The sequence below is a fragment of the Halichoerus grypus genome, chromosome X (assembly GCF_964656455.1).
Source record: "Halichoerus grypus chromosome X, mHalGry1.hap1.1, whole genome shotgun sequence".
Taxonomy (NCBI): domain Eukaryota; kingdom Metazoa; phylum Chordata; class Mammalia; order Carnivora; family Phocidae; genus Halichoerus; species Halichoerus grypus.
Genome location: NC_135727.1, coordinates 53,950,819 through 54,094,997, shown reverse-complemented (window position 1 = coordinate 54,094,997; position 144,179 = coordinate 53,950,819). Strand labels below are relative to the sequence as shown.

The window sequence follows — 144,179 nt, the reverse complement described above, 5'->3', positions numbered from 1 at the left end:
TAGGGAAGGAAACAGACATCAAGATCCAGGAGTCATAGAGAGCCCCCAATATCAACCCAAGGGGGTCCACACCAAGACACATAATGAAAATGGCAAAAAAGTAGTAATAATGAGAATTTTAAAAGCAGCAAGAGGAAAAAAAAAAAAAAAACAGCTACATACAATGGGATCTCATAAAGCTATCACTAATTTTTCAGCAGAAACATTGCAGGCCAGAAGAGAATGGCATGATATATTCAAAGTGCTAAAAGGGGAAAACCTGCAACCAAAACTACTCTACCTAGCAAGAGTATCATTCAAAATAGGAGAGATAGTTTCCCAAATAAACAAGTTAAAAGAGTTCATCACCACTACAGCAGCCTTACAAGAAACATTAAAAAGAATTATTTGAATGAAAAGAAAAGGCAATAACCAGGAGTAAGAAAATTATGGAAGGAAAAAAATTCACAGGTAAATACAAATATAATAAAAGTAAGTTAATCACTTATAAAACCAGTATGGAGGTTAAAGTACAAAAGAAGTAAAATCAATCATTTTTTTCCTATAAAAATCAGTCAAGGGATTCAGAAAAGAAATGGATGTAAAGTATGACATCATATACATAAATGAGGGTGGAGAAAGTAAATATTTAGTACTTTTAGAATGTGTTCAAATTTAAATGACCATGTAATACAGTTATATGCATAAGATGTTATATATGAGCTTAATGGTAACCACAAATCAAAAACTTGTAAGAGATACACAAAAAACAAAGAGAAAGAGTCCAAGCATATCACCAAAAAACCCCACAAAATCACAGAAGAGGAAGAGAAGAAAGTGAAAGAGAAGAACTACAAAAACAACTCTAAAATAATTAACAAATGGCAATAAGTACATACCTATTGATAATAGCTTTTAGTGTAAATGAACTAAATGCCCCAATCAAAAGACACGGAGTGACTGAATGAATTAAAAAAAAACAAAAAAACACAAGACCCACTTATATGCTGTTCTCAAGATTCACTTGAGAACTAAAGACACATGGGAATTGACAGTGAAGGGATGGGGTCTCAGTCAGTTATTCTTCTGCCTTCAGCTTGGGGTCATGATCCCAGGGTCCTGGGATTGAGTCCCATATTGCACTGGGCTCCTTGCTCATCAGGGAGCCTGCTTCTCCCTCTGCCTGATGCTCCCCCTGCTTGTGCGCTCTTGTTCTTTCTTTCTCTCTCTCTCTCTCTCTCTGACAAATAAATAAATAAAATCTTTTTTTTTTTAAGAAAGTGAATGGATGGAAAAACAACATGCAAATGAAATAAAAAAGAAAGCTGGGGTAGCAACACATATCAGACAAAATAAACTTTTAAAAGACTATAACAAGAGACAAAGAAGGACACTACATAATGATAAAGGGAAAAACCCAGTAAGAGGATATAACAATTGTAAACATTTATGCACATAAAATGGGAGAACCTAAATACATGAAGCAACTATTAACAGACATAAAATAAGAAATTGATAATAATACAATAATAGTGGGGAGCTTTAACACCCTACTTACATCAATGGATGTGGGATCATCAAGGCAGAAAATCAACAAGGAAACAGTGCCTTTGAATGACACATTGGACCAGATGGATCTAACAGATATACTGAAACATTCCATCCACAAACAGCAAAATACACATTCTTTTCAGGTATACATGGAACATTATCCAGAATAGATCACATTAGGCCACAAAACAAATCTCAATAAATTTAAAAAGAAGATTGATATCATATCATGCATCTTTTCAAACCACAATGGTATGAAACTAGAAATCAACCACCAAAAAAAAAAAAAAAAATCTGGAAAAACACAAATGTATTGGGGCTAAATAAATAACATGCTACTAACAATGAGTGAGTCAACAAAAAAAACAAAGAGAAAATTTAAAAAAAATACACAGAGACAAATGAAAATGAAAACATAATCGTCCAAAATCTTTGAGACGCTGGTGGCGCCTGGGTGGCTCAGTCATTAAGCATCTGCCTTCGGCTCAGGTCATGATCCCAGGGTCCTGGGATCGAGCCCCACATCGGGCTCCCTGCTCTGCAGGGAGCCTGCTTCTCCCTCTCCTACTCCCCCTGCTTGTGTTCTCTCTCGCTGTGTCTCTCTTGTCAAATTTAAAACAAAATCTTTTAAAAAAATGAACAGGACAGCTACATGCAAAATTTCAAATAATCTAACTTTATACCTAAAGGAGTTAGGAAAAAAAGAAAATGCCCAAACCCACTAGAAGGACAGGGATAATAAAGATTAGAACTGGACAGCTACATGCAAAGGAATGAAACTGGACCACTTTCACCATACACAAAAATAAATTCAAAATGGTTTAAAGACCTAAAAGTGAGACCTGAAACCATAAAATTCCTCAAAGAAAACATAGGCAGTAATTTATTTGACATCCAGCCATAGAAACATTTTTCTAAATATGGCTCCTCTGGCAAGGAAAACAAAAGAAAAATTAAACTATTGGGGCTACACAAAAAAAAACAAAAAACAAAACAAAAAACAAAACAAAACAAAAAAAACTTCTGCAGAGTGACCAAAACTCCTAACAAAATGAAAAGGCAACCTACTGAATGGGAAAACATATTTGCAAATGATATAAATGATAATGGCTTAATATCCAAAATATAAAAAGAACTTTTACAACTCAACACCAAACAAACCACCCAATTAAAAATGGGAGGAGGACCTGATAGACATTTTTCCAAAGAAGACATACAGATGGCCAACAGACACATGAAAAGATGCTCAGTGTCACTAATCATCAGGGAAATGCAAATTAAAACCATAATATCACCTCAGACATGTCAGAATGACTAAAATCAAAAACACAAAATAACAAGTGTTGATGAGAATATGGAGAAAAAGAAACCGTTATACACTGTTGGTGGAGGTGCAAATTGGCACAGCCACTATAGAAAACAGTATAGAAGTTCCTCCAAAAATTAAAAATAGAATTACCATAGGATCTAGTAATTCCACTGTTGGGTATTTATCCCAAGAAAATGAAAACACTCATTGGAAAAGATATATGCACCCCTATGTTTATTGCAGCATTATTTGCAATAGCCAAGATATGGAAGAACCCAAGTATTTATCAAAAGCAACCCTAGTGTTTATCGATAAATGGATTAAAAAAAAAAGAGGTGGTATAAAGATACAATTCAATATTACTCAACCATAAAAAATGAATGAAATCTAGCCATTTGCAACAACATGGATGGACCTAGAAGGTATAAAGCTAACTGAAATAAGTCAGTCAGAGAAAGCTAAATACCATATGGATTTCACTAATATGTGGAATTTAAGAAACAAATGAACAAACAAAGAATAAAAGACAATAAAAAAACAGACTCAAATACAGAGAAGAGAGGAGGATGGAGTGATGGATGAAATAGATAAAGAGGATTAAGAGTACACCTATTCTGATAAGCACTGAGAAATATATAGAACTGTTGAATCATTATATTGTACACCTGAAACTAATATTACACTGTATGTTTATTATACTTGAATTTTTAAAATCAAACAAAATAAAGAAAGAAAATTAATTAACATGATCACATAATGCTAATTCCTCTAGCAACATATGCCAAACCTTTTAATGTCCTGGAATACCTTCTTCGAGATGAACTATAGCTTTCCAATCACATAGCACCTAGTGGCCTGTTTGTAACGTCAACTTAAAATTTAGTATGTTTGATCATGTTGTAGAATAGAAAAGAATGCAATACACTGAAGTGACACTCGTGCATTAGACATTTTCCTGTATTATGGAAATAAATTTAAGTTGAGGAATAAGATAAATGGTAGGTGAAATAATTCTGTTTTTGGTTTCAACCATAATAAATGGCATTTCATCAGTATAGAGTACTAAAGATGTTAATTCCCATGAAAAGTGAAGAGAGGTAGTTGGATTGCAGAGAATGAAGTCACATCTGCATAGAATAAAAGCACTTCTTCAGTTCAACAGTCACAATATGTTAGAAGCACACTATCCTCACTGAAGACAGGGTGATTCATAAAATCAAATTTATTACCTAAATGGTATTTTTTCTTTTTTTTAAAGGGTTCTATCTATTTTATGATGTTTATTGCAGCATTATTTACAATAGCCAAAGTATGGAAGCAGCCCAAATGTCCATAGATAGATGAATGGATAAAAAACAGTGATATATATATGATATATATATATATAAAATCACAATAACATGGAGTATTATTCAGCCATGAAGAGGGAAAAGAAAAGAATGAAATATTGTCATTTGCAATAACATGGATGGATGAAAAGATTTTGATTCAAAGGTGAAAGGATATCTATCAGCCTACTCCCAAAACCTTATAGGGCAAGCTGAAGGCAATAATCTAACTGTGCAATAGAAATTCCATATTAAAATAAGTGCATTTCATTTGTCAAATTTGATCTGTCATTCCAGTGAAGGGAATGACCATATGGCCAGGGAGTCTTCAATCCTAGGAAGTTTATACTTGTGAAAATGATAAAAGCTACGGGCGCCTGGGTGGCTCAGTTGGTTAAGCGACTGCCTTCGGCTCAGGTCATGATCCTGGAGTCCCTGGATCGAGTCCCGCATCGGGCTCCCTGCTCAGCAGGGAGTCTGCTTCTCCCTCTGACCCTCCCTCCTCTCATGTGCTCTCTCTATCTCATTCTCTCTCTCAAATAAATAAATAAAATCTTTAAAAAAAAAAAGAAAATGATAAAAGCTAATTAAGAAGGGCAAATTTCGAGCCATAAAAGAAGAGACAGACATTTGTACCCTGAGGTTTAAAACCTGTTATGGCTGTATGTTATGGGGGAAAGGTTAGGAAAAGTAAGAATGGGCACATTGGTTGCTGGAGTAACCCCAAAATTTCTTGCAAGAATGGTGAATGTGCTTCATTTGGAGGGAACTTCAAGGGATGTTTTTCATTTACATAACTTTCTTGACTAGATAACACAGTGACAATATCCTGAAAATGCCTCTTTATCATGTTTTTAACATAGAAAACAACTTCTAAAGGTGACATTTTTTAATGTGACTCTTTCTTATACAGAAAGGAGAAGGTACAGTGAGTTTAAACAAACACCAATCAAGCCCAAACTTATAATTTTCAAACAAATTTTCCTGATAGTTGTTTAAGGTGATGGAAATAAATCCCCTGCTGGGGATTTATTAGGAAAACAGTCCATTGTGGAAGGGACCATTACTTGTACATTGGAATTCTCTCTCAATAACAGCTTTTCATCCATGAGCTATTCTGCGTTCTATAACCTCCCAGTTAGCAAGTTATATGCTTAGGGAAGCAGGTCTTTTAGTGAAATAGTACATTGTTGTAAGATGCCTTTCATTAGTGAGGCATTCTAAGGGTTCCCTAAATCAGCCTCTGTTGTAAGCACTTGCACTTTAGGGGAGCTAGCAAAATGTACCTGGCTCCTTCATGTCTCAGGGCTTTTGCACATGGTGTTCTTCTGCCCAGATTACACTTCTGCACCCTTCCTCTGCTTCACCTTCTTAATTTCTACTCAACATTCAAATTTCTTCTGAAATGTCAGTTTTTTTGGGGGGTGGGAAATCTATGTTCATATTCTTTGGTATATATCTTCATAACTCCGTGTAATTTTCCTTGTTGTTAGCTCAGTTTTAATTATATATATATGTATATGTATATATGTGTATATATATATATATACACATAGTAAGTACTCCATGGGGATAGGTTAAATGGGCAAAGAGAAGAACAGATGAACAGCACATGTTCTGCCCAAAAAGGGTCTATAGGAGCTCCATGTTAATTTCTACTGAGTTATGAATAAAATAATCCTTTAGACAAATGGGAGGCATACACACATTTTCAATAAGTTCACCAGGAGAAATGGATTTTTAAAAAGACAAAAGGAAAGCAAATGTTATTGTTATTATTCTTATTATGTATTATTATTACAAATGAAAACATGGATGGAGGTAGGGAATGGGTTAACCTTATTTAGGGGATAGCAAGGAGGCAGAATGTTGTTACTGTGGAGGAGTAAAACATAAAGCTATGTGGGTTTGTAGTTTTTAAAAATTTTAAATGCTAGTTAGAGGGAACATAGTCAAATGATAGCCAAATACCATGTATAAGCAGGTAAGAAACCCAGCAAATACAACCATGGAATGCACCAGGAATATAGAGCAGATGGGGCTAGTTGGTTTAAACTTGTCTGTTTTAAAATATGGTCACTTATTCATGACAGCCAAATAATTTTATCAAAGAATGGTAAAATAAATTATGGTATATGTATACAATGGAATACTACTAGTAATAAAAATGAACAGATCATTTATGCAAAAGTAGTATTTGACAAAATTAAAAACACTTATGATAAAAACACTCAACAAATTAGAAATATAAGGAAACCACCTCAACAAAATAAAGGCCAAAAATGAAAAAAATGGCAGTTATCATACTCAATGGTAAAAGATTTGAAAGCCTTTCTTTTAAGATCAGGAATAACAAAAGGACATCTGTTTTCGCCACTTCTATTCAACATAGTACTGGAAGACTTCATCAGAGCAAATAGGCAAGAAAAAGAAAGAAAATGAATCCAAATTGGAAAGTAAGAAGTAAAATTTTATCTGTTCACAGGTGACATGATCTTATATGGACAAAATCCTAAAGATTCCACCAAAAAAATCTGTTAAAACTAATAGAACTCAGCAAGGTTGCAGGATACAAAATCAATACGCAAATATTAGTTGTGTCTCTATACACTAACAATGAACAACCCATAAAGAAAATTAAGAAAACAATTCCATTTATAACAGCATCAATAAACTACTTAGGAATAAACTTAACCAAGGAAGCAAGAGACTTATACATTAAAAACTACAAAACCCCTGAAATAAATGAAAGAAAACACAAACAAATGGAAAGACATCCCATGTTCAAGGATTGAAAGACTTAATATTGTTAAAATGTCAATACTTCCTAAAGCAATCTACAAATTCAATGCAATCTTTTTCAAAATCCCAATGGCATTTTTTTGCAGAAATAGAAAAATCCATTCTAAAATTCATACATAAACACAAGGAATCCCAAAGAGCCAAAACTATCTTGAAAAAGAACAACATTGGAGGGCTCACGTTTCCTGATTTTAAAACTTATTACAAAGCTACATTAATAAAAAAAAGTATGATATTGGTTTAAAGATGGGCATATTTACCATGGAATAGAATAGACATCCTAGAAATAAACCCTGGCATATATGGTGACCATTAATGGGGAAAGGACAGTCTTTTAAATAATTGGTGTTGGGACAACTGGATATCCACATGCAAAAGAATAAAGTTGTACCCTTATCTCACACCATATATAAAAAATAACTCAAAATTGATTAAAGAGCTACATATAAGACCTAAAACTGTAAAACACCTAGAAGAAAACATAGGGGAAAAGCTTTATAACATTGGATTTGGCAATGATTTCTTGAATACGTCACCAAAAGCAGAGGCAACAAAACCAAAAATAGATAAATGGAACTCTATCAAACTTAAAACTTTTGTGCATCAGAGGACATAATCAAAAGAGTGAAAAGGCAAGCTACAGAATGGGAGAAAATATCTGCAAACCACCTATCTGATTAGCGGTTAATATCCCCAATATATAAAGAAGTCCTACAACTCACCCCCACACACACGCAAAATCAAAACAAGTAACTCAATTAAGAATTCAGTAAGGACTTGAATAGACATTTCTCCAAAAATTACATACAAATGGTCAGTAAACATATTAAAAGGTGCTCAACATCACACTAGTCATTAAGGAAATGCAAATCAAAACCACATTGAGAGATCACATCACACCCATTAGGATGGCTACCATCAAAAAAAAAAAAAAGGAAAATAACAAGTATTGGCAAAAAATGTAAAGAAATTAGAACACTATGCACTGCTGGTGACAATATAAAATTGTGTACTCACTGTGGAAGACAATATGACAGTTTCTCAGAAATTAAAAACATAGAATTACCATATGACCCAGCAATTCCACTGCTGTGTATATACCCAAAAGAATTAGAACTGAGATTTTAAAAAGATACTGGCATACCATATTCATAGCAGCAATATTTACAATAGTCAAGAGGTAGAAGCAACCCAAGGAAGTATCCATGGATGTATGTATGGAAAAATAAAATGTGGTATACACATACAATGGAATATTTCCTTAAAAAAGGAAGGAAAACCTGTCATGCTACAACATGAATGTGACTTGAGGACATACTAAGTGAAATAAATCAGTCATAAAAGAGAAATACTGTATGATCGCATTCATATGAGGTGTCTAAAGTAGGCAAATTCATAAAAACAGAAAGTAGAATGGTGGTTGCCAGGGGCTGGAGGAAGGGGGAAATAGGGAGTTGTTTAATGGGTATAGAGTTTTAATTTTGCAAGATGAAAATGGGAGATCTATTGCATAATTTGAATATACTTAACACTACTGACCTACAAATTTAAAAATTATTAAGATAGTAATTTCTGGTATGTGTTTTTAACCACAATTTAAAAAAAAAAGAATTCACATACAGCAACTCAGATAAATCTCAAAAAACATGATCCCAAAAATGTTACTCTGAATGGAAGCCGTTCTTTTCTTACACAAAAGAATAAATAGTACTTCCACTTATATGAAGTTCTAAAAGAGGTTAAACTAATTTATTGTGAAAAACATTAGAAACATCATGCATTTCAATATGCAAATTAAACTTCTTAAAATAGAATATAAACAAATATTGAACTTCAGTTAACGATATGTACTCTGTGAGGTAAATTGCATTATCTGCAACTTTGAAATGCATTAAAAATAAGATAGATTGATAGATGGATAGAAGGATTGATAGAGGTTTAGATATGTGATAAGGCAAATATAGCAATATATTAATTGGGGATTCTAGGTGGCCAGTATATAGATGCTTTGGTACAATTATTTAAGGTTTTTTTTGTATGTTTAAAATTTTCCTTAACAAAATGTTGGAAAAAATACTGTCATTTCAGTCAAGTTCTACTGTATGTGAAGGTCCTCCTATGGGCCTCCATTGTGCCTTATGTAGACTTCTGCCACAGTACTTAAATGTTATAACTTTTAGTTGTTTTGCCTTGTTATATTCTACACTCTACTAGACATCTTTTGAGGACTGAGACTGTGTCTTATCTCTGTATTCTTGATGTCTTGCACATTAGCACATAGTAGATGTTTTAAAATGTATATTGAATAAATAAATCCTAAGATAAATGAGTAGTAAATGACTATGTATTCATTTAATTGACAAAAATTTCCTTGGCTCTTATAGGTATCACTCACTGCATGTTTATTACATGCCAGAAACTTAGCTATATACTTTATCCACATTGCCTCATTTAAGTTTCCAAGCAACCTATGGTTTCTATGTTATTAATTAAATTTTGTAAGTAAAGCAACTAAGACTCTGAGAAGTAAAATAATTTACCCAAGATCACAGAGCTAGTAAATAGTGGAGTTCGGATTCAGTTCCTATCTGATTCCAAAATCCATGTTCTGAACTACTTTAGACTGCAAACTGTTTCTGGGAAGTAATTCATGTTTTCTGATTCTTATGCGCTATATACTATGCTAGGTACTGGGAAAGCCTAGAGGAAAAAAAGTCCATGGTTATGGAGGAAGACACAAAATGTATGGCAAGTAAATGTGTGTGTCTAGACAAGTTTTCATACCACACATGATGCACATAACATCTTTCTTGAAAGCTTCAGGGAGGTGTGTAGGAATGACTGAATTATGTCCCTTTCCATCACACTCCTACTTCCTAAATAACTTCTTTCATCAGCCATGAAAATCAAAGGAAAAGCACTCTTCTCCCTTCTTGCTGTTCTGGAGCAATTGGGGCTGGCACTTTAGTGCATTCTTTTGCAAATGATTGCTTTGCCTCAGGAGAGAGATTAATTGGTTTCCATGGTCAGCTACCTTCTTAGAGAAAAATCTGTCAAAAGAGCACAGGAAAAGCAAAAAACACCTGTATGTGTCTTTTTTAAGCATTACTTCTGCCCACAGGGACAGGACCTGTGGGCAGAAACAGCTTCACTGGGGTTGTGACCGGTGACTGATTATATACTTTCAAGTTGGGAAGAGGTTAAGGATAGCGTAAGTCTCCAAGGAATTTTGGAAGCAAGGTTTCCAGGACCTTGAGGGAGCTAGCTACTTTCAGGAAAAGGTCATTTATTACTGTTTAGTAAACCCTTAGTCTTTAGACGCTTTGATGTGGGAAACAAAGACAGAAGAAAAATTAAGTTACCTTACTACCTACAGCCCATTGACAAGTCCTTGAAACAAGCAGAGTGACATTCCTCTAGGGACTCAACTTCCTCAATGTTAATACTTTGCTAAGGGCAAAAGGCAATCCCAGCCTGACCACCCACCCCCAGGATTCTGTAATTCTACTTTAACATATAAAAATTCCTTTGGAAACTTCCTTTATCTCTAAACCACCCCCAAGATACGTGTTGGTAATCATCCCCCAAGCATATGGCCCACCGATATACATCTGAAGGGTCTCATGACTAAGGTTTTATTAGATGGTAATAAATGACTTTTCCCAGCAATAGTTAGCCCCCTCAAGGTCCTGGAAACCTTGCTTCCAAAATTCCTTAGGGACTTACACTATCCCTAACCCCCTCCCAACTTGAAAGTATATAATGTGCCACTCCTCATGACCCCAGTGCAGCTCTTCCTGCTCCCGGGTCCTGTCCCCGTGCTTTAATAAAATCACCTTTTTGCACCAAAGATGTCTCAAGAATTCTTTCTTGGCCGTCGTCTTCGAACCCTAATAACGTCTTTCCTAAATCAACTTCAGATGTATGTCAGTGAGCCATATGCTTGGAGAATGATTGCTAACATATATCTTGGGGAGTAGAGATAAAGGAAGTTTCCAAAGGAATTTTTATATGTTAAAGTAGATTCACAGGATCCTGGAGGTTAGGCTAAGATTGTCTTTTGTCCTTAGCAAAGCGTCAACATCAAGGCAGCTGAGCTCCCAGAAGGTCACTTTGCCTGTTTCAAGGACTTGTCAGTGGGCTGTAAGTAGTAAGGGAATTTATTTTTTTCTTTTGCCTTTGCTTCCCACATCTTTGAGTATTTTGAATAAAATTTTCTGTGTGCATATATTACAAACTTCTTAGTTTATCCTTCACAAAAACAAATTTCAAAATTGGAATCTGGGCTGTTACCTTTTGGCGTATCTAATTGAGTAGTTGTCCCTAATTATCATAAATTAAAATAGCTAGGATTTATTGATCATTTACTATAGGCCAGGCCTTAAACTACAGGTTTTACATGACTTAGCAATGTAATTGTCACAACAATCTTATGAGGAAGACACTAGTATTATTAATCACACTTTTTTTATTATGTTATGTTAATCACCATACATTACATCATTAGTTTTTGATGTAGTGTTCCATGATTCATTGTTTGCGTATAACACCCAGTGCTCCATTCAATACATGCCCTCTTTAATACCCATCACCAGGGTAACCCATCCCCCCACCCCCCTCCCCTCTAGAACCCTCAGTTTGTTTCTCAGAGTCCATAGTCTCTCATGGTTGGTCTCCCCCTCCGATTTCCCCCCCTTCATTTTTCCCTTCCTACTATCTTCTTTTTTTTTAACATATAATGTATTATTTGTTTCAGAATTACACGTCTGCAATTCAACAGTCTCACACAACAGCACTCACCATAGCACACACCCTCCCCACACTTTAGAAATGAGGATGTGTGCATGGGACGCCTGGGTGGCTCAGTCAGTTAAGCATCTGCCTTCGGCTCAGGTCATGATCCCAGGGTCATGGGATCAAGTCCCACATGGGGCTCCTTGCTCAGTGGGGAGTCTGCTTCTCCCTCTACCTGCCACTCCCCCCTGCTTGTGCTCTCTCTCTCTGACAAATAAATAAAATCTTAAAAAAAAAAATAGAAATGAGGATGTGTGGTGTCAGAAAGATAATGGATTTGCCCAATCTCACAGGGAAAGGAGGCAGATCCTGCACTCCACCCAGTATTCTCTGATTTCAGAGTTCATGAATTCTACTGTGATTTACTCTCATCCTATAGGAGGAAAGAAAGCAGAGTCATCCTAACAGAACATTTAGCAATAGCAAACAAATTTCAAGCAAACTTCAGCCAGGAGAAACACCTTAGATTCTCCCAAGTTCTCCCCAACATTCTCCCCAAACCCTCAACTACACCTCCCACCCTGCCACGTGAAGGAGGCAGCAAGAAGACTGCCTGATGTCTAAAAGCTAGGAAGAGAGCACTGACAAGAACCCTGATCTCAGACTTCTCAGCCTCCGAATTATGCGAAAGAAATAACTGTTGCTTAAGCCACCCAGTGTGTGGTATTTTGTTACAGCAGGCCAACCTAAGACAATTGTATTCCATTAAAATGTATTCATTCAGATATTCTCTACCACAGGAGTTTAGTCCAATAGAAAACTATTTTATTAACTGACGGTGTTCACTAAAAAAGCTGGAAAGGTTAAAAGATACAACTTCCAGTTATAAGATAAATAAGTATGAAGGATGTAATGTACAATATGATGACTATAGCTAACATTGCTGTATGATATACAGGAAAGTTACAAAGAATATAAATCTTATAAGTTCTTATCACAAGGAATTTTTTTCTTTTTTTCTTTTTATTTTATTGTCTCTATATGAGAACATGGATGTTATTTGAAACTATTGTGGTAATAATTTCACAGTATATGTTATGAAACCATCATGCTGGACACTTTAAACTTATAGAGTATGTCAATTATTTCTCAATAGAACTGAAAAAACTGACACTTTATTATGTTGCTCTTCACAAAAAAAAAAAAAAAAAAAAAAAAAGGCTGGAAAACCAGAAACAGCTCACAATACCTATAGTATCTTTGTATTTATTTACAAATGTATAGGTCTCTTATGCTTAGTGTTTGTTTTCAGTTTATTTTTTTCCTTTTTTTATTATGTTATATTAATCACCATACATTACATCATTAGTTTTTGATGTAGTGTTCCATGATTCATTGTCTGCATATAACACAAAGTGCTCCATGCAGAACGTGCCCTCTTTAATACCCATCACCAGGTAACCGATCCTCCCACCCCCCTCCCCTCTAGAACCCTCAGTTTGTTTTTCAGAGTCCATAGTCAGTCATAGTTCGTCTCCCCCTCTGATTTCCTCCCCCTTCATTCTTCCCCTCCTGCTATCTTCTTCTTCTTTTTTATTTTTTTTTTTACATATAATGTATTATTTGCTTCAGAGGTACAGATCAGTGATTCAACAGTCTTGCACACTTCACAAGGCTCACCATAGCATTTACCCTCCCCAATGACTAACACCCAGCCACCCCATCCCTCCCATCCCCCACCACTCCAGCAACCCTCAGTTTGTTTCCTGAGATTAAGAATTCCTCATATCAGTGAGGTCATATGATACATGTCTTTCTCTGGTTGACTTATTTCGCTCAGCATACTACCCTCCAGTTCCATCCATGTTGTTGCAAATGGCAAGATTTCATTCTTTTTGATGGCTGCATAATATTCCATTGTATATATACACCACTTCTTCTTTATCCATTCATCTTTTGAAGGACATCTTGGCTCTTTCCACAGTTTGGCTATTGTGGACATTGCTGCTATAAACATTGGGGGGCACGTACCCCTTCGGATCCCTACATTTGTATCCTTGGGGTAAATACCCAGTAGTGCAATTGCTGGATCGTATGGTAGCTCTATTTTCAATTTTTTGAGGAACCTCCATACTGTTTTCCAGATTGGCTGCACCAGCTTGCATTCCCACCAACAGTGTAGGAGGGTTCCCCTTTCTCCGCATCCCCACCAATATCTGTCATTTCCTGACTTGTTAATTTTAGCCATTCTGACTGGTATGAGGTGGTATCTCATTGAGGTTTTGATTTGGATTTCCCTGAAGCCAAGTGATGTTGAGCAAATTTTCATGTGTCTCTTGGCCATTTGGATGTCTTCTTTGGAAAAATGTCTGTTCATATCTTCTGCCCATTTCTTCATTGGATCATTTGTTCTTTGGGTGTTGAGTTTAAGAAGTTCTTTATAGATTTTGGATACTAGCCCTTTATCTGATATGTCATTTGCAAATATCTTCCCCCATTCTGTCAGTTGTCTTTTGGTTTTGTTGACTGTTTCTTTTGCAAAAGCTTTTTATCTTGATGAGGTCCCAATAGTTCATTTTTGCCCTTGCTTCCCTTGCCTTTGACAATGTGTCTACCAAGAAGTTGCTGAGGCTGAGGTCGAAAAGGTTGCTGCTTGTGTTCTCCTTTAGGATGTTGATGGACTCCTGTCTCACATTTGGTCTTTCAACCATTTGGAGTCTATTTTTGTGTGTGGTGTAAGGAAATGGTCCAGTTTCATTCTTCTGCATGTGGCTGTCCAATTTTCCCAACACCATTTGTTGAAGAGACTGTCTTTTTTCCATTGGACATTCTTTCCTGCTTTGTCGAAGATTAGTTGACTATAGAGTTGAGGGTCCATTTCTGGGCTCTCTATTCTGTTCCATTGATCTATGTGTCTGTACCATACTGTCTTGATGATGACAGCTTTATAATAGAGCTTGAAGTCCGGAATTGTGATGCCAACAGCTTTGTTTTTCTTTTTCAACATTCCACTGGCTATTCGAGGTCTTTTCTGGTTCCATACAAATTTTAGGATTATTTGTTCCATTTCTTTGAAAAAAGTTGATGGTATTTTGATAGGGATTGCATTGTGTAGATTGCTCTAGGTAGCATTGACAGCTTCACAATATTTGTTCTTCCAATCCATGAGCATGGAACGTTTTTCCATTTCTTTGTGTCTTCCTCAATTTCTTTCATGAGTATTTTATAGTTTTCTGAGTACAGATTCTTTGCCTCTTTGGTTAGATTTATTCCTAGGTATCTTATGGTTTTGGATGCAATTGTAAATGGGATCGACTCCTTAATTTATTTTTCTTCTTTCTTGTTGTTGGTGTATAGGAATGCCACTGATTTCTGGGCATTGATTTTATATCCTGCCACTTGACTGAATTCCTGTATGAGTTCTAGCAGTTTTGAGGTGGAGTCTTTTGGGTTTTCCACATAAAGTATCATATCATCAGCAAACAGTGAGAGTTTGACTTCTTCTTTGCCAATTTGGTTGCCTTTTATTTCTTTTTGTTGTCTGATTGCTGTGGCTAGGACTTCTAATACTATGTTGAATAGCAATGGTGATAGTGGACATCCCTGCCGTGTTCCTGACCTTAGGGGGAAAGCTCTCGTTTTTCCCCATTGAGAATGATATTCTCTGTAGGTTTTTCATAGATGGCTTTTATGATATTGAGGGATGTACCCTCTATCCCTACACTCTGAAGAGTTTTGATCAAGAAAGGATGCTGTACTTTGTCAAATGCTTTTTCTGCATCTATTGAGAGGATCATATGGTTCCTGTTCTTTCTTTCATTAATGTATTGTATCACATTGAATGATTTGTGGATGTTGAACCAAGCTTGCAGCCCAGGGATAAATCCCACCTGGTCGTGGTGAATAATCCTTTTAATGTACTGTTGGATCCTATTGGCTAGTATTTTGGTGAGAATTTTTGCATCGGTGTTCATCAGGGATATTGGTCTGTAATTCTCCTTTTTGATAGGGTCTTTGGTTTGGGGATCAAGGTAATGGTGGCCTCATAAAACGAGTTTGGAAGTTTTCCTTCCATTTCTATTTTTTGGAATAGTTTCAGAAGAATACGTATTAATTCTTTAAATGTTTGGTAGAATTCCCCTGGGAAGCCATCTGGCCCTGGGCTTTTGTTTGTTGGGAGATTTCTGATTACTGCTTCAATTTCCTTAGTGGTTATAGGTCTGTTCAGGTTTTCTATTTCTTCCTGGTTCAGTTTTGGTAGTTGATACACCTCTAGGAATGCATCCATTTCTCCCAGATCATCTAATTTGCTGGCATATAGTTGCTCATAATATGTTCTTATAATTGTATTTCTTTGGTGTTGGTTGTGATCTCTCCTCTTTCGTTCATGATTTTATTTATTTGGGTCCTTTCTCTTTTATTTTCATAAGTCTGGCCAGGGGTTTATCAATCTTGTTAATTCTTTCAAAGAACCAGCTCCTTGTTTTGTTGATCCGTTCTACTGTTCTTTTGGTTTCTATTTCATTGATTTCCGCTCTGATCTTTATTATTTCTCTTCTCCTGCCAGGTTTGGGCTTTATTTGCTGTTCTCTCTCCAGCTCCTTTAGGTGTAGGGTGAGGTTGTGTATTTGAGACCTTTCTTGTTTATTGAGAAAGGCTTGTACTGTTATATGCTTTCCTCTTAGGACTGCCTTTGCTGTATCCTAAAGATTTTGAACAGTTCTGTTTTCATTTTCATTTGTTTCCATGATTTTTTTTTTAATTCTTCTTTAATTTCCTGGTTGACTTATTCATTCTTCAGTAGGATGCTCTCTAGTCTCCATGTATTTGAGTTCTTTCCGACTTTCCTCTTGTGATTGAGTTCTAATATCAAAGCATTGTGGTCCGAAAATAGGCAGGGAATGATCCCAATCTTTTGGTACCAGTTGAGACCTGATCTGTGACTTAGGATGTGATCTATTCTGGAGAATGTTCCACGGGCACTAGACAAGAATGTGTATTCTGTTGCTTTGGGATGGAGTGTTCTGAATATATCTGTGAAGTCCATTTGGTCCAGTGTGTCATTTAAAGTCTTCCTTGTTGATCTTTTGCTTAGATGATCTGTCCATTTCAGTGAGGGGGGTGTTAAAGACCCCACTATTATTGTATTGTTGTCGATGTGTTTCTTTGCTTTTGTTATTAATTGGCTTATATAATTGGCTGCTCCCATGTTAGGGACATAGATATTTACAATTGTTAAATCTTCTTGTTGGATAGACCCTTTAAGTAGGATATAGTGTCCTTCCTCATCTCTTATTATAGTCTTTGGTTTAAAATCTAATTTGTCTAATATAAGGATTGCCACCCCAGCTTTCTTTTGGTGTCCCTTAGCATGGTAAATGGTTTTCCACCCCCTCACTTTCAATCTGGGGGTGTCTTTGGGTCTAAAATGAGTCTCTTGCAGACAGCATATCGATGGGTCTTGTTTTTTAATCCAATCTGATAGCCTGTGTCTTTTGATTGGGGCATTTAGCCCATTTACATTCAGGGTAATATTGAAAGATATTAATTTAGTGCCATTGTATTGCCTGTAAGGTGACTGTTACTGTATATTGTCTGTGTTCCTTTCTGGTCTATGTTGCTTTTAGGCTTTCTCTTTGCTTAGAGGACCCCTTTCAATGATTCTTGTAGGGCTGCTTTTGTGTTTGCAAATTCCTTTAGTTCTTGTTTGTCCTGGAAGGTTTTGATCTCTCCTTCTATTTTCAATGATAGCCTAGTTGGATATAGTATTCTTGGCTGCATATTTTTCTCATTTCCTGCTCTGAATATATCCTGCCAGTCCTTTCTGGTCTGCCAGGTCTCTGTGAATAGGTCTGCTGCCAATCTAATATTTCTACCATTGTAGGTTACAGATCTCTTGTCCCGAGCTGCTTTCAGGATTTTCTCTTTTTCTCTGAGACTCGTAAGTTGTACTATTAGATGTCGGGGTGTTGACCTATTTTTATTGATTTTGAGAGGGGTTCTCTGTGCTTCCTGGATTTTGATGCCTGTTTCCTTCCCCAAATTAGGGAAGTTCTCTGCTATAATTTGCTCCAATATACCTTCTGCCCCTCTCTCTCTTTCTTCTTCTTCTGGGATGCCAATTATTCTAATGTTGTTTCGTCTTATGGTATCGTTTTCTCTTGAATTCTGCCCTCATGATCCAGTAGTTGTTTATCTCTCTTTTTCTCAGCTTCTTTATTTTCCATCATTTGGTCTTCTATATCACTGATTCTCTCTTCTGCCTCATTTAACCTAGCAGTTAGAGCCCCCATTTTTTATTGCACCTCATTAATAGCCTTTTTGATTTTGACTTGGTTAGATATCAGTTCTTTTATTTCTCCAGAAGGGGTTTCTCTAATAACGTCCATGCTTTTTTCAAGCCCAACTAGTATCTTTAAAATCATCATTCTGAACTCTAGTTCTGACATCGTACTAATGTCTGTATTGCATAGGTCCCGGGCAGTCAGTACTGCCTGTTGTTCTTTTTGTTGAGGTGATTTTTTCCATTTTGTCCTTTTGTCCAGTGGAGAAGAGAGGAATGAGAGAACAAAATGCTAACAGGGTAACAATGTCCCCAGAAAATATACTCCAAACAAATAAGAAAAGACCTGAAACCGGGGGAAAAGAAAGGGAAAGAAAGAAAAAAGAGAAAGAAAAAAAAAAAGAAAAAGATAGAAACAAACAAAAACAGAACAAAACCAAAAAAACAGAATATGATCAAATATGATCAGGCTGGTGCATAGATCAGTGCCACACAGTAGATTTGGGGTGTATTTTGGTCTGTTAGAAGAAAGTGCTTCCCAAAATTTTAAAGAAAGAAAAACTTATATATGTACAAAAATAAGGGTTAATATGATGAAGGGATGGAATATGACTGTAAAGATGAAAATTATAAAAGATTTTATAAAAGGAATTGATAAGATAAGAATTTGTTTGAAAAAAGAAAGAAGAGGATTTAAAAAAAATTTAAAAAAAAAGGGAGAGAATGTGATCAGGCCGGAGACTAAAACAAAGCCATACACTAGAGATTTACGATATATTTTGATCTGTTAGAAGAAACTGTATCTCAAAATTTTAAAGAGAGAACAACTTATATATATATGCCAAAAATAAGGGTAACTACTATGAAGGGATAGAATATGACTCTAAAAATGAAAAGTAAAAATGTTTTTTTCAAAAAAGGGATTGATAAGATGTTGGTTGAAAAAGGGTAAAAGAAAAATTCAAAAAAAAAAAAAGACGGTTAAAAAAATTAACTTTGAAAGACTAAAGAATCATGGTTAAAAAGCCATGAATTCTATGTGCAGTATTCCCCTAGCGCTGGAGTTCTGCCGTTCTCATTGATTGGCAAACTTGGTCTTGGCTGGCTGTTCTTGCTGATCTTCTGGGGAAGGGGCCTGTTGCCATGGTTCCCAAATGTCTTTGCCAGAGGCGGAATTGCTCCACCCTTGACGGTCCGGGCTAAGTAATCTGCTCGGGTTTGCTCTCGGGAGCTTTTGTTCCCTGCAAGCTTTCCATACAGCTTTGGAGGATGAGAGTGAAAATGGCGGCCTCCCAATCTCCGCCCGGAGGAGCCGAGAACTGGGGTCCCCACTCCTCAGTGCACCCCCAGAGAAAAGCAGTCAATCACTCCTGTCTCCCCGGTCTCCGGCCACACTCTGTGCTCACCCGGCCTGTGACCGAGTGTTCCTATCTCTGGCACACGACCCCATGTGGACTCTCCAAACCCAGCAGATCCCTGCGGTGCGCTCCCACGCCACTCCTCCTGGGGGAGGAAGGGGAGTCTCTCCGGATCTGCCGCTTGTTGGGTCCCTGCTGGAAAAGCAGTGGCCCGACTGTGCCACGGATCATGGTTTATGGCAACCCCGAGCTGAGAGCCCACTCCTCTGCAACGTCTCTGCAGCCGGCTGCCCTGCTCCAATACCTGGGAGCTCTGCCGCATCAGGCACCCCTGGTCTTTCTGTTACCCCGAGGGTCCTGAGACCACACTGTCCCGTGAGGGGTCGACCCCCCACTTAGCCACTGGAGCAACGTCCCTCAGCAGAGTCGACTTCTAAACGCTCTGATTTTGTGCTTCGCTGCTCTATCACTTGCCAGAAGCGGTGGTCGGAAGCCCCCTCCCCCGCTGTCTATCCTCCCGAATATCACCTCAGATTCACTCCTCCACACATCCTACCTTCCAGAAAGTGGTCGCTTTTCTGTTCAGAGAGTTGTTGCTATTCTTTTCTTCGATCTCCTGTTGAGTTCATAGGTGTTCAGAATGGTTTGTTCCCTATCCAGCTGAATTCCTGGGACCAGAGGAAATCCAGGTCTCCTACTCCTCTGCCATCTTGCTCCGTCCCCCCTCCGTTTTCAGTTTAAAAGTAAATGTACATATAGCTGAAACAATCTTGAAAAAGAACAAACTAGAGGACTCATACTTCACAATTCCAAAACCTACTACAAAGCTAGAGTAATCAAGACACTGTGGTACTAGCATAGCACAGATATATAGATCAATGAAATAGAGTCTAGAAATAAACCTATACATCTATGATCAATTGATTTTCAATGCCAAGACAATTCAAAGAAGGAAAGAATAGTCTTTTTCACAAATGGTTCTTGGACAACTGAATATCTCATGCAAAAGAATGACTTTAGACCCCTATCTCATACCATACACAAAAATTAACTCAAAATGGCCCATAAATCTACATGTATGAGGTAAAACTATAAAATTCCTAAAAGAAAACAAAAGAGTAAATCTTCATGACCTTGGGTTATGTAATGGTTTGGGTATAGAACACCACAAATTTTAAGTGACAAAAGAGAAATTAGAGGGGCACCTGGGTGGTTCAGTAGGTTAAGCATCTGACTTCAGTTCAGGTCATGAGCCTAGGGTCCTGGCATATAGTCCCACATTGGGCTCTCTGCTCAGTGGGAGCCTGTTTCTCCCTCTCCCTGCAGCTCCCCCTGCTTGTACTCTTTCTCTCTGTCTAATAAGTAAATAAAATCTTAAAAAAAAAACCTTTAAAAAAAGAAAAATTAGATAAATTGGACTTCACAAAACTAAAACCTTTTGTGCTTCAAAAGACATCATCAAGAATATGAAAAGACAACCAACAAAAAAGGAGATAGTATTTGAAAATCATATTTCTAACAAGGGACTTTATTCAGAATATATAGAGAATTCTTACTACTCAACAATTAAAAGACAAATAACCCAAGTAAAAATGATCAAGATATCTGAATAGGCATGTGTCCAAAAAGACATAAAAATGGCCAATAAGTATGTGAAAAGATGCTCAACATCATTAGTCATCAGGGAATTTCAAATCAAAACCATACTGAGACACCACTTCATACCCTGTAGAATGGCTGAAATCAAGAAGACAGAAAAATAACAACTATTGGCAAAGATATGAAGAAATGGATCCTTAATATATTGCTAATGGGAATGTAAAATAGTACTCTCATTTTGGAAAAATGTTTGATACTTCCTCAAAATAACATCGCTTACCATATGACCCAGCAATCTGTCTCCTAGGTATATACCCAAGAGAAGTGAAAACATATATAAACTCAAAAACTTGTACAAAAATGTTCATAGCAGCATTAATAATGGCCAAAATGTGGAAATAATACAAATATCCATCAACTGATGAATGAATATATAAAAAGTGGTATATCCATACAAAGGACTATTATTCATCAGTAAGAAGAAATGAAGTACTGATACATGCTACAGCATGGATTAACTTTGAAAAGATGCTAAATGAAAGAAGCCAGTGACAAAGGATGGCATATGACAACATTTATATAAAATGTGCAGAGTAGGTAAATTCACAGAGGATGAGGGTTGGTAGGTGATGGTTAAGGAGTATGAAAATGTTCTAAGATTAAATTGTGGTGATGGTTGCAGTTCTGTGAATATACTAAAAGCCACTGAAATGCTCACTGTAGAAGGGGGAATTTTATGGTATGTTAAATACATCTCAAAGCTGTGAAAAAGAAAAGAATAAAAGTGTAAACATCTTAAACTTTACTTCTCACTTTTGTTGGTCACTTAATCTTTAAATAAATGAAAACTGAGCTTAATTTTTTAAAAAAATCTCATATTATTCATCATATTTAATTGGCTTGTCTGTTATCACAATAAAGCATAGTATAACTATTAAGTGTCATGCTAATTTTTAGAGAAAAGAAAAACTGCATGGCAAGATCTCATTTTTTTTATGGCTGAGTAAGAAACAAACAAACAAAAAACAGACTTTTAAATACAGAACAAACCGGTGGTTGCCAGAAGGGAGGTAGGTGGAGGGATGGGTGAAATTAAGAGGTACAATCTTCTAGTTATAAAATAATAGGTCACTGAGATGAAGAGTACAGCATAGGGAATACAGTCAATAATATTGTAATAACATTGGTGACAGATAGTGACTACACTTATTGTGGTGAGCACTGAATAATGTATAGAATTGTTGAATCAATATGCTGTACACCTGAAACTAATAAGACATTTTATGTTAATTATGCTTCAATTAAAAAAAAAACCTGCATGGTTACAAAGATGATAATGCTTTATAGATGGTACAAAATTAAATGGGATGCAACTTCAACTGAAGGAAATGTATTTCAATTTATATAATTGACTGAAAATGAAAAATATTTGGAAGTTATCTTATATTGCAAAGAGTATATGTATACTCACTGGAAAGTACAGCCTTTAAAATTCTTAAAGCATTTTTTTAGGAAGAGTTAATTATCTATAGCCACATCACTCCACAACCTAGATTAAGATAATTTTAATATTGGAAGTCCTCCTCCTCTTCATCTTTCACTTCTTCCTCTTTTTTTGTATTCACAATAACTGCCATTTATGAAGTGCTTGCTTGATCTATGAAAACATATGACCTTATTCTACAACTTCCCATTATAGGTACTATTATTATCATCATTTTACTGAGGAGGTATAATTCACTTCATTGCCTAAATTCACACATCTAATAAGTTATGAAATATAGAGTAAATCCCAAGCTAACTGATTTCAAAAATGAATGTTTTTAGCCACTGCCTTTCCTGTATTAGGAAACAATGCATTTTAGCAAAGTAACTGGTTCTATTTTCATTATAAAGGTGTGCTTTACACAGGTCCAAAAAGCCTTCTTTTTTTTTTTTTTTTTAAGATTTTATTTATTTATTTGACAGAGAGACAGCGAGAGAGGGAACACAAGCAGGGGGAGTGGGAGAGGAAGAAGTAGGCCTCCCGTGGAGCAGGGAGGCCAATGCGGGGCTTGATCCCAGGACCCCGGGATCATGACCTGAGCCGAAGGCAGACGCTTAATGACTGAGCCACCCAGGCACCCCCCAAAAAGCCTTCTTATTGTCTCTTGTATTTAACTCTTTTGCTTCTCTTCTACTGATTTTGACAAATATTTTCACATGAATGGAAAATCCCTCCTTCCCTGGCCCAGCAAACCACATCCTGTTTTCCCCCTCCATGCTGTATCTTAAAGAAACCTCCAAATCTCCAAAAAGATTTTGTTAAAATAGATCATTCCATTCTGCCAGCACTACCCTAAACCCAAGCATTCACCCAGATTTTACATTTATTAAATAATATAGTGGTGATGAAGATGAGCTCTGGAGCTCAACCATCAGGATTTGAATCTTGATTCTCACAATCAAAACCTTTGTAACCTTTGGTTGAGTTACTTAAAACTATCTGTTGACTCACCATCTGTAAAATGAGTTTAACAGTAGCACCTACATCACTGGATTGGGTGTTGCAATTAAATGAGATATTCATGTAAAACATGGAACACAGTGCCTGGCATTTTGTAACAGCTCATTAAATTTTAGCTAATATTAACTTATTCAAAAGAGGTTCTTTGTCTTCCTACATTGTGGATCTTTCCATCCCCTGGGGCTTCTGTCCTTTAACCTTCTCATGAACCATGCAGTCCCATGTGAATGCAGTAGCAACTAAAGGAGAATGAAGGATCAGCTTTGCCTTCTGTGTTGAGGGAAATACACTAGGAACATTTATTCATACTTGATGAAAAGGACATGACCATAACCACAGAGATTTCCATTAAGCAACTATGTTGTCCTGCAACTGTTGCTTTCAAGATAAAGAATGGTGGATTCTTCAGTAAGTACAGGGCATTAACTAGATAATAAAGTGATAGAGATGACTCCCCAACATTAAGACCATAAGACAATTGCTTCTCAAGTTTTTTCCTGACCCTTACAATTTTCCTGTGGTTGAGGTGATTGAACTTCACTAGGGTCATATATTTCAAAGTACCATCTTCTCTTCCACACCCAGAATGCATGATCTAGTGTACACTGATTATCCTTTCTGTACTTTTGATAAATTCTCAGCCTAAGTAATGTTAATGAAACATTAAGAGTCAACATTAATTAGAGTTCATAAAAAATTAAAACTCTCTTCTAATTACTATGCATGTCTGACATCTTGCCTAAACTGAAATATAATTAATTAATAAATTTAATGCTGCAATTTTATTTTACTAATTTCTTGAAATGGACTTAGCAAAGACTGTCAGCAAGTCCAAATCAAACATTCTCTTGAAGGCAGTTTTCAGCATGGAATTCCTATCTTGGAGGCATCCATTCCCACCTGAGTAATACCAATTGAGGGGTGGGGACACATGTATAATAGGATAGTTACAGCCTAGAAAGTCATTCTGTCTATATACTATAGAAAAGTCTTTCTATCTTCTGCATTAGTGTCATCTTTTCCTCCATTCCACTTACAAGCTATAAGGTAGCAAACTGGACATATTATACAAAAATGTGGGCTTGTTGAAAAAAATTTTGTCTAAAGAAACTCAAGATATTTTTTTCTGAATGAAGCAGAAGAGTAAAAGAATTTTCTCTAGTTTTTTTTTCCTATTTTAAGCATAAAATAGAAAAAAAAATTTATTTCTGTCATGATAATTAAGAGAATTACACTTTAATTCCACTGAAGATACTAAAATTAAGGTACCCACCAAAAGGTTAACAATCCCATTATGATATGTTTCTATTATAAAGAGAGTTATGAATACATTCAGTTAATAATCTCAAAAACAAATTACCTAAGTATAATCTAAACACATATTCCCTTTGGGCCAGTCCTCACTGGACATATATCATGCTTATTTAGGGGACAAAAAAAGCACACCTTAGCAACCAAGAAACAAGTATTTTAATTTCTTTATCTTAGTGGTTTTCAGCTTTGTATCTATTCTCTTCTTCTTGGGTATATACTAAATTAATTTGTATTCACATCTTCAATTATTTTTTCTGACCTTTTGTTGTTGGTGTTGTTCAATTGCATTTATCCCTAATTTCTCCTAAATATGTTTATATTTTTATATTCTAATCTTCCCATTCTTTTTGAATAATTTCTTGTGTCAAATAAAAACAAATCCAGACTCGGGTAAGGATTTTTCTTTTTTCAAAAAGACTACTGCAAAAGGGAGAACACCTCAACCTCAAGATCCATAAGTGTCTCAAAATCAAAAAGAAGAAAGCTTTATTTTTAATAAGAAGGTGTAATAAGGTTAATGGGAAATTTTGACGGGAAATTAGTCAAAGGAGTAAGACTGAACAGATGGCCAGTTCAGGGGAGTCTGACAGAAAATGTTTCTCACTGTAGTTAGCCCATTTCAATTCTATGGATGTGCTGTGCATTAGTCATGGCTCTCCTGAGAAACAAAACCAAAAGGGCATGTGTATAGGGAGAGACATTTATTTTATGGAATTGCCTCACATGATTGCAGAGGTTTGGTAAGTCTAAAATCTTCAAGGTGAGCCCAGCAGGATGGAGACCCAGGGATGAGTTGCAGTTCAAGTCCAAAGGCAGTTTTCTGGCAAAATTCCTTCTTGCCTTGGGGAGGTCAGTCTTTGTTCTATTATGGCTTCAACTGATTGGATGAGGCCCACCCACATTATGAAGGATATCTGCTTTATTCAGTCTACCAATTTAAATGTTACTCTCATCCAAAAAAAACACTTTCACAGAAATACCCAGAATAATGTTTAACCAATTATCTGGGTATCACTGCCCAGCCAAGTTAATACATAGATTTATGCATCACATGTTTTAAAAGGGGGTATGTTTTATATTTTAGTGCTTATTCAGACCTGGGGGAAGCCATAGTCTAGGAGTCCATTGAGAGGAAAGAAGCCTGATTAAAATTTAGTCAAGATAAAGTGGAGGATAAGAAATGCACAATTGTGAGCACTTGGTCACTTGTTTTCTTTCAAACTTTAGTTTCCTGTACATATTTGTCAGATCCAACACAAACTGAGTAAGTAATTGAAAATACCCCATGTTGGGGTGCCTGGGTGGCTCAGTTGGTTAAGCATCTGCTGGGATCCTGGGATCGAGTACTGGGATCGAGTCCTGGGATCGAGTCCCACATTGGGCTCCCTGCTCAGCAGGGAGACTTCTTCTCCCTTTCCCTCTGCCTTGTGCCACCCCCCCACCCCGCTCACTGCTCATGCTCTCTCTTGTGCATGCTCTCTCAAATAAATAAAATCTTAAAAAAAAAAGAAAAAGTGCCCTATGTTTACTATCAGAATTAACACTTTTAGCTTCATCCCCTGATATATTAAATGAGATAAGAGCATTGGAAGGGTTCATTGAGGAACTATTTTGAAAAGAAGATATTTCAGTAGGTTAGGTAAAGAAATTAAAAGAGTAGAAATTATTAAAAGTATTCAAAGTAGATATTTCAAAAATTCAATCAAAAGTAAAAGGCTTGGGGGGCGCCTGGGTGGCTCAGTCAGTTAAGTGTCTGCCTTCGGCTCAGGTCATGATCCCAGGGTCCTGGGATCCTGCCCCATATCGGGCTCCCTGCTCTGCGGGAAGCCTGCTTCTCCCTCTCCCACTCCCTCTGCTGTGTTCCCTCTCTCGCTGTCTCTCTCTGTCAAATAAATAAATAAAATCTTAAAAAAAAAAAAAAGTAAAAGGCTTGGGGCACCTGGGTGGCTCAGTCAGTTAAGCATTGGACTCTTGGTTTTGGCTCAGGTCGTGATCTCAGGGTCTTGAGATGGAGCCCCGCATGGGGTCCATGCTCCCCCCAGAGTCTGCTTGACCCTCTCTGTCTCCCTTTGCCCCTCCCCCGACTCATGCTCTCTCTCTCTCTCTCTCTCTCTCTCAAATAAATAAAATATTTTTTTTAAAAGTAAAATACTCAAAGGCTTTCAAAGATCCCATAAACTAGTAGTAACATCAGATGATCTATTTCATTAAGGATCAGGAATGTGTATACATTCTATAGTTATTGTGTGTTTAATATGGGCTGATACTCTGCAAAACAATAGCAATTCATATAAGGTTGAACAAAATGGATACTCTTCCCTGATATTATAGAGGTAACTGTAATAGCAGGGAGAGAGACATGAGTGTATCACACAACTCCACATCATTTGAGTGCCACAAAAAATTAAACAGCCTACTTTCATGTATATGTGTGTAAGTTTGTACATAGATATATATAATATGCATATAAAATGTATGCCCCCAAGTATTTTACCTTGCAAGTCAGTCAAGGTATCAATATAAACTCTAGCTTTGCATTATAATACTGTTCATAAGATTGGAAGGGAAAAGAAACTTTCTTTTAATTATGTGATCTTTTGTATCTTTCACATAGAATATTCTCTTTGTCTAGAACACTTTTTTTTTTCCATTTATGTTCGCTGGGAAAAATTCTACTCATCTTTCAAGACACAATTCACATTCACAATGTCACATTCTCTGGAAAGACTTCTTTTATCCCTCTCAGGCAGTTAATTGATCCTTAATCTGTGTTCCCATAGCACTTTGCATACACAGGTTTTTATTTCTTTTCATGTTAGATTTAAGGACTTGTTTACTCATAAGTTTCCCCCACCAAACTATGAGCTGCTTGAGAATAGCAACAATGTCTTTTTGAGCTTTGCAAATTAAGGCCCATCATAGAATCTGTTGATACAGAAGTAGGATATTGAATAAATAAATAATTGCATCAATAAACAAATTAGCATGTCCTGTAATTGAACAGCATGTTGCTTGGATGTTTGCAATGTTTATCAGTCAGAATCAACTGGGTTATGTTTTAGGAACATAGGTATAAAACAACAAAGGTTTATTTATATTGTACACTACACGATCTATGATGGATCCACAGAGAGGATCATTTCATCATAATCAGAGTTTACAGGCATCCATTGTCTTGAATTTTGCTAGTCACCAGGCCAAAAGGAAAAGAAACATTTAAAGGATCTTACACAGAAGTTAAATGTTGGGGGATAAGAAGGGAGTCTGGTTACAGTTACTCACAATCCATTGGCAAAGCTAGTCTTCAGGTTACACCCAATTATGAAGGCGCCAAGAAAAAGCAATCCTACTACTTGCCTGTGAGAAAAGAGCCAGTAAGCAGCACTAATTTCTGCTACACTTTCTTTAATTAAGAAAGTCATCTTTTGTATCACTAGAAGACATGCTTAAAAGTCATAAGAGAATCTGTAGACCAAAAATTAACCATGGGACACTATATTTAAATTCAGTATAAAAGCCCTGTTTTTACTATAGCACTATAAAGTAATATTTTAATATTCTCTAATTTTCATCATTACCTTTTTAAAAAGTCTCATGCTTTCTATTCCAGTTTATGTCAATTTTTTGGCCACTAATATTGCTAGAATTTTCAGCTGTAGCTAAATGGTGCAAAAATGTTGTAGTGGGAGTATCACAAAGTAAGGGCAAAACACTAATATTATAATTTGACACTGCTCTAACAAGTAGTTAAGCTAGACCCCTTTTCATCAGACACTCATTTTAATTGTTCTAAATTAATTGTTTGGGGGCTGATTTTCATAAAGCTGTGTTAGAGTCCTATGTACTTATATAGGTTTTGTATATAAAACTGTTAACCTGGGTAAATAAAGATTAGTAGATAAGATCATAGAAAGCAAATCCCAAAGAGCACAATTTCTACATCTTCCTTGAACTAGTAGCATCATATCCAATAATGGAGAAAGGAGAGGGAAAACACTACTTTTTTTTTTTTTTTAAAGATTTTATTTATTTATTTGACAGAGAGAGAGACAGCGAGAGAGGGAACACAAGCAGGGGGAGTGGGAGAGGGAGAAGCAGGCTTCCCGCAGAGCAGGGAGCCTGATGCGGGGCTCGATCCCAGGACTCTAGGATCATGACCTGAGCCGAAGGCAGACGCTTAACGACTGAGCCACCCAGGCGCCCCTACTTTTTTTTTTTTTTAAGATTTTATTTATTTATTTGACAGAGACAGAGACAGCGAGAGAGGGAACACAAGCAGGGGGAGTGGGAGAGGGAGAAGCAGGCTTCCCACTGAGCAGAGAGCCTGATGTGGGGCTCGATCCCAAGACCCCGGGATCATGACCTGAGCCGAAGGCAGATGCTTAACGACTGAGCCACCCAGGCACCTCCGAGGGAAAACACTTCTTAAAAGTAATTTTACAAATATGATAAAGCAATACATGGTGTGATACAGTGGGAAGAGCCCTATTGTTAGATCTAGAAGACCTGATTTTAGTCTCAGCACCTCTGATTATCAGCTGTATGATTCTGAAACTTCTTCAAACTTTCTTTCTTTTTTTTGTTTTATTTTTTTAAATTTTATTTTATTATGTTATGTTAATCACCATACATCAGTAGTTTTTGATGTGGTGATCCACGATTCATTGTTTTCATATAACACCCAGTGCTCCATGCAGTATGTGCCTTCCTTAATACCCATCACTGGGCTAACCCATCCCCCCAACCCGCTCCCCTCTAAAACCCTCAGTTTGTTTCTCAGAGTCCATAGTCTCTCATGGTTCATCTCTCCCTCCAATTTCCCTCCCTTCATTTTTCCCTTCCTTCTCCTAATGGCCTCCATGCTATTCCTTCTGTTCCACAAATAAGTGAAACCATATGATAATTGACTTTCTCTGCTTGACTTATTTCACTTAGCATGATCTCCTCCAGTCCCATCCATGTTGATGTAAAAGTTGGGTATTCATCCTTTCTGATGGCTGAGTCATATTCCATTGTATATATGGACCACATCTTCTTTATCCATTCATCTGTTGAAGGGCATCTCAGCTCTTTCCACAAACTTTCTTTCTTTTTAAAGATTTTATTTATTTATCTGTCAGAGAGAGAGAGCACAGGCAGGCAGAGGGAGAAGCAGGCTCCCTGCTGATCAAGGAGCCTGATGAGGGACTCCATCCCAGGACCCTGGGATCATGACCTGAGCCAAAGGCAGACACTTAACCAACTAAGCCACCCAGGTGTCCCAACTTTCTTGAAACTTTCAAAGCCTGTTTTCTCTTTTGTGAAATGGGGAAATTAATACTTGCCCTATCTTATTCCTAGGATTCTTTAAAGACTCATTTGAGACTATGTATGAAGGATGTTTTGAAACTGTAAAATATAAACGTCATATTATTATTAGTTATATAAGAGCATCCCTCAAAAAACATTTGAGACACTAGGTATTAGATTCCATAATGCTCCTCAATATTTTAAGAAATAATAATAAAAAAGAGGTAAGAAGGGAAAGCAGCTTTGTGTGATACTTTTAAAATAGATTGTTTAAATTCGATAAAAATTTATTAAAACCCTAAAAAAAAAAGAATGACATTAGTTTATAACTTATTTAAAATCAGAAACCAAAGAACAAAACTATTTTGTATGATATTGTAGTGGTAGATACATAACACTATGCATTTGTCAAAATCCATAGAAATTTGCAATACAAAGAGTGAATGTTAATGTATGCATATATTAAAAATACCATTTAAAAAGTCATTGGAGAACATATCTCTTGTGAAATATTCATGCAAGTGTTTTGTTCAACAGGTATGTTACTTGCCTGAGGAAGATCTCTTATTACAACATTTCTGTATTTTCACATAAGTGGACAAAATCGTGGTTTGGGGCTGTTACAGTCAAACTTGATTTTTTTTTCCCAAATAACAATTGGAAACATGTTTGAACCCAAAAGTCTAGAGATAGGTGAGCTGCTAATTCCTAATTCTCTGGTCTTTTTGCTAAAGTGCAAATTCCCTGCCCTCTAACAAGTGGACCATAGTAGACTCAATTTAAAGATATGACTTATTTTACTCTATGTATATATGCACAACTTAACTGCAAACATGAATAAATAATATAAAGAATATGGACACACAGACGTGATCCATAACTCTATATAAACCCTCATTTTAAAAAAGTGATTCCCTTGCTCAAGATGACATAACTGATAACTGGAGAAGCAGTATTTGAATCCTTCTTCAGGTCTGGGTCACTTTAGAGTGAAGAATGTAAAAAAGGTATGAACTATGATCAACAGGGGCACGTGGGTGGCTCAGTCATTAAGCATCTGCCTTCAACTCAGGTCATGATCCCAGGGTCCTGGGATCTAGGCCCGCACTACATCTGGCTCCCTGCTCAGTGGGAAGCCTGCTTCTCCCTCTCCCTCTACTGCTCCACCCCGCTCGTGCTCTCACTCTCTCTCTCTCAAATAAATAAATAAAAATAAATAAAATCTGAACTATGACCAACATCAAAATTTGTTCTATTTTGATTTCCATTCAATACTATGAACATATGTGTGTATGTATAGAAAAAAATGTAAAACTTATCCATGCACAAGTGTTGTTTTTTGTCAAAATGCAAGCAATGATCTACTTGAACAACTGGAATGTAACTTATTAATAACTTTCTCTTTTGTTTAGAAATCTTCAAGGATAGGGGTTGTTTTATGATAGGTAATAATACAGTTGTCAATTTGGGGAAAAATTCATTTGCAATTTCCTCATATTTTATCCAAATTTTCATGTAGAAAATCTTAGGCGTGCACTTCAAATATTGCTTCTTCTAGCACCATAAATAATTCTTCCTGTTTTTTAATGAGATTCATCACAGGTTCTAAGAGATTAACTTCGTTTACTGAAAACCTACTCCAAATCTTGTCAGTCAGTGTATGTATTCTCTGTAGAGCGGGAAAAATGAGCTAGATTTTCCAGAGAATCATCTCATATATAGGACTAAAAATATATATCTTAGAGATAAAGAAACAAGCTAGAAAGAATAGGGATAGAATTTCATTGATCTCCTTAGTCTATTGAATAATAATACTATTACTACTGATTATAGTTAGAATTTACTTATTATTTACCATGTGGCAGAGATCCTGTGCTAAGAGTTATACACAATATCTTATTTATTCAGTAAAAATTTATGAGGTAGATGCTATTACTATCCCCATTTACTGATGAATAAACTGACTTTGAAGAAATTAAACGGCCTCACATATCTTGGTCTTAAATTTAGTTCTGTTGAACTCCAAAACCAGTTTTCTCACATATATGTGTAGCAGAGGCACTGCCAGAGAAGAAACATGGCAATGATGAAACTTGTGGTTTATGTATCTTTTTTCAGTGAGAAAAATTGCCAACTAAATCAGAGTTGACTTCCAGTTATGATGCCAGGAAATATAAAAGAGGGCCAATTATTGCTTTAACAATTGGAATTGCCTGGAAAATACAAAATAATTTGTGAGTGGAAGGCTACAACTTATGGAGTGGTAGAGAGACTAGAACTTAAAATATATATAAAGTAAAACCTTCCTTAGAAGGGTGGGGGATATTAGACCTCCACAACTCACTGAAATTAGCCTCTATCAGAAGGGTGGTTACAGACTGCATAAGAGTTATGAGAGGAAAAAGAAAGTTTTCCCAAGGTGGAGGTGGGGAGAGGAGTTACTGTAGAGAAAAATGAGTATAAAAATGAGTATACTGGCAGTAGTAGTCAGGGTTCTCCAGAGAAATAGAACCAATAGATTTTATATTTGTGTATGTATGTATATGTGTGTGTATGTATTATATACACTTACATATATACAAAGAAATTTATTATAAGGAATTATCTTACACAATTCAGAGGCTGACAAGTCCCAAGGTCTGCAGTCATCAGGCTGAAGACCCAGAAGAGCCAATGGCATTATTTCAGTCCAAGTCCAAAGGCCTGAGAACTGGGAGAACTGATGGTATAATTCCAGTCCAAAGGCCAGCAGGCTTAAGACCCAGGTAGAGCCGATATTTTGGTTTGAAGTCCAAAGGCAAAAGAAAAACGATTTCCTAGCTTCAAGGCAGTGAGACAGAAGGAGTTCCCTCTTGTGAGACAGTTGGCCTTTTTGTTCTATTCTCATTCTTTAACTTTTTGGGTGAGGCCCACCCACATTAAAGAGGGCAATCTACTTTGCTCAGTCTACCAATTCAAATGTGAATCTCATCCCAAAACACCCTCACTGGCACACCCAGAATAATGTTTGACCAAATATCTGGGCACCTCATAACCCAGTAAAACTGACACATAAAATTAACCATCACACTGGTTATAAGTCATTAAAGTGGTAGTTGCTACAACCAATTCTCCTCACATAACACTCCTAGGGCAGGCAGGAAATGGTTATATGGAAAAATTGCAACAACTAATTGATAGAACAGTAATATAATGGGCTCATGGCTACAAGGCCATTAAAGCTCTGACATTGAATATTTCCCCATAAAGAATTGCTGAAGCAGAGCTCCTTATAGTAACCAACTGAGCAGTAGACCCAGTAGAGTTTTATGGGTAAATACTCCTTAAATATTGCTTCTAAGAATGAGTCTTGCCCTCACACTGTATATTAGAAAGATACTAACCAACAAAATAGTAGATCTCTGACCTCCCTCTCCTATAGCCCAGAACTACTTAAGTGACTGACAGGGGGAAAATCACCTAAAGTAGCATGGAAGTCAGGAATTTCTGTGATGGATCTAAATTAAAGGCCTATATGGAAATGGGAACTCCTCATTGAAAGTATTATCACTAACCACAGTGCAAGTGCTTAGCCCATTCTCCTCTCTACCACTCTCCAAGAGGAAGTAAGCATGCCACAAATAACTTTTTAAGGGAGAAATACAGATCCTTACACAATACATAAAATAAACAAAGCCTATGGGATACTAAATTAAAGGCCTATATGGAAATGGGAACTCCTCATTGAAAGAATTATCACTAACCACAGTGCAAGTGCTTAGCCCATTCTCCTCTCTACCACTCTCCAAGAGGAAGTAAGCATGCAACAAATAACTTTTTAAGGGAGAAATACAGATCCTTACACAATACATAAAATAAACAAAGCCTATGGGATACTAGAAGGTAGATAGAGAAACAAAAGATAGATTTAAATCGGGGACCTATACAAAAAGAGAAAAAAACAATTTCAAGAAAAATAAAAAGTGTTGATTACACTGTACTATAGAATTGAAATTTGCTAAGAGGGTAGAGAACCTAAATGTTTTCACCAAACAATAAGCAAATAACTATGTTAGGTAAACAGATATATTAATTACTAGAAAGTGGGAATCATTTCACAATATATACATATATCAAATTGCCACGATGTACACTACAAACATTTTAAAATTTTGTCAATTATACTTCAATAAAGCTAAAAAAAATAATTAAAAGTGGAAAAGGAAGGCAGAGGAGTTGCTGGCTTTGAAGAAGGAAGGGGTTCACGAACCAAGACATGTGAGTAGCTCTAGAAGATGGGGCAAGCTGATAGCCAGCCAGCCAAGGAAATGGAGACATCATCCTACAAACATGAGTAATCGCATTCTGCCAACAACTTAAATGGGCAAGGAAACAATGTTCTCATAGCACTTCCAGAAGGGAACCCAGCTCTGCTGACACCTTGATTTTAGCCTAACAAGACCCATACTGGACTTCTGACATACAGAAATGTAAGATAATAAATTTGTGTTATTTTAAGCTGCTAAACGTGTAGTGATTTGTTACAGCAGCAAGAAAAAACTAATGCACACCAGTGATGTGTAGAAAGTAGAGGAAGAAAGAGGAGGGACATGTTACTCAGCTCCCTTCTGTCTAAAGAGATTTCCAAGCAGAACATCCTTCAACTTAAGGAAAAAATGCAAATGGTGCTGAGGCAAAGAAAATAAATGTAATTTGACTTGTCCTGAGTGCAGACTGTCAGTTATGCCTAACTTTTAATTAGCCATGTAAACAGCAGTGAGGCAGTATTTTTAAAAGTGGGGAGGGTATTCAAACCATTTATATTTGGCTTTGTAATTTTAAGAAGATCTTTCTAGTCTTTCCTTTTCTTTACCCTGAAAAGCTAATCAATAATCAATAATCCTATGTCTTCTTTTGGATCTGGCACAATATCATTGAAAATCAAAATCAAGGAAATTCAAATCAAAACCATACTGAGGTATCATTTCACACCCTCTAGAATGGCTAGAATCAGGAAGAGAGATAATAAGTACTGGGAAATATATAGAGAAATGGAGCCCTCCTATTTTGCTGGTGGGAATATAAAATTGTTCAGCCACTTTGGAAAACAAAAGGTTAAACACAGTTATCACATGACCCTGCAATTCTACTCCTGGGTATTTGCCCCAAAGAAATGAAAACATAGCCACATGAATGTTCATAGTAGCATTATTCATAATAGCCAAAAAGTGGAAACAACCTAAATATCATCAGTGGGCAAATATATAAACAAAATGGTATATCCATACAATGGAATATTATTTGACCATGTAAAGGAGTGAAGTATTGATACATACTACAATATGGATGAACATTGGAAATATTATGCTAAGTAAAATGAGTCAATCATAAAAGGCCACATTTTATGATTCCATTTATATAAAACCTATAGAATAGGCAAATCTATAGAGATGGATAGTAGTAGATTAGTGGTTGCCTAGGACTGGAGGAAGGGGGAGCTGTGGGAAATAAGGAGTGATTGCTAATGGGTATAGAATTTCTTTATGTGGTGATGAAAATGTTGATTGTAGTGGTAGTTGTACAACTCTAAATATACCAAAACCCATTGAATTGTATACCCTAAAAGTAAATTATAATGTTTGTGAATTGTATTTCAATAAACCTGCTATTTTCAAAAGAATAGAAAAGCAGATAATTTATTTTGAGGGTTGGAGAAGGGAGAAATGAGAAATGTTCTTGATTTTTTTCTCTGTGATCTTGTGGAGGGGAATGAGGGACAGTAGACGGGAGAAATGCTGGATTCCTTTTACCTCAGTACTACTTAAAATAGAATGTTATAGACTTGTTTGAAGGATTTAGCAACAACAGAAAACATATCTTGTCGATTACTAACAAGAGAACTTGAAATCTTAAAGTGAAGAATGTTAAAAAGGTATAAACAATATTCAACATTAAAATTTACTCTATTCTGATGTCTATACTGGGGATGTTTGAAATTTTTCACGCATTGTCTTTCACCGTGGATGCTGCTATTTTTTTTAGGATTTTATTTATTTATTTGACAGAGAGACAGCAAGAGAGGGAGCACAAGCAAGGGGAGTGGGAGAGGGAGAAGCAGGCTTCCCACGGAGCAGGGAGCCCGATGTGGGGCTCCATCCCAGGACCCCGGGATCACGACTTGAACTGAAGGCAGACGCTCAACGACCGAGCCACCCAGGCATCCTGAAGGTGCTGCTATCATTGTATTTTGTATCTCTATGAAAATAGTAATCTCTGTTGGATATCATTTTCTCAGCTGTGATTTTTAGAACTAGGTTAATTAGCAAATTTATCTTACCCAATTTAAAATTAAAAATAATCCTCCTGAGACTTCCAATTCATCTTTACAGATTACAGTACACTTAACTATGCAACAACAACAACAACAAAAAGTAATAGAAAAGAAGTAGCAAAGCCAAAATTGACTTAATCATCTGTCCAGGAAGTCAAAAGCAAGCAAATAATGTGAAAAGAGAAGGGGGAGTCAAAGTAGACAAAGCTAGAGAGAAAGTAGAACACCAGAAAAAAGTGAAAGACAAGCTGAAGCAAAGAGAAAGAGAGGAGAGGCAGTTGAAAAGATGGTTCAGGACCTGCAGTTAAAAATTATTTTGTTGGTTCACAGAAGGAAATTCACATATTCCACACATATATGAATAATCCAGACTGAGAAATGTGCAATTATAATTGTTTTATCCAGAACATAATGACTAGACCAGTTGTGGCAACTGTGGAATATCTCTTGAAGGAACTGAGTTTTTCAACTTTCTCATTGGGAAAATAACAGGCCTTTGACAAGAAGAGAGGTAGATACTCCTTTTTTTTAATACCCCCCCAAAAATAGGAACTCTAGTCACCTGTAAAGAAAGGGGTCAAGGGGACTCTCCACGTGGGAAATAAGTTGACACAACATATATGGCATCAGGAAGGACTGTCATTAAGGGATCCCTGTGCAGAGGCATAGATGATGGATCTCTGATAGCTAGTTTTAAAATTTCCTTTTTCTATCTGATAATTTCCTTCTCCTATTCCCAAGTCATCAGTAAAATTTTGTTAAGCATAAGAGTCAGATATTAGCTGTGTTTTAGGGGTTTACTTTTTGGTGTGATGTGTTAATTTTTAGTGTAATGTGTATTTGGGTAAGTAGCAGCAACATAGAGAAGTGGTTGTGAGACAGCACAGTATGACCAGTGGAAAAGTCTGAAGCATTGCCCTAAGAAAGCACTAATAAGTGACAAGCAGACACACTTTTGGAACATATAACCAAGCATTCTTTAGTTTTCTCAGAAATACTTGGAAAAGGAAACTAGGCAGAGTCTGCTGAAGTTACTTGAGGGAATGAAGGCTGAGGTTAGGTTATTTGGGTATTAAAGGGAAAAGTAAACATTGAAGGTCAAAGAGGTTAGAATAACCTCGGTTTTATAGCAATTGTTAATTATCCAAAAAATTGAAAAGGAAAGCAGCATGGTTTTGTGAACTTTCCATTACTACCTGTTGTGTGACCTTGGATAGTACTTAGATACAATGAGCCCAAGATTTCTTATCTAAGAAATGAGAAAGTAGATCATCTTTAACATTCTGCTGGTGTCAACATTATTGGATTTCATGTTTGGTCTTAAGGAGACCACTGTGAAGGGTCATACACTGTGTGAATGATTTTAATACATTATTTTAAAAATTAGTCTCCAATACTGTGTAGCTCAAATATGTGCCTATATAGCACCTTCATAATTCTTTATGTTTCCTGACTCTACAGTTCCACATAATTGCCTATAATTCTAACATATTCCTGTTTCTCCCACTTTTTCTGATCACAACAGTTAAGTTCTGGTCATTATATAAAATTTAGAATCCCAAAAATCATGACTATAAATTACCTAAAACGCTATTACATATAGATAACTAGTATCAACATTTTTGTGTACTATATATAATTTACATATATATGCATACCTTTCCATATTTTTGAGACCATTTTCATTAAACAATTTATCTTAGCTATCTTTCAAGATCAGTATAGATCTACATTATTACCTTAAATACCTTTATATTATTCAACTATAGGAATAAACAATAACTTATAAATTGAATCCCCTCTTTTTGGATATTTAACTTGTTTCTGACATTTCAGTATTATAAGCAACACTGAAATGAACATTCTTATACTTGGTTTTGCGATTATTTTCTTTTTCTTTTTTTTTTTTTTAAAGATTTTATTTATTTATTTGACAGAGAGAGACACAGCGAGAGAGGGAACACAAGCAGCGGGAGGGGGAGAGGGAGAAGCAGGCTCCCCGCAGAGCAGGGAGCCGGATGTGGGACTTGATCCCAGGACCCTGGGATCATGACCTGAGCCGAAGGCAGTCGCTTAACCGACTGAGCCACCCAGGCGCCCGCGATTATTTTCAAATTAAGATAAATTCCTTGAAGATTTGCTGGGTCAAGGAGTAGGCACATTTTTCAGGTTTTTATTAAGTACTGCCAAATAATATTCCAGAAAATTTGTACTAACCTTTTCGCTTGAGCATGCGACATGGGAATTTTCCTTACATTATGGAACAATGGTGGGAACTTTTAAATTTAAATTTTATCAACAAAACAGGTAAACAGCAGTATCTCCTTGTTATTTTAATTGTCATCTTTTTTATTAGTAGTGCACTGAGATTTTTCATATTCATTAGCCAAAAGGCTGATATATATATAAAAATATTTTCTGAATTGCCTATTTATCTTTTTTGTTTTTAAAGATTTTATTTATTTATTTGACAGAGAGAGAGAGGGAACACAAGCAGGGGGAGTGGGAGAGGGAGAAGCAAGCTCTCCGCTGAGCAGGGAGCCCGATGCATGGCTAGATTCCAGCGTCCTGGGATCATGACCTAGCCAAAGGCAGACGCTTAACGACTGAGCCACCCAGGCGCCCCGCCTATTTATCTCTTTTACAAGTTGTTTTCTCCTCAGTTTGTTCATTTATCTTATATATATTGTTTTATAAGTGGTGTTAGTATGGTTTTAAATTGAGAATATCAAGATAGATCCTAAAATTAGATGAGGAATGTCACCCAGTATTTTCTCTTCTACCTTTCCTTAGACACAAGGTGTCACAAAGCAGGTTGCTGGATAGAGAAGACAGGCCAACTAAAGGATCTTAAACATCAACAAACTCTGGTATTTTTTTAAAATATCACATAATACATTTTTGGTGGATGGAGATTTGTTAATCTACCCTGAGTAACAAAACTTTGACTCAACTGCACTTTACTATACACAAACACTTTTTATTTACTAAAAATATTAAGAAAATATAGAGGTTTAAGCCATATTTAATATCAAATAAGTTTCTGCATAACATAAAACAACTAAATATTCTCTTTTCACATATAAATATTACCATTTGTGATCTCTTGCTTCCTCATATCTTAAAATGAAAATCAAACTACTGAGATAATACTTCTTCGAACATGTAGTTTAAGACATAGCATTTGCTTTGTTGGGTCTTGCAAAGTTTTTTTTTCACTATTATACTTGTGAGAATATTTAATAACACAAGCTAAACAAATCTAAATACATTTGAAAAGACCTAACTTATTTCTAAAACCGTTGTCTAGAAAATCAACCATGGATTTTGCCACTTAGGGATTCTTGTTTTAATATAGATTCAATTGCAAAAAGTCAGGATTCATTTTCCTAAAGCCTCATCACCTATACAGATTTTTAAAAATAGCTAGGTTCTTTCTCTAACCCATCAGCCTAATTAAATACAGCTTCAGGCTTGGCATAAAAGAATTTCAAACAACTAATTGGCAACCTGCTGACATGGTAAATAGACTGTGAAAATCCAATTCTTCCAATATTTAAAAGTATATTACATTTGTTGAAATGTTTTCCTTGCACCCTGAACCCAACCAAAAATAACAACAAAAAAAAATTTAAGTGACTTATTTGTCCTGGTGCTTTTCCTTGTTTTGTTTTTCAATCCAAAAACTGAAGAACTCTATTAAAACTTTAATTCTACTTAAATAATTGTAAGTAATGCATCTTATTCCCATAATCCTTTTTTACAGGGATTTAAAGAGACTTTTTTCCTTAAAGCAAGACAGGCTGGTGTGAGTTAATATCAATTTCAGCTGATCTAACATCATGATATTTTACCTGAATTTGTAATTAGTGGTTATAATTAAAGGAAAATATTACATGAAATATTTTTACTTTCCTCAAATTTCATTTTTATGGGGTGTGGTGCAAATTTCTTAAGTAAATGCCATCCAATATGCTGTTCACTGCCTTTCACTTCTCACCTCTTGTATTCTCTTAAACTTTTGCAAGCAATTCTTAAAAATAAACTTCCTGACCAAAGGAACATTTTTAGAAACCAAGGCAAAACTGGAAGAGGTTGTATAGAAAGGATTTCACCTGGAAATAGTTTGTAAATCCCTATTTTACATAGAAATGGGCAACTGGGATCTGGAAATGATCCAGTTGTATTCAACATTACTAAAGAAAGTGTTTATGTCATAGACTTGTAAGGAAACACATTGGGTAGAGTACTGGCTCTAAAGAAATGGATAAAAATTCAAAATGATCTTGAAAGACTGAAGATACAGTAATGATGCAGGCAGGTACATGTTTACCAGGAACTGACTTAGGGAGGAAAAATCCAAGAAAGAACAGGAACAGTTACATGAAATCCATGAAAGATGATTTTTGTCCTTGAAGATGGACACACCTGGATGAGTGAATACCGATTGTAAAATATATATATATATATATATATATATATATATATATACACATACATATATATATATATGTATGTATATATGCTTAATTTTTATTTATTTACCTGAGAGAGAGAGAGGGAGAGAGAGCAGGAACAGGCGGAGGGGCAGAGGGAGAAGCAGGCTCTGGCTGAGCAGAGAGTCTGATTGCAGGAGACAATCCCAGGACCCCGGGATCATGACCTGAGCTGAAGGCAGACAGACACTCAACAGACTGAGCCACCCAGGCATCCCTGATTGTAAAATATTTAATATCATGATATTTTATCTGGAATTCCAACTAAAACTCACTTATCCTAATTACAGCAATAACAATAATAATTATCATTTGAATGGTTACTGCATGCCAATCAGTATGCTAAGTATTTGATAAAGAATATCTCATGTAAGCCTTATAGTAGTTCTATGAGGTAGGAAGATAAGAGTCCCATTTTATAGATATGAAAAACAAAGAGTAGAGGGGTTAAGCAACTCACATAAGGTCACAGAACCAATAAGTGACGAAAGTGGGAGTCAAAACCAGGCCTATGGGCGCCTGGGTGGCTCAGATGGTTAAACATCTGCCTTCGGCTCAGGTCATGATATCAGGGTCCTGGGATCGAGTCCCACATCGGGCTCCCTGCTCCTTGGGAGCCTGCTTCTCCCTCTGCCTTTCTCTCTCGCTCTGTCTCTCACGAATAAATAAATAAAATCTTGGGGGAAAAAAAAAAAACAGGCCTATTACTGACTTCAAATCCCTGCTTTCATCCTCTACAATGCCCAAATCCTATAAATGTCCCTTCAGGTTCTGCTCAAGGATGCTGAGGAATAAATCACTTTTCAACTTCTTTTGTTTCTTACATCTACTGACTTAAAAGGCTCTTTATTGCTGCTGACTACAGGAAAACAGACAGGGAATAAGTATATAAGAAGTTGGAAAGGTAAAAGAAATCTTTAATAGTAATAAATCATCCTGCATTTATTAAAATATAAATTTACTAAGCCAGCTCTCATCATACCCCTGAATATGATGGATACTACCCAGGGCCTAAACCCCACCCAGTGGTCTAATTAAGCTATAAACCTTGGCAAAGTTACTAAGACATGAGCTATAAGTGGATTCGGGGGCACTACTGTTAGATAAGACAAAATTATTAGTTTTCCTCTATAGATGGACAACACCTTTGCCTCCAGGTTGTACTTATTTTTTTCTCTGCTGCTTCCCTTGAACCCTTGTCTAATCCTGAGAATGGACAAGGAAGGTGCATTTCTAGGTGGTATAGCATGGTAGAGAGTGGTATAGTAGAGCAGTTAAGAACATGGACTCAAGCCTGACAGCCAAGTTGAAAGCTTGCCTTTGTCACTTACCATTTGTGTGAGCTTGGACAAGTTACTTAACCTTTCTGTACCTTAGTTTCTCCATTTGTTAAATAGAGATAATAATTATACTTATTTAAGACTATAGCAAGAGTTACATAAATAATAATTTATATATTTCTGGGGCATAGTAAGCATCACATAGGCATTTTCTATTGATACTATTAAACTTTCAAATTTTATAAAGAAAGACCTTGTAATTCCCTCTTTTATCCCTATGGGAGGTTCTGGGCACTGGCAGTCCTGTTTGCTTTTCACCCGGTTTTATTCTCCTATAGCATAGTCACAGATCAGTTATTAACACACTGGAATACTATTCAGCAATAAAAAGAACAACCTATTGATACAGGTACAACTTGGATGGATGCTAAAGTTATTTTGCTTAGTGAAAACAGGTCAATCTCAAAAAGTTACATACTGTATAATTCCATTTACATAACCATCTGTATAACTTTTTCATTTCAATACTGAAAACAAATTATTGGTTGCCAGACATTAGGGACAAGAGGGAAGACATTAGTATGAGGGAGTTAATTTGTGATAATGGAACAGTTCTGAATCTTGATTGCAGTGGTAGTTCCATGAATCTGTATATGTGGTAAAACTACACAGAACTACACACACACACACACACGCGTGCACATGCACGTGCATGCACACACACACACATCCATGCACACACATACAGGAATGCATGTAAAATGTGACAAAATCTGAATGAGGTCTGTAGATTGTATGTGTTAATTTGCTAATTTGGGTATTGTACTATAGATAGTCATGTAAGGTGTTACCATTTGGGACAGCTGGGTATAGGGTGCACAGGACCTTTCTGTACTATATTTGCATCTTTCTATGAGTTCTTTGTCTCAAAAAAAATTTTTTAACAGAATATTTTTTTTGAATGTCAAGGGATGTTTTTACCAATAAATGAAGAGGGGCTAATTTACATATTTAGCCAAAGCCAAATTCACCAAACTGGTATTTCAGGAACACTATTCAATTAGGAGAGTTAATAGCTTTGCTGTAGAAAAGGTTTTCTGAGGTCAATACATTTAGAGAACATTATATAACACTCCTCTTGGAGATTCTTCTCTACATTGTTCTGTGGTTCTCAATCCTGCATGTGCAACAGAATCATCTGAATAAAAAATAAAGGCAGAAATAATTTTCAAATAAAAAAAAAAAAACAGCCACAATCACAAGTGACACACACTGGAAAGAATATCTTTCAGTTTCAATGAAATTTTAACCAAAAAAAAAAAAAAAAAAAAAAGCAGGACTATGAGCCTTGCTTTCACAGGTCTCCGACAATGTGCAGATTCCTTTAAGTGTTCAAGCCCTGAATTTAGGCCTGTGGCAGATAGTGAAAGCAGCAAAAAATGACCCTTTTTGGAAACAGCTCCATAACACAGAATAAACGGGGAGCTGAAGTAAAGAAGAAAAGTATACCAGAGTATCATCTTTATTTTCTGGAGATTGCTTCAATATAAGAAAGGCAAGCAACAAGTAACTACAGATGCCGGCCAGTCAGTTGAGCAGAAATTACATCACCACAGAACACCATTTCACTGAGTCATGCTGACCTACTGTTCATCCCAAAGCTGTCAATGGAGAGAACAACATAAATTGAGAGAAAAGGCCCCAGGCAGAAGATATAGCAATTTAGAGAGAGAATGATATGAGACAAACCTGAATTGAAGCTACTGAGATGCTCAAGCTCATTTCTTCCTACCTCTTCACACATCACACTTCAGGAAAGTTGCCCCCACTCAAAGCTGAAAGAAAGGGACAATACCAAAGCATAGATGATTTAAAAATAAGAAGCAAAACAGCATCAGCAAAAGGCAGACTAAGGAAGAAGAAACTAAAGAACGGGTTCTGACTATTTTTGAAACGCCTATTTTAACAGGTAAACTTTAAAATTCTACTGAAGGATATAAGAAAGACTTGATTAAATGAAAAGACTTGTCACTGGATAAAAAGACTGAATAATATGCAATTCTTGATTCTCTGTAAATTTATCTATAAATTCAAACAAACTCCAATCAAAATATCCATAGGCTTTGGGGAGGGAATCTGAAAAAAAAGCAACACTGCAGCTCATCTGGAAAAATAAATAGGTGAAAATATCCAAAAAAATCTTAAAAACAAGTTTTTTAAGGAACTTTTCTTACCAGATAATAAAATGTATATAGAGATTTGTTTGAAAAGATTTATACTGGCACAAGAATAACTATTTTGAGCAGAACAGACCAGGAGTAGGCCCAAACACATGAGGTAATGGATTATATAATAAAGGTGGCAATTCATTACATTGGATGTTTAATATTCAATAAATGGTACTGAAACAACTGGTGAATTGTGTTGAGAGAAAAAAAAAGTGGTACAGCTACCTTAATCTTTAAATCAAAATTATTCCAGAAGGATTAGAGCATTAAATGAAATTATAAGAGTACTGTAAGAAACATGAGCAATTAAAAAAAAATGATCTTGATGTGGGAAGGTCTTTCTAAGCCAAATACCCAAAATCTATAATGGGGGGGAAAGGATAAATGTGACTGTATTAACATTAAAACTCTTCTGCAGGGAAAAAAATGAACAAAATCAAAAGAGAAAATGTTTCAACATATGCAACATTTTTCCTTAATTCAAAGACAGCGTTTACAATTACTAATCAATTAGAAAAAGATGCTCCTAACCTAAATGCCCTTGATAGGAAGCTGATGTAATAAAGTATGGCATATTCATTTCATATATGTTAAAACAAAATATATTAAATGAAAAGTGATCGTGATAGTACTTATATTAATAAAGCTATAGACATTTTCATGTAAAGTGTGGTAATCTTATGAACCCAGGGTCCTGGGATCTAGCCCCACATCAGGCTCTCTGCTCGGGCGGGAATCTCCCTCTCCCACTCCCCCTGCATCTCCCTCTCCCACTCCCCCTGCTTGTGTTCCCTCTCTTGGTGTCTTTCTCTCTGTCAAATAAATAAATAAAATCTTTTTTAAAAGTGTGGTTATATTTGAAGGTAGAGTTGTTTAAAATAATTTTTATGCTTTTCAGTATATTTTCCAAAATTTCTTTAATGAACATTTTTCATAATCAGAAGATGTAATAAAACAGTGATAAAGTGACAACTTTCAGTGAAGCATAGTAGAAAGAAAATATACTCCATCACCTTAGCTTACATAACTCATGAGTACAGGTGAATAAAACAGTTGAAAACACTAACTTTTATCAGCACTACAACAGAAAAACAACTTCATTATGTTTATTTTTTTCTTTATAAATCTATGTGTCATACAAAAATTTAAAAAAAGGTAATCTAGGAGACTTTTTTTTTTTTTAAAGATTTCATTTATTTATTTGAGAGAGAATGAGAGAGAGCACATGAGAGGGGGGAGGGTCAGAGGGAGAAGCAGACTCCCTGCCGAGCAGGGAGCCTGATGCGGGACTCGATCCAGGGACTCCAGGATCATGACCTGAGCCGAAGGCAGTCGCTTAACCAACTGAGCCACCCAGGCGCCCTAGGAGACTTGATATTAATGTGTTCTTGAAAATTCTTAACTCTATGCTACTTTATTCAAGTGATAAAATTTTGCAAAGTACCATATCACAACAAATCACATTTTTACAGCACAATAATGAAGGCACACCTGGCGCAAGTTGACTTAAACTCTTTTGAGCTGGAGGCAAACACACACTTGGATTGGCTCTCTAAGTATGTTTTTTTTTCCCTCCAAGTAAATATTAACTTCAGCGAAGAGTTCTAATAATTTTCCCACTCTCTAAAAGCTATATCACAAAATAAAAATCATAAGGACAAAACTACATAGCAATGAGCAAAGATGCTCTAGAGAATTTGTTACGTTCTGCATATTTTGAAGAAAAGTATACTTCTAAATGCTATGCATTTAAATACTTAAATATTTCATTTTAATTTTAAAAAAATGTACTCTGCAAAAACCACAAAACAACATTTGAAGTAATCCATAAGTGTGTTGAAATTATTACACTGCCTGTTGTCCTAATTAATACATGTGCTGGTGGGCACAAACACCTACCTACCTCATCAAGTGAGTTTATACTTTTTTTTCAAGGGCCTGCAATTCCTTTTTAAATTTGGCTTCTATCTTATCACATGGTCCTTGAAGTTTTTTGACGGCAGGAGCACCAGTTTCGCTAGATTCAGACATAATGGGTAATTTGCATCATTTGACTATCTGTACTGTCACTTTGTCCACTTGGATAGAGAGTTTCTTCCATTACCTCTTCGGCAGTCCCTACTGCAGCTTAGTCAGGAGGAGAAGGAGGGGAGGGGCGGGGGAGGAGGAGTCCTCCTTGGTCCGGTTGGGAGCAGGAAAGGAGGTAGCTTGCCTCAGCCTTGAATCACAGCAAAAGGAAAACAGCGCACCAGAAAGAAGTCGAAGACTGAATAAAAGCTCTTCTCCTGCCTCTGCCCCCTGCTCATGAGTTTCAAGCCCAGTCAGCTCCTCCTTCTGGCATTAGTCATTGGCTGGGTAAGTATGATAGACAAACCTACAGCCCAGCGAAGGTGCAAGCCCAAAGGTTTCTTCGCTCTAGCCACTTTCACTAGCCACTTTCTGTGTGGTAGAATCACCCACCTCAGAGAGCTTGCATTTCCGGAATTCTAGCCTTACTGATGGAAAAATCTTTGGCACCTACCCTGCCCCTCCCTTTCCCCTACCCTCCCACCAGTGCCCTAAACAAAAAAGGTAAAAATACCAATAAGCTGCCTTTCCACTTCCCTTTACACCCACCCAGCTTGAATTAACCTTTAGATTTGAGCCAAGAAGTTGTGATAAAATCTAATCAAGAGACAGACTGGGAGGAAATACACCAATCTACCAACAGGGTATCTTCCTGTAGCGTGCTTCTGAATGATTTTTATATTCTGCGTTTCTGCTTCTTTTTTGCAAATATTCTGAGATGCATTCCTTTAATATTGGAAAATACAGAGTGGGAAGGGGCTAAATACTTCAGTAAGTGTTCTAAGACGCGATAAGGGTTTTGCATTCCATGTAGAAGTTTTAAGGGCTCTGCTGTGTTGTCTGGCAAGCACAGTATATGTCCAATTTGGGAACCTCTGCAGCAGTGATCCAGGTACACCATATTTATTATAGTCTTCACTTTGGCCCTGGTGTATAAGTAAATCTGCTCCCATACCCTTTCTTGATGGATGCAAATATCTCAGAAATAAAACAAAGGCACTCTAAAAATTGCAGTGGTGTTGCTAAAAGCAGTAATTTGCTTCCTGATTTTGTATAAATCCTAACAACTTAAATATCTAAACATACATGATTGGTTAAATAGTGTCATGGATTGTAATATTTTTACATTTATAGATATGGGGCTGGGCTATTGTTAAACAGGGATAAAAGCAAGATATTAAACTATATGATGCGATTTGGAAAGATTATTAGGTAATTTTATGCCTAGAGACCCAGAAATCCCCAAATCCTCCTGCCACAGCTCTTTCCTTCAGGTTTTGAAGGAAAATATATGTGGATGGGGAAACGGCAAATGTGAAATAAAATACTACTTTTATTATTTGTTGTGCTTGTGCCTTTGTGCCCTGCGCAAAACTCTCTGGTAAGCTGAGTTTTAAGGGGCCTCCTCTTCACACCAATTTCAACCCCAAAATCTCAGGATCTCATTACCCTGTAACCAGCTGCATGGTGCTGAAGTGAAAGTTGTTGCCACCTATTAAAAAAAAAAAAATGCCACATCTAGGAGTGTGATCTCCTCCCAAATCAGATGGAGGGTGGGTCTGGGTCACTTACTCTTCCTAGGTCATTTACCCATCCTACTCTTGGAAGTGAAAGCAACAGCTTATATAGATGTCCTTTCTGGGTGAGGCACTCCTTCCCTCTACCCCCTTCTGCCCCATCCCCACTCCCTCCCATCCCTTCCACTCCCCACCCTTCTCCCTTTCCCTTCCTTCCCTATTCTCCTTTCCCTTCCCCGCTCCCTCCCACCCACTCTCCTTCCACCCTCCTTCTCACCCTCCTCTTCTCCCTCTTCCTTCTCCTTTTCCCTCCCTCTCTCTCCTCCCCTTCTCCTCTCCCTTAGCCTTGCTCCCCTGTTCCATTTCTCTCCAATCACTTGAATGTGTATCCTCCAAAGAGCTAAGATCTGGGAAACATATCAGAATGTTAATAATAGTTATGTATTCTTTTTTTTAAATTTCCCTTTTCCTCAGTGTTTTCTACTTTTTCTAGAAGACCCACATTTTTTATAATTAGGAAAAATGTTAGATTTTTATAGCATGATACACTTTATTGGACATTTATTTTAGGATGCAATAGAACAACATGAAAAGAATATCAAGTGATAAAAAGTGATCATCTCAGTGAAAGACAAAATAGAACATATTACAAAGAAAATGTGGTTAGTAACTTTAGTTCACAATTACACAGTATAAGATGAGGAAACTTTTAAAAAATACTGTCATAGTAACACTTCAGTGGTAAACGATAACTCCATTATTCTTAATTTATAGATCACTATGTCACATAAATAAGCTCAGTCATATCGTATATGGTCTTGATGGACATTCTTTTTTTTTTTTTAGATTTTATTTATTTATTTGACAGAGAGAGAGATAGCGAGAGCAGGAACACAAGCAGGGGGAGTGGGAGAGGGAGAAGCAGGCTTTCCGCTGAGCGGGGAGCCCGATGTGGGACTCGATCCCAGGACCCTGGGATCATGACCTGAGCCGAAGGCAGACACTTAACGACTGAGCCACCCAGGTGCCCCTTGATGGACATTCTTAAATTTATGCTAATCTTTTTTCAAGCAATCAAATTTCACTGTTTAGCTGTTCTAGTTAATGTAAGTACTGTATTTCTATAGCAAAGTAATGAAGGCACAGTTAGTGCAAGCAGATTTAAACGTTTAGTTTTCTGGGCTGGAAAAGAAAAACCACTTGCATTGGTATTTCAGGAACTCTTTTTTTCAAGCAAACATTTGTCTCAATTGACAATTATGCCAGTTTTCACAGCTACATTCTAATAGGAACATGACAAAGGACTTCACAAAAATCAAAACTCTGTAGCACCAAACGAGCATGCTTTAGATAACTGACAGCACTTACATATTTTGAAGAATATTACACTACAACAGGCTACTTAGACACTGTAAGACAATTTTTTAGACTACCAAGAAAATATGAAAACACAAGACTAAGGAATGCTACTGTTGAGGTTATAGAGCAGCCCCCCCCATCTCGTCTGAGGCTATATAAACCTGCTTCACTCCTGCTTGAAGTTTTGAGATGCTTGAAAATTCCTTCAGGCAGCCTCTTTTTTATTTTCGATATTTCCTGTTTCCATAATCTTTACCATCATCATAGGTACCTTTGACTTCTCCTGTATAGTAATAGATTGATTTCAGGATGACATTATCATGTAAAATTTGACCAATTTCAAAGTCCTCATCCAGGATAGCATCTTCTCGTGGTTCCAGCTTTCCAATCTTAGGAATCTCAGGAGGGCTAAAGAAATTGAAGAATGATGCATTAGGAACCACTCTTGGCTGAATTTCAATTTCTCCAGTAGCAGTTGTGCGACTCTGGGTGGTTGTCAGAGTAACATCCTTTCCTCTTCTCCAATCTATCTTACAGCCTTTGCAATCTTGGATTTCCCATCCCCAAGAGAAGAAGGGATCATTGTGATCTGGTTTTGACTTTATTATATATGTCTTGGTCAGCATCTCATTTCTGAAGTATGGATTGGGTAGAAAATAAAATTCAAACGTGTAGCTTATAGGCTGACCAGGTTTTGAGAACTTTAGGCTAATATCTGACAAGAACTTCAAAATGGGGGCATCATACTTCTGAATCATGGGCCCGAGCTTGTCAACATTCTTTAAAACAGTCAGCCAGTAGTCAGGAATGCCTTTAGGATCTTCTTTTTTAGGCTTTCCCTTCCGAGCTCTTTTAAGATTCGCTCTTTCTTTAGGCCTGACCTCAGGAATTCTTTTAGGAGCCTCTATTACAGCAGCCTTTGCCTTAGCCTCTGCTGCTTTAGGCTGTTCTTTATCTTCTGCCTTTGCCTGGGGGACTACTTTAGGCTCTTCTTTCATTTCAGGCTTTACCCCCAGAAAATCTTTAGACTCTGCGTTTTCTTCAGCCTTTGCCTCAGGAGTTTCTTTTCGAACCTCGTTTTCTTCAGCCTTTACCTCAGGTTTTTCTTTAGGGTCATCGTCTTCTCCCTCACCCTCTAAGGCAGGCATTTCACTAGGACTGTCTTCCTGCACCTCCTCATCACTGCTGAACACCTCATCCTCTGAATTCCATTCATATTCTTCTTCTGCAGGTTCATAGTCTGCATTGATTATTTGAAATCGCCGATCGTACAGAGGCTTATTGAGTTCGGCATATTTTCTTTCGAGATCGTGAATTGCCTTTAAAAACAGGATGTCTACCTTGTCACATTCATCTTGAATATTTCTAAGCGCCTGCACACGATTTCTAACTGCTTGAGGCAGCCGATCCACGAAACTTTTACCCAACGGAGCCCGCCGTGCTCTTCGCGAAGGCCCAGATACCCTCTTCTTTCTATATAAGCGGCTGCGGCTACTGCTGCTGCTGCTGCAACTAGTGCTGCTGCTAGAGCTACTGCTGTCAGAGTCTTCCCCAGAATCACTAGACGAGCTAGCCATCTTCTCTTCAGCAACCCCTTGGGCGGCAGGTTCCGAGACCATGTTAAGATCCGCTTCTGCCATTTTGCAACCCTGCAAACCTCTTAATGTGGTGACTACCACTGAGACCGCGCGCTCGGAGATGGGCAGAAAATGACTCACGGATACTTGAGTAGCGGCGGAGGCCCGGGCTGAGGAGGTTGCAGCAGCGGCGAAGGTAGCAGTAGCGTAGGGCGGGGCTGGGCTGGGCTGGGCTGCCGTGACCGCGCAGAGGTGTTAGCCGCAATAGAGGCCTGGGCGAGAGCGGCGGTGGCAAAGCCTCTCACTGTAGCCGCGGCGGACCGAGGCGTGCCGCAGCCTAATGGCGCAGTGTAAGACCCCAAGATCTCTTCAGGGTTTAGATCGCAAGCCCCCACCCCTTGCAGTCAGAACTGCCGTTAATTTAGTTCCCAGTGTGCCCTTAGCTCGCGCCTCATTTGCTGGGCAAGCTTGATTGACAAGCTCTAAGCCTAATGAAATACCAAACGCACCCGCTGCCCTCCAGGCTCCGCCCACCTTCCCAGATGCTCCTTGGTAGCTGAGGCACACACCCTTGGAAGACGTTTATTTCCCCTCAAAATTCTATCTTTATAGTTATATAACTCAAAAACAAGCTTAGATATGAGGTAAAAATACTAGCCATGGTTCCTAACAAGGGAAGAGGGGTATCGTTCTCCCATCATCTCATCCTGAATTCCCGTTTGGTTTGTCAGGAGCCTCTTGACAAAAATCTGTTTTTAAAAAATTGGATGAAAATGCTCCAAATGGCATCATTGGGTAGTGTGATTATGGATGATTTTTTTTTAAATCTCTTTATCTAAATATCCTTGGGAGTGTATTTTTACACTGGAGGAAAAAGGGGAGTCGTTTATCGGCAAAGGGGGAAGTGGCTAGAAAGCAGGCATAATGCGTCCACGTATCAGTTTTAATAAGTACTATCTGTGGTGTTTGGCAAGCCTGGTTTATATCCATCTACAGGGTTGTGAACCCATGTTGCGTGAGTCAGTTACACCATTTTTACTATATTTCTCTTTTTAAACTGGCATATAATATACCCCGACCTTGCTGCTGACTTGCCATTAGCTGTTCTCAATGCTTGCAACAATCTTGTAGATGAAATACAAGGGCATTCAAACGTTAGGTAGTATTATTTAAAAGCAGACGGTTTGCTCCATACTTTTGTGCAGCAGTTTTCAATTCCATGAGCAGCAGGATTGGGGGGGGAATTTGTGCTGACGAAAAGTGCATCCTCTGTCAGGGTATACTTTACAATGTCATCTGCCACCAATTTCCTTCTAATATTCCAGCCACACTGAAGTATGATTTACAAATCCAGTAATATGTGAATAAACTTTTGTAAAATGAAGTTTAAAAACAGGTATCTGTTATTTTTATTTACAGGATTCATTTCTGCTACAGAACACCTCCCTTGGTACAACCCAAAAGACCAGTGTTTACTTTTCATTAAAGGTAAGAAACATATTTAGCCCATTTTTATGAATGACAAGAATTACCTATCTGTATTTGTATAAAAATTCACAGGATATATTACAGTCTTTTAAAGACTTAGCTGGAAGATACCTTGATATTTCTGTGGAAGCAAAAAAACCCATAGAGGTGATTTGATATACTAATGTAGAAAATAACCTACTTAATCACATTCAGTGTCTAAACCTGCTCATGGAATACAAGTAGTAAATTAAAATATAAAACATGATGAATTATCACTTCAAATGAGGAGAAATATTAAAGTTAGATTAATCTTTGCATTACCTTTTTATTATAGATTTTATGCTTTGTCATTTAGTCATATTTTTTTTTAAAAGTTAGGGAACACTTTTCTATTTTGTAAATAAATTTACTTTTATTGTTTATTTCTGATTTTCAAGGTATATAAGCATTGTAAGGAAAAAATATAGAAAATTCCAATGATGGTAAAAATACATAATCTTAACAACCAAATGATTACCACTGTTAGGATTTTGATGCATTTCCTTCCAGAAATTTCTTTGTACATCTACACACCTGCTTATTTATATAAACTGTTCTCGATGTAAAACATATTATATTTTGTAATCTGCTCATTTAACTTATCAGTTGTGGCTATATTTGCATGGTAAATGATCAACATCTTAATTTAAAATAGGTGCATATTCCATGGAAATATTTGACTTAACTTATTTAACCAGATTCCTGTTGTAGAGCAGCTCCTTTCCACACCATCTCTCCATGAGCATACACTTTTTTTTCCTGTTATAAAAAAAAATTAGCCGTGGATACCTACTATATGGATTTGTGAAAATTAGTCATAAGATGAATTCCTAGAAATGGGAGTGCTGGAAAAAATTGTGTGTTCATTTTATTCTTTGACACATATTGCCAAACTTCTCCCCAGAAAAGTTATCATGATTTACAGTTCCACCAATAATGCATAAGTTCATTTATTTAATCATTCAACTAATATGTTTTTGTGCCTGCCATATGCCAGCCACATGTGGTAGAGGATGGTAATATAATGATGAATAAAACTTAACTGAGTGTATATTCTTTCATTTCATAATTTTAATCAAAACGTATACTATGGAAAAATGATTTAAATCAGTGGGGTTATGCCATAAATATTGTTCTGTAACTTATTATTTTCATTTAAAATAATAGATATCCTTTTTGAAATGAAAGCTCTTATATTTTGATAGTGCTATAGTGGTTTCATTTACATGTTAAATTTTGTACTATCAGGAATTAGTATTTTGGAGTAAGCAATGAGTTAGGGATTCAGATATTTTTTAAAATATATTTTTATTAGCTAGCTAATTTTTTTGTACTGTTTATTTGATAATCTCTCTGTCTCACCCTTATTTGAAATACGACATTTACCATATTAACTAAACTGCTTGGTTCTGTTTCTGAATTCTGTTTTCTGATCCGTTGGCCTTAATTTTTCTGCAAACAACTAATGAGGTAGTGGCTGTTTTTTAATAACATTATATTTTGTGAAAATGATATGCGTTGAACAAAGGTTGGATAATATATTGAAATCCAAACAAGAAAAGTAACTAAAAACAAACTGAGAGGTAATCACTATTCACATCTTTAATGAACATCCCCCAATTAATTTCTTATCACTATGTATTTATATTTCTTAGGTTAGCAGTAAGATTGAATGTCTTTTCATATTTTTATTGTCCATTTGAGAATTGCCTATTTATACCCTTTGCTTCTTTTCCACTGAATTAAGAAAGAAATTAATTGGTGGTGAAATCCTACAGGTAAAATAATTTTGGCCTTGATTTAAGACAACTGTGACTCCTTTAGAAAATACATCTGTTCTGACTTACAACATTGGACAAATGCATCTTAACTACAGCTTTCATTTTAAATTACCTAATTTCAATTTAATTGTCATCTAAACAATGCCTTTCAAGGATTAATACTTAATCACACTGAAACAAAAAAGTTGGAATGAAACAAGGAGAATAAAAAGAGAAAGACTTGTAAAAAAAAAAAAAAACTCATACAGAGCTATTAATGAACTATTTTGATTTTTTTGTTCTTCCTTTTTCCCAAGCCAAAGACTATATAGGTGACTTCTAACTACAGTGCTCTACTTTTGATGCATATATACTACCTTAGGTATCTTGTAACTTATTTTCATTTTTGAGGCTTTTCTTGGTCTATTAGTTAACTTAATTTTATTATTGCAGTTTCCTAAAAGAAAATAAGTATTTTCTTTATATAATGCATTTAATTTATGCATTATATCATATATTTTCTACTGTGAATATTTTTGTAAGTATTAGTTCTAGCATATGATATGCTTGTTTTTCTTCATAAGGCCATCTTTAAATTACTTGCATAGTGATATGTTCTCTGTTTCATTATTTTATGATATTCTTTTTTGGGGTCAGATGTTCATACTTCTACATGAGATGATGCTTAACACAGAATCTATTGTTATATTTAGGCTAAACATGGCTTTTTGACATCCATTTATACCTTCTCTGTTAGGAACATATACACAATCCCGACTACCACCCCTTTCACAAAAACACATATACGTAATATGCAATAAGTGCTATAGCATTATCTTGTAGATATTTAAGAAGCAAAGCATTGCAATTTCATTTATTTGTGGACTTATGTTTTTCTTTTTTTGTTGTTGTTATTCATTTAGACAGGTTTTATCTGAGTACACAAGTTAATTCTTTTTAAAAACAATTTTATTAAAGTACAATAATACAACTGTACATAAAGTACACACTGTGATATTTTAATAAATCTTTATACCTGTGAAGTCATCACCCACAGTCAAGATAATGAAAGTTTTTTATCATCCCCAAAAGCCTCTCCTTGTGCCTGCCTAGGCAACTACTGATCTGCTCTCTGTTTCTATAGACTAGTTTGCGTTTTCTGGAATGTTATATAAATAAACTGATGAGTCACATGCTATGTGTATGTTTAACTTTTTAAGAATTAACTGTTTTCCAAAGTGGTTGTACAATTTTGCATTCCTACTAGGAGCACCAACACTTGGTATGGTCATTCTTTTTAAATTTAGCCATTTTGATAGGTATGCAGTAGTATCTCATTGTGGTTTTACTTTGCATTTCCCTAATGACTAAGGATGTTAAACATCTTTTTTTTTGTAGTGATTTACCATCCACATATCTTCTTTGGTGAACTGTCTATTCATATTTTGCCCATTTTCCTATTGGGTTCTGGTCTTACTATTGAGTTTTGAGAATTTGTTATATACTGTGGATACAAGTCCTTAGCAGATATAAGTTCTGCAAGTATTTTCTCCCAATCCATGGATTTTCGTTTTATCCTCTTAACAGTGCCTTTCATAGTTTTTCAGAGAACAGAAGTTTGTAATTTTGATTCAGTCCAATTTATCATCTTTGTTTCTTTTATGAACCACGTTTTTGGTGTCATCTCTAAGAAATCTTTGCCTAGCCCAAGATCACGAAGATATTCTTCTATGCTTTTTTAGAAGTTTTATACTCTGAGATTTCACATTTAGATCTGACCTATTTTTGTATGTGGTACAAAATATAGATTGAAATTAGGTATCTAATTGTCCCAGCATCATTTGTTGAAAAATTTTCCTTTCTCTACTGAATTACCTTGTACTTTCATCAAAAATTAGTTGTCCATATATGTGTTGGCCTCTCTATTCTGTTCCATTGTGTACTTATTTTACTTGCCTAATTTGTAAACATTTCTTAGGTATTTTTGGGAGGGAATGAGAAACAAATTGTGGGATAACAGAATTTAATTATAGTGGAGACAGTTACAGTAGCTGGATCTTCATCCTTGGCCTTTCATTTCTGCTCTCAAATATCTGAGAGAAAAGGAAAATAACAGCACTGGTAACCTAGAAAGTAAATCAAAATAAGAAACACAAATGCTTTTCTATTTTTGTGGAGTTGCCAGTGTATGGCTGTCTACAGCCCAGCCACAGGAATGGTAGCTAGCATTATTCAGAAGCACAAATAACGCCTGTTTTTCTCACCTTTGATAAGAGAGACCAGTTTGCTAAAATGTAAATAGAAAGTATTTTCAAGTTGTTAATAAATTATGATTAAAAGACAATTGTTATAAATAATTGGTTGTTATTTCATACTATGGGTTTCAAAGCAACATTATCTCATTCCATACTCATTCCTAAAATAAGGTTACACATAAATGAATAGAATATGGTATGTAGCTATAACATTTGATTTTTAAAGGAAATATTTGTGATTTACATTTATGGCATTATAGCCTTTACTTCATGGTATTTAAAAGGGCAGTTATAATTAATGCAATGGCAGAGAAGGAAAATCAGTTACTAATTTGGATATTTGTTCTAATGCTAGTTTTCAACTTAAAAATAGCATACATGTTCAAAAATATAAATCCACATTGCAGAGGAACACTTTTACAAGGGCATTCAAAAATATTTTGCCCATGGTACTCATTTGAAGAATTCTTACATTAAAACTCAAATAAAGTAAACATTTTTTATTGCAAGTGTGGAAGCATTTTATTTAACTCTTCTAAAAGGGGAGGAAAATTGTGAAGGACTTAAAATGGTGATCAGTGTATATGACTACAATAACTATTTCTAAATTTTGCATTACATTTGGACAATGTGGAAAAAGCCCAAATGGACATTCTCTGCCAAATTTTATCCAGAATGCCAATATATATTTAACTAATTTGATTTAGTGCATCCTCTGGGGGAAAACGAATCTTATGGTACTGCAAATATTCTTCCTGGTGGGAACAAATGCATGTTCCACAGCTCTTCAGAGGTGATGGCCATTTTTATATCAAACAACATACATACAATCACAAAACCCTTTCTTAGAGTATAAAAGAGGAGAATCCCAATAATTATCAAGTCTTAGCATTTGATTTCCTTACTGAGACATTATGACCTGATTTTTAGTATAGGTTCTAGAGTCAGAATTGCTGGGCTTGAATCCTGTTTTTTTTTTTTTTTTTTTTCTCTTGCTAGTTGCATTAGATATTGGGCAAGCTGCCTCACTTTTCTTACTTCTGTTCTCCCTTTCTAAAATGGGGCTAAGAATGGCACATAGAACTAAAATTCAATATGGTTTGCTACTTTTCATATTACTAATAGTACTAGATCTTGATAGTTCTAAGGTCAAATAGCCACTTATCCTGGTTGGCATTATCTGCCTACAGAATGTCTCCTGTTATTTCAAAGGAAAAAAAAATCAGCACAACACAAATAAAACTCCAAACCAAGTATTGTTTTAATTTTTACACCACACACAGCCTCCTTTCTTTCTTGAGAGCTTTTAAACTTCCTGACAGTCCTAAATTATATAATCTTCTTTATCTCAACCTCAAATTTATATCTCATGTTTATTTTTGATGCCATTTATTTTTTATTCTATTATAAAGGTTAAGAGTATAAAATTTGCATACAATTAACTACATATATCTAAAAATATAATAAAATAATTCCCAATGTATTAAATAGTGACTTCTGTTCTTGGTATTAATAACTTTTTTTTTTTTAACTTTTAATGTGTTGGTTAAATTTAGAGTACTGTGCATTGTAACATAATTTTAAATACCCACCAAATGCCTTAGATTTTCCTTTTTTTCCCTTTTGCTTAGAGTAGTGGTCTCAAGCCTACCTAATAGCTGTGTGAAAGTATTGTCCTTGTTGGAGGTGGAAGGGATTTTAGAGATCCTTTAGTCCAATACCCTTATACAGACTGGGAAACTGAGGCCTTCTCTATTGGATGGACATTCTGTGTGTTTTCAAGTATTTGTCACTACAAGCAACACTTTTACAAACATTATTATGTATTCAAAAAGTCATTTTCACCAATGTTAATGATTTTGGTTTAGGGGCAGATTAAGTAGTAAAGAAAGGTCCTCTAATGATAATTATCCTAAGCATTAAGTAGTATGTACTTATAGTTGTCACTGAATAATAACTAACTTTATCATTTTCAATGTATCAGACAATGAACCAAGTACTATACTTTTACTGTTTCATTTTAATGAGCCCATTGAGGGGTTCATTATCATCCTCATACTATCCTCATATAATATTATCTTCATATCATCCTTAGTGTCCTCAGTGAGAACACTAAGACTTTAAGTGAATAACTTGCCCAAGGTCACGTAGTTTATAATCAGAAGAGCCCAGATGTAAAACCAGATGGTTTATTCCAGGTGTTAAATTCTTACTCTGCCATCTCTAGTGAACAAAAATGAATGAACTCTTGAACTGAGGTGCTCGATCTGGATTTATTTAAGTGACAGCTACGGCCACTCTTCCATTCCTCTGGTTGTAGTTATGTTTTTATGATGTGAGTACCTTTGGGAGCACTAGTCCTCAAGTTCCTCTGATTTATACATGAGTGTTGGCTTGAACTGACGAAGTATACTAGAACAAGCTGATTTAACAAACAAGATGGTTTTCAGTAATTCTAACATGCCTAACAGCTTTATTTGGTTAACAACCAAACACTGGGAAGTCAGAGCTTAAAATAAATGCCAATGTGTCCAATCCATAATTAAATGAAAAACACCCTAGGAATTTTTCCGTTTAAGTATTCCTTATGGCAGAGGAACCTGTACTTTGAGGAGCCTGAAGGTATGACCTCAAGCTACCCTTTGAAAGCAGGAAACTCTCTTGAAATCTATACATTTTAACTATAAATTTATTTTCAATATTTAATGTGTATTCTATAAATTATTGACATTAGTTTTTATGTAAGACAAGATTTCCTGTCCTTGAGTAAAACTGACACCCAGGAAGATGTGTTACGATGATCCAATCCACTTTCCTGTGAGTTTCAGGCAACACCACAGGCTCTGGGGCCTGACTGTCTGGGTTTAAATTCTTTCACTTACTGACTGTATGACTCTGGACAAGTCACACATCTCTAATTCTCAGTTTCTTTATCTATAAAAAGAGGATAATGTTAGGAACTGCCCCATTTGTTGTTATATAAGAATTAAGGGGATTATCTATATAAATTGTTTAGCAGATGCATAAAGGCTCAGTGTTTTATCTATTATTATTACACAATTCACAGAGCCATGTAGGGATTTCCATCCCAGTTAAATAAGTATGATCCACAGGCAAGGCTAATGAATTTAATCAGCTTAAATTGCTGTGTTTTATATGTACACCATTCCCTTCAACTTAGAAAATAAGTTGAATTTGCCTTGTGACCCAAAGTTACATTTTATTGTCAAGGTGAGAACTAATATCCTTGGTTTAGTTATTTTCCACTGTGGCACGGTTTTCAATTAAATTCTATGATGAGCATGTAGTAAAGCCTAATGTTTCACTTTCAAGGTAGTGATAACTAACACTTCACTGTTCTTTAACTCAGCAATGAAAGGGAAGCAAGAAAATTGCATTTTTGACTAACTACAAAGGAATAAATAAACAGGGTATCTAATTAAATCATTGTTGCTTTTAGTTATCCTCAAAAAATCTGCTTAATACAGAGAAAGGAGCAAGAAATGGAGCCATAAATTCTCCAGATTCATTACTTTGTTTTAGTGACTCTTTTAAACCAGATGCAACCAATAATTCAAAATCATAATATTGAGCAGGTTTGTCTGTTTTCTTCTATAACCAGTGTTTATCTATCTAAAAAACTAAGCATTCTCTGGTTAGAGGTAGCCAAATGTTCTAATTAACACAATTTCCTTATCTGACATCATTAAAATTTGTCTAGCCTTCTCTGGAAGAAAGGTTAGAAATGGCATAAAGACAGAATTATATAAATTATTAGACTACATGCTCAGTCTACTTACAGCAACCTCCAAGCTGTTCCCAGTTTCTAATATAGGCTATACATAATTCTTTGAAAAATCTTCCTGAAAACACTTATCATATCCATTCTATAATCCAAATTTTAGTAATACTCCAGTATTTGGAATCAGACCTGTGTATATAATTATAAGCTGTATCTTTTACTTTCTGGTGATCTTGGACAAATTTCTCAACTCCCTTTGCCTGAGGTTCCTCATCTGTAAAATAAAGATAATAGTACCTACCTCCTAGAACCATGGTGAGGTTTAAATAACATAATACAGCTTAGACCATGGTGAGTCTCAGCAAATTCTAACTTTCTTACTAAACTTATCTTCTCCAGGAGCACTTACACAATGGAATATAGTTCTTTAACTCTTCATTTCCTTTAGGGCTACTCAGCCTACCTTACATTTTGTATGTTTTTTGAACTAATGAACTGGCTTCCTGATAGTAGAACTGTTCTCACTTGCTGCTGAAGTAGAAATAATTTTTAACCTTTAATTACATTCTACTTTTATATAACAATTGTCCCCTAAATGTGCCTAATATACTGATACAACTGCCATGTAGCAAATCACATTAGTTTGACTAAATTTTCAGGATTTAAAGAATTAGTGTTTTTGCAATCAACTTCTAAATAGGAGTACGTCACATACTTTATTAATAGGTAGGAGACCATGCAGAATCTTCAGAAGAAAAATTCTAGAAGCTAATGAAGATCTATATTTAAAATTAAATTAAAGTGTTTATTTAACCCCGTCTTTAATTAGCATTTTATTTCATAAGACAAGATTTCTAGAAAATAATTATCTGAAAATTGCTTTACAAATAATAGGCATTTGAAGGTAAATATATATCAAAGTATCAGGGCATTGCCTTTCAATAAATTGTATAGTGAATATCATAAAAATGGCTACTCAAAAATTTCAGTTAAGTAAGATGAATAAGCTCTAAGGATCCATTGTACATTGTACCTATAGTCAACAATAATGTATTGTACACTTAAAATTTAAGAGGCTAGATCTCATGTTGAGTTTTTACCACAGTAAAATAGGGTGTTATAGGCAACTGATGAATTATTGAACAATACATCTGAAACTAATGATGTACTATATGTTGGCTAATTGAATTTAAATAAAAAAAATAAAAAGGCTACTGAGAGAACCAGATTAATTTTTGTTTTGTTATCAGAGCCTTGTTATCTGAATTGAGCATCATCTACATGTCACATTGAATTTTCCTTTCTTGTAGTATATTAAAAAAAACAAATTCCTTAATTTATTTATTATTTGAAAGATACTTTTCCTTGGGAAGTACAGTTTTGTATTTATTTTGTTTTATTTTGGGTTTCTTTTTGTTTTGTTTTTTGTTTGTTTTGTTTGTTTGTTTTAAAAGCAGTTATTGAGGCATTTAAAGTGGTTGGGAAAATGCCAGAAACCAGAGCTTGAGAACAGATCTGCCAAAAGAGCTGGTTCTCAGTATGTACAAAAGATGTCCACAGTAGAGTGAGAAATAAAAAAGGCAAACTGCAAAACAGTATCTTCAGTATGATCTCATGTATATAAAAAAGTACATATAAAAGATGTATATATGGGGTGTACATGTCTATGATTTCATATTCATAGAAAGATGTGTGAAAATATATGCAACAAATTAATGCAATTAGGTGGAAGGGAAACTTAACTTTTTATTTTCTATTCTTAAGCACTTTTTGAATTTTTAAACAATGAGAATATATTATTTTTGTAACTAAAAATGGAAAAATTTAAAGCAACAAGGCTTAACATATTTTTAAAAAATTATTTATTTATTTTAGAGGAGTGGAAGGACAGAGGGAGAGGGAGAGAGAATTTCAAGCAGACTCCCTGCTGAGCACAGAGCCCGACCTGGGGCTCGATCTCATGACCCAGAAATCATGACTTGAGCTGAAATCAAGAGTCAGACACGTAACTGACTGAGCCACCCAGGCACCCCAAGGCTTAACATATTTTGAGCAAAATTTGGGTTGTTATTTACTCAAGTGAGGTTTATGTAGAGAGCTAGAGTACTGTCTTAATAACCACTTTTGCAAAGTAGGAACTATCTCTTGCTTGAGCAGCACTTGCACTTGTACAGCCTGATCTGAGATATCGTCATAAATGGGTGCCTTACAAAATGCACTATTTTTCAGCTAGTTCATGCTTCATTCTGATTGGCATTTGAATCCTTAGACATAATTGTTTTTTTTCCCAAACGTTATTTTGTTAGGACAACTATAACGATATCAGGCAGCATTGCACTCCTCTCCATTATGCTTACAATCTAAATATTTTATTTTAATCCGTATTTTATTTTATTTTTATTTGAGTATAGTTGACACACAGTATTACATTAGTTTTAGGTGTGTAACAGTGATTCAACAAGTTTATATATTTTATGCTCACCACAAGTATAGCTACCATTAGTCACCATAAAATGCTATTACAATATCATTGACTATATTCCTTACAATATGCCTTTTATTGCCATGACTAATTCATTACATAACTAGAAGCATGTATGTATCTTCCACTTCCTTTCATCCATTCTGCCCATGCTCCCACGCCCCTCTATTCTGGCAAACATCAGTTCTCTGATTCTGCATTTTGTTTATTCGTTTGTTTCTTTAGATTTCACAAATGAGTAAATCATATGCTATTTGTCTTTCTCAGTCTTACAAATTTTACTTAGCATACTACCCTCTAGGTCTGTCCATGTTGTCACAGATGGCAGAATTTTGTACTTTTATGACTGTGTAATATTCCTTTGTGTATGTGTATATACATGTAACATCTTCCTTATCCATGTGTCTAATGCTGGACATATAGGTTGCTTCTATATCTTGGCTATTATAAATAATGCTGCGGGGCGCCTGGGTGGCTCAGTTGGTTGAGCGACTGCCTTCGGCTCAGGTCATGATCCTGGAGTCGCAGGATCGAGTTCCGCATCGGGCTCCCTGCTCGGCGGGGAGTCTGCTTCTCCCTCTGATCCTCCCCCTCTCATGCTCTCTGTCTTCCATTCTCTCTCAGATAAATAAATAAAATCTTTAAAAAAATGCTGCGATAAACATAGGGGTGCGTATATCTTTTCAATTTAGTGTTTTTGTTTCCTTTGGGTAAATACCCAGTAGTGGAATTACTGGATCGTATGGTATTTCTCTTTTTAGTTTTTTGAGAAACCTCCATACTGTTTTCTACAACAACTATACCAATTTTCGTTCCTGCCAACAGTGTATGTGGATTCCTTTTGCTCCACAGCCTCGTCAACACTTGTTATTTCTTGTCTTTCTTATTTTAGCCATTCTGACAGGTGTGAGGTGATCTCTCATTTTGGCTTTGATTTTCATTTCCCTGATGATTAGTTAGGTTGAGCATCTTTTCATGTGTCTGTTGGCCGTCTGTATGTCTTCTTTGGAAAAAATGTCTATTCAGGTTTTCGGCCCATTGTTTTAATGGAATTGTTCAATATTTTTGGTTTTGAGTTGTGTAAGTTCTTTATATATTTTGGATATCACATATATTATTTGAAAATATGTTCTCCCATTCAGTAGATTACTTTTTGTTTTGTTGATGATTTCCTTTGCTATGTGAAAGCATTTTTTTAATTTTTTATTATTTTATTTTATTTATTTGAGAGAGAAAGTGTGTATGAGAGAGAGAGAGCATGAGCCGTGGGAGGGGCAGAGGGAGAGGGAGAAGCAGACTCCCCACTGAGCAGAGAGCCCAACATGGGGCTCAATCCCAGGACCCCGAGATCATGACCTAAGCCAAAGGCAGATGCTTAACTGACTAAACCACCCAGGCACCCCTGTGCAAAAGCATTTACTTTTGCTTTTGTTTCCCTTGCTTGAGGAAACATATCCATACATATGTTGCTAAGGCTGACATCCAAGAGATTACTGTCAATATTTTCTCTTCAGAGTTTTATGGTTTCAGGTCTCACATTTAGGTCTTTAATCCCTTTTGAGTTTATTTTTGTGTATGGTGTAAGAAAGTGATCCAGTTTTGTTCTTTTGCATGTAACTGTCCAGTTTTCCCAACACAATTTATTGAAGAGACTGTCTTTTCTTCATTGTATATTCTTGCCTCCTTTGTCATACATTAATTGGCCATATAAATGTGGGTTTATTTCTGGGCTCTCTATCCTGTTCCATTGCTCTATGTGTCTAGTTTTGTACTGATGCCATATTGTTTTGATTATTACAACTTTGTAGTTTAACTTGAAATCTGAAATTTTGATGCCTCCAACTTTGTTTTTCTTTCTCAAGATTGCTTTGGCAATTTAGGGTCCTTTGTGGTTTCATACAAATTTAATATTATTGTTTTGTGAAAGATGCTGTTGGTATTTCGATAGGGATTGCATTGAGACTCTAGGTTTCTTTTGGTAGTAGGGACATTTTAACAATATTAATGCTTCCAAACCATGAGCATGGAATATCTTTCCACTTGTTTGTATTGTCCTTAATTTCTTTCATTGGTGCTTTATATTTTTCAGAGTACAGGTCTTTTACCTCCTTTATTCCTAGGGATTTTGTTTTTGATGCAAATGGAGTTGTTTCCTTAATTTCTCTTTCTGCTACTTCATTATTAGTGTATAAAAACCTACTGATTTCTGGGTATTAACTTTGTATCCTACAACTTTACTGAATTCATTTATCACTTTAAGTAGTTTTTTGATGGAGTCTGTAGGATGTTCTATGTATAGTATCAGGTCATGCACAAATAATGACACTTTATCTTCTTTTTTTCCCTATATGAATGTCTCTAATTTCTTTTTCTTGTATGATTGCTGTGACTAAGATTTCTGATACGAGGGTGAATAAAGTGGCAAAAGTGGACATCCTTGTTTAGTTCCTGATCTTAAAGGAAAAGCTCTCAGTTTCACCAATGATATTAGTGGTGAGTTTTTTATATACAGCTTTATTATGTTGAGGTATGTTCCCTCTGAACACACTTTGATAAGAGTTTTTATCATGAATGGGTGGGGTATTTTGTCCAATGCTTTTTCTGCATCTACTTAGCTGAGCATATGATTTTATCCTTTGTTTTGTTGATGTTTGTGATTGATTTGTGAGTATTGAACCATCCTTGCATACCCAGAATAAATCTCCCTTGATCATGGTGAATAATCCTTTTAATGTATTGTTGGATTTGATTTGCCAATATTTTTTTGAGGATTTTGGCATGTATGTTTATCAGGCATATTGGCCTTAATTTTCTTTTTTGTGGTATATGCCTGGTTTTGATATCAAGGTAATGCTGGCCTCATAGAATGTATTTGGAAGCTTTCCTTCCTCTTCCATTTTTTGGAATAGTTTAAGGAGGATAGGTATTAACTCTTCTTTAAATGTTTGGTAGAATTCCCCTGTGAAGCCATCTGGCCCTGGACTTTTGATTGTTGGGAGGTTTTTGATTACTGATTCAGTTTCTTTGCTGGTTATCAGTCTGTTCAAGTTTTCTATTCCTGTTTCAGTTTTAGTAATTTATATGTTACAAGGAATTTATTCATTTCTTCCAGGTTGTCCAATTTGTTGGCATACTAGTATTCTCTTATAATCCTTTGTACTTTTGTGATGTCAGTTGTTACTTCTTTATCTTGATAGGGATTGCATTGAATGTGTAGATTGCCTTGGGCAACATAGACATTTTAACAATATTTGTTCTTCCAATCCAATGAGCATAGAATATTTTTCCATTTCTTTGATTCCTCAGTTTCTTTCATGAATGTTCTACAGTTTTCAGAGTACAGATCTTTTACCTCTTTGGTTATTTTTATTCTTAGGTATCTTATGGTTTTCAGTGCAATTATAAATGGGATTGATTCCTTGATTTTTCTTTCTGCTGCTTCACTATTGGTGTATATAAATGTAATAGATTTCTTTTCTTTTTTTTTAAGATTTTATTTATTTGAGAGAGAGAATGAGAGAGAGAGAGAGAGCATGGGGGGGGAGGGTCAGAGGGAGAAGCAGACTCCCTGCTGAGCAGGGAGCCCAATGCGGGACTCGATCCTGGGACTCCAGGATCATGACCTGAGCCGAAGGCAGTCACTTAACCAACTGAGCCACCCAGGCGCCCCAAATGTAATATATTTCTGTAAATTGATTTTATATCTTACAACTCTTTTGTCCTGCTGGTTTTAGGATTTTTTCTTTATCATTGTATTTTGCCAATTTAACTAAAATATGTCTTGGCATTGGCCTCTTTTTGTTGATTTTGATGGGAGTTCTCTGTGCCTCCTGGATTTGGATATCTGTTTCCTTCCCCAGATTAGGGAAGTTTTTAGCTATTATATCCTCAAATAAACCTTCTGCCCCCTTTTCTCTCTCTTCTTCTGGGACACCTATGATAGAAATGTTATGTTTGATGGAGTCACTGAGTTCCCTACATCTATTATCATGTTGCCTAATTCTTCCTTCTCTCTTTTGTTCAGCATCAATATTTTCCATTATTCTAGCTTCTGTATCGCTAATTTGTTCCTCTGTTCCTCCCATCCTTGTGGTCACTATGCTGCTGTGTTTTGGCTACTCTGTCTCCTCAGGTCATTTGTCTGCAGCATTTCTCCTTGCCTGCAGTGTGCAGTGTTTGGACCTTGGCCAGAGTATGGCCAGTTTTAGCCAGGTGTATTCTGATCTGTTTGTTAAGTGAGACCTGATGCTACTTCCACTAGAACTGATATCCTGCAGAGCTCTCTGTCTGGGAGACATGGTGCATCCTATGGTTTCTGCTGTTCTTCCGGTGAAGGGGCCCACTGGGACTTGGGCACACTTGCCTGAAAAAAGCAATACCAGCAAAGTGCAGGGGGGCCAGACTTGGTGTAAGCAGATTAGGCAGCCAGTGTTAAGTTCTGTGCCACTTACTGGACCTGGTTTATGCTGAGGGGTGGGGGGTGGAAATGGTGCCATCCAGCTCCTTTGTCCCCAGAGAGTGGTCTCTGTGGCTACTGCTCTCAGGTAAGCACTCCCAGAGGAGCGAATAATCTCCCCTTATATGACTCAAGCATTTTCAGATGTCTGTTTTTAAGCTGTCTGTCTCCAGGTTGCTTGCCGGCCTGGAGCAGTGTGGTGCACTTTGGCCTCTATCCCAGCCAAGCCTGCTGCCTTTTAAAACTCCAAACCTTAGGGACGTCCTGTGGCAGAGGCCTGCACTGGTCTTCTAGGGGAGGGTCTTGCTGCACTGGGACGGATGCAGGTTTGACAGAGATAGGCAGTCGTGCCAGAATGCAGGGGCGTGGGATTTGAAGCAAGCAGGCTAAACAGCCAGTGTCAGTGTGAGAAGCCCTCAGCAGGTGTCTCTGTTGCTTAAGCTGAGTGGCAGGGAGCAAAATGGCTCCCCCTGGCTCTTTTGTCCCTGGAGAAGCATCCCTGTGAATACCACCTTTCACAGAAGTGCTCCAAGAAGAGGGAACAGTCTCTCCCCAGTGCACCATACGATCCTCCTATCTCGCTGTGTGCCACGGGGTTGTTTGCCTGCCTTCTCTTCAGTTCTCTATCCCAGCCAAGTCCACAGACCTTTAAAACTCCAGTCTTTGAGCCCTGCTGGTTGCAAAAACTCACAAAAATCAGACCCTCTCATTTTCCCAACCAATGGCTTTAGTGAAGTATTCTCCTTCTGTGTTTCCCTGTGCGCTTCTCTCTCTCTTGCCTTTCTCTGCAACCAGGGCTCCCTCCCCTCCACAGCACCTGCAATCCCGTTTCTCCTCCAAACCATGTCACTGCACTTCCTACCTTCCTTGATGCAGCCTCCTCTCTCCCTCTAGTTGTGGAGTTTGTTCTGTCAGTCCTCAGGTTGATTTCTTAGGTATTCAGATGATTTGATAGTTATCTAGTTGTGTTCAAGGTACCAGATCAGCCTAGGGTCCTCCTACTATTGCTGCCATCTTAGTTAGCTCTTTTGTATATGTTTAATCCCACAGGAAATAATAGATGAATAAATAATTATTGCTACCCTACTGAAATTCTCCATGAGTATCAGAGTCTAAACTAATTGAAGTATAAAGTAGACAGCGAAATGTGCATCTCTTTTGAGCCCCAGGTGCATATAATCAACTGTCTATTCAAAATCTCTACTTGGATATTTAGCAGGCATCTCAAAATTAACATGTGCAAAAGCGAATTTGCTCACCCACCCTTTGCCACTTATTTTCTTTAGTGAGCCCCATCTCAATAAGTGGTACCTCTCTCTACCAAGTTCTAGATATTTGGTAGTCATCTTTGATTCCTTTTTCTCCCTTACGTCATATCTAATCAGTCCCCGAGTCCTCTTAGTTCTACCTCCAAAATAGTATCTCTTAACTTCCCATTTGTCTCCTACTCTAGTTCCAACATCCTAGTCCAGACCATCATCATCTACTACCACTACTGCATTCTAAACTATCATACCTGGACTACTGCCTAACTGATCGCCCTGCATTCCTTCTTAGCCCACTAATATTTCTTTACACAATGGGCAAAATGATCTTTTAAAGATGAAAGTATAATCATATCACTTTCCTATTTAAAATTTTCAGTGTCAGGATGCCTGGGTGGCTCAGTGGTTAAGCATCTGCCTTTGGCTCGGGTCGTGATCCCAGGATGGGGCTCCTTGCTGAGCAGGGAGCCTACTTCTCCCTCTGCCTGATGCTCCCCCTGCTTGTGCACTTGCTCTCTGTCTCTCTCTCTCTGACAAATAAAATCTAAAAGAAAAAAAGAAAATTTTCAGTAGCTCCCCACTTGGGCATACAATATGCTCAATTAAGGGTATAATTTAAGAGCCATGGCATTCTAGCCTCAACCTAGCCCAAGTAAACATCTTTCTTACCTAGATTAACACTTCTTTTGCATCCAATCTTACTTACCTCCTATCTATTATTCATATGATAGAATGATTTTTCTAAAAGACAAATTTGAATATGTCTCTCTTTCTCTTTTATTCTAAACTCTTCCCATGGTCTTTTAGAAAAAGTTCAATCTTTAATATTGCCCACAACGTCCTTTATGATTATGTTCCTGCCCATTTCTCCAGCATCATCCCATGCCACCATAATCATTGATCATTACCTTCCTGTCATATTGTCCTGATGTTTCTTGAAGGAGCCAAGCTAATTCCTATTTCAGTACCTTCATATATGTTTTTCTTTCTGCATTGAACAGAACCCTATCCACTCTACCTGGCTAAAGACTATTCATCTTTCAGGTCTTATTTATTTATTTATTTATTTATTTATTTATTTATTTTACAGATTTTATTTATTTATTTGACAGAGAGAGACACAGCAAGAGAGCAAGAGAGGGAACACAAGCAGGGGGAGTGGGAGAGGGAGAAGCAGGCTTCCTGCGGAGCAGGGAGAACAATGCGGGGCTTGATCCTAGGACCCTGGGCTCATGACCTGAGCCGAAGGCAGACGCTTAACGACTGAGCCACCCAGGTGCCCCTCAGGTCTTCTTTTAAATCCTACTTTCAAAGAGAGATCTTCCCTGTTCCTATAGACTAAGCATTAATTATGTGCCTCAAACTCTATACATTTTCTTTATAGAACTATTACAGTTTTAATTATGTAGTTATTTGTGGATTATTTATTTACTGTGAGCATTTCTAAAATCTATGAGTTTAGGGACCATAATTGTATTACAGTGTCACCAGCACTTCCTAGCATGGTGCTGGGCACATAGTAAGCACTCAATAAATATAAGATGAATGAATGAATGAACATGCAATAAGAATATAAGAGACAAGGAAATTATTTCCTTCTAAAGGATCTGGAAAGTCAGGAATTAAAGGAAAAGTACCCTAGGAAAAGGAAACATATTTGTTCAAAGTCAAAGAGTTAGGAAAGTTCTTGGAATATTTGAAGAATAGTAAGCTACCTTTTGTGACTAAAGCATAAGGATCTCAGTGATATATGGAGGAAGAGGACAGAATAAGAGGAAGGGGGTTAAGGTAAGATGAGGTTAGAGAAGTAGATCAAGGCCAGGATCTTTTTGCCAAACTAGGGAATTCAAATGTAATTAAGTAAATATTAGGGAGTGACTGATTTTTTTTTTTTTTTCAGGGAAGGTAACTAGAATTGGTAGTGTGGAAGATAGACTGGACAGAGAAAATAGTAAAGAGTAATATGTATGCAAGTAGGGCATACTTGGTGCACAGCATTTGCAAAGCAAACTGTATTATTTATAGGACCCTCCTAAAAGCTTGTGACTGTGTGTGTGTAGTGTCACTCAGATATATATTATTTAATTTCAAAATTTTCTTTGAAATTTTTGTTAAATATGGACATAGGTCCTCCCATTATGCCCTCATGATATCATGATAATTCTTAATACCAGCAGTTCTAACAATATGAAATTACATCAGCCTGACACATTTACCTTTTTGAAGTATGTTCACATATAGTACCTTATTTGATTTTCACCAAAACTCATAAAATAGAGACAGCTTTTCTCATTTTATTGAAGTGAAAGCTGGACTCACAGAGGCTAAAAGACCATCCTGTTTATATAATTAATATATGTGAGATGTAGCATTAGAACTTTTTTCTAAGTCCAAAGCCCTTCTCAATTCAGCACATATCCATGAATTGTAGCACCAATTTTACTGTCATTACTTTTTATAACTAATGCTTTTTATAAAGGTTTCATAACAAGTTCTTATAACTTTGAAGTAACAACAATCTATAAGGCCTGAACAAAGACAGAACAAATAATTACATAGATAAATGGATTATAAATTTAATCTTCATTTAAATTCAGTGTTGGTTATTTATTAAAAATAACACCTATATTTTAGACCTTTTAAAAAATCTAGGGGTTATTTTGAAGGGAAATAATGAGTGTCCATGTAAAATAATTGCATTGGGTTGGCAGAACAGGGATTATCTCATTATCTTTAGAAGGTGAAGAAAGGATGGAAAGAAACTGGAGTAGATATGCCAAAAGATGGAAATGCCAATATGGTTAAACATCTTTTGAGAAAGATGATACAGCATGTTTATTATTTATAGTAATTTTGTTTGGAATGTCTTTTTAAGACTAATTTTTTAGAGCAATTTTAGCTTTACAACAAAATTGAGAGGGAGGTACAGAGATTTCACATATACCCTCTACCCTCCACACCTGCATAGCCTCCCCCATTATCTACATCACTCACCAGATTTTTTTTTTTTAACCAAGGATGAACCTATACTGACACATCATAATTATCCAAAGTCTATAGTTTACCTTAGGGTTTTCTCTTAATGTTTATGGGTTTGGACAAATGTATAATGACATGTATCCACTGCCACTGTATTTTCAATGCCCAGAAAATCCTCTCTGCTCTGGCTTTTCATCTCCCCACCACTGGAAACCACTGATATTTTTACTATCTCCATAGTTTTTCCTTTTACAGAATGCCATATAGTTAGGATTATACAGCATATAGCCTCTTTAGATTGGCTTATTTCCCTTAGTAATATGAGTTTACATTTCCTTCATGTCTTTTCATGCCTTGATAGCTTATTTCTTTTTAGTGCTGAGTAGTAGTCCAATATCTGGATGTACCACACTTCATTTACCCATTCACATACTGAAGAATATCTTTGTTGCTTCCAAGTTTTGCCAGTTATAAATAAAGCTGCTATAAATGTCTGTGTGCAGGTATCTCTGCAGACATAAATTATCAACTTTTTCAAGATATATACCAAGGAGCACAGTTGCTAAATCATGTGGTAAGAGTGTATTTAGCTTTTTTTATTATGTTATGTTAATCACCATACATTACATCATTAGTTTTTTATGTAGTGTTCCATGATTCATTGTTTGCGTATAACACCCAGTGCTCCATTCAGTATGTACCCTCTTTAATACCCATCACCAGGCTAACCCATCCCCCCACCACCCCCCTCTAGAACCCTCAGTTTGTTTCCCAGAGTCCATAGTCTCTCATGATTCATCTCCCCCTCTGATTTCCCCCACTTCATTTCTCCCTTCCTACTATCTTCTTTTTTTTTTCTTTTTTTAACATATAATGTATTATTTATTTCAGAGGTACAGGTCTGTGATTCAACAGTCTTACTCAATTCACAGCTTCACCATAGCACATACCCTCCCCAATGTCTATCACCCAGTGACCCCATTCATCCCACCCCCTACGACTCCAGCAACCCTCAGTTTGTTTCCTGAGATTAAGAATTCCTCATATCAGTGAGATCATATCATACATGTCTTTCTCTGATTGACTTATTTCACTCAGCATAATACCGTCCAGTTCCATCCACATCATTGCAAAAGGCACGATTTCATTCCTTTTGATGGCTGCATAATATTCCATTGTATATATATACCAGTTCTTCTTTATCCAATCATTAGTCATTGGACATCTTGGCTCTTTCCATAGTTTGGCTATTGTGGACATTGATGCTATAAACATCAGGGTGCACGTACCCCTACAGATCCCTCCATTTGTATCTTTGGGGTAAATACCCAGTAGTGCAATTGCTGGGTCATAGGGCAGCTCTATTTTCAACTTTTTGAGGAACCTCCATACTGTTTTCCAGAGTGGCTGCACCACCTTGCATTCCCACCGACAGTGTAGGAGGGTTCCCCTTTCTCCGCGTCCCCGCCAACATCTGTCGTTCCCTGACTTGTTAATTTTAGCCATTCTGACTGGTGTGAGGTGGTATCTCATTGAGGTTTTGATTTGGATTTCCCTGATGCCGAGCGATGTTCAGCACTTTTTCATGTGGCTGTTGGCCATTTGGATGTCTTCTTTGGAAAAATGTCTGTTCATGTCTTCTGCCCATTTCTTGATTGGATCATTTGTTCTTTGGGTGTTGAGTTTGAGGAGTTCTTTATAGATTTTGGATACTAGCCCTTTATCTGGTATGTCACTTGCAAATATCTTCTCCAATTCTGTCGGTTGTCTTTTGGTTTTGTTGACTGTTTCTTTTGCTGTGCAAAAGCTTTCTATCTTGATGAAGTCCCAATAGTTCATTTTTGCCCTTGCTTCCCTTGCCTTTGGTGATGTTTCTAGGAAGAAGTTGCTGCGGCTGAGGTCAAAGAGGATGCTGTCTGTGTTCTCCTTTAGGATTTTGAGGGACTCCTGTCTCACATTTAGGTATTTCTTTTTTTTTTTTTTTTTTAAAGATTTTATTTATTTCTTTGACAGAAAGAGACACAGCAAGAGAGGGAACACAAGCAGGGGAGTGGGAGAGGGAGAAGCAGGCTTCCCGCGGAGCAGGGAGCCCGATGCGGGGCTCGATCCCAGAACCCTGGGATCATGACCTGAGCCGAAGGCAGACGCTTAACGACTGAGCCACCCAGGCACCCCCACATTTAGGTATTTCAACCATTTTGAGTCTATTTTTGCGTGTGGTGTAAGGAAATGGTCCAGTTTCATTCTTCTCCATGTGGCTGTCCAATTTCCCCAGCACCATTTATTGAAGAGACCGTCTTTTCTCCATTGCATACTTTTTCCTGCTTTGTCGAAGATTTGACCATAGAGTTGAGGGTCTATATCTGGACTCTCTATTCTGTTCCATTGGTCTATGTCTGTTTTTGTGCCAGTACCATGCTGTCTTGGTGATCACTGCTTTGTAATATACCTTGATTGGGCAACGTGATGCCCCCAGCTTTGTTTTTCCTTTTCAACTTTCTTTGGTGATTCAGGGTCTTTTCTGATTCCATACAAATTTTAGGATTGTTTGTTCCAGCACTTTGAAAAACGTCATTGGAATTGTGATTAGGATGGCTTTGAAGGTATAGATTACTCTGGGTAGCATAGACAATATTACAATGTTTATTCTTCTGATCCATGAGCATGGAATGTTTTTCCATCTTTTTTGTGTCTTCTTCAATTTCTTTCATGAGTGTTCAGTAGTTCCTAGGGTATAGATCCTTTACGTCTTTGGTTAGGTTTATTCCGAGGTATCTTATGGTTTTGGGTGCTATTGTAAATGGAGTCGTTTCTGTAATTTCTCTTTCTACAGTTGCATTGTTAGTGTATAAGAAAGCAACTGATTTCTGTGCATTGATTTTGTATCCTGCCACATTACTGAATTGCTGTATGAGTTCTAGTAATTTGGGGGTGGAGTCTTTTGGGTTTTCCACATAAAGTATAATGTCATCTGCTAAAAGAGAGAGTTTGACTTCTTCTTTGCCAATTTGAATACCTTTTATTTCTTTTTGTTGTCTGATTGCTGTTGCTAGGACTTCTAGTGCTATGTTGAACAATAGTGGCAAGAGTGGCCATCCTTGACGTGTTCCTGATCTTAAGGGAAAGGCTCTCAGCTTTTCCCCATTGAGGATGATATTCGCTGTGGGTTTTTCATAGATGGATTTTTATGAACTTGAAGAATGTTCCCTCTATCCCTATACTCTGAAGAGTTTTAATCAGGAAAGGATGCTGTATTTTGTCAAATGCTTTTTCTGCATCAATTGAGAGGACCATATGGTTCTTCTCTCTCCTCTTATTGATGTGTTCTATCACATTTATTGATTTGCAAATGTTGAACCACCCTTGCATCCCGGGGATAAATCCCACTTGGTCATGGTGAATGATCCTTTTAATGTATTGTTGGATCCTATTAGCTAGAATTTTGTTAAGGATTTTCGAATCCATATTCATCAGGGATATCAGTCTGAAATTCTCCTTTTTGATGGGGTCTTTGCCTGGTTTGGGGATTAAGGTAATGCTGGCCTCATAGAATCAGTCTGGAAGCTTTCCTTCTATTTCTATTTTTTTAAGCAGCTTCAGGAGAATAGGTATAATTTCTTCTTTGAATGTTTGGTAGAATTCCCCAGGGAATCTATCAGGCCTTGGACTCTTTTTTTGGGGGGGAGGTTTTTGATCACTGCTTCAATCTCATTACTGGTTATTGCCTATTCAGGTTGTCAATTTCTTCCTGTTTCGGTCTTGGCAGCTTATAGGTTTCCAGGAAGGCCTCCATTTCATCCAGATTGTTCAGTTTATTGGCATATAGTTGTTGATAATAATTTCTAATAATTGTTTCTATTTCCTTGGTGTTAGTCATGATCTCTCCCCTTTCATTCATAATTTTATTAATTTGGGTCCTTTCTCTTTTGGGTAAGTCTGGCGAATGGTTTATTGATCTTATTAATTCTTTCAAAGAACCAGCTTCTAGTTTCATTGATCTGATCTACTGTGTTTCTGGTTTCTAATTGATCTCTACTCTAATCTTAATTATTTCTCTTCTAATGCATGGCTTAGGCATCATTTGTTGCTTTCTCTCTAGTTCTTTAAGGTGTAGAGTTAGTTGGTGAATTCGGGATTTTTCTATTTTTTTGAGTGAGGCTTGGATGGCTGGGTATTTCCCCCTTAGGACCACCTTTGCAGTATCCCATAGGTTTTGGACCAATGTGTTTTCGTTCTCATTGGTTTCCATTAATTGTTTAAGTTATTCTTTGATTTCCTGGTTGGCCCAAACATTCTTGGGCAGAGTGGTCTTTAGCTTCCAAGTGTTTGAATTTCTGCCAAATTTTTTCTTGTGATTGAGTTCCAGTTTTAAAGCATTGTGGTCTGAGAATATGCAGGGAATAATCTCAGTCTTTTGGTATCGGTTGAGACCTGATTTGTGACCCAGTATGTGGTCTATTCTGGAGAAAGTTCCATGTGTGCTCGAGAAGAATGAGTATTCTGTTGTTTTAGGGTGGAATGTTCTGTATATATCTGTGAGGTCCATCTGGTCCAGTGTGTCATTCAAAGCTCTTGTTTCTTTGTTGATTTTCTGCTTAGATGGTCTGTCCATTGCTGAGAGTGGAGTATTGAGGTCTCCTACAACTAACGTATTGTTATGAATATGACTCTTTATTTTGGTTAACAGTTGGTTTGTGTAGATGGCTGCTTCCATGTTGGGGGCATAAATGTTTACAATTGTTAGATCTTCTTGTTGGATAGACCCTTTAAGAATGATATAGTGTCCTTCTTTTTCTCTAACTACAGTCTTAATTTAAAATCTAACTTGTCTGATATAAGAATTGCTACCCCAGCATTCTTTTGAGGTCCTCTGGCATGGAAGATGGATCTCCATCCCTTCACTTTCAGTCTGGATGTATCTTTAGGTTCAAAATGAGTCTCTTGTAGACAGCGTATGGATGGTTCCTGTCTTTTTATCCAATCTGCAACCCTGTGCCGTTTTATGGGAGCATTTATGGTGTTCACATTGAGAGTGATTATTGAAAGATATGAATTTATTGTCATCATGTTGCCTGTGAAGACCTTGTTTTTATAGTTTGTCCCTGTAAATTTCTGTTGTATATCACTCTTGGGGTCTTTCTCCTTTTATAGAGCTCCCCTTAATATTTCTTGCAGGGCCGGCTTAGTGGTCACATATTCTTTTAGTTTCTGCCAGTCTTGGAAGCTCTGCATCTCTCCATCCATTCTAAATGACAGTTTTGCTGGATAAAGTATTCTTGGCTGCATGTTCTTCACATTTAGTACACTGAATATGTCTTGCCAGCCCTTTCTGGCTTGCCAGGTCTCTGTGGATAGGTCTGATGTTATTATGATGTTCCTCCCTCTGTATGTAAGGAATCTCTTCCCCCTAACTGCCCTTAAGATGGTTTCCTTTGTTCTAAGATTTGCACGTTTTACTATTTCATGCCGGGGTGTTGGCCTGTTTTCCTTGATCTTGGGAGGGGTCCTCTCTGCCTCTAGGACGCGAATGCTTGTTTCATTCCCCAGATTAGGGAAGTTCTCAGCTATGATTTGCTCAAGTATATCTTCTAGTCCTCTCTCTCTGTCCACCCCCTCTGGGATTCCAATAATTTTGACATTGGAATGTTTCATGGTGTCACTTATTTCTCTGATTCTATTTTCATGGATTCTGAGTTGTTTTTCTCTGGCCTCCTATATTTGCTATCTTTAAATAACCCTGTGTTACTTAAAGCATTGTTCACTGCTGGGCACAATTTAATTGATTTTTGTTAGGTTTCTCTTAATTGGTTAAATCACTAACATCATAAGCAGTTCCAGGCCTCTGATTGGTCAGAACTGTGTTGCAAATCACAGCAAACATTGAGGAAGTAGGAGATGACAGCTTTATGAGTATAACTGATTTGGGTGGAGCTAAGTTAACTGATTTGGGGTGAGGCTAAGGAAAGACAAAATGTCCACCCACTTCACTGTGCCATATGCTCCAAGGTGAAGAACAGAAAATAAAATCCTTTGAGGAGGCCTTTCCTGTTCAGGACCAGATGCAAATAAGTAAGTGGTTTTGCTAATGAGTAGCCTAGGGCATATTTTCTCTCTACCAGATCTCTCCCTTAGTCACCCCAAAGAAAACAACCTATGCAAAAGCAATGTGCTTCCTGTGGAAGTGCAACTTTAAGCCCCTATCTTTCTCTAAGATCCAGATGATTCCTGCTTCTAAACTCCTGTTACATAGAAATTTTTGAGCTTTCTCTGGAAATGAGGAACTATTTAATTGAGGATGTGCAGTGGGAAGAGGATTTAGGAGATGGAGGGAGGGGAAAGTAAGTTTAGGTAATCAGTGAAGAGTGATATATGCTAGGATTATAACAAGGAAGCAGCACAACTAGGGTTGGAATCCATTAGGCTCCAAAGTCAATATACATCTTTATTAGAATTTTCTAGTATTAGTATGCATTAGAATCACCTGAGGGCTATGTTAAAAATGTAAGTTCATGACCCCTGGATTTCTAAAGTCCAGAAATCTATATTTTTAACAAGTATCCTAGGTGGCTATGATACAAATAATCAGTGCACATACTCTGAGAAACATTTTGTCATAGCAATGGTTCTTGAAGTTTTTTGTTTCAGGATTGCTTTACTTCATTACATATTACTGAGGACCCCAAAGAGCATTTGTTTATGTGGTAAATAGTATCTGATAAATAATAGCTATTGATCCTTAAGGTATTAAAAGTAAAAACTGAGAATACCCAACGTTTACATCAACATGGATGGGACTGGAGGAGATTATGCTAAGTGAAATAAGTCAAGCAGAGAAAGTCAATTATCATATGGTTTCACTTATTTGTGGAACATGAGGAATAGCATGGAGGACATTAGGAGAAGGAAGGGAAAAATGAGGGGGGGATTGGAGGGAGAGATGAACCATGAGAGACTATGGACTCTGAGAGACAAACAGGGTTTTAGAGGGGAGGGGGGAGGGGGGATTGGTTAGCCCGGTGATGGGTATTAAGGAGGGCACGTACTGCATGGAGCACTGGGTGTTATACAAAAACAATGGATCGTGGATCACCACATCAAAAACTAATGATGTATTGTATGGTGACTAACATAACATAATAAAATTAAAAAAAAGAGAGAGAGAAATGTTTAAAATGTTTACCTCATTTGAAAATACCAGTTAATAAGGCCATTGCATTTTAACCTGATAACATTTTATGAGAAGTAATTATATCTTCCAAATTAAAAGTATTTAGTGAACAGGATGTATTATTTTACAGTTTTAAATCTCTTTAATGCTGATTTAATAATTCTCATATATATTTCTACATTTAATCTGTTGTGATATGATGTTTTGGTTGAAGTATATGAAGAAAATAAGGCCTCATATAAATAACATAGTTGGAAAAATGAGAACCTTGCAGACCCCCTGGGAGTATCTTGGAGAACCCCATGGGTCCTGGTATCCCATTTTGAGTTATAGTCTTAGAGTCATATCTGTTTGTTGCTATCAGAAAGGTTTATATTAGTCAGTTCATTTTGGTCATAAATATTTAGAGATATCAAGGAAGGTAAAAAATTAATTTATTCCATAGATTGTTTTAGATTATTAAATTATTTCATAAAATTTACTCTAATATTTCTTTTATTAATTTACTCTGTAAATTTGACAGCACTATAGAAATATAAAATTAGGAGTCCAGATGTTGGAACAGAATTTGTTTCAGGAAATTGGGTTTCAGAACAATGATTCCATTGAGGGTAGAGGAATTTCAGCAATGGGGAAGAATACATTCGATGACTGATTATAGGTAGGAAAAGTGTGATAACAGGGATCAATTTGTAGTTACTTACACTAGTTATTTACAATTGATTAAATAATTATAATGGTGAGAAAGTGCTAATCATAACCTTTTAAGGAGGATTATTACTTTGCCTGAATAAAAGAACCTTTTGTTCTGGTCAGCATACCTTTTTATTACATTTTTTTGTTACTTTAAGTTTTAGTTCGGTAACCTAAACCTTACCACCAGTTTAGTGCAAAAACTTTAACAAATATTATATTTATTTTTGGTCAATGTGAAAGAACCTGAAAAGGAAACTGGAAAGGAGAAGCTAAAAATGTGAGAGGAAAACCAAGTAGTACAGTATGGAAAAGGAGGGTAATCTTACAGTGGAGAAATAAGACAAACACTACCTCAGGTGATCAACACATCTATCCTTGGTAGGATGTGATAAGAATGGTTCCTTACCTGTGTTCTTTCTTCCAAGAATTTAAACCTAATTCCAACCATGAGAAAAACATCAGAGAAGCCCAAATTGAAGAGGATTCTAATAAATGTCTGATCAGTACTCCTCAAAAACAGTCAAGGTCATCAAAACCAAGGAAATTCTGAGAAACTTCCATAATCATGAGGAGCCTGGGAGACCTGGTGACTAAATGTAATGTGGTACCCTGGATGGATTCCTGGGATTAAAAAAATGGCATTAGCTAAAAACTAAGGGAATTAGAATAAATAATGGACTTTAGTTGATATGACTATGTCAGTATTGGCTCATCAGTTGTGGCAAGTGTTTCATATTAAATAACAGAAACTGGGTACAGAGGATACAAGAATTGCAACTTTTCTGTAAATCTAAAAATATTCTAAAATTAAAAAAATGTTTTAATAAAGCATTTCACTCAAAATGGATTAAAGACCTAAATGTAAGACCTGAAAATATAAAACTCCTAAAGAAAAACATGAGCAGTAATCTCTTGGACATTGGCCTTAGGAATATTTCTCTGAATGTCTCCTCAGGCAAGGGAAACAAAAGCAAAAATAAACTATTGGGACTATATCAAAATAAAAAGGATTTTTCAAAGTGAAGAAAACCATCATCAAAATGAAAAGTCAACCTACAAAATGGGAGGATATATTTGCAAATGATATATCCAATGAGCGGTTTATCTGCAAAATATCTAAAGACTTTATACAACTCAACTCACACACACAAAAACAAAAACAAATAATCTGATTTAAAAATGGGCAGAGGGGGCGCCTGGGTGGCTCAGTTGGTTAAGCGACTGCCTTCGGCTCAGGTCATGATCCTGGAGTCCCGGGATCGAGTCCCACATCGGGCTCCCTGCTCAGCAGGGAGTCTGCTTCTCCCTCTGACCCTCCTCCCTCTCATGCTCTCTGTCTCTCATTCTCTCTCCCGCAAATAAATAAAAAAAAAAAAAAAATGGGCAGAGGACCTGAATAGACATATTTTCCAAAGAAGACATACAGATGGCCAAATGACACATGAAAAGATGCACGACATCACTAATCATCAGGGAAATGCAAATCAAAGCCACAATAAGATATCACTTCCTGCAAGTCAGAATGGCTACTATTAAAAAAATAATAATAAATAGCAAGTGTTGGCAAGGATGTGGAGAAAAAGGAATCTTTGTGCACTGTGCACTGTTGGTGAGAATGTAAATTACTGCAGCCACTATGGAAAACAGTATGGAGGTTCCACAAAATATTAAAAATAAAAAAGCCATGTGATCCTGTAATTCCACTGTTGGGTATTTCACCCAGAGAAGAAAACAAAAACATTAATTTGAAAAGATATATGCACCCCTGTTTATTGTAGCATTATTTACAAAAGCCAACATATGTAAGCAACATAAGTGTCCACTGATAGACTAATGGATAAAAAAGCTGTGTGTGTGTGTGTATGTATAATGAAATATTAGCCATAAAAAAGAATGAAATCGTGTCATTTGTGACAACATAGATGGACTTAGAGGCTATTATGTTAAGTGAAATAAGTCAGACAGAGAAAGACAAATACTGTATGATTTCACTTACATGTGGAATTTAAAAAACAAATCAAATGAGCAAAAAAAACAAACAGACTCATAAATACAGAGAACAAACGGATGGTTACCAGAAGAGAGAGTGTAGGGGGATGGGCAAAAGGGGGATTAAGAGGTACAAGCTTCCAACTGTAAAATAAATTAGTCATGGAGATGAAAAGTACAGCATAGGGAAATAGTCAATAATATTGTAATAAATTTGTATAATGACAAATAGTATCTACACTTATGGTGAGCACTGTATAATGTATAGAATTGTCAAATCACTATGTTATGCACCTGAAACTAATATAATATTGTATGTCAACCATACTTCAATAAAAAATTCCTTTCCTATCCAGAATCCATAATATATATATAATTACATTATGGTATGTTAAATTACATTGAAATTTTTTAATAAAAATAGTAAAAAGCATTTTACTTCACTAGAATAAAAGCTAAACAATAATGATGATTTGTTTTTCTGAATACAAAATACAAAATGTTACTATATTACAATAAATAAGAGGGTGAAATACTCGTTTCTTTAAACAGCTAAAATTTATACTTAGAAATTCTACTGTTGGTGAGGTTGCAGAGAAAGGGGAACCCTTCTACACTGTTGGTAGGAATGCAAGCTGGTGAAGCCACTCTGGAAAACAGTATGGAGGTTCCCCAAAAAGTTGAAAATAGAGCTACCCTACAACCCAGCAATTGCACTACTGGGTATTTACCCCAAAGATACAAATGTAGTGATCCAAAGGGGCACATGCACCCCAATGTTTATAGCAGCAATGTCCACAATAGTCAAACTATGGAACGAGCCTAGATGTCCCTCAACAGATGAACAGATAAAGAAGATGTGGTATATATACAATGGAATATTATGCAGCCATCAAAAAAATGAAATCTTGCCATTTGCAACAACATGGAAGGAACTAGAGGGTATTATGCTAAGCGAAATAAGTTAATCAGAGAAAGACAAGTATCATATGATCTCACTGATATGAGGAATTTGAGAAGCAAGACAGATGATCATAGGGGAAGGGAGGGAAAAATGAAACAAGATGAAACCAGAGAGGGAGACAAACCATAAGAGACTCTTAATCTCAGGAAACAAACTGAGGGTTGCTGGAGGGGAGGGGGGTGGGAGGGATGGGGTGGCTGGGTGATGGACATTGGGGAGAGTATGTACTATGGTGAGCACTGTGAATTGTGTAAGAGTGATGAATCACAAACCTGTCCCCCTGAAACAAATAATACATTATATGTTAATAAAAAAATTTAAAAAAAAGAAATTCTGCCCTCTCAAAAACATTCCCTTCTATTTTATCTCTTGCATCTGCAATATTTTGATGCTGCTGTAAGCTTTTTGGTATCATCCTTAACATGGTAGAGACTGATCTTTTATTATTTGGCAGTTCTATAAAGGAAAGAAAGAGGAAGCATTATTTCAAATTCTGCACCTTTTCTTTAGAATAGCAACTGTTCCATGACACGACTATGCTAGAGGGAATTCACACGAGGAGAATGGTTTCAACACAGTATATAGTTTTCTATCAGGTTGTTCCCAGTTAAACTAAGGGCAGTAATTCCTCTCTCAAAGTAGTCATGTTAACAATTAAAATAGAATGCACTCAGGCTTGAGTTTTATTGAGAAGAATGGATATCATGTTACGTACACTTGATAGAGTTAGATATTTTCAAGAAATTGTGAAGCAACATTAAATTTCTTCATTAACTCTCTCTGTCTCCTATTTGGCCTATGAATTAGATTGTTCTGTGGCTGTTCTCTATCTCATTCTGTGTGGAATGGCAAAACATACTGTGATAATTTAAGGTATTGTTAGCATATATGTGTAGACAATTATTTTATAATTTAGTAAATTCATTACTATCTTAAATCCTTTCAGTAACTTTATAAGAGGCATTTATTTCAGTAGCATGTTATTTCAATTTAGTTTAACTAGTGTGAACAAAGAACAGTAAGCTTCTTTTTTTTAAAGATTTTATTTATTTATTAGAGAGTGAGAGAGGAGAGACAGTGAGAGAGTACAAGTGGGGAGGAGAGGGAGAAGCGGGCTCCCTGCAGAGCAAGGAGCCTGATGCGGGGCTCGATCCTAGGACCCCAGGATCATGACCTGAACCAGAGGCAGACGCTTAACTGACTGAGCCACCCAGGTGCCCCACAGTAAGCTTATTTTTATAAGAACCTCATCCAAATGTCCAGACCTTTGCAGAAGAGTTGGGTGCTTCAGATTAAGTCTCAGAGTGATTACCAACTAATTTGAAAAGGTTTTTCAACTAAAGTGCATGTGTCTGTGAGAATTTGTCCACAGTTAGACATATCACTGAAAATTCAATGAAATTATTTTTAAAATAGAGTAAGTCTCTAAAGCAACTAGCTTTGGCGATATTTACAATATAAATTTCATTGTGAAACATTAAAATATGCCTTTAATTAACTAAAATTCATAGACTTTTACCGGAACATGTTCATTGAAAAATAGTACAGATACAATCACTTTCAAGAGGAGAAAATTATATGATGACTGATTTTCAAGAGTGTGATAATGTCAATATTTTGCATTGTATTTGGCTTTTTCTTTTCACCTCAAGACCTTAACATCTGTTATTCCTTCTGCTTGGAACATTCAGTCAACTTTGGCTTTTTTATTACTTGCATCCTGTTCAACTCCTTCATCTGGCTAGCTCTGATTTACCCATCAGGTCTCAGATTATGTTAGGGTCTGAGAATTGACCTTCCATTCTGAATTAGGTCCCTCATTATAGCTTTCACTAGCATCCTGTAGTTTTCCTTCATCATTCTAATCATGGTTATAATTACATACTCATTTTGTTAATATTTGTGTAATGGCTACCACTTTACTAGACCGTAGTCTCCATGGCATATAACATAAGTGTGTGGTACATAATAGAAGATCAAAAGGGAATTGTTTGTTTATGTTGCAAAATAATTTCTTGATGGTTATTTTTTATTTCATTATTTTTATTTTTTTATTTTTTTATTTCAAGTTTTTATTTAAATTCTAGATAGTTAACATATATAGTGAAATTGGATTCAGGTGTAGAATTTAGTGATTCATCCCTTACATTTAACATCCACTGTTCATCACAAGTACCCCTTAATACCCATCACCCATTTAACCTATCCCCCACCCACCTTCCTCCACCAACCCTCAGTTTGTTCTGTATAGTTGAGTCTCTTATGGTTTGCTTCCCTCTTTTTTTTCCCTTCCCTATGTTTATCTGTTTGTTTCATAAATTTCACATATGAGTGAAATCATATGGTATTTAATGTGGAATACCATATTGCAGAAATTGCAAAAAAAATTGCAAATGGCAAAATTTCATTTTTTGATGGCTAAGTAATATTCCATTGTATGTGTACACACACACACACACACACACACCCCACAACTCCTTTATCCATTTCTCAGTTGATGGACTTTTGGGCTCTTTCCATAATTTGGCTATTGTTGATAATGGCTGCTATAAACATCCAGATGCATGTGCTCCTTCTAATCAGCATGTTTGTATCCTTTGGGTAAATACCTAGTAGTGCAATTGCTGGATTGTAGGGTAGTTCTATTTTTAACTTTTTGAGGAACCTTCATACTGTTTTCCAGAGTGGCTGCACTAGTTTACATTCCCACCAACAGTTAGGAGGATTCCCTTTTCTCTGCATCCTTGCCAACATCTGTGGTTTCCTGAGTTGTTAATTTTAGCCATTCTGGTAGGTGTGAGGTGATAACTCATTGTAGTTTTGATTTGTACTTCCCTGATGATCAATGATGTTGAGCATCTTTTCTTGTGTCTGTTAGCCATCTGGATGTCTTCTTTGGAAAAATGTCTACTCATGTCTTCTGCCCATTTCCTAACTGGATTATTAGTTTTTTGGGTATTGGGTTTGATAAGTTCTTTATAGATTTTGGATACTAACCCTTTGTCAGTTATGTCATTTGCAAATCTCTTCTCGCGTTCTGAAGGTTGCCTTTTAGTTTTGTTGTTTGTTATCTTTGCTGTGCAGAAGCTTTTTATCTTGATGAAGTCTAAGTAGTTCATTTTTGCTTTTGTTTCCCTTGTCTCTGGAGATGTAACTAGTAAGAAGTTGCTATGGCTGATGTAAAAAATGTTGCTGCCTGCATTCTCCTCTAGGATTTTGATGATTTCCTGCCTCATATTTAGGTCTTAAATCCATTTTGAATTTATTTTTGTGTATGGTGTAAGAAAGTGGTTCAGTTTCATTCTTTTTCATGTTGCTGTCTAGTTTTCCCAACACCTTTGTTGAAGAGACTTTTTCCCATTGGATATTCTTTCCTGCTTTGTCGAAGATTAGTTTACCATATAGTTGTGGATCCATTTCTGGGTTCTCTATTCTGTTCCATTGATCTATGTGTCTGTTTTTATGCCAGTACCATACTGTCATGATGACTGCAGCTTTGTAATATAGCTTGAAATCCGGATTCGTGATGCTTCCAGCTTTGCTTTTCTTTTTTAAAATTGATTTGGCTATTTGGAGCCTGTTGTGGTTCCATACGAATTTTTAGGATTGTTTGTTTTAGCTCTATGAAAAATGCTGGTGGTATTTTGATCGGGATTGCCTTAAATGTGTAGATTGCTTTGGGTAGTATAGTCATTTTAATAATGTGTGTTCTTCTAATCCATGAGCATGGAATATTTTTCCATTTCTTTGTGTCCTTTTCAATTTCTTTCATAAGTGTTCTATAGTTTTCAGAGTACAGATATTTTACCTCCTTGGTTAGGTTTATGCTTAGTGATCTTATGGTTTTTGGTGCAATTGGAAATTGGATCGATTTCTTGAGTTCTATTTCTGCTGCTTCATTATTGGTGTATAGAAATGCAACAGATTTCTGTACATTAATTTTGTATCCTGTGACTTTGCTGAATTGGTGTATGAGTTCTAGCAATTTTTTGGAGGAATCTTTCAGATTTTCTACATAGAGTATCATGTCATCTATAAATAGTGAATGTTCGACTTCTCCCTTACTGATTTGGATGCATTTTATTTCTTTTTGTTGTCTGATTGCTGAGACTATGACTTCCAGTACTGTGTTAAATAACAGTGGTGAGAATGGACATCCCTGTATTGTTCCTGACCATAGAGGAAAAGCTCTCAGTTTTACCTCATTGAGGATTATATTTGTTGTAGGTCTGTCTTTATGGCCTTTATGATGTTGAGGTATGTTCCCTCTGTCCCTACTTTGTTGAGGGCTTTTATCAAAATGGATGCTCTGTTTTGTCAGATGTTTCCTCTGCAACTATTGAGAGTATCACATGGTTCTTATCCTTTCTTATATTAATGTGGTGTATAATGTCGATTGATTTGTGAATATTGAATCAACCCTGCAGCCCAGGAGTAAATCCCACTTGATCATGGTGAATAATTTTTTTAAAGTACTGTTGAATTCAATTTGCTAGTATCTCATTGAAGCTTTTTGCACCCATGTTCATCAGGGGTATTGGCCTGTAATTCTCCTTTTTAGCGGGGTCTTTGTCTGGTTTTGGGATCAAGGTAATGCTGGCCTCATAGAATGAGTTTGGAAGTTTTCCTTCCATTTCTATTTTTTGGAACAGTTTCAGAAGAATAGGTGTTAATTCTTCCTTTAAATGTTTGGTAGAATTCCCCTGGAAAGCCATTTGGCCCTGGACTTTTATTTATTGGGAGATTTTTGATTACCGATTCACGTTTTTGTTGGTTATGGTTCTTTTAAAATTTTGTAATTCTTCGTCTTTCAGTTTTGGTAGTTTATATGTTTCTAAGAATTTATCCATTTCTTCCACATTGCCCAATTTGTTGACATATAATTTTTTATAATATTATCTTACAACTGTTTGTTTTTCTGTGGTTTTGGTTGTGATCTCTCCTCTTTCGTTCATGATTTTATTTATTTGTGTCCTTTCTCTTTTCTTTTTGATAAGTTTGGCTAGTGATTTATCAATTTTTTTAATTCTTTCAAAGAACCAGCTCTAGTTTCATTGATCTGTTCTACCAGGGTTGTTCTGTTTCTATATTATTTATTTCTACTCTAATCTTTATTATTTCCCTTATTCTACTTGCTTTAGGCTTAATTTGTTCTTCCTTTTCTGGCTCCTTTAGATGTATAAGATTAAGTTGTACATTTGAGACTTTTCTTGATACTTGAGGTAGGCCTGTATTGCAATACACTTCCCTCTGAGGACCACTGTTGCAGCATCCCAAAGGTTTTGGACTGTTGTCTTTTAATTTTTGTTTGCTTCCCTATATTTTTTTATTTATTCTTTAATTTCCTGGTTAACCCATTCATTCTTTAGTAGGATGTTCTGTAACCTCCATGTATTTGTGGTCTTTCCAAATTTTTTCTTGTTGAATTTAAGTTTCATAGTGTTGTGGTCCAAAAATATGCATGGTATGATCTCAATCTTTTTGTACTTGTTTAGGCCTGATTTGTGACCCAGCATGTGATCTATTCTGTAGAATGTTCCATGTGATGTGCAGTCCAAAAGAATGTATATTCTGCTTCTTTAGGATAAGATGTTCTGAATATGTCCATTAAGTCCCTCTGGTCCAGTTTGTTATTCAAAGCCATTGTTTCTTTGTTGATTTTCTGCTTAGATGATCTGTCCATTTCTATAAAAGTCCCCTACTATTATTGTATTGTTATCGGTTAGTTTCTTCGTGTTTGTCATTAATGATTTATATATTTAGGTGCTCCCAAGTTGTGGGCATAAATATTTACAATTATTGGATCTTCTTGTCAGATAGACACCTTTATTTTGATATAGTGCCCTTCACCATGTCTTGTTACAGTCTTTGTTTTAAAATCAACTTGTCTGGGGCGCCTGGGTGGCTCAGTTGGTTAAGCGACTGCCTTCGGCTCAGGTCATGATCCTGGAGTCCCGGGATCGAGTCCCGCATCAGGCTCCCTGCTCAGCAGGGAGTCTGCTTCTCCCTCTCACCCTCCTCCCTCTCATGCTCTCTGTCTCTCATTCTCTCTCTCGCAAATAAATAAAAAAAATCTTAAAAAAAATAAATAAATAAAATAAAATCAACTTGTCTGATGTAAAGATAGCTACTCCAGCTTTCTGTTGATCTCCATTAGCATGATAAATGGTCTCTATTCCCTCACTTTCTATCAGCAGGTGGCTGTTGGTCTGAACTGAATCGCTTGTAGGTAGAAGATGGATGGGTCTTGTTTTTTGTTTTTGTTTTGTTTTGTTGCTGTTGTTGTTTTATCCATACTAATGCCCTATGTCATTTGTTTGGAACATTTAATCCATTTACATTCAGAGTGATTATTGATAGATATGAATTTAGTGCCGTTGTATTACCTGTAAAGTCATTGTTTCTGGAGATTTTCTCTCTTCCTTTCAAGTCTTTGTTGCTTTTGGCCTTTCTTTTGTACTCAAAGAGTTCCCTTTAATATTTCTTGCAGGGCTGGTTTAATGTCACAATCTCCTTTAGTTTTTGTTTGTCTGGGAAACTCTCTCTCTTTCTTTTCTGAATCACAGTCTTGCAGGAGAAAATATTCTTGGCTGTATATTTTTCCCACTCAACACATTGAATATATCATGCCACTCTCTTCTGGCCTACACAGTTTCTGTACACAGATCTGCTGCTAAATTTATTTTTCTTTTCTTGTAGAGTAGGGATTTCTTTTCCCTTGTGCTTTTGGGATTCTTTTCTGAACTCTATATCCTACAAATTTTATTATGATATGTCTTGGTGTTAGCCTACTTTTGTTGATTTTAATGGGAGTTCTCCTCCTTCCCCATATTAGGGACATTTTCAGCTATATTTGCTCAAATAAACCTTGTGCCCCCTTTTCCCTTTCTTCTTTTTCTGGGACTCCTATGATACAAATATTACTATGTTTCATGTAGTTGCTGAGTCCCCTAAGTCTACATTCATGATCCAATATTTTTCTTTCCCTCTTCTTTTCATCTTCATTTTTTCCATAATTTTTCTTCTATCTGACTTATTCATTTCTCTGCTTCTTCTATCCTTGTGGTCATTACATGCAGTCTGTTTTGCATCTCAGTTATAGTATTTTTTTGTTTCAGCCTGACTAATTTTTACATCTTTTATCTCTGTGGTAATGTACTCCCTGGTACTTTTTATGCTTTTCTCAAGCCTAGCTAGTATCCTCATGATTGTTGTTTTAAATTCTGGTTCAGACATATTATTTATTTCTGTTTTCATTAGATCCCTGGCCATAACCTCTTGTTTTTTTCTTCTGGGATGAATTCCTCCATCTTGGCATTTTGTGTAAGTCTGTCTCCCGTGTGTTAGGAAAGCCTGATATTTGTACTGCTCCTGAGATTAATGCTATATTAAGAAGGGGTCATATACTGTCCAGGGCCTGAAGCTTCAGGAAGTGTTTCTGGTGTATGTGGTGTACACTCTGCTCTTATGTTTTGGCTACTGTCTCCATCATGTCTGTCCTCTGCAGAGTTTCTCCTTGCCTGCAGTTGGGAGTGTTTGAACCTTATCCACCATGTGGCAAGTTTTAACTAGGTGTGTTTTGGTCTGCTTGTTGAAAGAGGCTAGATCATATTTCCCCTAAAGCTGAAGTTTTGCAGCACTCTATGGTCTTGATGGGTGTGGCGTCTTGTGCTGTTCTTCTGGGGGAGGGGCCTGCTGCTACTCCGACTCTTAGGCACACTTGCCCTAGTAAAAAAGCACCTGCAGAATGCAGGGAGGTGGAGCTTGATGTAAGCGGCTCAAGTCTCCACTATGGGCACTATGCTGCTCACTGAAGTCCTTCGTGCTGATGGGCAGGGGTAAAAATGGTAGCAGCCACGTCTCTCATCCCCAGACAGGGGAGGGAGTTCATGCCTGCCACTGTTCGGGAAGCCCTTGCAGAAGAGTGAAAAAATCACCCCTCATGTGTCCCAAATATCCCTCAGATCCCTGTCTTCTCCTTATTTGTGTCCAAGCCGTCTGCTCACAGAGCGCCTCAGTGCTCCTATATTTTATGTGAGGCATGCTAGCTGCGTTTCAAAACTCCAAACTTTAGGGACCTGGCGTCTCACAGACCAGTGCTGATCCTCTGGGGGAGGGTCTTGCTGCATTGTGGCTGTTGTTGATTTGTCCCAAAAGGGCAGTTGCATGAACATATAGGGCCTTGGAGTTTATGATAAAGTGCAGGAAAGAGCTGGTGTCTAGATTAGCTGCCCTCAGCAGCTGCCTCTGCTCCTATGCTAATGAATGGGGCAGCTCAGTGGTGCCCATCAGCTCTCTTGTCCCCAGAGAGGCAGTGCCACCTCCAGGAAGAGAAACTCTCTCTCCCAGTGCATCCCAGGGGATCCTCAGACCATGTTCTCCATTCCTAGGCCTCTGCCCTCCTCCACTGGAGCACCTCTCAGTGGAGCACCTCCACTGGAGCACCTCTACATCTGCCAGGCTCCACCCTGGCAATTGCATGGACTTTTAAAACTTCAGACTTTGAGCTCTGCTGCTTATAAAAACTTGTGATTATCAGCCCCTCTCGTTTTCCCCGTCAGTGGTTTTGGGGAAGTGTTTTTCTTGTGCTGTGCCTTGTATCCACCCCTCTTCTCTCTCTCCTTTCTCCCTGATCAGGACTCCCTCCCCTCTAAGGCACCAGCAATTCTTTTCTCCCCCAAATCCCATCTCCACACCACCTACCTTCCACAGTGTGGCCTTTTTCCTCCCTCTAGTTGTGCGTTTTGTTCTCTTACCTCAGATCGATTCCCTGGTGGTTCAGAATGATTTGATATTTATCTAGCTGTGTTCCAGGGATGAAGCAAGCATAAAGTCCTCCTACTACTCTGCCATTTTAACTCCTATCCAGATCAAAAGGGAATTATTTTGACAATGAATGAACATTTAATTATTATAACACTCAAATTATCAGCAGGACTGTCAAAATTTGTATCTAATCTCTATACAAAATTAACATACTTCATACAAATAAATAGGGATATAGAGAATCAAGTTTCTCTTCTGGAATAGAAACAAAGAATTTTAAATTCTAAAGCAAAGATTATTTGAGCAAGAGAACTTTGGTGGTGTTACTTTTTCTTTTTTCTCAGTGTGCTTAATCTTCTGAGAAAAGACCACACACATTCTGCAGTTTTGAAGGCCTCCTACCTGGTGTCAGCATCCTCTCAGGAATTTTAGTTATTGGTCTCAAAACTTACCTTGACCTGCCTTAATTTTAGTAGATGACCTTGGCACCTACCACTGAGTGAAAATGAAGGCCATTATGTGAGAAATACTTCATCTTTTTCCCTTTCATTTCTCCCTCCACAAAAAAAAAAAAAAAAGCCCTGCACCTATACCATCTCTTTATTCTTTGCATCTGTTCTTGCAAGAAGAAGCATTTCGTACCTGTGACTTTGAGTCCTCTCTGCTTTCTCTACAGTTTTGCCACATTAGTTATTCCCTCTCTTTTCTATCTTCTTTTTTATTTTCTTAAAACTCTCTCATTATACACCATTCTTCTTTTTTTTTTAAGATTTTATTTATTTATTTGACAGAGAGAGACACAGCGAGAGAGGGAACACAAGCAGGGGGAGTGGGAGAGGGAGAAGCAGGCTTACCGCTGAGCAGGGAGCCAGATGAGGGGCTCGATCCCAGGACCCTCAGCCACCCAGGTACCCCTATAACTCCATTTGTCTTGTCACCCTGTGAATCTGTTCAAGTTTCTTCAGTGACAAAAACAAATACAAAAAAAAATCATTTTCTTTAATTCTGCATCCTTCATGATAGTTACCAACTTATCTCTTTATTTTTTTTCTCAAATGTATCTTTATACCCTATATCTCTATCTTCTCAACTCCCATTTAGTCTTTAAAGTCTTTAACCTGTGGTCTTCTGGCTTCTGCCCTCACTGTTTAATTGAAATTGTACTAGCAAAGGTTACTAATGATTTCTTCATAGCTAAATTTAATGGATATTTTCAGATTTTATCTTACTTGATCCATCTGCTGTATTTAATATTGTCCATGATATCTTTTCTTCTCTGGATTTTTAAAAGTAAAGATGACACCTGCTCATTGTAGAAAATGTAAACATTATAGAAAAACATACAAAAGGAAATTATGCCTCCGCAATATGCAGAGATAACTGATATTTACTTTTGACAAACTATTCACTCAACAATATGTTGTGGATATTGTATTCCATTGTATATGTACACTATAATTCACATAAGCTGTTTTATATTTTTTAAATTTTTAATGATTTTATTTATTTATTTATTTATGTATTTAGAGAGTGTGTGTGAGCAGAGAGAGGGGCAGAGGAAGAGGGAGAGAGAATCTCAAGCAAACTACACGTTTAGCACAGCCTGACGTGGGGCTCAATCCCTTGACCCTGAGATTATGACCTGAGCCAAAATCAAGAAACACTTAAATGACTGAGCCACCCAGGAACCCAAACCTGTTTGTTATTGATGGACATTTAGTTTTTTTCCAAAATGTTTGATATTTAAAAATTGCTCAAATTAAATTCATGAACACACATCTTTAGTGGTAGAGCATTTGACTGCATGAACACACATCTTTGAGGATTGTTGTCCTCACCTTGAAACTTTATTCTCCTTCCCTGTGTTTCTGTAACTCTTACTTTTTTTTCTGATAGCAATCTAGCTCTTAACATTCTAGCTAATTTTCTGAAGTCTTATTTATAGGCTTTACTCTCTCTGGCAACCTCTTGCATCTTGTTAAATTGGATCCAATGCTCAAGTCTTTCTTCATCTGAAATCTCCCCAAGGTAATTTAATTTTTCTCTCATGTATCTAGCCTTCACTCAGTGACTGCCAATCCTACATCTCTAATTCAGGTCACATTGCAGCATGCCAACACCCATACATCTGATTTTCTACATGCAGCTTCATTCAGATGTCTCATAGGCACCTCAAACTTTATGAATCCAATATTGAATGTAGACCTTTCCTTAAAGTCTGCCATTTCCTATATTACCCAGTCATTGGCATTGCCTTATATCTATGCTCACAAGCCAGAATCTTGTCCTTTCTCGCTCTCACACTTTGTATACAATTAGTCATTAATTTTAGTGTAATCATCTCAACATTTCTCAGGTATCTTCCCCTCTCTATTCAAAATGCTGCTGATTTTATTTTAGACCCTTTCATTTCTTGTCTGAATGAATACTTAAGTGATCTCATTGCCTTCATTCTTACTTGCATCCAATCCAACTTCCATGCTATAAAAAATTGTTTTGTAAACACTCAAACATGGTCATATCATTCTCCTATTTAAAATAGTCATTATCTCCCAATTAACTTCACTTTAAGTCTCATAGAATGAATTCCAACATCCTTAGCATCACATCCAAAGTTTTTATGAACTGATCTTTGCCTATCTTTCTAGATGGTGTCAGGACTAGGTCTCAAGGAACTGAAGTTAGAATGGATTATGCTATTCTAAGTGTCCAGTAGCAGAGAGAACCAGCAAGTTGAATATGAACTAAAGTTTTTAAGGGCTTTTGATGATAAGGTCAGGGAAACAATAATGTCTGATAGATATTTAGAGTATCAGTCAGAATGAAAATCACAGAAATACCTAAGAGGAGCTGGACAGAACTGAAAGGGAAGGAGAATATCATGAACACAACAAATCAAATGCAGTAAACTATCACCAAGGGTCACTGTAACATCTGTGACATTGAGCTTATGATGAGTAGGTATGTTTGGTTGATTTAAAGGGTCAGAGTCAGGATGGAGATTGACAGGAAAATCTATGATATATCTGATCATCTTTTGCTTCTCTTTAAAGAACTTTGTTGGCTTCCTAACAACTATATATTTTAGAGGGGTTCTGTGATCAGGCTATTTCCTGTCTATGAATCCTCACTTCTAGCCACTGCTTTCTTGAAATTTAGGCTGCATCAACACTAAATACATGGTGCTCTTTCATATCCCTGTGGTTTTTTTTGTTTTTTGTTTTTTGTTTTTTCACATTTTGTTTTCTCTGCCTGGAATGTCCTTCATGTCTTAATTTCCAGGATAAACTTTTATTCTTTAAAATCCTGTACAGACATCACCAATTCTAGGAAGTTTCTCTAAATATCCCTTTCTCCCAGAGCCATACACCCATCTATCCATTCATTTGTTTATTACTGAACCAATATTTATTGAGTACTTAATGTGAGCCACATGGCATGTTAGATACTAGAAGCACCATGGTGAATAAGAAAGATTAAACATACCCTTTACTCTTCTTGGCCTTATATTTAGTGGTGGACACACACACACACACACACACACACACACACACATCCAAATAACCAGACAAATAAAATAATCACCAGTTTGCTAAATGTTGTGCATAAAAGATGCAAAGATCTGTGATACAAAATAATTTGTATGAGGGGCAGATGCAAAGGCAGCATGCTTTAATATAAAGTTGATGCATATGAAGTTGCTGGTAGTTGTTTCTGTCCCATCTAATTGGCAGTTTTATGTAGTTCAACCTAATAATTTCCTTACAGAGGAATTGACATTTAAACTGAGCCCTGGGCACCTGGGTGGCTCAGTTGGTTAAGCGTCCAACTTTTTTTTTAAAGCATTCTCCCTATTTATTTATTTATTTTTATTATGTTCAGTTAGCCAACATATAGTACATCATTAGTTTTTGATGTAGTGTTCAACAATTCATCAGTTGCGTATACCACCCAATACTTATCACATCCTGTGCCCTCCTCAATGCACATCACCCAGTTGCCCCATCCCCCCAACCACTTCCCCTCTAACAACCTTCAGTTTGTTTCCTGGAGTCCAGAGTCTCTCAGGGTTTGTCTCCCTCTCTGATTTCTTCCCATTCAGTTTTCCTTCCCTTCCACTGTGGTCCTCTGTGCTATTCCTTATGTTCCACGTATGAGTGAAACCATATGATAATTATCTTTCTCTGCTTGACTTACTTCACTTAGCATAATACCATCCAGTTACATTCATGTCAATGCAAATGGTAGGTATTCATCCTTTCTGATGGCTGAGTAATATTCCATTGTATATATGAACCACATCTTCTTTATCCATTCATCTGTTGAAGGACATCTCGGCTCCTCCCACAGTTTGGCTATTGTGGACATTGCTGCTATAAACATTGGGGTGCATGTGCCCCTTCTTTTCACTACATCTGTATCTTTGGGGTAAATACCCAGTAGTGCAATTGTTGGGTCATGCAGGCTGGTGCTGCCACTCTGGAAAGCATCCGACTCTTGATTTCAGCTCAGGTTGTGATCTCAGAGTCATGAGATCAAGCCCCGCATTGGACTCTGCTCTGGGCATGGAGCCTGCTTAAGATTCTCTCTCTCCCTCTGGCCCTCCCCCCTCTCTAAAAATAAATAAAATAAAATGAATACATACATACAAATAAATAAATAAGCTGAGACCTGAAGAATGTAGTAGCATGGGTCATGATGGCTAAGCTTGGAGCTTATCATGTTCCAGAAACCAAGAGAAGATAAGAAAAGATAGAATTGAGAAAAGGGGTGATGAAAGTGAGAGAGAGGGGTGCCTGGGTGTCTCAGTCAGTTAAGTGTCTGCCTTCGGCTCAGGTCATGATCCCAGGGTCCTGGGATTGAGACCCACCATCAGGCTCTCTGCTCAGCGGGGTGTCTGCTTCTCCCTCTTCCTCTGCCTACTGCTCTAGCTTCTGCTCTGCCTACTTGTGCTCTCTCTCCCTCTGTCAAATAAATAATAAAATCTTAAAAAAAGAAAAAAAAAAGTAAGAGAAGCAGGGCAGATCATATAGGACCTTTATAGGAGTCTGGATTTGATTCTCATTAAAATATAAAGCCACTGTAGTATTTTAAGACCTGCTGGTTGTAGTGTGGGGCTGGAATGGAAGAGAGTAAGGGTAGAAATAAGTGTATCAATTAAGAGGTTGATGTAAAGAGGCAATATAGTGTTATGTCAGGTGTTCAGGGTTTGGAGTCAGGTTGCCTTGGTTTAAATCCTAGTTTGGACATTTATTAGCTGTTACTTTATGCAAGTTATTCAAATTCCCTAAGACTCAGTTTCTTCATCTGTGAAATAGGGATAATAATAGAATCATCCTCCTAGAATTAGTCTAGAGATTGAATGAGATAATCTGTTACAAAACACTAAGCAGTCCCGGGCAGATAACACTTAATTGATACTAGAGATTAATAGTCCAAGTGAGAGATGATAGTGCCTGTACTAAATTGGTGACAATATATCTGGAAAAAGTGAATGGATATGAGACCTATTGTCAAGGCTTAAACAGCAGAATATAGTAATGGATTAGATGTGAGACTTGAGGGAGAGGATTTTTCAGGTATGCCTCCTAGGTTTCTGTCCGAGTGGAGTGGATTGTGCTGCCCTTTCTTAAGTTGGAGGAGATCTGCCTCATATAGAATTTAGCTATAGAAATTTCTCTTTTTATACTAAATAAGGCCAAATGAAAAAAAGGAAAACAGTATCATATAATATAAAAGGAAATATTTATTTAAAAAATCAGGTAAGTCAGAATTGTACATAAGTTATATAAAATACTTTATTTTAGATCCATACCACAATATCTTGAGTATGCAAAAGTCTTAAATGTGTATATTCTTTATTCCCAAGGTCTAAGATTTTGAAAATTTCTACTGTACTATATGATAGATAGTGAACAATTAAGCTCATGTGTTTATTTTGTCTTATATTAAAGGCATTTTGTAACCATTCCTTTTGCTTCTCTAACAGAATGGAGCCTGCTTGATATACCAGCAGGTGAAGAACCAAAGGAGGGTTTATCTTTATTCTTCTTAGCATTGAGAGTCTGCTTTTGGAACCATCAGGCACCATGGGGAAGCGGGATAATCGAGTGGCCTATATGAATCCTATAGCAATGGCCAGATGGAGGGGCTCAACTCAATCTACAGGCCCAACAATACAAGATTATCTGAATCGACCAAGGCCCACCTGGGAAGAAGTGAAGAAACAATTAGAAAATAAAAAGAAAGGCTCCAAGGCATTAGCTGAATTTGAAGAAAAAATGAATGAGAATTGGAAAAAAGAATTAGAAAAAAGTAGAGAGAAATTATTGAGTGGAAATGAGAGCTCTTCTAAAAAAAAAGAAAAAAAGAAAAAGAAAAAGAAGAAATCTTGTCGGTCTTCATCTTCTTCTTCATCAAGCTCTGATTCTTCAAGCAGTTCAGATTCTGAGGATGAGGAAAAGAAACAAGGAAAAAAGAGAAAGAAAAAGAAGAACCATTCATACAAATCGTCAGAAAGCTCTACATATGAATCTGAATCAGAGAGCAAGGAATCTGTGAAAAAGAAAAAGAAGTCAACGGATGAAACAGAGAAAGAAAAGTATATTAGAAGTCTCAGCAAAAAAAGAAAGAAGGCTTATCCTGAAGATAAACCCTCATCATCAGAGTACTCATCAGAATCAGATTATGAAGAGGAAGTGCAAGCAAAAAAGAAGAGAAGACATGAAGAGCGAGAAAAAGCAAAGAAGAAGAAGAAGAAACAGCACAAGAAACATAGTAAGAAGAAGAAAAAGAAGTCAGGTTCAAGTCACAAGTCAGGATAACAAGAAAAAAATTAAGATTTTCCTATTTAAAAAAGCAAGGATTTAAGGAAATTTCAACTGTGAATGTTAGGGCATATTTACCAAAATGCATGAATTTCCTTGTGTTTGTAGAATATTCCTGGACTGAGTGCCAGTCATATGCCACTGTGCCAGAAAGGGCCATAATCATTGCCTGCAGCATAAATATATAATTTTGTTTGTATGTTTTCCCTTCCAGGGTTAATTCTTCTGAGAGCTAAAACCCTGTTGTTCATACTAGTGGTTAAAACATTTGGATTTTGAATTAAAATGTTTTAGATAATAATTTTGACCCCCCAAATGTATCTAATTTAAAAGTATCTAATTTGGATATATCTTTAAAATATAATCAGAAATATCTAGACAACTATAGTTGACATTTTTGAAGCATGGACTTAATGATGTCTCAGAATCCTTACTTTTGAAGATTATTTTACTTCTTAATAAACTTTAGTTTACATGGGGAAAGGGCTTGTGGGGGAAAAAAGAGTTTGCTATCACTTTGGCTAGCTGAATAGTGTGCCTTTGATCTTTACACATCCTATTTTTGCCAGTGCAGCAGCCATTCTTTTCTTATTTAGTGAAATTCTGGGATGTTGTATGCTGCTTCAAGTGAACAAGAAGACAGAAAGTATAAGCCCCCAGTTCTGTGAAATTTACCTCCACTTTAGCAGTACTGAATAATGTTTAGCATTAGAGTGTTACATTATTTGAATTAACTTTGATACCCTTTGGAGGGGAATCATTTTAAATAAACCCTGGTATTTTTTGATTAATAAAGATTCTGAAATATTTTGCATGTTTTATACTATTAATTTTTGATTATCCAGGGATATTCTATACAAGCAGTAATCCTTTTTATATGATTTATGCTTAGGATACAAGTTTGTAATTTCTTAATCTTACTATATTTCATTACTAGGTTTAATTGCACACTTGACAAAGTATTTAGCATGTAAAAAGAAGGTTTTTAAAAAATATTTAATGCCTTCATATTGAAGCTTGTTTACTCTAAGCAAGTTAAGTGCCAGACCTCTAGTACGCTATGTGTCTTGTTACATAAAACTACTGCCAAAATCTTAGTAAGTATGCTGTTTAAAAGTTCAGTGTGTTAAGCATTAGTATTGAATTAAAATAGGAATTCAGTTTAGGACATAATGACATCATTGATCTTTCTGTGTCATATTTTACTAAGATTTGGTGACTTGTGTTTGTTTACCATTAATGCTGGAATGAGTTGAGAATCATTTTTATTTTACATATTGATATATCAGAGTAATACGAATCATCAATTGATGTCTCAAAAAAGAACCACCTGTTACAGAGGATGTGCTAATTGTAATGTCATATTTACAAAGTATTTTGGCATGATGAGAGAATCAATAGCTATTTTTTAATAACTGATTTCATATCAGTTCCCTTGAATCACAGGTAAAGTTATTATAAAGATAGAAAACATCAAGCAAATAAATATTGACTCCCCAAATTTTTGCAGTTGAAATACCAGAATCTCTCAGAAAGGCTCTTGGAACATTATAAATGTGATGTCATGTTAGATCACCTTAAAGCTTCATAACTTTAGTTGTTTGCTAAAAAACAAACAAACAGACAAAAAAAAAACCCAAAACAAAAAACTATATATGCTGATAAAATATATATTTAAGGGATATTTTATAACCACATAGAGTTTTCCAAAATTGTTTTTCATTAAAATATGAGAAAAGCTTATATTATTTGTAGAATATGGCAAAAACATTAACAGCTTACCAAATATCTGTGTGCTCCCATTCACTTCCTAGCCCCTTGTAGATAGGCAATGCCATTTGACTACTTCTAGCAGAGGGATTGCAAAAATTGTAAACAGAAATGAGGTGTCATTTCAATACTGGAGCAGCAAAATGTCCTGCATGACCTTCGAGCTCTCTCAATGTACTCCAAATGGTGTGCCTACAAGATAGAGGCAGCCTGTATCTCTAAGTTACTGTTTATAAGGGACCTGCCCTGGAGAGCTGATGGACTTGCAGGGAACCTTTTGGGAGTAAGAAATAAACTGTTACATGTTAAGCCACTGAGATTTTGGGTCTTTTTTATTACCACAGCATCACCTAACCTAATTTAATACCATAGCATTCTAGAATGTCTATTTTGTTATTTACATCAAATAACTCATGTATCTTCTATCACATCTTTCTTTAGATTGTTTCAGAGGTGATCGTTTATGCCATAGTAGAAGGAAATGTTATTTTGTTTGTATTGGTTTTTATGTAATGACTGAGGAAGAGGGTGGTCTAGCATAACATTTTATGCTTATCAGCAGTGCTGACTGTCTGGAAAGTAAAACTATTTCATTATTTCTCTGATTATAGCCAAAGTAATATTCCAGTAAAGGGTTCAGGAAGGAACTTTTAAAAGCACTCTTGGGAACTTGATAAGGAAGAGGAATGATTTTTTTTTAGATATAAGTATAGATGGTATGGTAAAGTGATATGGAAATATGTAGAGGACAATAGATTAAATAGATTTAGGTGAACATGTAATACGTAGCCTCCAGATTGAAAACAAAATAATTTATCCCTTATGTGAAAAGCATTGAAGTTGTTATTAGTGGCTTGCTTATATGATTCATTAAAAAGTTAAAAATAGAACTACCCAATGATCCAGCAATTGCTCTACTACATATTTACCCAAAGGATACAAAAATACTAATTCAAAGGAACATATGCACTCAAATGTTTATAGCAGCATTATCTGTAGTAACTAAATTATGGAAATAGCCCAAGTGTCCATCAATTGATGAATGGATAAAGAAGATGTGGTGTGTGTGTGTGTATACATATTATATATAATTATTCCATTATATTCCATATATGTGTGTGTGTGTGTGTGTGTGTGTGTATATATATATATATATATATATATATATATACTCAGCCACAAAAAAGAATGAAATCTTGCCATTTGCAATGACATGGATGGCGCTAGAGAGTACTATGCTAAGTGAAATAAGTCGGTCAGAGAAAGAAACCCATATGACTTCACTCATGTGGAATTTGAGAAACAAAACAAATGAGCAAAGGGAAAAAAAAGAAGCAAACCAAGAAGCAGCCTTTTAATTACAGAGAACAAACTGATGGCTACCAGAAGGGAGGTGGGTTGGGGGATGGTTAAATAGGTGATGGGGATTAAGGAGTACACTTTTGATGAGCCCAGGGTGATGTATGGAAGTTTTAAATTACTATATTGTATACCTGAAGCTAATAAAAAACTGTATGTTAACTAACTGGATTTGGATTTAAAATAAAAACTTTAAAAAAAGGAATAGCTTTAGCCATAATATTCAACTAGCTTTGACTATGGGAAGAGAAATAGTGGGAAAATCAACAAGAAAGTAGATAGGAGAGGGGAAAAATCAATACAATCTAGTTTAGTAATGTAATCGCGAGCACAAAAAGAAGAATTTTAAAGATCTTAGGCCGAAAACAAGGGATTAGATTGGAATTAAGAAGAATGAATAAAATGTGGGTATCTGGTTTTGTATCTTTTAATAGTTTCTTTGTTTATTATAACTGAGGAGAAAGTTGCACCTTTGAAAGTTGCACATTGTAACTCTGTAGTCATTTTCTGTTTGATCATATTTATTTTACAAAAAAAAAAATTGTGTAGGTTTGTAGCTACCTTATGAGTCATGAAAATTGTAGTCAGACATTCAAAAATACCTATGTATTTTAGAACTTGACTGACTTTCCTAATCTCTCCTGAGCTGCAAACAGGATGTGTTCTTCAAATGGTTCAATCACTTTTACTTGATTCTTTCATAACACCTTAATCTATCTTGTATTATATAATTTATGTACTTATGGACTTTAGTTGTTTAAAGCACTTTTGGCTAAGCACTACGTTGAAATTCTCACTCTTCCATTTCTTGATACGTGACCCATAGTTCACATGTTTGTGCCTCAATTTCCTTAGATACAAAGTCAGAAAAATAATAGTGTGTATCTCTAGGATTGTTATGAGAATAAGACATCATAACATTTAAAGCATTTAACACAATTCCTGGCATATAATAAATGCTTAGTGAATATTATTTCTCCTTTTTCCTCCTCCTCCTCCTCCTACCATCATCATCGTCATCATCATCATCATCATCACCATCATCACTATAGTTATTATTACTATATCATCAACCCCCTACTGTGCTGTAATCTCCTTAAAGGTACACTGTTCCATCTTTTATCTCTTGCAATGATGGTATTCAGTGTAATGCATATGACAGATGCCTCATGACTTTCATTGAATTGAGTTAATTGGTAAGGCCCTGGGAGATTGGAGAATGTGAGTGAATGCAATGCAACACTGTATACAGTTGACCTTGAACAACCTGGGAGTTGGCACCAACTACTGTGCAGTCAAAAATTTGTGTATAACTTTTGACTTTTGACTCCCCCAAACTTAACTAATAACCTACTGTTGACCAGAAGCCTTACTGATAACATGAATAGTCGATTAACATATGTATATATTTTTTTTACCTTATATGTATTTTATTTATTTTTTTAAAAGATTTTATTTATTTACTTGACAGAGAGAGACAGCAAGAGAGGGAACACAAGCAGGGGTAGCGGGAGAGGGAGAAGCAGGCTTCCCGCTGAGCAGGGAGCCCGAAGGGGGGCTCAATCCCTGGGCCCTGGGATCATGACCTGAGCTGAGGGCAGACAGTAACGACTGAGCCACCCAGGCACCCCACCTTATATGTATTTTATACTATATTCTTACAATAAAGATATGATGTTACCAAGAAAAGCATAAGGAAGAGGAAATACAGTACTGCACTGTATTTATCAAGAAAAGTCTGTGTAAGCAGACCTGCACAGTTGAAACCCATGCTGTGCAAGGGTCAACTGTTTCACTTTTTAAACAGTTTTATTGAGATAAAATTCACATACCATATGATTCAACTTCTTAAAGTATACAACTCAATATTTTTAGTATACTCACTGATATATGTAACCATAACTACAATCAATGTTAAGACATTTTAATTACCTCAAAAAGAAACTCCATATCCTGTCCTCTGTACTACCACCAACCTCTTTATCCTACCCTGCCCTAAGCAACTACTGACATACTTTCTGTTGCTATAGATTATCCTGTTCTGGAAATATCATATAAATGGAAGTATACAATATATGGTCTTTTGTGACTGGTTTCATTGTTGTAACAGTATTTTCAAGGTTCATCCATTTTGTGGCATGTATCAAGAACATTTATACCAACAAAAAATGAAAGAAAATCTAGTACACCCTACCAAATATCTGCTAGAACCAGAGAAACACATTTCATAGATATGCCCAGCATCATTAATATGACTTGCACTGCTTTAAAAATCCTGAATATACAGGAGACTATTTGAGGGTTTATATTTGCTGGATGTAAAAATTTTCAAATAAGGATTTATAAGAGGAAGCTGGATCAGTTTTTGTGATGGAGGCTGATAACAATGATACAATACAATAAGTATGACTTTGTGCTCAGAAACTTGGCAAGAATAGAACTGTTGTAAGGAGAGCTTGGATATGGTAATATACCCTCCAGTAAGCTACTATTTTGGATGGTATATTCAAGAATTCTACACGGTATTTTTCAGATGTCTTTTCCCAGAAGATATTCACTAAAATTAAATGATTATCATTATTAGTAATGTTGCCATTATAAATTATCTATTTGCTACTTATTTTCAGTTTTTTATTTTTTATTTATTTCTTATTTTTTAATGAATTTTTTAAATTTTATTATGTTGTTAATCACCATACATTCCATCATTAATTTTTGATATAGTGTTCCATGATTCGTTGTTTGTGTATAACACCCAGTGCTCCTCGTAATACATGCCCTCCTTAATACCCATCACCAGGCTAACCCATCTCCCCACCGCCCTCCCCTCTAGAACCCTCAGTTTGTTTCTCAGAATCCATAGTCTCTCATGGTTCTTCTCCCCCTCCGATTTCCCCTGTTCATTTTTCCCTTCCTGATATCTTCTTCTTCTTTTTCAACATATAATGTATTATTTATTTCAGAGGTACAGATCTGTGATTCAACAGTCTTACACAATTCACAGCGCTCACCATAGCACATACCCTCCCCAATGTCCATCACCCAGCAACCCCAACCCTTCTATCCCCCACCACTCAAGCAAACCTCAGTTTGTTTCCTGAGATTAAGAATTCCTCATATCAGTGAGATCATATGATACATGTCTTTCTCTGATTGACTTATTTCGCTAAGCATAATACCCTCCAGTTCCATCCACGTCGTTGCAAATGTCAAGATTTCATTCCTTTTGATGGCTGCATAATATTCCATTTTATATATATATATAAAACACACCACTTCTTCTTTATCCATTCATCTGTCGATGGACATCTTGGCTCTTTCCATAGTTTGGCTATTGTGGATATTGCTGCTATAAACATCGGGGTTCATGTACCCCTTCGGATCCCTACATTTGTATCTTTGGGGTAAATACCCAGTAGTGCAATTGCTGGGCCGTATAGTAGCTCTATTTTCAACTTTTTGAGGAACCTCCATACTGTTTTCCAGAGTGGCTGCACCACCTTGCATCCCCACCAACAGTGTAGGAGGGTTCCCCTTTCTCCGCATCCTCGCCAACATCTGTCGTTTCCTGACTTGTTAATTTTAGCCATTCTGACTGGTGTGAGGTGGTATCTCATTGAGGTTTTGATTTGGATTTCCCTGAGGCCGAGTGATGTTGAGCACTTTTTCATGTGTGTGTTGGTCATTTGGATGTCTTCTTTGGAAAAATGTCTGTTCATGTCTTCTGCCCATTTCTTGACTGGATCATTTGTTCTTTGGGTGTTGAGTTTGATAAGTTCTTTATAGATTTTGGATACTAGCCCTTTGTCTGATATGTCACTTGCAAATATCTTCTCCCATTCTGTCGGTTGTCTTTTGGTTTTGTTGACTGTTTCTTTTGCTGTGCAAAAGCTTTTTATCTTGACGAAGTGCCAATAGTTCATTTTTGCCCTTACTTGCATTGCCTTTGGTGATGTTTCTAGGAAGAAGTTGCTGCGGCTGAGGTGGAAGAGGTTGCTGCCTGTGTTCTCCTTTAAGATTTTGATGGACTCCTGTCTCACATTTAGGTCTTTCAACCATTTTGAGTCTATTTTTGCGTGTGGTGTAAGGAAATGGTCCAGTTTCATTCTTCTGCATGTGGCTGTCCAATTTTCCCAACACCATTTGTTAAAGAGACTGTGTTTTTTTCCATTGGACATCTTTCCTGCTTTGTCGAAGATAAGTTGACCATAGAGTTGAGGGTCCATTTCTGGGCTCTCTGTTCTGTTCCATTAATCTATGTGTCTGTTTTTGTGCCAGTACCATACTGTCTTGATGATTACAGCTTCGTAATAGAGCTTGAAGTCGGGAATTGTGATGCCACCAGCTTTGCTTTTCTTTTTCAACATTCTTCTGGCTATTCGGGGTCGTTTTTGGTTCCATACAAATTTTAGGATTATTTGTTCCATTTCTTTGAAAAAAGTGGATGGTATTTTGATAAGGATTGCATTAAATGTGTAGATCGCTCTAGGTAGCATTGACATCTTCACAATATTTGTTCTTCCAATCCATGAGCATGGAACGTTTTTCCATTTCTTTGTGTCTTCCTCAATTACTTTCATGAGTATTTTATAGTTTTCTGAGTACAGATTCTTTGCCTCTTTGGTAGTTTTATTCCCAGGTATCTTACAGTTTTGGGTGCAATTGTAAATGGGATGGACTCCTTAATTTCTCTTTCTTCTGTCTTGTTGTTGGTGTATAGGAATGCCACTGATTTCTGTGCATTGATTTTATATCCTGCCACTTGACTGAATTCCTGTATGAGTTCTAGCAGTTTTGGGGTGGAGTCTTTTGGGTTTTCCACATAAAGTATCATATCATCTGCAAAGAGTGAGAGTTCGACTTCTTCTTTGCTGATTCGGATGCCTTTTATTTCTTTTGTTTGTCTGATTGCTGTGGCTGGGACTTCTAATACTATGTTGAATAGCAGTGGTGATAGTGGACATCCATGCCGTGTTCCTGACCTTAGGGGGAAAGCTCTCAGTTTTTCCCCATTGAGAATGATATTTGCTGTGGGTTTTTCATAGATGGCTTTTATGATATTGAGGTATGTACCCTCTATGCCTATACTCTGAAGAGTTTTGATCAAGAAAGGATGCTGTACTTTGTCCAATGCTTTTCCTGCATCTATTGAGAGGATCGTATGGTTCTTGTTTTTTCTTTTATTAATGTATTGTATCACATTGATTGATTTGCGGATGTTGAACCAACCTTGCAGCCCAGGGATAAATCCCACTTGGTCATGGTGAATAATCCTTTTAATATACTGTTGGATCCTATTGGCTAGTATTTTGGTGAGAATTTTTGCATCCATGTTCATCAAGGATATTGGTCTGTAATTCTCCTTTTTGATGGAGTCTTTGTCTGGTTTTGGGATCAAGGTAATGGTGGCCTCATAAAACGAGTTTGGAAGTTTTCCTTCCATTTCTATTTCTTGGAACAGTTTCAGAAGAATAGGTAGGTATTAACTCTTCTTTAAATGTTTGGTAGAATTCCTCTGGGAAGCCATCTAGCCCTGGGCTTTTGTTTGTTGGGAGATTTTTGATTACTGTTTCAATTTCCTTAATTGTTATAGGTCTGTTCGGGTTTTCTGTTTCTTCCTGGTTCAGTCTTGGTAGTTTATACTTCTCTAGGAATGCATCCATTTCTTCCGGATTATCTAATTTGCTGGCATATAGTTGCTCATAATATGTTCTTATAATTGTTTGTATTCCTTTGGTGTTAGTTGTGATCTCTCCTCTTTCATTCATGATTTTATTTATTTGGGTCATTTCTCTTTTTGATAAGTCTGGTCAGGGGTTTATCAATATTGTTAATTCTTTCAAAGAACCAACTCCTAGTTTTGTTGATCTGTTCTACTGTTCTTTTGGTTTCTATTTCATTGATTTCTACTCTGATCTTTATTATTGCTCTTCTCTTGCTGGGTTTAGGCTTTGTTTGCTCTTCTTTCTCCAGCTCCTTTAGGTGTAGGGTTAGGTTGTGTATTTGAGACTTTTCTTGTTTCTTGAGAAAGGCTTGTATTGCTATATACTTTCCTCTTAGGACTGCCTTTGCTGCATCCCAAAGATTTTGAAGAGTTGTGTTTTCATTTTCATTTGTTTCCATGATTTTCTTTAATTATTCTTTAATTTCCTGGTTGACCCATTCATTCTTTAGTAGGATGCTCTTTAGCCTCCATGTATTTGAGTTCTTTCTGACTTTCCTCTTGTGATTGAGTTCTAATTTCAAAGCATTGTGGTTTGAAAATATGCAGGGAATGATCCCAATTTTTTGGTACCTGTTGAGACCTGATTTGTGACCTAGGATGTGATCTATTCTGGAGAATGTTCCATGTGCACTAGAGAAGAATGTGTATTCTGTTGCTTTGGGATGGAATGTTCTGAATATATCTGTGAAGTCCATCTGGTCCAGTGTGTCATTTAAAGTCTTTATTTCCTTGTTGATCTTTTGCTTAGATGATCTGTCCATTTCAGTGAGGGAAGTGTTAAAGTCCCCCACTATTATTGTATTGTTGTCGATGTTTTTCTTTGCTTTTGTTATTAATTGACTTATATAATTGGCTGCTCCCTTCTTAGGGGCATAGATATTTACAATTGTTAGATCTTCTTGTTGGATAGACCCTTTAAGTATGATATAGTGTCCTTCCTCATCTCTTATTGCAGTCTTTGGTTTAAAATCTAACTTTTCTGATATAAGGATTGCCACCCCAGCTTTCTTTTGGTGTCCATTAGCATGGTAAATCGTTTTCCACCCCCTCACTTTCAATCTGGGGGTGTCTTTGGGTCGAAAATGAGTCTCTTGCAGACAGCATATCATTGGGTCTTGTTTTTTTTTATCCAATCTGATACCGTGTGTCTTTTGATTGGGGCATTTAGCCCATTTACATTCAGTGTAACTATGGAAAGATATGAATTTAGTGTCATTGTATTGCCTGTAAGATGACTATTACTCTATATTGTCTGTGTTTCTTTCTGGTCTGTGTTACTTTTAGTCTCTCTCTTTGCTTAGAGGACCCCTTTCAATATTTCTTGTAATGCTGGTTTCGTGTTTGCAAATTCCTTTAGTTATTGTTTTTCCTGGAAGCTTTTGATCTCTGCTTCTATTTTCAGTGACAGCCTAGCTGGATATAGTATCCTTGGCTGCATATTTTTCTCATTTAGTGCTCTGAATATATCCTGCCAGTCCTTTCTGGCCTGCCAGGTCTCTGTGGATAGGTCTGTTGCCAATCTAATGTTTCTACCATTGTAGGTTACCGATCTCTTGTCCCGAGCTGCTTTCAGGATTTTCTCTTTGTCTCTGAGACTCGTAAGTTGTACTATTAGATGTCGGGGTGTTGACCTATTTTTATTGATTTTGAGGGGGGTTCTCTGTGCCTCCTGTTTTGATGCCTGTTTCCTTCCCCAAATTAGGTAAGTTCTCTGCTATAATTTGCTCCAATATACCTTCTGCCCCTCTCTCTCTTTCTTTTTCTTCTGGGATCCCAATTATTCTAATATTGTCTTGTCTTATGGTATCACTTATCTCTCGAATTCTGCCCTCATGATCCAGTAGTTGTTTATCTCTCTTTTTCTCAGCTTCTTTATTTTCCATCATTTGGTCTTCTATATCACTAATTTTCTCTTCTGCCTCATTTATCCTACCAGTTAGAGCCTCCATTTTTTATTGCACCTCATTAATTGCCTTTTTGATTTCGACTTGGTTAGATTTTAGTTCTTTTATTTCTCCAGAAACGGTTTCTCTTTTATCTTCCATGCTTTTTTCAAGCCCAGCTAGTATCTTTAAAATCGTCATTCTGAACTCTAGTTCCGACATCTTACTAATGTCCGTATTGATTAGGTCCCTGGCAGTCAGTACTGCCTCTTGTTCTTTTTTTTGAGGTGATTTTTTCCATCTTGTCATTTTGTCCAGAGAACAAGAGATGAATGAGCGAACAGAATGCTGACAGGGTAACAACAACCCCAGAAAAATATACACTAAACAAATCAGAGGAGACCTGAAACCGGGGGAAAAGAAAGGGAGAGAAAGAAAAAAAGAAAAAAAGAAAAAAGAAAAAGAAAAAGATAAAAAAAAAAAACCAACCAACCAACCAAACAAAAAACAGAGTATGATCAAATATGATCAGGCTGGTGCATAGATCAGTGCCACACACTAGATTTTGGGCTTATTTTGGTCTGTTAGAAGAAAGTGCCTCCCAAAATTTTAAAGAAAGAAAAACTTATATATGTACAAAAGTAAGGGTAAATATGATGAAGAGATGGAATATGACTGTATAGATGAAAATTATAAAAGACTTTTTAAAAGGAATTCATAAGAAGTTGGTTGAAAAAAGAAAGAAGAGGATTAAAAACAAAAAAGAGAGAGAATGTGATCAGGCAGGAGACTAGAACAATGCCATACACTAGAGATTTAGGGTATATTTTGGTCTGTTAGAAGAAACTGTATCCCAAAATTTTAAAGAGAGAACAACTTATATATATATACCAAAAATAAGGATAACTACTATGAAGGGATAGAATATGACTCTAAAAATGAAAAATAAAAAAGATTTTTTTAAAAAAGAATTGATAAGATGTTTGAAAAAGGCAAAAAGAAAAATTAAAAAAAAAGAAAATTAAAAAAATTAACTTTGACTAAAAAATCATGGGAAAAAAAGCCATGAATTCTACATGCTATATTCCCCTAGTGCTGGTGTTCTGCCATTCTCATTGATCAGTAAACTTGGTCTTGGCTGGCTGTTCTTGCTGATCTTCTGGGGGAGGGGCCTGTTGCAGTGGTTCTCAAATATCTTTGCTGGAGGTGGAATTTCACTGCCCTTGCCGGGGTCCGGGCTATGTAATCTGCTCGGGTTTGCTCTCGGGAGCTTTTGTTCCCTGCAAGCTTTCCATACAGCTTTGGAGGATGAGAATGAAAATGGCAGCCTCCCAATCTCCACCCTGGAGGAGCCGAGAACTTGGGGCCCCACTCCTCAGTGCGTCCCCAGAGAGAAGCAGTCAGTCACTCCCGTCTCCCTGGTCTCCAGCTGCACTCTGTGCTCACCCAGTCAGTGACCGAAGCTTTCTATCTCTGGCACATGACCCCGTTTGGAGTCTCCAAACCCAGGAGATTCCTGTGGTGCACTCCCGCTCTGCTCCTCCCGGGGGGAGGAAGGGGAGTCTCTGCCACTTGTTGTGTCCCTGCTGGAAGAGCAGCAGCCCAACTGTGCTGCAGATCACGGTTTATGGCAACCCCGAGCTGAGAGCCCACTCCTCGGCTCCGTCTCTGCAGCCAGCCTCCCTGCTCCAATACCTGGGATCTCTGCTCAGGCTCCCCAAGTCTTTCTTGCCAGTTATTTTTAGCAACTTGTTGCTCATGGGAAGAAAGTGAATCTCATTTTTTCCTTGCATATGAGCTGGAATGAAGTTTATAAAATTACCTTATACACAGCAAAATGATCACCCACTCTCCTATCCTACTGAGAATTCAGAATGCTGTAACTCTATGAAAATTTACAAAATAGAAATGGAAATCAACTTATTAAGCATTAAAATAACCACTTGTATCACTTGAAATTGTTATAGTAAGTCATCAAATATTTACAGACTTCATTTTTGAAAAAATCTTTATCAGATATTTTAGTAATAATACTATCTAAGAAGAGCTAATGAAAATATGACTTTGTAAAAGCCAGGTTTTCTCCACACAAGGACAAAATTCTGGATAGTTTGAGTCTCTGCATTTGGTTTGTACATCCTGCTGAGTGATAGGCCCAGAGACTATGAGGTTAGTGTTCCCATCATTCAGACTATCCCCTGATAGTTTTAGACTTTTGTGGAATTGCATCCAAGAGCATGAAACAATAATGCTTACAACTCAAGAGAGCTTTTATTTACCTATTTGTTTTTACTAAAGGAGTCAGAGTATGTAGTACTTTTACAAAAATACTGTTTCACAGAAATAACTCTAAATGATATCTCTAAAACAGTTTTGTTTATATTAAAAATTAAAGGTTTTCTACCTGTTGCCATACCCTTTCCTTTGAGGATTTAAATACATAATGTGACCAAACATCCCCACTTATTATCTGAAACACTACCATAGGCAATTAAGTCTCACACCAGAAAAAAAGGAACTTTGTATGATCTCATCTCCAACTTCATGTCAGGGCTGTTGTTGCATATATTTAAAATAAGCTTAGGGACAGAAAGATGGCAGTGAAGTAGGAGGAATCTAGGCTCACCTCATCCCACAAATACAACTAAATAACTATGAAATCATCCTAAATATCCCAGAAATTGACCTGAAGACTACAGAACAAATTACACAACCAAAGAGAGAGAAGAGACATTATTGAAGAAGGTAGGAAGTGCAGAGACATGCTTTATGGGATAAAGGGATCCTGGCTGCTGTGCAGGGGATGGAACCATGGTCACAGAGAAGGGCGAGAGAGAAAGAAAAAGAGAGGGAGAGAGAGGAGCACACAGGGGAATACACAAGAAGAACATTTCCCCATAGACATTGGCTAGAAAAACAAGAAAGGATGAATTTCTTGAGTGCTTACAATCATTGGAGCTTAAAGCCTGGAGTTTTAAAAGTCAGTGGGCTTGGCTGGGATAGCGCCTAGAGGACACTGTGCTGTTCTTGGAGAGAAGGCAGGCAAAAAATGGGAGCATACAGCATGGAAACAGCGAACAGAAGAGTGCCTGGGGCACACAGTGGGGAGATTATTTGCTCTTGTCAGAGCCTATCATTGAGAAGCAGCTTTCATGGAGACACCTCTCCAGGAACAAAGGAGCTGGCGAGCACCATTTCTTTCCCCCACCCCTCAGCATAAACACAGAGTCACCTACAGAAAGTTGTGCAGCTTGGACACTGGCTGCCTAAATTGATTACTAAGCTCCATACCCTGTGCTCTAGTAGAACTGCCCTTCTCAGTCAAGCTTGCCACAGTGCCAGTGTGGCAGGCTCCTCTGCCAGGAGACTAGCACAAACCCCTGCCCAAACCACATCTCCTGACCAGAGAATTTTGCAGGGCCTCAGTTCAGGTGGAGGTGGTGACAGGTTTCATTTCACAAGCAGATCAAAACACATCTAGTTAAAGCTCACCACATTCAGGCCAGGAACCAAACACTGCCCACAGCAGGCAAGAAGAGCTCCTGCAGGACACTGGCCTGCAGGATAAAGCAGCTAGAATACAACAGCAGAGCACACACAGCCCACACCAGAGACACTCCCTGAAGCACCAAGCCCTGGGCAGTACATGACCTCTTCTTCATAAGGCCATTACTTCCAGAAGCAGGAGACATAGGTGGCTTTTCTAACACAGAAGAAGGCAGACACTTAGACAAAATGCCACAATGGAGATATTTATCCCAAATGAAAGAACAAGATAAGGCCCTGGCCAGAGATCTAAGGGCAACAGATATAAGTAACGTGACTGATGGAGGATTAAAGGAACGATTATAAGGATATTCACTGGACTTTGGAAAAGAATGGAAGACATCAGGGATAGCCTTACCACAGAGATAAAAGAGTTAAAAAAGAATCAGAGATGAAGAGTGCAATAAATGAGATTAGAAACACAACTGATGCAATGAACAGCAGATTGGAAGAACCAGAGGAATGAATTAATGACCTAGAAGACAAAGAAATGGAAAGTAATGAATCTGAACAAAAGAGAGAAAAAATTATGCAAAACAAGAATAGACTTAGGGAACTTAGTGACCCCATCTAATGTTATAACATTCATATTATAGGAGTACCAGAAGAAGAGAGGGAAAAGAGGACAGATAAATATTTGAAGAAATAATAGCTGAAAATTTACCTAATATAGGAAATGAAACATATCCAGTAGGCATAGACAACTATCAAAATCAACAAAAGCTGGCCAACACCAATACATATTATAATTAAATTTGCAAAATTCAGTGATACAGAAAAAAAAATCTTAAAAGCAATGAGACAAAAGAAGTCAGTAAGTTACAAGGGAAAGCCCATATGGCTAGCAGGAGATTTCTCAACAGAAACATTGCAAGCCAGAAGGGAAGGACATGATATACTCAAAGTGCCAAATGGAAAAATATCTGCAGCCAAGATTACTCTGTCCAGCAAAGCTATCATTCAGAATAGCAGGAGAGAGAATTTCCCAAGCACAAAAACTAAAGGAGATCATGACCACTAAATCAGCCCTGCAAGAAATATTAATGGGACACTTTGAGTGGGAAGGAGAGACAAAAAATGATGGCATAATGGTAGGAAACACAAAAGCAGTAAGATGAAGATTTCTGTAAAAAATCAGTCAAGGAACTCACCAAAAAAGATATAAAATATAATAACATATACCTAAAATGTGGGGAGGAGATATAAATGATCATCAAATTAATATAGACTGCTATATGCAGAAGAGATTATATACCTAAAGGAGCTAGGAAAATAACAAGGAACAAAACTTGAACAGAAGGAAGGAAATAATATAGAAACCAAAAAGAAAAAAAAAAACATATCAATGAAACTAGGAGTTGGCTCTTTAAAAAATAAAAAATAAAAAATTTGATAAACCTCCAGCCAGACTTATCAAGAAAAAAAAAAAGACTCAAATAAATAAAATCACAAACGAGAGAGGAGGAATAACAATCAAGAAAGCAAAAATACAAACAATTGTAAGAGAATATTATGAAAATTATATGCCAACAAATTGGACAACCTAGAAGAAAGTGATAAATTCCTAGAAATATATAAATGACCAACACTGAAACAGGAAGAGATAGAAAATCTGAACAGACCCATAACCAGCAAAGAAATTGAACCAGTGATCAAAAATCTCCCAACAAATAAAAGTCCAGGAACAGATGGCTGCACAGGCAAATTCTACCAAACATTTAAAGAAGAGTTAATACTTATTCTTTTCAAACTATTAAAAAAAAAAAAAAAAAAGATAGTAAAGGAAGGAAAACGTCCAAATCCATTCTATAAGGACAGCATTACCCTGATAGCAAAACCAGATAAAAACTCCACTAATAAAGAGAACTACAGGCCAATACCCCTGATGAACATGGATACAAAAATTCTCAATAAAATGCTAGTAAACCAAATCCAACAATACATTTAAAAAATCATTCATCATGATCAAGTAGGATTTATTCCTGGGTTGCAAGTGTGGTTCAATATTCACAAAACAATGTGATACATTACATTAATAAAGGATAAGAACCATGTGATCCTTTCAATAGGTGCAGAAAAAGAATTTGACAAAATACAGCATCCATTCATGATAAAAACCCTCAACAAAGTACAGTAAGAGGGAGCATACCTCAATATAATAAAGGCCATATAGGAAAAACCCACAACTAATATCACCATAAATGGGGAAAAAATGAAAGCTTTTCCTCTAAGGTCAGGAATAAGACAGGGATGTCCACTCTCACTACTGTTATGTAACATAGTACTGGAAGACATATGCTCAACAATCAGATAACTAAAAGAAAAAAAAATGGCATCCAAATTGGTGAGGAAGAAGTAAAACTTTCACTGTTTGCCGATGACCTAATACTATATATAGAAAACCTGAAAGACTCCACCAAAAAACTTCTAGAACTGATACATGAATTCAGTTAAGTCGCAGGACACAAAATCAATGTGCAGAAACCTTTTGCATTTCTACACATCAGTAATGAAACAACAGAAAGAGAAATTAAGGAATTAATCTCATTTACTATTGCACCAAAATCCATAAGATACCTAGGAATAAACCTAACCAAATAAGTAAAATACCTGTACCCTGAATACTGTAAAACACTGATTAAAGATGAAAGAAATTGAAGAGGACACAAAGAAATGGAAAGACATTCCATGCTAATGCATCAGAAAAAATATTGTTAAAATATCTATAATACCCAGAACAATCTACACATTTAATGCAATCCCTATCAAAATACCAATAACATTTTTCACAGAGCTTGAACAAACAATCCGAAAGTTTGTATGGAATCACAAAAGACCCTGAATAGCCAAAGCAACCATGAAAAAGCAAAGCAAGGCTGGGGGCATCACAATTCCTGATTTCACGTTATATTAAAAAGCTGTAGTGATCAAAACAATATGGTACTAGCACAAAAATAGACACTAACTTAAGTATTTAGTTACCAATATATCTCATTTTCTCTTTTTTAAGATTTTATTTATTTATTTGACAGAGAGGGAACACAAGCAGGGGGAGTGGAAGAGGGAGAAGCAGGCTTCCCGCTGAGCAGGGAGCCCAATGCAGGGCTCGATCCCAGGACCCTAGGATCATGACCTGAGCCGAAGGCAGACTCTTAATGATTGAGCCACCCAGGCGCCCCTATATCTCACTTTCAACCCATCTACTCCACATTTTAATCTCTATTCAATTAGTTTACCTAATTTTGTTTTTAAGATATATCCCATTTTCTCCTTATCTCAAATTTCACAGGATTAATTTATCTAGATCTTCAGATATAATACACAAGAACATGTTTTCCTTTATTATAGCCTTTTCACTAGGATAAATATTTTACCAGTACAACAAATTTAATAGAAAGTGAAGAACCGGGGTGCCTGGGTGGCTCAGTTGTTAAGCGTCTGCCTTCGGCTTAGGTCATGGTCCCAGGGTCCTGGGATCGAGCCCCGCATCGGGCTCCCTGCTCCGTGGGAAGCCTGCTTCTCCCTCTCCCACTCCCCCCGCTTGTGTTCCCTCTCTCGCTGTGTCTCTCTCTGTCAAATAAATAAATAAAATCTTAAAAAAAAAAAAAAAAAAAGAAAGTGAAGAACCATAGTTAAAACCCCATTACATCTATCACAAATTAACAGGAGGGAAACCAGGGAATAAAATTCATGACCTAGTGTAACTCAAGATAATCTCAATATTTCGGTACACAAAAACAAGATAAAAATAGAAGAATAAATATCAACCCAAATTTTGAAACTTTAAAAAAAAAACATATTATAGGGGCGCCTGGGTGGCTCAGTCGTTAAGCGGCTGCCTTCAGCTCAGGTCATGATCCCAGGGTCCTGGGATCAAGCCCCACATCGGGGTCCCTGCTCCGCGGGAAGCCTGCTTCTCCCTCGCCCACTCCCCCTGCTTGTGTTCCCTCTCTTGCTGTGTCTCTTTCTGTCAAATAAATAAATAAAATCTTTTTTTTAAAAAAAGACATATTGTGGCCATTAGTCATTGCTCTTGCCTGATGGCCAAAATTTCTAGACTTAACTAAGAATCCAATATGAATGGCTTCTATAAGCCTAATAGTTCTTTGTAATATTGCATAAATCTTTAACAATCAAATTCTAAATATGAGTGCAATCAACTAACAGGACAAAGTTTGATTACCCCCAATATATGTCTATATATGCACATGACAACCTTAGAAACCTGCCTATAGATAACTGGCACATACCCACTCAGCCATAAATAATAGGCTACACTGCCTAGAAGATGTTATCAGAGATCCACTCGTTTAACAGGTGTTACTCACAAATGAAAATAATTTTAAGGGTTTATTTACAAAAGGGCTATTTACAAAGGTGTTGGAAGGGTGTAGGAGAACCACGTGGGATACTGCAATAAACCAGGGATAGTAACAATTAGCCACTTCTAGGCCTGAAGGGATTAGAACTATGAACATGAGAGTTGTGTAGAGAAAGCCACCTTGAGCTGAGCATGGTCACAGTAAGCCTGAGTTGACATTTCAAGGAACAAATACCCTGATCTTACTTCCCTCCTTTCTTCTGATCTCCTATCCTGGTTCCTCATTAGCTGAACCCAACTGGAAATCAGAAGTCATGGGATCTCATCAGTATAGCCCATATAAGTCAGCCTCCCGCAGCACAGAACCAGTTGAAGAAGGGTGGAGAGTAGAGCTGCAGGGGCCAATAAAAGATACCTTACTGCCCACGACTTTTGCACCTCAGCATCCATTTTTGTCCTTCTGAGTGAAAATTTCATGTTTCCGTCCTTGCAGGGTGATGTCATTTTGATTATACTCCACCTAAAATATTAGCCACTATTAACATTATTCTAAAATAGTGGTGGAGTTGGGGGGGAGGAAAAAAAAAGAAACATAAAGCATAGCGTTACATTTTTCTCCTGTGTAACTATTCATGAAACAAAATTGTTAACTATGGCTGCCTTTTCTCTCTCATTCTGTACTCCCCTTACCCTCTGCCAACACCTGGATGGATGAGATTCTGTATCTGGTTCAGTGTAACAAACCTTTACTCCTGAAGGATCTGAGCCCTGTGGTTCTTCATTTATTGGGTTTTTGCAGTTTTCAGTTGATGAGGACAGTTGGGCAAGGGAGTAATAAGAGAGAGTGCCTCTTGTTACTCCCTTGCCAAACTGTGAAGCCCCTGGATTCTAAGCATAATCCTCTCAGTCCCATTTTGTAACAACAACCCAAGTCCCCCCTAAAATTAGAATCAACTACCTAGTCCAATACAGTGATTTCCTTCTTTGCCTACTGGTTTAGTGGCATGAAGACGTCAAAAAAGTCCATGAAGTAATGTCTACTTCCCATCCATCATACCCATGACCTTGTTTCCTAGTGGGAGTATCCCTCCCTTGTACACTAGGATTTCCAAACCTACCATGCCCAAGATTATGGGACTGGATCTTCAAGCATATTATGAACTGTAATAGCAGGAAGGTCCACTCCCACCCACAACCTAATTCCTGGCTATGGGAGAAATTACACTATTTATTGGCCACTGATTTAAGGCATACATTGCACCCTTTAGGACAACATTCCTAAACTTGCATATTGTTTTCTCCTATTTGTCATAACAAATGAATCTTCAGCAGACCACATTAGGCACATAATAAAACCATTGAATTCTGTGGGTATAAACCCATTGCTATAAAATGTATTCCCTGGTTAGAGATAATATCATGTGGGATACCATGGCAATTGATAAAGGCATACTATAAGTCCATGAACAGTGGTCCTGGCACAATCTTTCCAGGCAGAAAAAGGAAATCCATATCCAGAATATGTGTCTATACCATCAAGGACAAAGTGTTGCTTCCTCCATAAGAGGAGGGGCCCAATTCTGTCAATCTGACATCAGATAGCCTGCTGGTCTGTTGGAAACGATACCATATTAGGAGGTCAACATTGGCCTCTGCCATAAGCAGGTTGGGCACTTAGAATTGGTGGTAGCCAAATCAATTCTGGCAATGGAAAGACCATATTGTTGAACCCATGCATTGAATCTATCTCTGTCACCACATATACTTTGAACATGAGCTTATTGAGTAAGCATCAGTGTGACTGGGGAAAAAGGCTGACTAACCAAAAGAGCAGATCATCTTGTCCATCTGATTATTGAAACTCTCCCCTGACATGGATGCCCCCTGGTTGGTATTTGCATAAGCTATGAATGCCTTCATACTCTTAGCTCATTTGAAGAGGTCTATCCAAATACCCTCCCCCCCGACTTTCTTGTCACTGATTTCCCAATTCTGGTCTTTCCAAATCCCTAACTAATCCATTAGCCTTTGCTCATAAGTTGATGTAGATACTTCAGGCCATCTCTCCTCCCACAGCTGTGCAAAGTCAATATACTACCAAATATTCCACCCACTTCAGCGATTTTCACAGCCATTTCTTCTAGGTGGTATTATCATACCATGGAAATGCATCTGTATATCAGGCCCATGCTTTTTCCTCCTCATTAACTACTCATAAGCTAATAGGTGTGTTTGAGAGAGAGGTGATAAAGCACTATAACCAGGTACTTTGAGAATCTGAGCTATCTGCTCATAATTTTAATAGACTTTATAGAGCAATTGTAGGTTCATAGCAAAATTGAGTAGAAAGAAAAAAGTTCAATATTTCCCTCATTCCCCCCACAAGCATAGCCTCCCCTACTATCAACATCCAGCACCAGAGTGGTAAATTTGTTACAATTGATGAACCTACATTGGTACATTATTATCACCCATAGTTTACATTAGAGTACATTTGATATTGTATAGTCTGTGGGTTTGGACAAATGTATAATAACATGTATCCACCATTATAATATTATACAAAATAGTTTCTTTTACCTAGAAATACTCTGTGCTCTGCCTATTTATTCTCCCTTTCCCCTAACCCCTGGCAACCACTGATCTTTTTACTGTCCCCGTAGTTTTGCCTTTTTCATATGCCATATAGTTGGAATCATACAGTATATAGACTTTTCAGATTGGCTTCTTTCACTTAGTAATATGCATATTAAGTTTCTTCCCTGTCTTTTTATGACTTGACAATTAATTTCTTTTTAATGCTAAATAATGTTCCTTTATCTTGATGTACCACACTTTATTTATCCATCCTCCACTGAAGGGCATTTTGGTTGCTTCCAAGTTTTAGCAATTATGAATAAGGCTTCTATAAACATTCATGTGCAAGTTTTTGCATGGACATATTTTCAATTCATGTGGCTACATACCAAGGAGCATGATTACTGGATTATCTGCTCCTAATATTTACATTTCCTTCCAGATCTGTTTAGGTCAGGTATATACCACTTCCATTTTATAGTGAAATACTGCTGCACACATCCAAATTTTTGGGTATGTGAATCAGCACCAGTTCATGATGAGCAATACAATCTCTTCTAGGGCCCATTCTTAAATCAGGAGCTGCTTTTTAAATGGAGAATAGAGTAGGGTAAGACCTTTCTCCTCAACAAAGTGTTCTGTGTTACTATCTTCCCATTGGGGTTTAGAAGAGGATCTCTTTCTGCCACAGAAACTTCCCATAACTTTGGGACGTCTGGTACATAAAGCCTTAGTAGTGCAACATGCTGCACTACAGCCTGGAATGGATGGAGAGCCCATTATTTTCTAGAACCCAATGAAAATCAGAAGCGTTAGACTACCAATGGATCTGTCAGAGCAGCATAAATGTGTTTTATGTTGCCTCCCAAACCAAAAAGGTCCACCAAGCACTATGCTTATTTTTGTGTGTGTGGTGAGTGGTAAAAGGTAAAACAACTTGTCTTTTGTTTTGGAAGGAAATATCCCAATATACCCAAGACCAGTGGACTCCTAGAAGCTTCACTGATGTGGCAGATCCTAAACTTTTGCATTTTATCTCCTACTTTCTGACATTCATATATCTTACTAAGATATTATGGCAGTGCTACTCAAAGTATGGTCCATGGCATCCTGCCAGTTCCTACTGTCATTAGGGTGCAAAAAAAATTAAATCTAGAAATTATATTTTTAAAAAAGTTATATAGAAATTTAACACACTTGAAACATCCAATCACATATTTTTCTAGTAATTATTTTATTATACTTTATGAAAGTATCAATCTTTGATTAAATGAAAAAAAATAATTAAAAGTTTTTAAAAATTGGAAATTAAAAAAAAATTATCTTTACCAGTGACATTTGATAAGAACTAATGTAGGGTGCTTACTAATTCCTATTCAGTAGGTCCAATTAGCATAATACCATCAATCTATTGGACCAAAGTGATATTCTGCAGGATGTCAAGATGATCAAAGTCCTTCTGAATTATATTATGACTGAGAGTAGGAAAGTTCACAGTCCTGATGCATTACAGTAAATAATACATTGTTGTCCATGCCATGTAAATGTAAACTGTTTTTGATATTCCCTACTGATTAGAAGGTAAAGGAAAGCATTTCACAGGTCAGTAGCTGCATGCTAGATTCCAGGGGCTGTGTTGATTTGCTCCAGTAAATATACTACATTTGAAAGTTTAGCTGCAATTAGCATCACCTCCTGATTATTTGCAATAATCTACTGTCATTTTCCATGATTCATCTGGCTTTTGCACCAGCCAAACAAGCATGATAAATGGGAGTGTTAAAGGAACTATTTCCCTGAATCCCTGAAGTCTTTGGAGGTGGCATTAATCTCTACAAATTCTCACAGGGCTTTTGGTTTATTGTCTTGGAAGAGGCCCTACTTCACTTTTTCGACCATAATAGCCCTCCTTTTTGACATATCATCACTTCACAATTTGATCAATTCTACAAAGTATTTCAACGTAACTCCATGAGATAAGGAGCCATTTGTGAAAATCTGCCAGTTACTTAATATATCTATTTCCACTATATACTCTGCAACCAGGGAAATAACCAAACAGGTCTACATTCCAAATGGATGTATTGTGAAATGGATGTGGGCCAAGATTTCATCCCTCACCTGATTTTACTAAGGCCCCACTTTGACCATGGATTACAGAGGCATTTTTGTCTCTAGTTATCAGCCTAAATTCCAGGTAAGTAACTATTAATTCCCAGAAGGTCAGGGTATTTTCTTACCCCTGGTGTAGTTACTTTCAGGACTCACTGGAGAAGGATTGAGGGAGGGTTCATGGTGCAAGCCTGTGACCACATTGCAGGGTCCCTCCTCCTCAAAAGTTCACAGGGTGCCCCTCAGTTGAAGGGCTTTGACCCAATTATAGTTGAGGATTTAGAGAAGAGGCCATGGATCCCCACTATCATGACTCAAATTAGGCTTCATACTTGAATTGGAATTTTTCCACCTTTATTATCAACTAGAAACTTAGTAGTAATATTTAATTTCTATGGATTGTGTAATCAGTTGGCCATTGCCACAGTTTGTTTTATGTCAAAATACTGATTATCATTACATTTCTTGGCCTATTGGGAAATTGCACACACCTTGTTTCTAATAGCTAAATACTACTACGTGACCTCTACCACACCAGGATCTCATTATTCCCATTGTTATCAGGGAACCCAAATCCACCACAACATCCCATATTGTTATTTCTGACTAACAGGGTTCAGCCAGTACAGAGTTGAGAAGATTGCATATAATTAATCCATTCCAATATTCCTATTTCCCTGGGCCTTTGGTCTCTTTCCTCTAGTGCAGTGGTTCTCAAATATCAGTGTGAATCAGAATCACCTGGAAGGTTTATTAAACCACACATTACTGAGTCCTATGCCAAGAGTTTCTGATTGAATAATTCTGGAGTTGTCCCCAAGAATTTGCAGTTCTAACAAGTTATGAGGACTAAAAAGACAAACTGCATATCCAGAGGTAGAAAAACAGCCACATTGTGGAAGGTAGAAGCTGCAGAGAGTTGATTTGGGAGAGAAAAGAATTGCAGGTGTTGCAGAGAGGAGGGAGCCCTGATCATGGAGAGAGGGGCAAGAGAGAGAGAGAGTGTGTGTGAGTGAGTGAGAGAGAGAGAGAGAGAGAGCAACACACAGGGAATTTCACAAGAAAAACTCTTCCTCAAAACCATTGACTAGGAAAAGGAGAGAGGCTGACCACCACAAGTTTTCATAAGCAGCAGAGCTCAAAATCTGAAGTTTCAGAAACCTGTGCCATTGCTGGGGTTGTGCCTGGCAGGCTTAGTGGTGCTCCTGTGGGGAAGGAGGGTGGAGGCATGGGAGCCAACAGTGTGCTCTGAGGATCCCCTGGGTTGCACAGGGAGAAACAGTTCCCCTTCTTAGAGTGCATTTGGGAGTGGTGGCATGGCCTTTCTGGGGACAAAAGAGCTGGTGGGCACAAACAAGCTGCCCTGTTCACAAGCATAGGAACAGAGACACATATCGAGGGCAGCAAACCTTACCACCAGCTTTTTGCTGCACTTTACCATACACTCTGAATCACTGTGTAGTCTCATGTGACTGCTTTTCTGGGACAAACCAACATTGGACATAGCATGGTGAGACCCTCCCCCAGAAAATCAGTGCGAGTCCACGCTGCACCTGATCCCTAAATTTGGAATTTTGAAACCACCCATGCATGAGATAAAACAGAGTACTGTGCCACCAGGCAAACAGATAGCTCAGAGACAGACAGGGTGAAGGCAGGGAGCTGAAGGAAGCTAGGGACACAAGACGGGCAATTATTTGCTCTTCAGTGAGGGCATCCTGAAAATGGTGGGTGCAAATTCCCTGTTCCAGGGAGGAGACAGTGGGGCAACACCATTTTTCCTCCACCCATCATCACTGAACAACTTCAGTGAGCAACACAGCACCCCCAGTGGAGGCTGGGGCCTCTTACACCAAGTTCCACCCAATGCACCCTGCAGATGTATCTCCACTAGGGTGAGTCCACCTGAGAATCAGCACAGCAGGCCCCTCCCCCAGAAGACCAGCACAAACCCCTTGCATGCACCAAGTCTATTGATCACAGGGTGCTTCAAAGCTTCAGTTCTAGGGGAAATAGGATCTAGCTTCTTTTAACAAAAGGACCAGAACACACCTAGTTAAAACTTGCCTTAAGAATGGACAAGATTTGAACACTCCCCACGGCAGGCAAGGAGAAACTCTGTGGAGGAATGGCCCAAGGGAAAGAGCAGCCAAAATACAACAGCAGAGTGCACACTCTGAAACACCTCCTGAAGCACCAGGCACAAGAGAGTATAGGACCTCTTCTTAATATAGCCATTAATCTCATGAGCAGGAATACACCAGCCTTTCCTAAAAATCACACACACACACACATAAAACAAAACAAGCAAGCAAACAAACAAACAAACAAAAACAGTGACCTAGATAAAATGACAAGACAGAGGAATTCACCCCAAAGGAAAGAACAGGAAGAAGTAATGGCCAGGGATTTAATCAAAGCAGATATAAGTAAAATTTCTGAACCAGAATTTAAAACAATGATCATAAGAATACTAGGTGGGCTTGAGAAAAGCATAGAAGACACTAGAGAATCTCTTACTGCAAAGATAAAAGAAGTAAAACCTAGTTAGGATGAAATTGGCAGTATCGTAGCCAATGAGGTTTGTCTGAGGCACGATTATTGCTAATTAAAAAATGCTACAAATGCAACACAAAACCAACTAGATGCAATTACAATGAGGATGGGTGAAGCAGAGGAAGGAATCAGTGATATAGAAGATAAAATTATGGAAAACAGTGAAGCTGAAAAAAAAAAGGAAAGTATTGGATCATGAATGTAGACGTAGGGAACTCAGCAACTCCTTAAACCATAGTAACATTTGTATATTATAGGAGTCCCAGAAGAAGAAGAGAGGGAAAAAGGCACGGAAGGTTTATTTGAGCAAATCATAGCTGAAAACCTCCTTAATCTGGAGAAGGAAACATACATCCAAATCCAAGAGGCACAGAGAGCTCCCATCAATTTCAACAAAAGCCAGCTGACACCAAGACATATTGTAGTCAAATTCATAAAATACACAGACAAGGAAAGATGGCTGAAAAGCAGCAAGGGAAAAAAAGTCTTTAACCTACAAGGGAAGTCAGATCATGTTTGTAGCATATCTGTCCACAGAAACGAGGCAGGCCAGAAGAGAGTGTCATGAAATAGTCAACATTTTGAATAGGAAAAATATAAAACCAAGAGTATTTTATGCAGCAAAACTGTCATTCAGAATAAAAGGAGAAATAAAGAGTTTCCAAGACAAACAAAAACTAAAGGAGTTCATGACCATTAAAACAGCCCAGCAAGAAATATTAAAGGGAACTCTTTGAGTGCTAAAGACCAAAAACAATAAAAACTAGAAAGGAACAGAGAAAATCTCCAGAAACGACTTTACAGGAAATACAATGGCACTAAATATCTATCAATATTCACTCTGAATGTAAATGAACTAAAAGCTCTAATCAAATGACATTTTATCCATTTTTATCAGAATGGTTTAAAAAAAATAAGACCAGGGGGGCCTGGGTGGCTCAGTCGTTAAGCGTCTGCCTTTGGCTCAGGACATGGTCCCAGGGTCCTGGGATCAAGCCCCACATCGGGCTCCCTGTTCGGTGGGAGGCCTGCTTCTCCTTCTCCCACTCCCCCTGCTTGTGTTCCCTCTCTCGCTGTCTCTCTCATCAAATAAATAAATAAAATCTTTAAAAAAAAAATAAGACCAATAAATATGCTGTCTACAAAAGACTCATTTTAGACTTAAAGTCACCTCCAGATTGAAAGTGAGAGGATGGAGAACCATCTATCATGCTAATGGAAATGAAAAGAAAATCAGAGTAGCCATTCTTATATCAAACTAGATTTTAAACCAAAGACTGTAACAAGAGATGAAGAAGGGCACTATATCATAATTAAGGGGTCTATTCATCAAGAATAGCTAACAATTGTAAATATTTATGCCCCCAAATTGAAAGCAACTAAATATAAAATAATAAATCAATTAATAACAAAAAACCCTCATTGATAATAATACAATAATAGTAGGAGACTTTAACACCTCATTTAAAGCAATGAACAGATCATCTAAGCAGAACATCAACAAGGAAACCATGGCTTTGAATGACACACTGGACCAGATGGACTTAACGGGCATATTCAGGACATTTCATCCTACATCAGCAGAATACAGATTCTTTTCAAGGGCACAAGGAACATTCCCCAGAAGAGATCACACATTGGCCTCAACAAGTACAAAAAGACTGAGATCATACCATGAATATTTTCAGACCACAACACCATGAAACTTGAAGTCAACCACACACACACACACACAAAAGGAAAGATCACAAATACATGGAAATTAAAGAACATCCTACTAAAGAATGAATGAGTTAACCAGAAAATTAAAGAAGAAATTAAAAAATATTTAGAAGGAAATGAAAATGAAAACATGACAGTGCAAACCTCTGAGATGCAGCAAAGGCAGTCCTAACAGGAAACTATATTACAATACAGTCCTACTTCAAGAAGCAAGAAAAGTCTCAAATACACAAGCTAATCTTACACCTAAAGAAGCTAGAAAAAGAATAGCAAATAAAGCCCAAAAGCAGCAGAAGAAGGGAAATAATAAAAATAAGAGCAAAGATAAATGATATACAAACAAACAAACAAAAAACAGTAGGACAGATCAAGGAAACTAAGAGCTGATTCCTCAAAAGAATTAATAAAATTGATAAAGCCCCAGGCAGACTTACCAAAAAGAATAAAGGAACCAAATATATAAAATCACGTATGAAATAAGAGAGATCACAACCAACACCACAGAAATACAAACAATTATAAGAGAATATTATGAAAATTATATGCCAACAAACTGGGCAATCTGGAAGAAATAAACAAATTCCTAGAAACTTACAAACTACCAAAACTGAAACAGGAAGAAATGAACAGAGCCATAACCAACAAAGAAATTGAATCAGTAATCGAAGTCTCCCAACAAACAAAAGTCCAGGGACAAATGGCTTCCCAGGGGAAATCTACCAGACATTTAAAGAAGAGTTAATACTTATTCTTCTCAAAATGTTAGAAAAAATAGAAATGGAAGAAAAACTCCCAAACTTCTTCTACAAGACCAACATTACATTGATTCCAAAACCAGACAAGGACCTGACTAAAAAGAAGAATTAAAGGTCAATATCCCTGATGAACATGCATATAAAAATTATCAACAATATACTGGCAAATCGAATCCAACAATACATAAAAAATTATCCACCACAATCAAGTGGGATTTATTCCTGGGCTGCAGGGTTAGATCAATATTCACAAATCAATCAGTGTGATACACCATATTTATAAGATAAAGGAAAGGTCATATAAGAAAGACCCACAATTAATATCATCCTCAATGGGGAAAAACTAAGAGCTTTTACTCTAAGGTCAGGAACAAGACAGGGATGTGCACTCTCACCATTACTATTTAGCATAGTGCAGGAAGCCTTAGCCTCAGCAATCAGAAAATAAAAATAAATAAAAGGCATCCAAATCAGCAAGACATGATACTCTATGTAGAAAAATTGAAAGACTCCACCAAAAAATTGCTGGAGTTAATACATGAATTCATCAAAGTTGCAGGATATAAAATCAATGCACAGAAATCTGTTGCATTTCTATACATGAATAACAAAGCAGCAGAAAAAGAAATCAAGGAATTGATCCCATTTACAAATGCACCAAAACCCAAAACCTACCTAGGAATAAACCTAATCAAAGAGATAAAAGGTATGTACTCTGAAAACTACAGAAAACATATAAAGAAACTAAAGAAAGAGGACACAAAGAAATGGAAAAACATCCCATGCTCATGGATTGGAAGAACAAACACTGTTAAAATGTCTATACTACCCAAAGCAATCTACACATTTAATGCAATCCCTATTAAAATACCACCATCATTTTTCAGAGGTAGAACAAACAATCCTAAAATATGTGTGGAACCACAAAAGACCCCAAATAGTCAAAGCAATCCTGAAAAAGTAAAGCAAAGGTGGAGGCATCATGATTCCATACTTCAAGCTGTATTACAAAGCCGTCATCATCAAGGCAGTACAGCACTGGCACAAAAACAAATAGATCAATGGAACAGAATAGAAAACCCAGAAATGGACCCACCACAATATGGTCAACTGATATTCAACAAAGTAGGAAAGAATATCCAATGGGAAAAAAGACAGTCTCTTCAACAAATGATGTTGCTAAAACTGGACAGCAACATGCAGAAAAAAGAAACTGAACTACTTTCTTACACCATACAAAATATAAATTCAGTATTGATGAAGGACCTAAATGTGACACAGGAAACCATCAAAATCCTAGAGGACAACATAGGCAGCAACCTCTTTGACCTTGGCCATAGCAACTTCTTACTAGACACATCTCCGGAGGCAAGGAAAACAAAAGCAGAAATTAACTATTGGGACTTTATCAAGATTGAAAGTGTCTGCCTATGGAATGGGAGAATATATTTACAAACAACATCCTGATAAAGGGTTAGTATCCAAAATCTATACAGTATTTACCAAACTCAACACCCCAAAAACAAATAATCCAGTTAACAAATGGGCAGAAGACATGAATAGACACTTTTCCAAAGAATACATCCATAAGGCTAACAGACACATGAAGAGATGCTCATCACTCATCATCAGGGAAATACAAATGAAAACCATAATGAGATACAACCTCACACCTGTCAGTGTGGCTAAAATTAACACAGTGAACCACAGATGTTCGTGAGGATGCAGGGAAAGGGGAACCTTCTTATACTGTTGGTATATGTAGTAAAATATACCAAATCTCACAACACTAACAAGTATCTGCTGAGCCCCTACTGTATACTTGGTGTCAGTCAGAATTTAGATGGAGTTAAAATAATGAAGAACCAGATCAATCACTACCCTCACAACCTTGCCTGGATTCTGCTTTTGGTGCCAGTATGACAAAACTATAGCTGCTGATGGTCCAATGAGCATGCTTTTAAAAATCCATACTAATAGACACACTGAAAATACAGGAATTATTCTACCATCTTTGAGATAGCATGTGATTTATTGAATCTGTAAAAACACGGTTAGCAGAGGGTAAGTGTGTGATTGATAGTGTCTATATTTTCAAGAAAAGCCTATTGAATCTAGGTGACATATAAGTGAAATATGAATGGTATAACATTCTATTAGGAAGAAGAGAATAAAGTCAACCAAATTACAGCATGTTGAACTCAGAGAATTGTCCTATATGTCATCTAAATTTCACATTTATAGCTAAGCCAGCAGTCATTGATGGTACAGGTTCCATTCTTGATTACCATTCATATAGAATAAAAAATTACCATATGTCATTGAAGCATTTTAAAATTCCACAGTTAATGTACAGTAAAGGTAGAAAACAGCATTTATCAGGTAGTTATCTAGTGACATAGTGGCAGTGGAGCATCATGGTCAAATGCGAAGATTCTGAAGTCAGATTGTCTACATTTGAATTATGGTTCTCTGGCTGTGTGACCTTGGTAAATTGCTTTACTACTCTATGCATTGATTTCCTCATTTGTAAAAGAGTGTTTACCTTATTGGGCTGTTGTAAAAATTAAATTAATTAATACATATAAACATTCAGAACAATGCTTGGCACGTAGTTAGCATTGTAAATATTGTTATTTTAGTTAAATAAAATAGTCTTTTTTAGAGGGGGGGAGGGGCAGAAAGAGAAGAGAGAGAATTTTTTTTAAGATTTTATTTATTTATTTGACAGAGAAAGAGAGAGTACAGGCAGGGGGAGTGGCAGGCAGAGGGAGAAGCAGGCTCCCCACTGAGCAGGGAGCCCGATGCGGGACTCAATCCAAGGACCCTAGGATCATGACCAGAGCTGAAGGCAGCCACTTAACCGACTGAGCCACCCAGGCACCCAGGGAAGAGAGAGAATTTTAAGCAGTCTCCACATGTGGAGTCTGGCTCAGGGCTCAATCTCACAACCCTAAAATTATGATATGAGCTGAAATCAAGAGTCAGATGCTTAATCTACTGAGCCACTCAGGTACCCCTACGAGCTGTGCTTCTTATTCTTTACTTCATGAAGATGCTCAGAAGTAAAATATTTTTGTATCATTTTGTTGTTATCATCGTTATGACTTCAGAAAATACATTTGTGTTGACAATTATTAAAACTATTGTGTTTTCCTGTTTGTCATAAGTTGAATTTTTTAATTATTTGGTATCTTTTTAGAAGACTATGGTGTTTATTTTATTTTTAAATTTTACTCTGCCTTTGGAGATAAAAGAGCAAAAAAAAAGAGCATGAATGCATAATATATTTTGGCTATGTTTAACTGGATAAACTGCATGAATGGCTTCATGAATATTAACGTTTACGTTCAGTAGGGTTTTTTTTTTTTCCCTCTTTAAATAGGGAAAGTGTGACTTTGTTACAATTAACTGCATGTGGGGATCATTTGATGTTTATTTCAGAGATGAACTCCTTTATTTTTATTTTTATTTTTTTAAAGATTTTATTTATTTATTTGAGAGAGAGAGAGCACATGAGAGGGGGAAGGGTCAGAGGGAGAAGCAGACTCCCTGCTGAGCAGGGAGCCCGATGCAGGACTCGATCCCAGGACTCCAGGATCATGACCTGAGCCGAAGGCAGTCGCTTAACCAACTGAGCCACCCAGGTGCCCGAGATGAACTCCTTTAATATTGAGAGCAGAAAGGCTAGTGAATTTGATATGAGAGAATAATATCCATAAAACCGAAAAGAATGACCAAATGAAGAGACAGAAAATTATTATAGTTTGGTAAAGAGGGAACATGTTGCTGAGAAGCAGTCTGGTCAATCAAAAGCACATCAGCCCTTGATTATTTTTCTGATACCTTTTGATTAGCTGCTGTACAAATATGAACTTTATTTTTTTTAGCTGAGAGGAAAAGATTAGCACTGCAGTTAATGTCCTATTATGCATGTATGGATTACTAGCCCTGAGGGGTTGTAGTCCAACCTGTAAACCAGCTGTTTCTTGTCTTGAGAACTGGAAGCACTGGAAACAACTGACCTAACCTTGATTTTTTTTGGCTTGGTTTGGTGAATGGATTTTCAAGTTTTTATGTTTCTACTCCACACACACAGTCAAACCCTAATGAACATTCTCAGAAATACTGCTATAATTAGCAGTCAGAAATACTACTGCAATTAACACTCAGCCAAATTTTCCTTGTTTAAGAGAGGCTGATGACACAATCTATACCTTTGAACTTTTAGTTCTACCAAATTTATGTACTTTGAAATGTGTCTATTTTGCTAAGAGACATAACCACTGAGACTCCTAAGTAATTAGTTGCCTCCTTGGTAGGGGAGCCATGCCTATGATATATGTGCTTTGTCACGGTAAGTTTAATTACTAAGAAGTAGGAAATCAATATGTTCTCAACTATGATTTACAGAATGAGGTTCAGCTTGTAAAAAAGTATTTGAGGAGGATTGAGGAGTCCATTGTTAGACTAGTAGAGGGTGTATTAGGCAGGTAAAAATCTAGATGACATTAAAAGGGCAGAGACAGTTTGACTTTATTCTATCTATCATTGCTTTAATAATCATAATGATAGTTAAAACTTACAACTATTTTTAGTTTCCAGAATGTTTTGATTTTTCTTCTTTTAATAGCTTTATTGAGATATAATCACACACCATACAATTTACCATTTTAAATTGTACAATTCAGTGGTTTTTAATTATATTCTAAGAGTTGTGCAGCCATCACCACTATCTACTTCCAGAACATTTCTATCACCCCCAAAACAAACCCTGTACTTCCCAATTCCCTCTCTCACTATTCCTTGCCAAATAGTAATTCACTTTCTGTCTGTATGGATTTGCCTATTTGGGACATTTTATATAAATAGGATCATATGTTACATGGCCCTTTGTGAGTGGCTTCTTTCACTTAGCACAATGTTTTAAAAGTCCATCCATATTGTGTAACATGCATCAATACTTTATTCTTTTTATTGCTGAATAATATTCCATTGTATGGATATATCACAGTTTGTTTATCCATTCATTAGTTGATGGACCTTTGGGTTGTCTTCACTTTTTGTTATTATGAAAAATGCTGTTATGAACACCTATGTGCACATTTTTGTGTAGACATACATTTTCATTTTCTTTGGGTATATATCTTGGAGTGGAATTGCTGTGTTATGATAACTATATTTAAACTTTACTGGAACTAACACTTTTCCAAAAGTTTCACTTTTCTAATATAATCATTAAAACCACTTGTTTAAGAATATGTGCCAATTTGTTATTATTCTCATTTTTAAAACATGTTACCTAAATTCTGGAGCCATTAGGTTACTTTCTCAAGTCAGGAGAGGTAGTAAGTAGGCAAGTTGGAACTGTGAACCAAGTTTTCTGACCATCCAGTGTAAACTTTAAGATAAGTGACCACGGGGCACCTGGGTGGCTCAGTTGTTAAGCGTCTGCCTTCGGCTCAGGTCATGATCCTAGGGTCCTGGGATCGAGCCCCGCATCGGGCTCCCTGCTCGGCGGGAAGCCTGCTTCTCCCTCTCCCACTCCCCCTGCTTGTGTTCCCTCTCTCGCTGTGTCTCTCTCTGTCAAATAAATAAAAATCTTTAAAAAAAAAAAAAAAAAGGTAAGTGACCACATTCTGCTTAGAACCTCTTATTTTTCTTTTTTAAGATTTTTTTATTTATTTGTGTGTGTGAGAGAGAGAGAGAGAGAGAGAAAGCATGAGCAAGGGGAGGAGCAGAGGGAGAAGGAAGCTCCCTGCTTAGCAGCGAGCCTGACGCGGGGCTCAATCCCAGGACCCTGGGATCATTACCTGAGCCGAAGGCAGATGTTTAACCAACTGAGCCACCCAGGTGCCCCAAACCTTTCATTTTACTTAATTAAATTTAGATCCATTACTGTCTAAGATAACTAGTACAGAGCTTAGGGTTCTAAGATTGGTCATACCATTAACAAGTTAGTACTTGGAAATTCCTGCTCTTGACAGTGTCTGAATATCTGCCATAACTTGATGGCTCTCTGGTCAGCATGAGGTCATCAAAAGCAACAAATCAGGGCGGGGGAGCACCTGGGTGGCTCAGTTGGTTAAGCAACCAACTCTTGATCTCAGCTCAGGTCTTGCTCAGGGTCATGAGCTCAAGCCCTGCATTGGGCTCCATGCTGGGTGTGGAGCCTACTTCAAACAAACAAACAAACAAAAACAAAAAACAAGAACAAATCTGGTTTTAGATGTTAGATCTACTATTTACCAGACACCTTGGGTGTACCTGTTTCCTAGTCTCAGCTCTACAAATAACTAGCTCTGTGATTTTCCTAAACTCAAACTCCGAGTCTCAGAACCCAGTCTTTCATTTTTAATATAGGCATCATACCTATCTCACAAGGTTTCTATGAGGATTTAATGAGGTAAAACACGTACTATGCCTAGCATAGTGCTAGACTCAAAAAGTAGAAAAGTACAAACTCTCTACAATGTTCAGAAAGAGATGTATAGATCTGTATATTAACACTTCTCATTTAATCCCCTCCTCCAAACATGGAGACTGTCTACAATGTCAACATATGCTTAAAAAACAGTTTTGAAAGTAAAACAAATATTGGAATCAGTGGATTTGACAATAGGCAGTTCAGAATGTTTTCATTAACAACGAAATGTTATTCCCTGTAATAAATACAAGCCAATTTGTTTATGTGCTTGCTAACTTGCATTTCTCTCTATTTTGTAGCAAGTACTTTACCATCCTTCAGCTGTATAGTAGGTCTACATAATTTGCAGCTCAGAAATAACCACTAAATCAAAACTTTTCAGCATCTTGAAAGATATACTAAAAAATCATATTCATTTCCTTTGAACATGTGCTGCAGCTAAGCTAGTTGTTAATAGTGGTTTTAGTCCCAGTGATTATTTCAGAATTTCCATGGAGATACAAGCTGAGGCACTATATCAAGTATTTTCCAACCATATCGGATTAGTTTATCTCCTACCACATTTTCTAACACTTAATACATTAGGGCTGTGTTGATAATGATTCTAAAACAAGTTAAGAGCAAACAAATAATTCTCTTAATTTATTATTCGATTTCACCTAAGCCTTCCAGAACCATCATATTTATTGCAATGATTTTCAATGCATTTGAGTCTATGAATATCCACTGGAGACAAAATTATGTTTATAGAAAACTTGAGAACAATTAAAATATAAAGTTTTTATAATAAATATGAATAATCTGAATAAGAGTGAGTATCATTTACTGAATGACTACACTTGTCAGCAAGTATTCCTAGTTTATGTTTATATTATTATGATATATATTATATACATATATATAAATCATAAATCAATGCATGGATATTTTGAAATAAATATTTTCTGGTTATATTTTCTATACAATTTGGAACTTCTGTACATTTCTACAAAGGCTTTACACTGGAATCATGAAATATTGAGAATTTGAGATCTAATTTAGACATACTCACTTTTAAAAAATGGGTTCTGTTTGCCTGTCTTTATTCTTTAGCTTAGCTGTTCATCTCTGAATATCAAAAATGAACACATCTAAATACTTCCACCTTCTATCAGAAATAAATTATTACACAGACTCAAAAATCAGCTCTCTATTTTGCAAATGTGTAATTTTTTTATGAAGAAAGGTTATCAAAATGCTTTATGACAATTCTTTCGTTCTGCTGGGTTTATCAGTTTGAAACTAAAATGCATCATGGAGGGGTGCCTGAGTGGCTCAGTCAGTTAAGCTTCTGCCTTTGGCTCAGGTCATGATCCTGGAGTTCTGGGATCCAGCCCCCAGTCGGGCTCCCTGCTCAGTGGAGAATCTGCTTCTCCCTCTCCCTCTGCCCCTCCCTCCATTCGTGTTCTTTCGCTCACTCACTCTCTTTCTCAAATAAATAAATAAATAAATCTTTTAAAAAACTAATAAAATGCATCATGGAGAGTGTGCTTCTTTTTTCCTTATTTTGATAGGTGTAAAATTTTATCAAAGTAGAGCTGCCTGAGACAGTAGTAGTGTTGTATATGCTAGTCATTACATTTTAGTGTAAATCACATTTTTATCTCCATAGCCCTGTGGACTTGATCATAAACACTCTTCAAATGTGGGAAGAATCAAACTCCACAGTTCTCATTAAAAGAAATAATATATTTTACTAATCTTCAACAAAAGGAGCTTGAAAATGTCTTTACTCTGTAAGAATCTGGCCCCTTTTTAGTCCTTGTTTCAACTATTCAGAATGAAAATCATCCATACCTTTTATCTTAAAATAACTTCAGCTCTATGAGGATTCAATAATTTCTGTCTGTGTGGAATATCATCTGAAATGTTGAAATCTTATTTCAGAATATTTATTAAATTGGAATTTAATGCATAAATGAAGTAAGATAAAGAAATAATTTAGGCCAATTTTCATTCTCTCTTAACACTGTTAATTGGAAAAATATTTCTATACTACTAAATGGCAGAAAAAAAGCAATATTTACTTTTTAAAATTAAATTTATTTATTTTATTTGAATTCCAATATAGTTAATATACAGTGTTAGTTTTAGGTGTACAATACAGTGATTCAACAGTTCCATATCTACTCAGTGCTCATCAAGATAAGTGTACTCTTAATCCCCTTGAAATCAAATCAATGAAAGATTATCAGTGTCAAATGGGGGCCATCTTAATGTTATCTGATTCTGACTGCACTTTAGGATTTATTAACAAATTCTGTACCTTCTACATCTTAATTTTTACTTTCAGTATGTTTTTTCCAATGTGTTCTTCCACAGCTTTTATTTATTAATTTATTTATTTTTATTTAAAATTTATTTTATTTAAATTCAATTAGTTAACATAGTGTATCATTAGTTTCAGATGTAGAGTTCAGTTATTCATCCATTGCATATAACACCCGGTGCTCATCACATCACATGCCCTCTTTAATGCCCATCACCCAGTTACCCCATCCCCCCATCCACCTGCCCTCCAGCAACCTTCAGTTTGTTTCCTATAGTTAAGAGTCTCTTATTGTTTGTCTCCCTCTCTGATTTCGTCTTATTTTTCCCTCCCTTCCCCTTTGACCCTCTCTTTTGTTTCTTAAATTCTACATGAGTGAAACCATATGATAATTGTGTTTCTCTGATTGACTTATTTCACTTAGCATAATACCCTCCAGTTCCATCCATGTCGATGTAAATGGTAAGATTTCATCCTTTTTGATGGCCTCTTCTTTATCCATTCATCTACTGATGGACATCTGGGCTCTTTCCATAGTTTGGCTACTGTGGACATTGTTGTTATAAACATTGGGGTGCAGGTGCCCCTTCGGATCACGTTTGTGTCCTTTGGGTAAATACCTAATAGTGCAGTTACTGGGTCATAGGGTAGCTATATTTTTAACTTCTTGAGGAACCTCCATACTGTTTTCCAGAGTGGCTGCACCAGCTTGCATTGCCACCAACAATGTAAGAGGGTTCCCCTTTCTCCGCATCCTCGCCAACATTTGTTGTTCCCTGATTTGTTAATTTTAGCTATTCTGACTGGTGTGGGGTGGTATCTCATTGAGGTTTTGATTTGTACTTCCCTGATGCCGAGTGATGTTGAGTATTTTTTCATCTGTCTGTTGGTCATTTGTATGTCTTCTTTGGAGAAATGTCTGTTCATGCCTTCTGCCCATTTCTTGACTGAATTATTTTTTTTCAAGTATCAGTGGCATTTTATTTGGGAAGTTCTATGTACTACATAGGTGTTAACTTCCTTTCTTTTACCACCCCTTGTAAAAAAAATCAGAAAGACTTAAAAAACTTAACGTATAAAATCTCTTAGTTTCTCTAGTCTTAGGTTAAAAAAAAAAAAAACTTAAGTGGTGCCTCTCTTTTATGACAATACTGCTTTTAAAGGAGAATTCATAGTCTGTCCTTATGCTTACTACAGATTTCTACTCCTTCCTGGGGGGAAAATGGTCAATGTTTCTGCTTCCTTTTAATAAATTCCTTTCTTGATTATTACACATTATCATTCCCCACTTGACACCTTCTTAGAAATTGATTGTTGGGTGCATTTTTTCATTTGGCAAAAATTCAATGTGGCTTTGTGTCGGATGACTAAGTGTCAGAAAGAGCAGTGTTGATGTTCTGGTTTTGAGAGGAAAAATATATAGGGAGATACATTCCCTGGAAGAACAAATGTAACAGACTGAAATAGGGTGTGCACAGAGTTAAGAAGGCTGATAAACAATACTTGGTCTTGAATTCTGTGGCTGTCAGCCACCGAAGACTGCAGTGTAGGCCAGAATATAAATCTCTGCAAAAATAAGTTTGGTTAGGCACTACAAAATGACAGAGTCGGCTTTATTTTGTTCCAAATGTATCAGAACAGACACACGCAAGGAGGAGCAGTATGCTCATATGCAATGAGTGGTTCCCCGTGAATGATCATTTATGAGCTTTTCTGCAAATGTTCTGTCAACCTAGGCACTGGGAGAAGAGAAAAGAAGGGTCCTCTTAAAATATACTTCCATCTCTAACTCACCCAAGATCCCAGGTCTCCTTAGCTCTGTGATTTGCCAGGCCAAAATGAAGTTTAAGTATGTGTCATTCTAGGTCATCTGGAAGCTGGTTCACTGGGGTCATCTCAGAAAATCTGGGTGTGCCCAAGACCGCAGCAAGCCTACCCAGAAGGGTATGCCTAATGATCTTCACATCGTCCACAGGGCGGTCCTGGGAGTTTGTTTCCACCATTCCTACTCGATTCACCATTCCTATACCCTGGCACTCGCAGCCAGAAATGGTGTGCTTGCCATCAAGCCACTGGGTTGGGGCTAGGGTCACAAAAAACTGTCTGCTGTTGATGTCTGGCCCTGCATTGAATATGGCGAGAATTCTAGCCCCTGTGAAGTTCATCTTCAAACTGTTTGCCATAGATAAATGCACCACCTCGACCTGTCCCTGTTGGGTCACCTCCTTAGATTATGAAGTCTTTGATGATCCTGTGGAATTTGGTGCCATTGTAGTAACCTCAACATGCCAGCTCAGTAAAATTCTTATAGGTCTTTGGAGCATGTTTCAAGTATAACTTCAGCACAATGATCCCCATGCTGGTCTCCAAGTATACATTCGGTGGCTGCCAGGAATCTGGGGGGATGTTACCCAATGTGCAGCCAGGAGAATCCTGCTGCCAGGATTATTTGTGTTTTGGGTGTTTGTCAACGTCTAGTGCGTTGGGGTCCCTGGGTAAGGGTTGTGAAAGAACCAGGACACAGGGGATGCAGAGCAAAGGCAGCACTTGCAACTGCATGCTGTCGTTTATTTCCCACACAGCTATATACTTGCAGCGGTCAGATAAGCATAACAATGTGTACTTTTAGCCGATAATAAGATCATGCCAACATCCTTGAAGAAAGACACGCGAGATATAATAAGAACAAACTATATCCTGTTTTTTGTTTGCCGAAGCACAGAACTATCTCGGCCACCCTTCCTCTGGGAACAGCACGTTCTTATGAAAGAACACTTCTAATGTAGGCAAGAGCCACTTCCTGCAGATCCAGGCATTCAGAACTTGCAACGTGAGATAAGGGGAAGAGAACATTTTCTCCTCCTGATCCAGGCCTGCCTGGTTGTCCTTAATCTCACTGCAGTCCTCAAATGACCTTGGTTACAAGGGGCCTACAAGCCTATACCATCACAGGTGTTGAGTTTGATAATTTCTTTATAGATCTTGGATACTAGCTCTTTATCTGATAAGACATTTGTAAGTATCTTCTCTCATTCTGTAGGGTTTTTGGTTTTGTCAACTGTTTCCTTGGCTGTGCAGAAGGTTTTTATCTTGTTGAAGTCCCAATAGTTCATTTTTGCTTTTGTGTCCCTTGCCTTTGGAGAAGTGTCTAGCAAGAAGTCGCTGTGGCTGAGGTAGAAGAGGTTGCTGCCTGTGTTCTCCTCTAGGATTTTGATGGATTCCTGTCTCACATCCATTTTGAGTTTATCTTTGTGTATGGTGTAAGAAAGTGGTCCAGTTTCATTCTTCTACATGTGGATGTCCAATTTTCCCAATACAATTTGTTGAAGAGACTGTCTCCACAGCTTTTATATAACAAACCTGTTACACTTCAGATTTCCTCATTAAATGAGTGGCTGAATCCCTGACTCAGGCAATAGTCGCTGAAATAAATTATCTGGAGAATTTTTCAAACTAAATATTGGTTTGAGGACTATCAATTGTATACATGTATACTTCCCTTCCTGAGGACTCAAGTATTAATTCCTTTATTTTTTATTAGTTCTTTGGATTCTCAATAGGAAACTACATTTCATTCCAAATATGCATTAGGCTCCAATTTCTCAATTGTTTTATTACTTCTAATAAAAATCCAATAGATTTTACTTTTTCTTAATGCTCACATGATTCTGTAACTATTTTTAATCTTAAAGGAACAACGTTCTGAAATATATCCAATGCCATTGCCATTTTTGTTTTGCTTGACCCCCTTTACAAATGAAATTAAAGTTAATTTCCTCAGATGTCATATGAACTCACATGTCCTACTGATACTAATGTATGGAGTAATTCTGTACCTATTCTTAAGGCCAAACCATTTATTTCTTACTTAAAGAACTAATGAAGATACATTATAATACATTTCTTAATTATACAGATAATATAGATAATACATGATACAGAGTTAAGAAATTACTTCTTCGATTAGATTTGACATCTTTTATTTTTGATAGATTTGAAATGAGTTGAATTTTGATAATAAATTGTTCCCCTTAAAGCAAAAGTTGACCTGGATTCAATGTGTAAATAATACTAAAAGGTCAATGGGCTGTGTTTTTAACAGAAAAGCTGAGACTAAGGAGATCTAGGTGACTTTAAGCAAATCAATTTGCTTTTCTAGATTTCTCTTTCTAGTCTGCAAAACTGACGAGCAGCATTAGGTGATGAATTTCTGTGGTTCACGTAACCACAACATTTCAATCAAAATTATGAAAGTATAATATGGATATCAGATAGCAAAGCAGTTGACTATCTTCATTATTGAAATTACAATTGTAATAACTTGTTAATTTTAGGAAGAATGTTAAGGGAAATTAAATATTTTTGTTACTAAAATTTAAATAAAATTTGTCATGATTTTTAAATATAGTAATTCCCCACTTATTTTCAGCAATTTCAAATCTATAAGACTATAAGTAACTAGAAAATGGCCCCCATACACTTTACTCTTCAAAGGCTATACTGTGCTCCCATAAACCTACTTATTTATTAATTTTATAGTGATAAAATTGTTTTTCAAGCACATGTAGATTAAATATGCATCCTATTTAATTTTAATTAAGTGTATATTAAGACATTGATTAAAAATCCAATTTTAAAAATCATATAATTCATGGGTAATTGTTTCTTTCATAAAGGTATTTTCACATTTTAGAAAGAATAATTTGAGTGCTTTCATTTTATTTATTTTATTTTTAATTTTTTAAATTTGAGTATCATTGACACACAATGTTACATTGTTATATTAATTTCAGGTGTACAATATAGTGATTCAACTTCTCTATATGTTATGCTATGCTCACCACAGTATAGGTATCATCTGTCACCATACAATACTATTACAATATCATTGACTATATTCCCTATGCTGTGCCTTTTATACCTGTGACTTATTCATTCCATAAATGGAAGACTGTATTTCCTGCTCTCCTTCACCCATTTTACTCACTCCTCCTACCACAAACCTACTTCTTTGACTATTCCTTCTTTTTATACATTTCCCCAACTTTTTAATTTGAAAAAATCCAAACTTACATGGAAATTGAAATAATAGAATGAGTAGCCATATAATACCTCTCACCAAGATTCACAAATTGCTAACATTTTGCTACATTTGCTTTCTTTCTCTAAGTAGAGACAGACACACACACACACACACACACACACACACACACACACTTTTAGAACACTTTCAGAGTACGTTGTTGATGTTATGACACTTTAGCCCCAAGTACTTCAGCATTATGCATCCCTTAATGTGAACTTTCTCCTACATAACCACAAAATTATTACTACACCCAAGAAATTTAAATGTGTACAAGAATATTATCTACCATATTAATCATAGTCAAATGTCCCTAATCATTCTAATAATAATCTATCAGTTATAGCTTTTAACTGATTTAATATCCAATCAAAACATTAACATTTTGAAGAATTCAAGCCAGTTATTTTGTACCAATAGCACAAACTGGATTTGTCTTATTTCTTCCTCATTATTAAATTCAGATTAAATATTTTTGAGAAGATTACTATGAAGGTCATATGTATTTGCATAACATCAAAAAGCACATAATTACATTTTGACCCATTATTGGTGATGTGGAATTTAATTAATTACATAGATAATGTCTGCCTCAAAAGGTACTTTTCTCCCCTCTAAAGTTACCTTTCCTTTAGAAATTAACAAGAAAATTGTAAGTTGGTACTTTGAGACCACGTGAATATCTTGTTCCCTGATGCCCTTTCACCCAATGGTTTTACCATGCATAAAGAATCATTAGCACAATTCTTGCCTGAATTAGTAATTACATTATGATTACAAAAATAGTGATTATCTAATTTCATTATTCCTTAATATTTATTAGCTAACATTTTTCTTTAAAAACTTTCTTGTTAAAGAAGTTTACAAAGATACACAAAACAGAATAATATAATCCTGTGTATTCATCACTGAGCCTCAACAGTTGTTGACATTTTACCAATGCTTCATTTACTTTTTTATGTTGGCATGCTTCTGTTGCTGGAGCATTTTAAAACAAATTCCAGACAAGATATCATTTCATGGCTACTTAAAAAAATAAACCACAATTTAAGTAAGCTGTATTATCTCTTTTCCTACTAGATTAGAAGTAATGAAGTAACTAATTTAGAATATACAGAGAAATGTTGGAGACAAGCTACATGACAGCAGTGAGTTTTAACAGCTCAGAGTGAAATAGTACAATGAAAAAATAGATACAGAATATGGCGGTGTGCTATAGTAAAATATACTGAATATTTATAATGATAATCCTGAGTTACCCAAAACTTGTGCAAAATGTTTAATAACTATATGTCTGTTTTTGTGCCAGTACCATGCTGTCTTGGTGATCACTGCTTTGTAATATAGCAACGTGATGCCCCCAGCTTTGTTTTTCTTTTTCAACATTTCCTTGGCGATTTGGGGTCTTTTCTGATTCCATACAAATTTGAGGATTGTTTCTTCCAGCACTTTGAAAAATGTCATTGGAATTTTGGTCAGGATGGCATTGAAGGAATAGATTACTCTGGGTAACATAGACATTTTAACAATGTTTATTCTTCTGATCCATGAGAATGGAATGTTTTTCCATCTTTTCGTGTCTTCTTCAATTTCTTTCATGAGTGTTCTGTAGTTCATAGAGTATAGATCTTTTACCTCTTTGGTTAGGTTTATTCTGAGGTATCTTATGGTTTTTGGTGCTATTGTAAATGGAATCATTTCTCTAATTTCTCTTTCTACAGTTGCATTGTTAGTGTATAAGAAAGCAACTGATTTCTGTGCATTGATTTTGTATCCTGCCACATTACTGAATTGCTGGATGAGTTCTAGTAATTTGGGGGTGGAGTCTTTTGGGTTTTCCACATAAAGTATCATGTCATCTGTGAAAAGAGAGTTTGACTTCTTCTTTGCCAATTTGAATACCTTTTATTTCTTTTTGTTGTCTGATTGCTGTTGCTGGGAATTCTAGTACTATGTTGAACAATAGTGGTGAGAGGGGGCATCCTTGACGTGTTCCTGAACTTAAGGGAAAGGCTCTCAGCTTTTCCCCATTGAGGATGATATTCGCTGTGGGTTTTTCATAGATGGATTTTATGAACTTGAGGAATGTTCCTTCTATCCCTATACTTTGAAAAGTTTTAATCAGGAAAGGATGCTGTATTTTGTCAAATGCTTTTTCTGCATCAATTGGGAGGACCATATGGTTCTTATCTCTCCTCTTATTAATGTGTTCTTTCACACTGATTGATTTGTGAATGTTGAACCACCCTTGCATCCTGGGGATAAATCCCACTTGGTCGTGGTGGATGATCCTTTTAATGTATTGTTGGATCTTATTACTTAGGATTTTGTTGAGGATTTTGGAATCCATATTCATCAGGGATATCAGTCTGAAATTCTCCTTTTTGATGGGGTCTTTGCCTGGTTTGGGGATTAAGGTAATGCTGGCCTCATAGAATGAGTCTGGAAACTTTCCTTCTGTTTCTATTTTTTTAAACAGCTTCTGGAAAATAGGTATTATTTCTTCTTTGAATGTTTGGTAGAATTCCCCAGGGAATCCATCAGGCCCTGGACTCTTGTTTTTTGGCAGGTTTTTGATCACTGCTTCAATCTCGTTACTGGTTACTGGCCTATTCAGGTTGTCAATTTCTTCCTGTTTCAGTCTTGGGAGTTTATAGGTTTCCAGGAAGGCATCCATTTCATCCAGATTGCTAAGTTATTGGTATGTAGTTGTTGATAAAAATTTCTAATAATTGTTTCTATGTCCTTGGTGTTAGTCGTGATCTCACCCCTTTCATTCATAATTTTATTAATTTGGGTATTTGTATTTTCTTTTGGGTAACTCTGGCCAGTGGTTTATCAATCTTATTAATTCTTTCAAAGAACCAGCTTCTAGTTTCGTTGATCTGATCTACTGTTTTTCTGGTTTCTAATTCATTGATCTATGCTCTAATCTTAATTATTTCTCTTCTAATGTGTGGCTTAGGCATTGTTTGTTGTTTTTCTCTAGTTCTTTAAGGTGTAGACTTAGTTAGTGAATTCGGGATTTTTCTCTTTTTTTGAGTGAGTCTTGGATGGCTATGTATTTCCCCCTTAAGACTGCCTTTGCAGTATGCCATAGGTTTTGGACCGATGTGTTTTCGTTCTCATTGGTTTCCATGAATTGTGTAAGTTCTTCTTTGATTTCCTGGTTGACCCAACCATTCTTGAGCAGAGTGGTCTTTAGCTTCCAAGTGTTTGAATTTCTGCCAATTTTTTTCTTGTGATTGAGTTCCAGTTTTAAAGCATTATGGTCTGAGAATATGCAGGGAATAATCTCAACCTTTTGGTATCGGTGGAGACCTGATTTGTGACCCAGTATGTGGTCTATTCTGGAGAAAGTTCCATGTGTGCTTGAGAAGAATGAGTATTCTGTTGTTTTAGAGTGGAATGTTCTGTATATATCTATGAGGTCCATCTGGTCCAGTGTGTCATTCAAAGCTCTTGTTTCTTTGTTGATTTTCTGCTTAGATGATCTGTCTATTGCTGAGAGTGGAGTATTGAGGTCTCCTACAATTAACATATTGTTATCAATATGACTCTTTATTTTGGTTAACAGTTGGCTTATGGAGATGGCTGCTCCCATGTTGGGGGCATAGATATTTACAATTGTTAGATATTCTTGTTGGATAGACCCTTTAAGAATGATAAAGTGTCCTTCTCTGTCTCTAACTACAGTCTTTAGTTTAAAATCTAATTTGTCTGATATAAGAATTGCTATCCCAGCTTTCTTTGGAGGTCCGCTGGCATGGAAGATGGATCTCCATCCCTTCACTTTCAGTCTGGATGTATCTTTAGGTTCAAAATGAGTCCCTTGTAGACAGCATATGGATGAGTCCTGTCTTTTTATCCCATCTGCAACCCTGTGCCGTTTTATGGGAACATTTAGGCCATTCACGTTGAGAGTGATTATTGAAAGATATGAATTTATTGTTATCCTGTTGCCTGTGAAGATCTTGTTTTTATAAATTGTCCCTGTAAATTTCTTTTCTATATTACTCTTGGGGTCTTTCTCCTTTTATAGAACCCCTCTTAATATTTCTTGCAGAGGCAGTTTAGTGGTCACATATTCTTTCAGTTTCTGTCGGTCTTGGAAGCTCTACATCTCTCCATCCATTCTAAATGACAGCCTTGCCAGGTATGCATCTCACCATCCATTCTAAATGACAGCCTAGCGTATAAAGTATTCTTGGCTGCATGTTCTTCTCGTTTAGTACCCTGAATATGTCTTGCCAGCCCTTTCTGGCTTGCCAGGTCTCTGTGGATAGGTCTG

General features: G+C 36.7%; 2 protein-coding genes and 2 pseudogenes across 3 annotated transcripts; 2 read left to right on the top strand and 2 right to left on the bottom strand.

Moving 5' to 3' along the window:
- Positions 1-48,480: 48,480 nt before the first annotated feature.
- On the bottom strand, positions 48,481-51,029 carry NAP1L3 (nucleosome assembly protein 1 like 3). The gene has a single exon (XM_078065308.1). It carries the CDS (start codon positions 50,947-50,949, stop codon positions 49,531-49,533), a length of 1,419 nt encoding a protein of 472 aa, XP_077921434.1. The 5' UTR covers positions 50,950-51,029; the 3' UTR covers positions 48,481-49,530.
- Positions 51,030-51,426: 397 nt separating this feature from the next.
- On the top strand, positions 51,427-99,804 carry FAM133A (family with sequence similarity 133 member A). Of its 2 annotated transcripts, none has more exons than XM_078064095.1 (3): positions 51,427-51,530; positions 52,306-52,374; positions 96,907-99,804. In XM_078064095.1, the coding sequence occupies exon 3, from the start codon at positions 97,007-97,009 to the stop codon at positions 97,739-97,741; it is 735 nt and encodes a 244-aa protein (XP_077920221.1). In that variant the 5' UTR covers positions 51,427-51,530; positions 52,306-52,374; positions 96,907-97,006; the 3' UTR covers positions 97,742-99,804. The 2 variants fall into 2 exon arrangements, with proteins under 2 accessions (XP_077920221.1, XP_077920222.1); XM_078064096.1 differs by lacking the exon at positions 51,427-51,530 and adding an exon at positions 51,805-51,901.
- A 23,779-nt stretch (positions 99,805-123,583) lies between these two features.
- Positions 123,584-123,667, top strand: LOC118546395 (U4 spliceosomal RNA; annotated as a pseudogene).
- A 12,994-nt stretch (positions 123,668-136,661) lies between these two features.
- Positions 136,662-137,364, bottom strand: LOC118546394 (peptidyl-prolyl cis-trans isomerase-like 1 pseudogene; annotated as a pseudogene).
- Positions 137,365-144,179: the final 6,815 nt, after the last annotated feature.

Excerpts from the sequence above, each read along its gene's own strand:
- FAM133A (XM_078064095.1), top strand. The coding sequence starts at position 97,007 with ATGGGGAAGCGGGATAATCGAGTGGCCTATATGAATCCTATAGCAATG.
- NAP1L3 (XM_078065308.1), bottom strand. The coding sequence starts at position 50,949 with ATGGCAGAAGCGGATCTTAACATGGTCTCGGAACCTGCCGCCCAAGGG.